Below are 144,179 nucleotides of genomic sequence, written 5' to 3'. Positions count from 1 at the left end.
TGTGAAGGCCCTTAATGTGATTTGATTGCTGGCCAGTTGCTGCACTCATTCTACTACACCCCTGCCCTAGCCAATGGGATTCAGAAGAAAAAGAAAGTGTTAATGAATTTATCTATATGTATCAGTAGGCAGCTGGGAGACTGGAGAAGGACTCTGCAGGGGAGACATTAATATTAGGAACCTTAAAACCAACTAAAAGTGCTGTGTTCTGTCTCCATACATATGTATGTATTTATACAAAAACAGTACAGAAATCTGGTACAGCAAGTGCTATTCACACATCTGGGAAGAGATAACATGTTCTCTGGAATTTCTCAATTCTTGTTATTTCTTGCCATCATAGAATTAAGCCTTTTGTGCTTAGTAACCAACTCTTAGCAGCAGTTACTATAAAGCAAATTAAAAAGTAGAATTCTCTTACTAATGCCTGTGAGTTATTGCAATAAATCCCATGCTCTGGCTCGCCCATTCCAATAAGACGGTGGGCATTCCTGTGGCACTTGGTAACCACTGCTTCATTCATAAGAACAAAACCGGCAGCTGGATCCTTAAGAATACTGAAATGTAGTAATAGCAAGAGCTCTATTAATATACATGAGTTAATTGTATTTTGCCATCTGTGTTCCTTCCGGACCCAATACTACAGCTGTTTAAAGGCTGATCATAAAAATGCATTATTTAAAGGGGACCTTGCCAAGTTATGTAAACACTTTTTCTGCATGTTTCTTCTGGCAAATCATCATTAGTATACTTTAAATGAAGTGCTTCAGATTCAAGCTGGTGTGCATTAAAGTACCATACATGGTTGGTAGTGCCTACATTGTCGATACCAATTTTTTTAATTGAAAGCCCGAGGTCATTGCATGAAGTCTCTAAATGCGTGAGAAGCACAAAAGCAAAATCACAAGGGGTGCAAACATAGCCCGTCCTGAAAAGGAAAAGGCCATATACCCGAAACCCACAGGCCAAAAGGTGAAGGGAAAAAATGAGCTTTCTTGTCTAAAGCTTTGGAAGGGACCCTTTATCCCCAACCCCAGGCCAAAAGGCTCTTTAGCCTCACAGATAGGGATGGTTCCTTTCCCCAGGTCGACCGAAGCTTCTACAAGGTTTTCTTAGAAACCCTAGGTCTGTGGGGAAGAGCTACAGGGTCAAACTGGGCTGGCAGGACACTGGGAAAAAATCTGGGGGGGCCCCGCCAGCCCCACTGCCCTCCCTCCCCTGATCATGTCAAAGTAAGTATTAGGTGCACACACCAAGTGGTAACATATAAAAAGTGAAGTGAAATACGAAGGTGTGTAATAAATTAATAAATGAATAAATAGTAAAAGTGATAAAAGAGTAGTGCATCAGCCAGAAGGCTGGAGCAAAAGAAGTAGGTGCAGCATAGAAAAACATAAAGTACAGTGTGCAAAGTGCTGTATTAGTGAGTGCAGTGTGAGCCACCACATCACTATGGATGAGCAGCTGATACTAATGCACTTTATACCAGTGATCCCCAACCAGTGGCTCGGGGGCAACATGTTGCTCACCAACCCCTTGGATGTTGCTCTCAGTGCCCCCAAACCAGGTAGTTATATTTGAATTCCTGACTTGGGGGCAAGTTTTGGTTGAATAAAAACAAGATTTACTCCCAAATAAAGCCCCTGTAAGCTGATAGTGTGCATAGAGGCTGCATTTGGCACCTCCATGAACTGTTATGATGCTTGTGTTGCTCCCCAAGTCTTTTTACATTTGACTGTTGCTCACGAGTAAGAAAGGTTGGGGACCCCTGGTTAATACAGTCTCTAATCAGGCATAAAGAACATGGCACACACTGATGATTGCTTCTCTGCAGGCAATTTTCTTGTGCAAAGACATTGCTATCTGATCCTATCTAATGCCTGCAACATGCCCATTTTTGTTACAGGTGCATGTGCATGCAGTTTACTAATGTGCATTAAATGTTTTACCTAGACTGTCCCATGCAAAGTTTTGTAGCAGTTTCATATATCAGAAATGATTACAGTGGTATACTGGGAAACAATATTGCATTGCTGCAATATGAAAACAAAATCACGGTGAGTTGTACCGTTTCTTTCACTTTGCCTCATGCAATTAATTGGCCTTGTGTCCCGCTACCACTCCTTGCTCTGTTTATGAGAGTACTGGCATCCCAAAAAGGGTATTATTATCCCAAAAATTCTTTGTTAACCACAATCCTTTACCAGACAGAATCCATCTAAGTTTGCAGCAAAAATGTTTCAGCCATGGTTGGTTTACACGTGGTGGAGAGCAAGGACTGGCGTTAAGAATTTAGCCACAGAACAAGCACCGAGGTTTCTTATTTTCGCCTACAAATGAAAATGCTTATTTTGAGGTTTGGGTGGAGAGGGCAGGACTGCAAAATCCACGTTTGATGTGCAGACGGATGGCGTAACAGCTGAAATCATTTGTAATCTCCCTGTTCTCACTACGCCCCTGCAAGCTAATTTATTGCCGAAGACAAAGGATTGTGTACTTTATATACTCACTAGGGCCCGGTGGAACCATTTTTACAGCTTAGCAAAACCTCAGCGCAAATAACCCCTTCACCTCAGCACTGATGTAGCAATGGCAGTTTTAGCAGCTGCATAGGTGGCAGAATGAGTAGGTTTACATGGGTTATGTCCCCACAAAGTGGGCTCAACGGTAGGCGCACTGAAGGCTGGCTAAGGTTGGCACCAAGGTATATGCCACCTGGCCAAAATTATTCCAGTCTGACAGGTAAAAATGATGCTAGAAGCTAATGTTATTAATAAGGCAGAAAGATAGAAATATAGACAGGGTGGCAACTATAGCTGATCCATTTACTTTGAGTTACGAATCATGTTGCCTATTTTTAGGGAATAATGAGATAAGAAGGCTGTTATTTCTTCCACAAAATATTGCAAAGGAAAGGTACAATCACTGGGGGGAGGGGTGCCAAATGTTAGGTACCCCCCAATGATTATAATCGCTTACCTGATACCCTGGGCTGATGCTCCTGTTAGCAGAAAACTGCACCGGAAGAGGATCACTTGCTCACCTGGACCCGGTGCAGTTCTCTGCCAGCAGCCCCCCCTTCCCCTTTGTGGTCAGACATTTATAGACATGTTACTCACATGAGTTGGCTTCACTCACCTGTTCACTGTAACAGCCTCCACCAGTCTGCACCCCTCCCCATAATTTGCACCCAAATGACTAATTTTGATAAACCCTCAATCCAACCCAAAAATTAATCTGATACAGGCAGTGATAGGCAGCGCTCAAAGCATGGCCAGGGGCATTAGGGCACGTGGCTAGAATGGGCCCCACAAAAGGGCCTTCAGAGGTTATATCCCTGCATTTGATCAGTGGTAAGGTGGTCGTACATGCCCAGAATTAGTTGGGCAGTTTGCCTATCCACTTGTGCATGTATAGTAGTTGATCACAGTTGATCTATACACACTGAAAAGGTCACAGGGTACATGGTACATTATACAAGAAATTTGGTGCAAAAAACAAGCAAATACAAAAAAATAGCCATACCAAAAGGGCAGAGTTATCTCCATAGTCCCTGAAATCCTACCAACTAACATGTTTTACATGAGAGGATGGGGAGCTCAGAGACCATGGGGAACTGAGGTACCTCTGTCCTTTTAGTTATAGTTAATCTTTGGATAAGGTAATACTCCTACGTACTTGCTATATTAGATTGTGGTGCAACATCAGATAAGAAGTATTATTAATGGTTTATAGCATATAGGAAATTAAACAAATCGGATCAGATCAGTTAAAAGATCCTCATGGCACTTTCCCATGATCCTTCATAAACGCCTCATTTTATTTTCCACTCTTTGTACTTCAACATGAAAGAGTCAATTTAAAGAGAGAGAGAGAGGGAGGAAAAAAAGGTAGAGTCTGCTGAGTGGTTTGTGTGACGCCCCAAATCAAAAAGGCTTTGGCCTATGCATAGTTGTATTTGGAAGGCAACACACATTCCTTTCAGTTTTTCCTATATTTTTGGGACTTACACTTCAATACAAGTACGCAGCTCTGTTTAACAGTAACTGATATGCGTGTAAAATGCACCTCAGCCTCAGGCTTCCTTTTTATTCTATTACCATTGTCACTTCATTTCCTTTTTTATGCAATCCAGTTTCATTCTTAACACTCTCTTAAATAGTGATGTGTCATGTGTGTTGCATCAGAAGTACATGTTTAATAAAATAACCGTATTATTACAATATTATTTGAGCCTCTCTTATATTTGCCTACTTTGACTTCTATAGAGGCCATTCTACTATTCTATTTCCCTGAACCTCATGTCTGTATACCTTAATTAAGGTTTTATTGTTTCTTATGCTCTGTCATTGCTGTGGTTGCAGGGGGATTTCCTACACAACCAAGGTTTCCATTTGGCAGGTTGACACAGGGTGGGCCACCAGAACATGATAAAGGGGGCTTCCTGTGCACATGAACCAATAACAAAATAAAAGAGTCTGAAAGAAACAGTAGGGAAATAAAAGGATTTATATGGAACAGTAGCAAAATAATTGCAGGAGGATAACTGACAGTTACTTTGGGGCATTTTGAAACCTATTGGAAGGCTGTGAAGCATAAAAAGACTAAGCAACATTATTTAATGGGCCAGTCCTGGCCTAAGGGTGAAGACACACAGAGCTACTTGTCACAGCTACAGAAATAGACAATGCTGATTATTTACTGATAATTGTCTCTACGTGTGTTTAAGCAGAGGCAATTCTCAGTTTTGTCTATGGCAGGGTATTTTCGGGAGTTTAGTAGCCGTGACAAGTAGCTGCTACTAAGTAGCTACATGTGTCTTCAGCCTAAAAGGTTCTATGACGTAGGCTCTCAGTGGGATGCTGGGAATTGTGGCTCCATACAATCTGGAAGGCTGCAGATTGGGTTTGCGTGTGTATATATCAACAATGTCTATTTGTTACATAATAAGTAGTGTACTTATCAAAGTGTGGCACAACTGGTACAGTTGTGCATTGTAATACAATTTATACACCCTGCACCAGAAACAGTAACAGGCAACTTGTGTGCGATATATAAATAGGGATTTTTAAAAATAAAAAGTGCTCTCTCCAGGAAATCAGTGGGGTGGACCATGGCATAGTTTAAAAAACATATCAGTATTCTTTTTGTGGTCAGTGACCCCCATTTGAAAGCTGGAAACAGGCAGAAGAAGAAGGCAAGTAAAAAATAATAAATCAAGACCTAATGAACAGAATAGGACATTATATACAGTAACTATAACATACTTAAAGGTGAACTACCCTTTTTAGTTTCTTGTAATGATCAGAGGTGCCATTTTTCTCTTCTTCTCAATCTACTTGTCTCCATCTGTTTTTTACATCCGTCCCCATAATGCTGCGACCGCACTGCTTTCCCCGAGCACAGCACTTGTAAAATCTAACACTTGAGGCATTTCTGTGGCTTGTCCTGGTTTCCAGATTTCACTTTAGGACTGGCAGGATTTCTAAAGCAGTCAAACGTCACTTTCCATGGATGCCCTGCCCCACGAACCAGTCTCATCCAAAAAGATTAAGGTCGACTTGTGCTACTTCCAAGCACAGCTTTCATGAAGCGAGGCTCTCCAGAAATCCATGTTTTCACTGCTTTAGCGAAAGCACTCGCTCTTCAGGCCTATCAGACTGTAACACTGGGTATTCTGTCTGAAAAAGAGGTGTTAAATTGCTGTTCTGAAGAATGAGTCCAAAAATAACTGGAATAAAATGGCATACAATAAAAACACAGAAGCCCTGCTTTTGGTTCCAGGCTTGGCCTTCTGACTGGACAGATGATAATTTATTAATGATGTTCAGACATACACCTAGTAAAAACAGTTTGTACGTACAACACATTAACACAACTACCTGAAAAAAGACACCCAACCATCAGGATCTCCACATCATTGCTATTATTTAGCTAAGAGTTGATTCAGACATACCAATGGCAATGATTATGGGCATCTTCAAATGTATTTCTACTGCATTTCAATCCAATTAGTGGTTGTTATGTCTTGAATTTCTTATTTCAGTTTGGGATTTCGATGTGTATCTGATATAAAGGTCCCATTGACTCTAGCAACCAACAATTATGCTTATAGACACTGAATTACTCTGCTATTTAGTTGCTTAACAGGCAATGCATTTTTAACATCACTTAAAAAACCCCCATAATAACATAGTAAGTTAGGTTGAAAAAAGACCCATTTCAACCCAGTTCAGCCTCTTATGTCTGCTAGTTGATCCAGAGGAAGGCAAATAACTCCTTCTAAAGCCTCTCCAAATTGCCTCAAGGGGGAAAACATTCCTTTCTGACTCAAAGATAGCCAATGCCTGGATCAGCTTTGTACTGAGAGCTATTTTTGTTACAGTTCCCATTGTAACAAACCCTTTCCAAATATTAAGATGGAACCTCCTTTCTTTGAATTGGAATGGATGACCTTGTGTCTGCTGGAAGGACCTACTGGTAAATAAAGCATTAGAGAGATTATTATATGAATTCCTTATATATTTATACATTATTATCATAGCCTCCCTTAAGTGTCTCTTCTCTGATGTAAACAACTCCAGCTTGGCCAGTCTTTCTTCATAACCAAGACTTTTCATACCCTTTACCATCTCAGTTGCTGCTCTATGGACACTTTCTCCAACCAGAGTGTTAGGGACCTTAGTAAGAATTGTAAGCTCCACTGGCACAGTTACTGATATAATAATGTATAATTTCTTTAAAGCATTGTGGAACATATTAGGAATATATAAATAAAGACTGATTATAATAATGTCAAATGTGCTTTGTATTTCTTCTGTATTTATAATTTGGGGGTTGTGGCAAAAGTTAATGCTTAAATGCCAACTATTGTCCTCAGGTACTTTGGTTTCTGTTCCTTACATTTTTAATGGTCCAATAAATAGATGTAAATACAGCCTCATGTTGTGTACACAGGTGCAGGGTGAAGTTTTTTAGGGATGCATTTAAACAGCCCATTCTCTTCCAATCCTCCCTCAGGTGCTGGGTCAGGTGTTTAGGGATTTCATGCTGCGCCATGCTCTAAACCAAACAACCCCAGTACCTCTGAGGGTGGACACTGCAATAAGTATTTGTTTGGGGGGGGGGTGTACAATGCATTATGTAGTGCATTTTAATGTACTGTCTTGCCTTCTTATGTGAAAGCATTAATATCTAGTCCAATGATGTCCAACTAGAGCCCCCAAGGGATTTTTATGGCCCTCAGTATACTCAAGACCATACTATAGACTTTGCATTGCTTTATCACTTTAATATAATAAGCAGTGGCGTAACTAAGCAGATTCTTTGGGGCGGGCAGTTCTTAAATTCAAACACACACTGTATTTTCCTCCTAACCCCCTCTTACCCCACTTGTTTGTTTGCAGTGGTAGGACCTGCAACTGTAGAGCCATGCAGCAAACCCCTGCGACCATTCAGGCCCCCCTGTTTCCTGGTCACCATGGGGTCTGCTGTAACAATAGAAGAAGCAGGGGGGGCCCAGGATACACTGGGCCTTCTTCCTCTATTGTTTTATATATCTACTCCACGCCAGCTCTTAGGTAGGAGTAGGCTTGCCATCTTTTTGGGCTGCCTGGGCAGGAGGTGGTCTTGTGAGGGGGTGGTTAGTGATGAAAATGGGCAGGAATGTGTCAGCAAGACAGGGGGGGGGGGGGTTTACGATTAGTTACCTACATGCAAATTTGCCCAGTTTTCATGGTGTTCTATTACTTAATCTGCACTCAATTGACTGGTACTCAAACTATGACAGGTGCCACTGTCCGCTTCTGTAGTACGCTGTTTATATGGGGCACTTTTCCCATTGACTGATACAGATAGAACTATATCATGCAGTATAAGTAGTATAGACATATGGAGAGTTTATATGGGCTGGGTTAGTTGATTGCAGTTAACAGTTCATACCATTGGTAAAACACACTCAAATGGAAATGTGGAGAGATGGAATGTTCTATTGCCATAATTAGTTAGGTACTCCAAAATAAATGAACGTTACATAAACAGGGTACAATTTCTTTATAATGCTTTGTCTCTGTCAGAGTTCCTTAATGTCTTCCTCCATGATTTCCTCATTTAGCGTAAGCTTTGATGAGCAGTAACACACAAAGGGAGGTATTTGCCCACAGACCACACACCTGGTTGCACCTGAGTCCCTGCTAACTATGGGATCAAGCGATGGGACTGGCTCATAAAATCTTCAGCACAAATACAAAAGAGATTAAAATCCCGGCTGTAGATAGTAATTAGTAAATTAGGGCTCTAGTTAGTAAGAACATTTGTGGGAATTAGCTGGCACAAAAGCAAAATAAACAGTGCTGGGCTTAGATTTAGAAAACAGCCGACCAGGGCGAAATGAATCAATCTTGTGAAAAGCCAGGGAAAAGAAACTGACTTAAAAGCTCCTTCTGCAGAGTTAGTTACTGCAACTCAAATTGTTTCTTCTACTCAAGACAATAAAAGTCTCAGCAAGACTAGGGACTAAACGTCACATTTTTTTTTAGAATAATAAACTGCCCCCCCCCCACATTGTCCCATTCATGCTTTTCCCAAAGAAGCCAATTGTGGCATTCTACCTGGAAAAGCCTAGTGTGCTAGGTGTGGCAACATTCCATGCACTGGGCACCAATTAAAGTCCTAATAGGTAGCACCTGCACATCTAAGGAGGCTTCCATGGAGTTAACAACTTGCACTGGAGTTGCAATTATCCCAAGTCACTCAGCCATTTAATAACAAACTCACTAACATTCCTGACAATTTCTCTACAATAGTAGCTATGTCAGAGTGTATATTATTGCTGAGCTTCCTGCACACTTTCATGTAAGGCCTTACCTAAGCAGAACAGCAGTGTACAAACTGTGGGAAAGTATCATTTAGGCAGGGCCACCACGGAGGGGGGGGGGGGGGGGGCCTGGAGTCAGGACTAGTGTAGGGGGAACTATATTTTGCTACTGGAGCGACTGCCTAATTGGAGTCTCTATATACTATATGGGGGTCGAAATATTGATTTCCATGCCAAGGTAAACTGAGACATAATAATGCATGGGAATATGCAGACAAGGCAATCATTAGATGACTCGGTACTACCCTGATTAAAAAGTAACTGCTGCTCTATACAACAGTACTAGGGATAAAACATTATTTACCATAGACATTCCAAAAAAAAAGCAGCAGTTGCCAATTAACAATATTATACTGAGACATTTTTAGCCCCTATGCATGATTTTCCTGTATAAAGTTAAAATCAACTTATGTGACAGTTGAGAGTAAAAGGTGCTCTAAAATGGACACGATGGAGAGAGCACACTGATGCAATTCATTAGGCCACAGTCACACATGGTGGACCATCCGCCTTCATCCACAGCTCTGTATAGGTGCACTGACAGGCACAGTGGCCTAAATGCAGCTACATGGAGATGGGGATGAAGTGGAATCAATTCTACAAAATGCAGGCAGAGAGAAGTAGATGGTACACCACGTGTGACTGTGGCCTTAAGGCAGTTGCATCCAAAGATGTTCCCTCACTTCTGTATGGGTGAAAAATGCACCCATCCTGCCTCGGCTAAAGAATGGCCCAAAACAACACCTACTGATGGTGGATTTACCTCCTCCTTGGATCTGGTTATAACTGCAGGTTCCCACACAGGGACAAGTGACATAGTTCCCACTGCAACTTGAACCTCATGTGTCAAAATACAAGAGCAATTGCTCTGGTCCTGATGGCATCGGGTGCATTGTGGATGATGGGAATGAAGATTTCAGCTGCAATTATGCAGGAATTATGGGAAAACACTGCATTATGTGTACAAAAGATGCCCATGTACATCCAAAATTGCAATTTGCACACTGCACTTGCCTTTGTAAATGACCCCTCTTACTATACAGAAGTACAATGTACAGAAATTCCTAATCATGGCATAATGCCTATTCTTCATATTGCACCGAGGCCATGGACTCTACCAACAGAATCATAAATCCATATAAATTCATAGTACTAGATGTCTATATATAATTATTCATTCAAAAAGATATCAAATAATAAGATATGACACCAGAGATGTAAGGATGTTAATGTGAGGTAGGTCTCCAAATTCCTCCAACTTCCTTCTGAAGTCTGACTGTATAAATGGGTCCATTAAACTAATTAGCCCTGAATCAATTGTCCAATTCCACAATGTATTATAAAAAGCATTAATACTGTCCAAGGCTAACCATAAAATTGAGCAGTAAATATATAGCATATAAGATGCAGTGTTTACATATACAGTATATAGTATATGCATTTTTTAAATACAAAGGGCTACTTAATAGTGAACCATGAAAGTCCATGATTATTATGATATTACAATGTGACAAACAGTCTACTTACCACTGTGCCACAAGAATAATGCATGAAATCACACTGTGTATAAATGTATGCATGTATATCTTAAAGGAGAAGGAAAGGTACAATCATTGGGGGGGTGCCAAATGTTAGGTACGCCCCAGTGATTATAATCGCTTATCTGGGTAGGTGCAGTTCTGTGCTAGTGCAGTTCTCTGCTAGCAGCCCCCCCCTTCCGCTGTAAATGTCGGTCAGACATTTACAGACATGTTACTCACATGAGTTTTGGCTTCACTCACCTGTTCACTCACAGTAACAGCCTGCACCCCCCATAATTTGTCCCCAAATTACTAACTTTGATAATCAAACCCAAAAATCCATCTGATACTTATTGTACAGCTCTGCGGAATATGTTGGCGCTTTATAAACAACTGTTAATAATAATAATAATAATAATAATACAGGCAGTGATAGTCAGAGCTTAAAGCATGGCCAGGGACATTAGGGCACGTGGCTAGATGGGCCTCACAAGAGGGCCTTCAGGGTTAACATCCCTGCATTTGGTCAGTGGTAGGTGGTTATACATGCCAAGAATTAGTTGGGCAGTTTGCCTAGCCACTTGGGCATGTATAGCAGGCCATCTCAGTTGATCCAAACCGGAAAGGTCACAGGGTACATGGTGCATTACACAAGAAATGTTTATTTAATGCACAAAACAACAAAACTTTTATCCAAAAATCATATTAATTCTTCTGAATCCAGTGTATGTGCAGTAGGATGAAAAGGCAACTTTCTTGTAAAAGTTCAGCATTTCACTCAACTGCACGTGTGCAAGCGGCACAAAGACAAGGAAAGAAGATCACTCACTCACAGCTGCCCTGGGGTAAAAGGTAAGTGATTTCAATCACTTGGGCTGCTTAAAATTTGGCACCCCCAGTGATCTTTACATGTCCTTCTCCTTTAATTTAGTTAAATTGCAAAATATACAACAATGATTAATTACAGGCACATATAGGAGGGTTATAAGTGTTGCTTTTGACAATGGGATGGGGCACTGATCCATAAGTGCCAGGATTTGACCAGATACCAAGCTAGTGCTCCAAGAGGTAGGATCTGAGTTTAGCTTTGAAAAGGCTGAGGGAGAGTTAGGTCTCTGCATCAACCAATAGAAACAAATTAGCAGCAGGTTGCAACAAATGACTAGACCTAGCGCAAACTTTACATCTTTCTTTAAACCAGCCTTGCCCCCAAAAGTTAATTTCAAGGGAAAACTTGAAAGCTGATAAAAAGCCCCAGGAATTTTCTAGCAATGTCTTGGTCAATTAAGGCATATTAGCTTTTATGAGTCGTTCTTTTTCCTTTTTTTCAAGAGAGCTAAATCTCTATTTTTGCAAAAAATAAAATATTTCCTTTCTTTTATGCTAAAAGACTAGCTGGAATATTCACACCAGCAAAGCCTTGGAAAGAGAGAAGAGAGCGCAGCCAAGAATGCTAGGGATCTGGGGAAGTTAGACAGGACATTGTCCGTGAGGTTTGCCTGGGAAAAGCCCATTCTAATTGTCTGAGTCAGCGAGATATGTAAATAAAGGCAATGGAAGAATCCTGAGCTCCACAAGCCAAGGGAGGGATGTTCCAACGCGCAGCTTTTCAAACCCACATTGTGCACCCGAAAATCTTGAATTTGATCCAACTCTCTGTCTGCTACTTGTCCCTCCTCACGTAATTGGATAACCTCAGAAGGTATGCGGGGAGTTTCATTCTGGGCTGCAATTAACTCTCTGCAGTAAAGGGAAGAATAGATGGACCATGCAAAGTGGCCTTCGAGCCAATCGAGGGCAATGAAATTCCTCTAAATCTCTCTGACCAGGTTCTAATATGCATTTCTGCTACTGCTGACAAAGGTGTCCCTGTTGGGGTGTAGAATGCAGACTGCACTGCAGAAATTACACATTTCCAGTAGGTGAAACTTCATTTCACAATAAGATTTTGTTTCACCATAGTCTGCGGCCTTTGCTCCGAGTCCAAACTGGCACAAATACAGAGGGATCGTTCCAATATTCTCTGCCTCAAGTTGTCTGGAAAATGTAATTGTCTTGGTTTAAATAAAGTTTCATGCTTTTGAAGTCTGAAGTTGAAATTGCTTAAATCAGTTTACTATATGAAAGCCCAAATCATGGCAAGCCTCTCAGACTGGAAAAGTGTCCGGTCGGTGTCGATTGAAAGGGGTTTTACATAGGCTGCCAGCGGCCGGCTCGTTGTTTGGCCTATGACCCAAGACAGAGAAACCAATAGGAAAGAGCTGTCATCGTGTAAAGAATTATTATGAAATCTAGAAAAAAAATCAAAAGCAAAGTTTACCTTGCAAAATGTAGTCAATAATATTTTTTAATAAAATGCATTTTTACTTCTGCTTACGCCATGATAGAAGGGGCTGCCCTTGGCTATTATTTTTATCAGCCCACCTTTTTACATTGCTTGCCTCCAGTGTAATTCATAGGGAAGAATGAAATATATAGATGAAATGTATAGAAAGAATGTCGAGGGAAAGATGTGTAGCTCGGGTACTGGGGTACAGCAGGAAGGCAGGAGGGCATCTCTGAAGCAAAATCCCCTTCCAAAAGTGGAGATACTGAGACGCTTCTTGGAAAACCGTTGGTGTGTCATTACCATACGTATGGGAGGAAGCATTGTCGTGTCTACAAGCTACAGTTCTGTGGTAAGACATGATTGTACTCTATAACGGGCATCATGGCAGTTATTTATTTAAGTCTGAAGTATATTTTGATATTAATTCAAGTGATCACTTATTTAATTATTTACTTACTATTGTCTTACTACTGTTTTTATTATTTTTTATTAAGTTACCCTCAGGGGTGTAACAATAGATCCAGTAGTCGCAGAGGCTGCTAGGGGGGTCCAGGAGAGCCCCCTGCTGGTCATACGAATGGATATTGTAATATGTATCTGCAAAACACATATCATTATCCTAAAAGTCTGGGAACTGATGGGGGCCCTAACATGATTGTTATAGAAGGGTCAGAAGGGCCTAAGGCTCACTTAGGGTTGCCACCTGGCTGGTATTTTACCAGCCGTGGCTGGTAAAAATGTTGCTTGATGCTAAAGTTATTAATAGTAAAAAAGAATAAAAACTATAGGAATGCTGGTATTTTTTCCAGAAAAGGTGGAAACACTAGGCTTCTATCAGTGGTGAAAATCAGTGGTGAAACAACAGCATGCTAGGTCCACTTATATCAGTGGGGAAACAACAGCGTGCTGGGCCCCCTTATATCAGTGGTGAAACAACAGCGTGCTGGGCCCCCTTATATCAGTGGGGAAACAACAGCGTGCTGGGCCCCCTTATATCAGTGGGGAAACAACAGCGTGCTGGGCCCCCTTATATCAGTGGGGAAACAACAGCATGCTGGGCCCCCTTATATCAGTGGTGAAACAACAGCGTGCTGGGCCCCCTTATATCAGCGGTGAAACAACAGCGTGCTGGGCCCCCTTATATCAGCGGTGAAACAACAGCGTGCTGGGCCCCCTTATATCAGCGGTGAAACAACAGCGTGCTGGGCCCCCTTATATCAGTGGTGAAACAACAGCGTGCTGGGCCCCCTTATATCAGCGGTGAAACAACAGCATGCTGGGCCCCCTTATATCAGCGGTGAAACAACAGCCTGCTGGGCCCCCTTATATCAGCGGTGAAACAACAGCCTGCTGGGCCCCCTTATATCAGCGGTGAAACAACAGCTTGCTGGGTCCCCTTATATCAGCGGTGAAACAACAGCGTGCTGGGCCCCCTTATATCAGCGGTGAAACAACAGCATGCTGGGTCCCCTTATATCAGCGGTGAAACAACAGCGTGCTGGGCCCCCTTATATCAGTGGTGAAACAACAGCATGCTGGGCCCCCTTATATCAGCGGTGAAACAACAGCGTGCTGGGCCCCCTTATATCAGTGGTGAAACAACAGCGTGCTGGGCCCCCTTATATCAGCGGTGAAACAACAGCATGCTGGGTCCCCTTATATCAGCGGTGAAACAACAGCGTGCTGGGCCCCCTTATATCAGTGGTGAAACAACAGCATGCTGGGCCCCCTTATATCAGCGGTGAAACAACAGCGTGCTGGGCCCCCTTATATCAGTGGTGAAACAACAGCGTGCTGGGCCCCCTTATATCAGTGGAGAAACAACAGCATGCTGGGCCCCCTTATATCAGCGGTGAAACAACAGCGTGCTGGGCCCCCTTATATCAGTGGTGAAACAACAGCGTGCTGGGCCCCCTTATATCAGTGGAGAAACAACAGCATGCTGGGCCCCCTTATATCAGCGGTGAAACAACAGCGTGCTGGGCCCCCTTATATCAGTGGTGAAACAACAGCGTGCTGGGCCCCCTTATATCAGTGGAGAAACAACAGCATGCTGGGCCCCCTTATATCAGCGGTGAAACAACAGCCTGCTGGGCCCCCTTATATCAGCGGTGAAACAACAGCCTGCTGGGCCCCCTTATATCAGCGGTGAAACAACAGCTTGCTGGGTCCCCTTATATCAGCGGTGAAACAACAGCGTGCTGGGTCCCCTTATATCAGCGGTGAAACAACAGCGTGCTGGGCCCCCTTATATCAGCGGTGAAACAACAGCGTGCTGGGCCCCCTTATATCAGCGGTGAAACAACAGCATGCTGGGTCCCCTTATATCAGCGGTGAAACAACAGCGTGCTGGGTCCCCTTATATCAGCGGTGAAACAACAGCGTGCTGGGTCCCCTTATATCAGCGGTGAAACAACAGCATGCTGGGTCCCCTTATATCAGCGGTGAAACAACAGCATGCTGGGCCCCCTTATATCAGCGGTGAAACAACAGCGTGCTGGGCCCCCTTATATCAGCGGTGAAACAACAGCTTGCTGGGTCCCCTTATATCAGCGGTGAAACAACAGCGTGCTGGGTCCCCTTATATCAGTGGTGAAACAACAGCGTGCTGGGCCCCCTTATATCAGCGGTGAAACAACAGCGTGCTGGGCCCCCTTATATCAGCGGTGAAACAACAGCGTGCTGGGCCCCCTTATATCAGTGGTGAAACAACAGCGTGCTGGGTCCCCTTATATCAGCGGTGAAACAACAGCGTGCTGGGCCCCCTTATATCAGCGGTGAAACAACAGCGTGCTGGGCCCCCTTATATCAGTGGAGAAACAACAGCGTGCTGGGCCACTGGCTCATTTGGCATTCTGACTGAATAATAATAAGATTGGGTAGTTCTGCACTGATCAAAATACCCTTCCGCACCTGTCACTTGCATTCAAATAAATGGCAAAACTCTACTTTGGCAGATGCTGGTAATGACGGTTAGTCCAGAGCAGTTCCCATCTGTCACAGCCAGTGTCTGCCATAGGGTGAGGAGCAGGGAAGGGCATTTTGGCCACTGTTTGTCCCACAGTAGTGAGAATACCCTTACTACCTGTAACATGACTGGTCACTCTCACTGTATTAACTGGGCTGGCTGGGAATCTGTATCATTTAATATCATCCAATTTCTTCTCTTCTATCCTATCCGCTTACTTTCTCCAAGCGGCATGTCAATAAGTGAACGTCAGACTGATCTTTATCATTCACCCTGAAATTACAGCCCATACTTTGTGCTTCTAGGTTTCCCAAGTCATGCTTCTGTTGATCCATAGAGAGCAACAGCTGTGGGACCATAAAACAGAATAGATCATATTTTCAACTATAAAGCACTTGGCTTTTTTATTCCCCTGATCATAAACTGCTCCTTTAAAGCAGCTTGAGGGCTCAGACTGCCCTGCGATTAAATTCTCTTGATGGAGAATTTAATGTTAGAGGCTTAAAAATAACCACAAAAAAATGAAGCCCGTCTGAAAATGAAATAGTATCTTTAACAGAAAACCCTTCAGTAATGTTTTTTATTTGTGCTGCAGTCCTGGAGGAGTCCACCCTGAAGCAGATGTTCTGAGTGCAATGGTTTAGTGTTTTTGGAATGGTGCCCACCATTTTCACCTATCTTTCGAGCTATTTACAAGGGGTTTTTATTTCTCCAGCTGAGTTTTACTTGAAATTTGACATTTTCAGACCAGCTTCTAAATTGGGGCTCACTGAAGTTGAAAGTTATTTTTTGCTCAGACGAAAAGTCTATACCGAAGCAACCAATGAAAGCAACTGGAGTCGAAGGCAGAGAGAGAGAGAGAAACCACCGAAATAAAGGGTGGGCTGAATTCTGAAATTAGAAATAATGTTGTTGGAATGTATTTTCTATGGGGGTGAAGAAAGATTCATTCTAATTCTGTTCAGCAACATAGAGCATTGCTGGTGGTCCCGAAGGTCAGAGTCACCTAAATCATTGGAGACCAACAGCAAGCCTGGAAATCTACTAGTTTTCATGTTCAGGGGTTTCCTACTAAAACTTTAGTACAGGGCAATACGTATTCTGGCATGGATTTCTCTGCTCTTGCTGTACAGCCTATAAACACATGTCCATAACTGGCTGCTTTTGTCTGATCATATTCAAAATGCCATAAGCCATTGTTAGGTATAACTCCTAGTACCCACCAAGAGCATTTGACTATTGGTTGTTCCTGGGTGTTACAACATTATATATAATGTATTATATTAGGGCCACACACTAGGTACCAATTATATGGGGAATGATTTACGCAGTTGATAATGTGGTTACCAACAGCAACCAATCAGCAATTTGTTTCCATTAAGTATACCTGTACCACAGGTATAGGGTCCGTTATCCAGAAACCCATTATCTAGAAAGCTCTGAATTACTGTAAGGCCATCTCCTGTAGAGCCCATTTCAATCAAGTAAATCACATTTTTATAAATAATTACCATTATCTCTGTAATAATAAAACAGTACCTTGTACTTGATCCAAAGATATAATTAAACCTTATTGCAGACAAAACAATCCTGTAGGGTTTAATTCATGTTTTAATGGTTTTTAAGTAGGCTTAATGTATGGTGATCAAATTACAGAAAGATCTCTTATCTGGAAACCCCAGGGCCCAAGTATTCTGGGGGAACAGTTAGCCAGGGAAGCGCTGGCAAGGGTCGGGGCCCACAGGGTTTTTTCCCGGTGTCCTGGCGGCCCAGTCCGACCCTGACTAAAGTTCTGAAAAATTGTCTATAACTCACTGCCCATTAATGCTGCAAACTAAATGAATGTCCCAAGTTACTGAAGTGCAATGCCCCAGATTTGCCTTGTGATGGCTGGGTTTGCTACCATGAAGTGACACTGACACTGTAAAAATACTCTTTAAAAGATGAAAAAGCATCAGGCATAAGGCATAGTTATAAATAGCATGCAAGCATACAATGTTTTGCTAGATGTGAAAAAAAGGTTTAATTTAACAGCTAACTTTAGCATTATTTATTGATAGTATTCCTCCCCAGAAAATGAGTTTACACTGCTTGTGTTTAAAAACTGCCATCACATCTCCCACTACTCAATTTCTGCCATAACCCTCTCCATGTGGCGATAGAAACTGCAGCTAATCTTGGTGTGTTTTTGCTGCTAGTTCTGGCGCTAGTCTTTAGCAAACCTTGATAAACAGCTTATAGATTGTTAATGTGATGAAAGGTGATAACGTATACGTGTGCCAAAAAAATCTGCAATGTCTGTAGGGATTAAGACATTTTTTCTAGTGCAAGTTATTATCACCATCTACCCATGGTAGGAAATCAGCCCTATAAAGTGTTAAACTGCAGCCACCTAGGGCTGATTCTTAGCCTGCGGATGAACACGGGCCAAGAATGAGCCCCTATGTTATATCAGCCTTGACATGTGCTTGCTCCCAGAGCTACTGGGTTGGCCCAGGTGCAGTCACACGGAGCAGATTTTGTATAGTTGCGCATTTCTGCACCAAAATCCGTTCCATGTGTCTGCCCTAGAGCTAGCACATGTGAAAGCTAATATGAGCATAGGGGCTGATTCTCGACCTTTGTTTATCCACAGGCCGAGAATCGGTCCATGGTGGCCATAGCCTTACTATTTCCATATATACCTGCATCGCTGTTCTGCTGTATCTTCCCTCTCCTGTCTTGGCTGCCAGGACAGCTTTGTGAATCAGATAGCTTATGCTATATGGTCTCATAATTTTTTTCATTAGGCAAAATTTTTTTTTGGGGTGTAAATTTTCTTTTATTCCCTGTTCTATTTTTCTATTAAAGAAGGGATTTACATTGCCTACTCTTGTTTCTAAGCAGTTGGTTGTACCCTCCCAACATCACAAGGAGTTTATAGGCAGTTCTGACAACATTTAGTTAAAAATTAAAGTGTTACAAGCAGTTCTCTTTGGCTTCCTGCGAGTTATACAGAAAGAGCTAAATTTCCTTCCAGTAGCTTCATACCACAATTAAATGTCTGACTTCTCATCCAACTCGTCTATCTTCTGTCTTTGAATTCTTTTGTTAATCGAAAGCCTGATTGCTTTGAACATGTTATTTATATATCTGTCAGGATTTGCAGAGCAAGGAGCCATTCTCCACTCAGATGTTTCTCATAAATTTTCCAGAATCCTATCTTTTCCCTGTATCTAGGTGATCCCATGCCCCTTCCAGATTTTCTCAATTAGGATCACACCCAGTACCTGACATCATAGATTTTCTTTGGGGCAAGAAGATATCAGTTGCAAGTTTGTTATAGAAAGTCTGAACCCCAACAGACCTAATGTATACTCCTGTCTGAAGCTTTGTCTGTGTGGGATCTCTGCCATCACTTTATCATATTAAGTTACACTTTGTACTGAGAGTTAGGCTAACTCTTAACAGGTACCAGGATGCGAGACCTTGGGTTTGTTTTCCCAGAGGTTGTTAGATATCTTCTTATCGGACTGTGTCATTAACCCTCCCCAACGGAGTGCTGGAATAGTAAGCATTGTGTTTCTTTATAATGTGATGTAGGTCTGCCATCAAAGAATTCTGTTTAATGTTAAATGACATGTTATGGTTTGCCTGGTTATTTATTATTAAAAGTTCTTACTTTTGGGCTGGAGGTTTACATGTGCCAGGTCTGGGATTGGCCTTCAAAGTCTTTAAAGAGTTTCCTTTGAAATGAGAATAATTGGAAATATTTCTTAGGCCTCAGTACTGAGGTATTTTGACTGCTCATGTGAAACCAAGCTCATGTGTTTCTGAGCAGAGGCCTGCCTGTCAGACCTTTATATTTCTAAACAAATAGTGCCATTTTCCTAAATAACAAGGGGTAGGCAGAAGAGGCACCTGTCTATGGTGCAACAATGGGGGGGGGGGGGGGGGGGCACCAGGCAGGTACCTGCCTACTCTCTGGTCGTTGCCCCCGCTGATGGCTGATGGAAATGCCATGTACGTGCGAGGTGGGGGGAAGGTACAGGGGCGAGGTGGCTAACCGGGTTGCCTAGGGTGGCTTGGCCCGCCTCTGGTCCCAAGTGCTTTGTGGTACAAAGGAGGGTATGTACAGAGCTCCCAATGTGCCCAGGGAATGGTGTGCTATTGCACCCTGTTTGTGTTGATATGTGTTGATTAGGTACCCAAATAAAGGTATAGGATCTATTATATAGCAATCAATTCTCCTCATCAAGAACTCCAAAATATGTCCTTTCCCTAGCATCCTATTTAAACAGGCAATTTCATAATGTCTTTTGTAATGTAACATCGCAATGTTTGGACTAAGTTGCCCCCAGGTAATGTCACTGTGTGTGGCTGTTAGAGTCTTATAGTGATTTATCTTTCTAAATGTGTCATTTGATGCTAGTTAGAGTAGGAGACACAGATCTGTACCATTTAACCCTAACCTTAAGACTATTCATTGGCTACTACAGTGTCTTTTTAACCCTGTATTATGCTGGAGAATTAGCAGCTTTGTGACACAAAAATTGGTTTATGTATATTGTTACATTGTCATTTGGTTCCTGACCTGAGTCTATTGGCTACTAACACCCGAACACGGCCAATAATTCCCTAAGGGACAGTGGCACAAGGCTTAGTAGAGCCAATAAATGCCACCCCCGTAAGGTAATTATTCCTCTTGCTCCTGTAAGCCACTTATGTTAAGGCTTTAGTACCATATTAATGAATGGAAATAAAGGAGCTTGTGTCCCAGCTAATTTCCACACCAGCAGATGGTGCTAAAAAGTCCATATTTTTTTTCTTTACCAACCATCTCAAATTTCCTTAAAATCATAAACTGTCAGGAAAAGATAAATTGAGATACTTTAGCTAATTGTAGAGGAAAGTTCAAGCCGGGGTGATGCAAGGCATCGTTTTATTTAGACTAGCTAGACAGGCTTGGCTCTTTTTTTTTCTTTTTGATTTTTAAGACAGATTGGTTTTCCCAAAGTAAGATGCTTACCTTCAGCAAGGTACTGAAAAGCATCTGAGGAATTCCACCCCATATTAACATTTTTAGATAAAGACGTCAGGTTGCTCACTGGAAGCCTGATCCTTTCTGTTTGTTTTTGCTGTTCAGTCACCCAATCTGCTGGAGGAAATGCCTCTAACATTACGCTTCACCTTGACATTCTTTCACAGGTTTCTATTTAATTCTCAGCATGTCGCTGAGTGCCAGATTTCCCTTTGCTGCACACCGCACACCATCCTTGAGCAGGAATAAGGAATGGGAGGGGACCTGAAATTATGTGAAATGGCCAAGGGCTTCCTTCATGGAAAATGACTGTTTATTTATAAGTAGATTTTATATTGCAACTATAACTGTGGCTTTTCTTACTTTCACTGATTATTTTTCTTCATAATCTAATTCATTATTTTGCATATTTTGACCCAACCCAAAAAAACTCTAAGCAAACTGCTAAAATCTCTATGCAAGTGTGCATGTAGTGGCAGTCCAGGTTTAAGTGATAATTGCCTGACAAGGAGCTGTACGATTGTCATTGCCAAGTGATTGCCATAGCATTGCAGTGTGTGCTGGAAGATATGGGCTGCTTTCTGCATGGGGCAAGCTCAATGTCATTCCCTGTGTAATTGCCCTTAATTAGGATTGTATACAATTTTGGATATGTTAAACAAGGGATAAAACACACAGCACCTTAAAGCAATATTACCTCTTAATACAGACAGAACAGCATGGCAGGAGAATGGAGTGTTCCCTCTCTGCAATTACTGCTACTCATATACTTCTACTAATCATATACTTCTGACTCTCTGGGTGGGGGGCGGTGCCATATTAGTAGGCACCTGTTACTTACCTGCTAACCTGGGTTGGCTTTCCTCTGTTTCAAAGTGCACTAGGCCAGGGTACTGTTTGCTAAATGTAATGCTGTCATCTTTTTCAATGCATTTAATTTCTTCCAGGCATCAAGAATGCACAGTACTCAACTTTATAGGGCTCATTTACCTCCACAAGTGCAGTTGAGGTCTCCATCAGCGCTGCTCAGCCCTTCCTGCCTTCTATTCTGAATGGAGCACTGCTGCGCCTATTGGGGAACCCTGGAGCTCCCACCTCCATCTCCTGACCAGGCAATAGCTCCAGAGTTCCCTTTGGTGCCCAACAACAACAGGAGCAGTACACTTGCACCTGAAGTATCAGGAGCAGACATCACTTGCACATCGAACACTGGAATTGATGACAGACAGACTTTTAGGCAATTGCAGTTGATTAGCAATAAATGTGCCTGCAATTGTGGTAATTTTGAGGAATCAGGCACAATTGCAGTAGAAGCAGCACAACTGTGCTAATCATATCACCCCTTTGGGACTGCAATAATGCTGGAATCATGGGGAAAAAATTCTGCATTGTGGGGGAAAAATGCACTTTGCTTACTGCACTTACAGCCGGACACGTGCCCACATGTTCTGCCCTTGCAGAAGTTTCTGTACTGAACGTGCTCCCTAATGCATTTTTTTGTTGGTGCATTTTCTGATGAAGAGGCTCTTCAGCCCAGTGTAGCAAGTGAGCAACTATAATCACTGTGGAATGCATAATAACTTGGCACCCCTGTCTATTTATCTTTCTTTCGCCTATAAACATAAAGGGACATGGTGTTAAGGGCGACTGCCAATCATTAACCATGTACTGACTGGACCAATTGAGATTATTTCATGACATGAGCAACTAGCAAGGCTATCAGTATGTTTCTAAAGGGATCTGTCATCTATATGACTTAATATAATAGCAAGTCTGCTTCTAATATTGTGCAATGCCATTAGTCTTTAAACAGGTGACCTGTAAATGCTAAATGCTGATAAAAAAGCTAACTAGTCAAAAAGCTAACTAGTGGCCAGTATGAATCTTGCTTAACTGTCAGTGCCACCTAAATTATAGTAAATAATGTACAAGTTGGGTGCATATGACTTTGTGGGTTCACCCATGCTTACACAGAATTTAGTGCACTTGTGTTACTAAATAGCCCTTATTTGTACACAAGTATACAACTTGCTTGCAACACATCTGCAATTCCACAATAACTCTCTAGTTCCTGTATAATACAGTATTAAATGCTGTAGGGAGAGCTGTGGGTAGTGCTACATTAAGGTTGAGCAATCACCTCTGTCTTGTGCCACCTCTGGCTGGTCACCATGGACCAATTCAGAGCTGTTTTCCTGTTTTTCCCAGCAGTTTCCTGAAATCAAACTGGAATTTATCATAGGTATCATGAGTACTTAGATGGGTTCCAATTGCCTACCTTGGAAAGTTTGTTGTTCAGATATAAGTAATGCTGACTGGGTTTTGTCTCACAAGTTCCCCTGATGAAGACCCCCTCCTTTTGAATGGGGGTCGAAACGCGTTGGGTTTTTTGATATGTAAAACAAAGCTGTAACTTTTTATCATTTGGATGTGCCCTGCTCCTCTCTTATGTTTTGTCTCACAAGGGGTCTGACAAGAGCTTGTTTCAGCTTTTGTAATTAAAGCTCTCCATGCCCTATTGGTGCAGTAATGTCTCTAGCCACCCACAGGTGCTCCCATTGCAAATGTGCAGTCAATGTCTGTGTCCCTTATATAAACTAAAACCCTCTGGCTAACTGCAGTGACCACAGTGACCAAAACAATGACAATCCAGAGAAAGGTAAAAACCCTGAAGTGCTTGGCCAATCTACTCTGTAGGAAAAATTCCTTCCTGAGTGATTGGGCTGAAATTCTTCCAATTTTGGGCCAGATAACAGTTGGCCAGGCCCGTTGAAGTAAGGGCTTGATGAGTAACAATGTTATTTTTTTATTACTTATCTTTCTATTCAGGCCATCTTCTATTCATATTTTAGTCTTTCATTCAAGCTATTGCCTGGTTGCTTAGGTAAATTGGACCCTAGCAACCATGAAATTCTGGACTGGTGAACTGCTGAAAAAAGGGAAATAAATAAAAAATCACAAAAAATAATTAAGGCAGCCCAATTGCAAATTGTCTCTGAATATTACTGTCTACATCAGGCGTCCTCAAACTTATTAAACAGGGGGACAGTTCACAGTCCCTCAGACTATTGGGGGGGTCAGACTATAGTTAGCTCTCAAACTATGGCCCTCGCTGCATCCTCACCCCTGGCTACTACCTGTCTGCCTCAGTATGGTCCTCAGCCCCAGCGTGTCACGTCACGTGTCATACCGGCTGACGCTGGACACCGGTGGGACGCATTGGATGCGTCACTAGCGTTGGCCCGTGGGCCTCAGTGACGTGACGCGCTGGGGCCGAGGGCCACGCTAAGGCAGACAGGTAGTAGCCAGGGGCGAGGAAGCAGTAGCGTCGGGGGCTGGGTACATGACCTTGGGGGGGCGTATTCGGCCCGCGGACCGTAGCCCTGTAGTTTGGTGGGATTAGAAGGCAGTGCTGGATTCATGGGAGGAAAGTAGCTTTGCTCTCCATTATAAAGTCCAGGGACAACACAAATGTGTCGAACTCTTTTCTTTGCACTTTGCACCTTGCACTGCACATAGTAAATGACCAGGGTTACCTGTTTGTCACATCTCAATTCTTATTCAATTTGGACCTTCACTGCACTCTGAGATCTAAGACACCGGGGGAAGAATAAGCTTATTTATAATTGGGATCTTTACTGATTTTCATTTTTGCTGTTTGTGAATTTATGGATCTCTTGAAGGAAAATGATTCTTCCCTGCATGGGCACTGTCTCTATTCTGCATAGCGAGCAATAAAAACTGGGGGTAAGCCTTTTGTAAGATGAAAAAAATTGAACTGCAATTTACTTTTAACCTCAAGTGAGCTTGGAAAATGTGATTTTTTAAAATGCTGTTGACCTTGCTTGGTCATTACAGGGTCTCTCCTCATGGAGCTGCTTTATTAAAGTCTGCTTTAAGACCGAATTCTACGCAATATGGAAATACTGGATTAATAGTACATAACCTACTAACTGCTTTCTGTCAACTCTGTATGATGTCATGAGTTCTTTTGTTCCTAGAAACGCTCACAATATTTTGGCAAGTTTCACAGCAATCAGTTACCTAAAAGCTACCCTATAATAATATTTGTGAATGCGTAACAGATATAACAATGACTACAACTACTGTAACTTATATTATTGTATTTTTTGCATGTGTTCATTATTTATGGTTTTGTCATATACTGAGAAATAATCGCTTTCTAGGAATAACATATAAACTGTCGTCATCGCTTCCTTAACAGTCATCAGTAATTATCATGGCAATAGTAGATAATGAGTTGTGACATTATCAATACATCAGCATGTTCCATAACAAACGTATATAGGGTGTATATCCTCAAGCATAAGTACCAGTCACCCCCCTACCTTTACCTCAAGCTTCTAATAGTCCCCAGGGCTGGGACTAGGGGTAAGTAAAAGAGGCACAATGGTGGGAGCACTACTATATACCTCGTTGTCATCTTCCCCTAGTCTAGACTCTTGTACCCCCATCGCCTGCTCATCATTGTCCCCTTGTCCCACTGCTACTTTGTTAGTGGGTGGCTGACCAGGTTGCCTGGCACTGAAGGAAACTTCATGTGACTTCTGAAAACAAAGCAACGCACTGTATTGCCTGTAGGGAGGCATTTCGGGAAGATTAGTCGCCCATGATGGCAAAGATTTAACCATGGGCGTAACCCTGTGTGCCACTGCCCTTAGAAATTAGAGAAGAGTCTAATTCTGCATTAAAAATTGGAGGACAAAATAAGTGCCCCTGACCTTGGCTGTACTCATTGAAAGGGGTTGTTAACCTTTGAGTTAACTTTTAGTTTGATGTAGAGAGTAATATTCTGAGACAATTGGCAGTTGGTTTTATTTTTATTATTTGTAGTTTATGCATTATTTCACTTTTTGTTCAGCAACTCTCTATAGTTTGGAATTTCAGCTTGTTGCTAGGGTTCACATTTCCTTAGCAACCAGGGAATGGTTTGAATGAGAGACATATTTATAGAAGAGGTCATGAATAGAAAAATAAGTAATACAAATGAAATCATAGCCTCACAATAGTAATAGTTTTTTTGGCTGCTGGGGTCTGTGACCCCCATTTGAAGGCTGGAAAGAATCAGAAGAAGAAGGCAAATTATTTGAAAACTGTAAAAAAATAAATAATGAAGACCAATTGAGAAGTTGCTTAGAATTGGCCATTCTATAACATACTAAAAGTTGACGTAAGGGGTTGAAGTTAAAGTTTCCATTTGTTATTGACCTTGACTACTTTAAAATCTGGGAGAAAGAATATGATTCCTACCTACTATGAACCCCATTCATACTTGCTTTAATCTGCGTTACATATGATAGGATAAACAAGATATGAGATTTCTTGTCCCAAGGGGTGGCCTTTAGTGTGCTGGGGATTTAAGGGCTGTGTTTAGACATGCCTGCTTTAACATCTGATTGGATCTTTAAGATGCTTAACTATCTTTAACTTAATTGTTCTCTTTGCAGCCTCATGTAAGATCTGATAAACAGAATCGGATTCTTACTACTCTTGTTTTGTAGTCTGTGAAGCCTGAATGGAGTTATTCTTACCTGCTATGCACCTGAGTTCTGATTTTTACCTTTATTGAATATTGTAGGTATTCCTACAAGGTTGCATTAGAAACTGGAGAGAAAATATCTTATTCTTACCTCTTTGTGACCACCTCGACCATGCATACAGTAGATGTGCTGATCTAGAATGCATTTTGCTGATCATGTTTAAAATTGGAGGGTGTAATTTTCTTCTAGACATGAGTGGCTCTTAGTGAACATATAATATATACGGTATATCTTAGTGTAAAGACCAAAAAGTTTACCAGTAGAAATGTGTGATTGAGGTGTGCATGCCCCACACTTACATCTTGAAGAGGTATTCCATACTCTAAATCAGTGATCCCCAACTTTTTTTTACCTGTGAGCCACATTCCAATATAAAAAAAAAGTTGGAGATCAACAAAATCAATATGGGCTGTGATTGGCTACTGGTAGCCCCTATGTGGACTGGCAGCCTGCAGGAGGCTCTGTTTGGAAGTACATATGGTTTGAAAACTTCAAGACAAAAATTTAAAAATAAGCACCTGCTTTGAGGGCACTGGGAGCAACATCAAGGGGTTGGTGAGCAACATGGTGGTCCTGAGCCACTGGTTGGGCATCACTGCTCTAAATTAAATATGGTGGCATTCACGAATCCCACAAAGAGGCATTAATAAAAGAAAAGAAACCTTTATTACAAATTCATATCAGGTAGATAACTAGCCTTCTGTGAAGTTTGCTTTAAGATATGATAAAAGAATATGAGTCTTACCAGCTTGGTTATAGACTGTAGTCTTCAAAGGTTACATTCAAAATTGAATTGGAAGTCTGCTTCTTACCTGGCTACCAAGTTCCTCTGTTCCTTCTTCAGCCTGCTTTAAGATATGAGTGGATAATAAAGATTCTTTAGAGTTTTAAACCTTGGTTATATTCTGCTTAATGTGCTTACCTTCTCATGATTATGTGATAGTTATCTGATTTTTCTTTTTATATCCTGCCAAGCCTGCAAAAAAAACCCATAGAGCTTAGTATCTGATTCTTTCTTGCTTCTGACCTTGGCTGTAGTTAGGTAGAGCTATTTTATAGTTTGATAGGAACATCTTGGGTTTGAACTGTATTGAATTCTGCTCAGACTACTTGAACCTGCCAGGGAAGAGAGGGCTCTTTACCTGCTATGGAATTTGCAGATAAGGACATATTATGGGCTTATTAAGATACTTAACTTAACTGTTTGCCACCTCGGTTGTATACTTCTCAGTCTGATGAAAATAAACTTTTCTGTAGTCTTTAAAGCCAGCATTAAAAACAGAGTGAAGGATTGTGTCTGTGTTTTGCTTTGGATCTAGGATTTTAGTCTATAGACTATAGGCCATAGAGCTTGCCTGTGCGTTGCTTAGTATGCTTTGGGATTGTTTGTGATAATCCACATTTTATTGGTCTGAAGCTTGTTTTTATTCTAAACAACCTGATTTAAGATCTAATTTGAAAATTTGGATTGTTGACCTAAGGTGTTTCTGGAGGGAATGCTCTGGACCTCAGATGCTCTTATATTTGCTTTAAGATGGAAAAATTAGAATTATTATTTGCTTTGCACCTTTGTTGCCAATTCTTGACTCTGATTAAGGACCTCATATTAAGATGTTGATGCTTGGCTGCCTTGAAGATTGTCTGTATTTTATCATTGCTGCTTTAGAAATTGGGGAGGAGAGCCAATTCACACCAGTCTGCCCTTGGCCATGCTTAGGTGTGTCTACTTGTTTAATATATCAATTGCTTTTTATTTCAACCTGAATTGCTTGCTTTAAACACTAGAGGGAAGACTTTTGTTCCTTCTGTAGGTCAGAATTGTTCTTAGTGAAGTCTTCTCTATTATCATATTGCTGAATAAGATTCATATTTGGTTGGGACCCAGGTTGCCTATTGTTGGCTATTGCCTTTGTACTGCAAAGCCTGAATTCAAATCTAGAGGAAAAATCTGTTCAACAAGCTCAAATAGCTCAACAAGGCTATGTTAATATGTGAAGCTAGCATGCTTCTGAGCTTTGGCTCTGTGCTTACCTGAGCCTGTATTAAGATAATGAGTGAGTAATTAAGATTCTTATTTACCACTGTTGTTTGTTGTATTTTGCAGTCTATATTCTGCCAAACCTGAAATATAACATAACGGGAAGAACCTGGTTCTTTCATGCTCCTGAAATAAGCCTGTCTTAGATCTATTTATAGTTGGTGCTGATGTCTGCTAAGGCTGCTTTTAAAATATAGAGTACATAAGGTGGTATTTGCTTACTATGGACTGCAGTTCTTAAATGTACTTGGTTTAATATCTATTTGGGTAACTGGGGTGCTGCAGTGCACCTTAGTTTTATTCAATAACTGATTTACAGCCTGTGGGAAGAATGTGATCATTACCTGCTGATACCTCTACTTCATTGCCTGTTTTAGGATATGATAAGATACCTAACTACTTTGGACTTGTGCTGAAGTCTAAGCTGGTAAATGGTATGGAAAGTCTCAGTTATGAAGAAAGACTGGCCAAGTTGGAATTGTTTATGTTGGAAAAAAGAGACTTAAGGGGAATATGATAATGATTATATGAATTCATATAATAATCTCTCTAATGCTTTATTTATGTAGGTCCTTCCAGCAGGCACAAGTGCACCCATTCCCATTACAAGAAAGGAGGTTCCATCTTAATATTTTGAAAGGTTTTTTATAGTGAGAGCTGTGAGGTTGTGGGATTCTCTCCCAAATCAGTTCAGTTGTTTTTGACTTGATCAAATAGCAGGTAGGCAAGTTTTGTTTACCTAGGATAATTTGACTTGTGGAAGAGAGTTACTCCTATGCCATAGGCTGTAAAGATTTCATTCTATATATGCTTGCCGCGGGTGCAGGCATGAGCATGGCACAAAGAAGGGGGTGCGGCTGGGGGATTCACTACAATGTGGGGGCCTCCATGACTGGGGTGGTGGGCCCTCGAGTTGGCAGCTCCAGCAGGCCCTGCACACTCCAATCCAACAAGTATACCTGCACATTTGTTGGCGGTTTGTACCCCAAATGTAGAGGGAGAAAATAAAAGATAAAGAAATGAAAAACGAAAGATAGTGCGAAAGCATAATGGACAATACAAAATATAGAATTAAGCACGTTCTAACCTAATGGCCAGACAGGTGCCAGAAATACAGACCTTCCGAACAGGAACAGTAAGTGGACTGTTGTTAACCAGACTTCCGAGCCTTGTAGAAAGAATGAGACAAAGAAACCAAAACCCATGTCCCGTGTTGTAGGGAAGTGTGTTGCATGTCCAAACCAGTGTCACAGATAGACCTCGGTTTTAAATTTAGAGTAAAGTCCTGCACGGAGGTATAGTGGCGAAAGGGTGGTACAGAAGCGGAGGGGTTCAAATGTATAATCAAAACCATGCGCGGACCATTTAGTGGCGGGTCCTCCATTACAAAGTATTCAAACACCTTGTGGGCAGTGGCTTTCTCATACACATCGGGCCGTCAATAAGCGTATCACCTCTATGGAGTCAAGGACCGACACAGTCACCATGGTCCTGCCCGTTCAGTTATTGGGTTCTTGGCCGTATCAGCCTAAAAACGGGATCGGGGACAGGTTCACATGAGTGGCTCTAGTACCCAACATACGTGGGACATCGACCAACCCAGTGTTCCAAGTATGTCACCACATGATCCATTGGTAGTTGTCAAATCCAATAATGTCATGTTAGCAGGGGGACTGGTTCACCTGGGAGAAACTCCTGACCAAGTTGACCTGGTGTTCCCACATCCCTGTTATACTCAAACCAAATGAGCAGATACATATGTGATGTGATATGCAGATACATATGTGATGTAATTCTCTTTAATATACTTTTTTGCAAATAATCCGTGTGCCGCATCTTTTTCAAATCTATTGTGGAGGGATGTGACGGCGTCCTGAAGTTGCAGAGCACCGGGATTCACATTATGGATGAGTGCAGTGACAGTGTTCTTTGAGGTATATATATATATATGGTGGATTTCCTATTGTTTTATAAAAAAAAAATTAAAAAAAACAACAATAAAACTATATAGTGGCTTTCCTATGAAATACTACAGTTTACCACAGGACATCATCGTAAAGATTTCCTGCATTTCCTGTTCATAAGGTGTTGGAGTTCATAAACTTTCCATTGTCCTGAAGAAGATGTCCTGTGCAACATCAAAACGTTAATAAATCCGTAGAGAGGGGATTTATAGTCCGTTACAAGTTAATGGGTTAAGCAGAAATTCCTAAACTAACAACCTATATAACACACCCAAGCAACCTTGCTTACAACTGAACTGCGTATCTGAAGCGCACACAGAAGCAGAGATTCACCCCAACTGGGCTGCTAAGTTTAAATGCTTTATGGCCATATGGTAGATCTAAAAATCTTACTGCTATTAATCTAGAGTTGGCATTTATGTAGCAATGAAAATATCTTAAAGGGATGTGCGCTAATACATTATAAGCAGAAACTCCTGTTGGCGGACGGTCAGTGAAATTTAATGGTGGATTTGTATTGTTTATATCATTTTCTTTTTCATTAACTGCCTCTCTCTTTTTTATAAGAGACCCATTAATGATCTTTCCAGTTTTTAACATCTGTTCAAACGATAAAATACTGTATTATTTTCTTGCATGTATTATATTTCTGTTTTTAGGTTATTTTTTTTAAGGCCAATACCTTAATTTTATTGGGGAAAATGATATATGAACACACTATATTGTACTTTTCTTTAATTGATGAGAGAGTGCAGTTCTAATTTTTGCTCTAGAGATGTTGAACTGTTGGGCCAGTGGCTCACCTTATATGGCCCATTATGATAGAGGGCTGTGGTCTTTACAAACTATCCCTGGAAAGATATGTCTATGAAGATTCTCACTCATCCAGGTCATGATATACAATAAATATAATAATAAAACAATACCTTGTACTTGATCTCAAGTAATATATAATTTATCTTTATTAGAGGCAAAACAATCCTTTTTAGTTTATTTAATGTTTAAAGTTCAAATGATTTTTTAGTAGACTTAAAGCAGTGATCCCCAACCAGTGGCTCGGGGGCAACATGTTGCTCCCCAACCCCTTGGATGTTGCTCTCAGTGCCCCCAAACCAGGTAGTTATTTTTGAATTCCTGACTTGGGGGCAAGTTTTGGTTGAATAAAAACAAGATTTACTCCCAAATAAAGCCTCCTGTAAGCTGATAGGGTGCATAGAGGCTGCCTAATAGCCAATCAGAGCCCTTATTTGGTACCTCCATGAACTTTTATGATGCTTGTGTTGCTCCCCAAGTCTTTTTACATTTGACTGTGGCTCACGAGTAAAAAAAGGTTGGGGATCACTGACTTAAAATATGGAGATCAAAATTACAGAAAGATCCCTTATCCAGACATTCTGAAAAGCAGATCCTATACCTGTAGAATGTTTAAATATATAAGGAGAACTTTCCCCTTCTTTGCTTAGAGCCTTTAGATGGGGTTTTTTGCTTTCCTCTGGATCCTCTTCAGGGTCGGACTGGGCCGCCGGGACAACGGGAAAAATCCCGGTGGGCCCCGGTGGCCCAGACCTGACCCTTGCCGGCGCTCCCCCTCCCTGACGCGTCAAATGTATGTGCTCGGGGGAGGACATTGTGTGGGGGGTTAGGGGGGCCCCTACGGGGAGGGTTAGAGGACGTGCCTGGCTGAGTACACCTGCAGGGCCCCTGGGATGGGAGCCCCGGTGGGCCCTTCACACCCCAGTCTGACCCTGATCCTCTTTACTGGGTTTCTATGTAACTTCTGAATGAAACATCTCACACAAACAGAAGATCTCATTTTGAAGATCTCATTTTAAAGATCTCATCTTAATGCCATTTTAAAAAAAACCAACATTTTATTCATTTTGAGAAAAAAAAGTATTACTTATGAAAGGGGGTAATTTTGACCCTGTTGCCTCAGTTGCCAAGTGTTTTCCAATAAGCAAAATAAAGCAGCCAGTTATACTTTTAATCCATTGACGTCAACAGGGATTCCGTTGATAGGCCACTTCCGCTGTACAGATGATAGACTAACCTCTGCAATCTAGAATCACATCAGTGGGATTTGGGAATACATTTGGAGGCTGCCTTTCTAATTAAAAGGGAGTACAAAGTACTAGTTGGCGAATTGTATCTAGGGAACGGCTCGTCATAGATGAAGAACAGAGCATTTAGCTTCTCTTGGAAATTAGGCCTTTGGGGATATTTGGGCTCTGTACTTCATCTAAGGAATACGTTGAGTTGAAGGACTAAAAGTTATCATCAAATACAAACATCTTTCTCTAATGGAGAGATGACCAACAGGACAAATGTTCTTGTATGGCATTATGGGGGTTTAAAACTGCAAACCCATTGTGGTTTATAGAATAGACTTCCTGCTTTCTCACCAACACCAACACCATGGCCTGGAATCAAATAATCCACTCAGCCCAGGTAAGTAATGAAAAAAAAAGATGGATTAGAACCTTTATCATATATTTGGGATTCAGGAGCATTTTTAGAATGGCTTTGAGAAATAAGAAAAATAAGATGAGAAGATAAGAAGATAAGAGTTGGATCAAACCTGGCTAGAGGCTAGAACAGCCTGAAAAGAATACTGCCCTAAACATGTTGTACAGGATACTATAGAAAATATACAGGTCCAAAATAGCAACCAGTGCAAATGAATATAAGTTATATTATACTTCATCTATACACTCATAGTGATTAACAGGATTACAGGGGCATTTACCAATTATGAATCTGAAAAACATGAGTAGTGTGGGATCTGTTTTCTGGAAACCATGTCCCATGTCTCCATTTTAAAGGAGAAGGAAAGGTAAAAACTAAGTAAGCTTTATCAGCTCTCTGCTCTCTCCTCTCTGCTGCTCCCCTCCCTCAAGAATGCCAAGAACTCCCTCCCCCCCCCTTAGGAATGTGGATCTGAGCCAATCAGCAGGAAGCTGACTCATAGTCTTACTAACTGAACATGTACACTTGGTCTGGGTCTTGATGCAGGAGTGAGGCATTATGGGAACTTTCTTTACACAGCTCAGTGTTTTTTTCTTCCTGTTTGGCTTCTGATCATCTGAACAGGTGAAATATGGGGAGACTTAAGGGCACGATTGAGACAACTGAAGGTATGCCTGCAGCTTGGGATTAACTCTTTATTAGCCTTTCCTTCTCCTTTAATCAAATAATTAAAATGTTTAAAAATGATTTCCTTTTTCTCTGTAATAATAAAACAGTAGCTTGTAATTGATCCCAACTAAGATATAATTAATCCTTATTGGAGGCAAAGCAATCCTGTTGGGTTTATATAATGTCACAATTATTTTTAGTAGAGTTAAGGTATGGAGATCCAAATTTCAGAAAGATCCCTTAGCCAGGTCCCCAGTTCAAAATCATAAAACACATTTCTTTTACCTCTGTAATTATAAAATAGTATATTGTCCCTGATCCCAACTAAGATATAATTAATCCTTATTGGTAGCAAAACAATCCTATTGGGTTTAATTAATGTTTCAATGATTTTTAGTAAACTAAAGTCCAAATTACACAAAAACCCCATATATAGAAAACCCCAGCTCCTGAGCATTCTGAATAACAGGTCCCTTACCTGTACAGGTATAACATCTCATATCCAGAAAGCTTACAGGAAGCTATCTCCCATGGAGTCCTTTTTTAAGGTACTTGATGGTAAATGAGTTGCATGAACTCATGTTAGTGGCAAAATAATTGGTTCTATTTCATGTTTAAATGAATTTTAGCAGTTATAGAAATTGAATTTACCAAAAGATCCCTTATCCAGAAAATCCTAGATATCAACATTATTACAATTTGAGCTTTAAAAAAATATTCTTGCTAATATGTGCCTTTGGAGTCCACAGAAATAATGTATTTTTGGGTTTCTATCCACCCAATTTTTTTATGAAAGACATTGGCTGAAAAATAAGTAGAAGTCACCCTATATTTTTTAGGGCCGCTCCAGAATCTCCCCAGTAGCTGCTGCAATTGTTGTTAAGCACCTGTTTGGACTGGTGCATTTTAAGGGGTTCTTTGCATGTTGTGTGTAGCCCTCTTTTCCCCACACTTTTCCACATGTTTATCTTTTATGGCCTATCTGCATATGTAATAAAAGTTTGCCCAGTAGCAGAAACCCATAGCAACCAATAAGATGTTTTCTTTCAAACAGTTATTGTACCTGCACATTGGTTGCTATGGGATACTGCTCCTGGGCACACTTTGTACCTTTTATTACATATCCCCAGATGAGTGGTTGCTGGGTTACAAGTCCCTGCATCTTCAGCCCTCCAGGTGAGCTATTCAGCAACAGATGATGAATAAAAGGAAAAGAAAAACAGAATACATATGTGCTTTAGTACCGCAGCTTGGATTTTTGTGGGATGATATCATACCAGGCGTCCATTTGCCTTGGTTCTAGTAGCCCTTAGCAGCCAATCAGATGTTTGCATTCCAATGGGAGACCACTAAGTACTACTTGCAGTTGTTATGGGTTACTATAACTATAGCAAACCTTGGACCTGTTATTACATTAGCACTTTTGAGTCATTTATCATGTTGTTTAAGATGTGGTTTTGAGCTGAAACAAAAAAAAATAATTAATAATGACTGTTCTCTTTTAAAACATCAAATCGGTTAATGATGCATAACAGAGCTAAAAAAGCCCCATTCAATTAAAAGGGCCCCCATTCTTTCCTCGCTGCCTTTTGCATTCTCTCTAGTATATTCAGCCTCTTCCCCTGGGCACTGGAGGGCGCTCTTACACACCTGCTAATATCAGCATGCCTATGATGTTAGACAGAGTGAAGGGATCAGAGACAAGCTAAATAGGCAAGACTAGGCTTTCATAACACAGAAATGTATTCCAAACTTTTTCAGTTCAAGCTACTTTGATGGTTTACCTTTTGGCCAGGGGCCACCTTCCAGGTTCAACTTCTGGAGAGAACCATCCTTAGCTTATGACATGGGTACAGATGTAGGAAAATACTGGTGTGCCGGTCATTCAGCCATTGTTCTGAGAATATCTAGGACAGCAAATACATATTCACCTCAAATCTCACCCTAATGGACCTTTAAGCTAAGCTGTCAGGGGTATCTAGGAGAGCGAATAGTAATTTTCTAGTTCTAACCCTAAATAACCATCAGGCTGTGCCCCCTGGGATCAGCTTCGCCGTTTGGGAATCTGAATGACATGAGGTTACTGTAAATGGCAAATTATATAGCAGGGTTATTCATACATCTTTAAAGCATACCTAACTGAATCGGCTTCAGAAATCACTGCAGACATTCTGTATGTGGCAGAGAAGGGGGTTTGAAGGGAAACAAAGCTGCCCTGGACATCTTTGGAATGTAAAATCCATTATATAAGTAGCTTCTCTTTCCATGGAAAAGAACTAAAACAAACTGTTTCTTTCATCTGCAGAACCATAACATCTACTTTCTGCAAAATGTCAGCAAGGCTACAGCTCCAATTTTTGTCTGACAATATTAATTAGGCCTGCACTGCTCCACTGCACATGGGTGGAAATGTGAGATTTCTGCCACAAACTGTTTATTTTTCCCAATGCACAGAGGTCTCACATGGTAACACAGTCATGATAACATACTGTACTGTACAGAAAAATACTTGGCTAGTCATTGTAGTTCTCATCTTGTAAAGGGAAGGCTATTCTTTATGTGTAAAGGCATTGGATGCTATAGAATATTAATATTTATGAATTTCCAGTAATATATTATGTAACTGTTATTAGATATTTTGTATAAATAGAAGCAGGGGCCAAACAGGCAGGCCCCCAGCTACTGGAGAATATAGCACATAGTATAGAGAGGGAGTACCTGGCAGGTTGGGGTAATTGACTAATGTAGGGAGGTGCTGTATAATTGATTTACTAATTGTTTATAATGTATAGCTTTTGGCTCACCTAATCAAATATTTACTCAGTCACACTTACTTTACATTTTCTAGAACAGGCAGCCATCTCTAAAAAGGTATTCTCCCTTCCTTTCCCTCCTTGCTTCATACTGCACACGTGTTTCATTCCCCCCCCCCTCCCCTCTGCCAGATCCGCTTCTGATTGGCTGGTGGGCATGGGTAGCTCAGAACAGCAGACAGGATCAAGTTACACACATGCTCAGAGAATAGGAAGGCTGCCGCTGGCACCTACAGGAAGGGGAGAGAGATTTCAGTGATGTCACTGTAGGCTTCACACTGCTGTAGGCTGCCAGCACCATATCTCAGAGAAGCAAGCAGGGATCTGGGAATTTAGATATGCAGTAAGTACTTAAAAAGAATGCCTTTAGACTTACTTTTAATTTATATTAACCTTTCATTGTCCTTTAAGAGAGCTGTTGGAATTGAACAAAAGGTGCAAGTACACTTTTTAATCTATGGGCACCGGCTTTTAAAATGCAGAGTTGTGCAATGGGTTTGCAGGCACAATGTACCGCTTTGGGTCCTCTTCTGTACAGAGTGGACTTTGGAATGGATTACCCTATTCTTTGCACAACATAGGTAATTATTTTTCCTTACTGGGTTTTGTAACGCCGTGGAAGAACCCACATTAGCTGCCAGAACAATTTTGTTTGAAACATATTTTTTTGCATTAGAAATATTAAAGCTGCCTATGTTAAAAAAACGATGTTCATTTTTACAAATATTTCATTAAAAATGTCCCCTGCAATATTGCAAACAAACAAAAACACCACAGAATAATGCAGTATACAGTTGATACAGTGCAACTGGCAATTACTATTCATAACATGCATTAATACAGGGATTGTCTCTAGTCATTTCTGGGACATATTTGGGATTTTCACTGTAGCATCCTCCAAGTAGGAAGCAGCTGTGGCCTGAGGTTTATAATAAGACTGTATTTCCAGGGTTTCTTCTTGAGGGTCTGTAGTTATGATGGCTGTGGTGGAAACTTATAAAGTTTCCCACAAGTATGAATGAATGGGAAGCTGTCAGAAGGCCAGTATTTCCAGTGTTAAGGGTGCAGCTGACTGCACACATGTGGCGCTGAGACCACCATACGGCAGGGAGCGCATCTTCCATAACCAGAGGCATTACAAGTCCCTGAACATGCAGGTGGTCTGTGATGCAACAAGGAATACTCCTGAGCATGAACGCCGGCTCTTTAGCCTGTAGTCACGATAACCACACTTCTACATTCTCTGGGCCTAGGAGACTGTTGTCAGGATTATTAATTAGTCAGTTTATCTACAATATTTCTTTGTTATTACATCACTAGGTATATAATAACAGGACTTTCTTAATGGCACAGATGTATCAAAATCACATTAACTGTGGGGTATTCATTGTATTGTATTTGCTTCAGTTGGTCATTCATGTATAAAATAAAATCTGTTTCTGAAATACAGTAGAACCCCGAAAACAGTGTCAAATCCAGGAAAATGTAAAAACGTGTTAAAGCAACTTATTCTTCAAGTACTTTAAAGAGTAATTTTTACTTTGAAATACAATATTTACTGTGATTTACTGTGATTTATTGTGATTTACAGTGTTAATAACAAGGATTAAGTTGTACAGCATTAATGTTACACTATGGGGGGAGTATTAATGTTACACTATGGGCGGGGTATTAATGTTACACTATGGGCGGGGTATTAATGTTACACTATGGGCGGGGTTTTAATGTAACACTATGGGTGGGGTATTGATGTAACACTATGGGTGGGGTATTAATGTTACACTATGGGCGGGGTTTTAATGTAACACTATGGGTGGGGTATTGATGTAACACTATGGGCGCAGTATTAATGTTACACTATGGGCGGGGTTTTAATGTAACACTATGGGTGGGGTATTGATGTAACACTATGGGTGGGGTATTGATGTTACACTATGGGGGCATTAATGTTACACTATGGGGGACATTTGCAAGACCTCTCTGTCAGATGCACAACCAAAAGCAATAAGAGATTTATGCATGGATATATAAGGTGCAGAATCATCAGAACTGACTATTTACAGACAGAACCATGGGAACGTATGCATATAGGTTGCCTTGACATCATGTGGCGGCTTGGCAAGTTTATGATTTAAATCTTATAACTAAAACTCCCTGTTTTTGAAAATACCTGAACCTACTGCAACTAGTTCTTTCTAATGGCTGTTGTCAGGGACTGGGATGCAGGGCAAGGTGCAGGAGAACTACACAGCCTTTTAAATACATATTTTTACAAGAAGCAGAATCTGAATCCAAATCCTAACATAAGCCTGTAGTTGGTTCATCCCTACATATCCCTAAATATCAACTGAAATATTAAAATGTATAAATGGGAAACAAAACTTAATTTGGTACCCCAGCCCCCATATATGCTATATAAGCCTAATGTAAAACCACGGTTCCCTTACACCTGCAGGCACTTGCCCAACTCTCCTTACTCTAAAGAACTTTAGCTAGACCTCAATGTGGTCTCCCTCCCATAAGATCCATGTACAGAAGCCCATTCCCTTGTCAGGCCGCAATCACAGTTTATACAGGTTATAGATCTCTGGGCACTGATGACATGCAGCTCCAAGATTCTGTAGAACCCAATAGTTGCTAGGTTGGACACATATTGCTCTATGTCATGTTATGCCATGGTCTTAATGTAACCCTCTAACACTGCTTTCTCCATGAAAGCCATAATACATTTCTGCACTGGAGCCCAAGTGATGAGTCCATTTTTTCGGCAGGGATGGATTAGCTGCAAAATTCTGCATTTCACCGTAGGCAAATATTTTTGCTCCACTGCTGCAACAATTTGCCACAAAAATTTTTGCTGTCAAAAAGTAGCCAGAAAAAAAAATGCCCATAGACTCCAATATCTTCTGCAGAGATAAGGTTGCTGTGGAAAAAGTTACGATGAAACTCCACAGGCTCCAATGTATTTTGCATGAAAAAAATAGCCAAGAATAAAAAAAATTGCTGTAGGAAAGTCTCCATAAAAAGACACACACAACACATTCAGACATTTTTGGCATTTATTCCAAATTTTTTGTGGATTTGCGAAATTTTCAACAGATTTGCTCATCACTAGAGCCTACTTGTCTTCTTCTGTACATGTACAGTAGATTGATCTTGGAGAGCCTCTGTTCAGTATATAAAGTGTGTGACAGAAGGAGCATTGCAGTTTTATAACACTGTGGAAATCGATATCAACACACTTCATTGTTTAAACTGAACTCATAAACTATATATGCAAGAGAAAAAAGTACAGAAGTGCCAAAATAGGACATGCCCATTGGTGCCTTTAATAGGAAAGAAAACAATGCCCAGCAGCCTAAGCTACCAGCATGCTCTACTAGAGAAATGCTAGGATGCTGGAAACTGTAGCTCAGGGATCTCCAACCTTTTATACCCATGAACCATATTCAAATGGAAAAAGTGTTGGGGAGCAACACAAGCATGAAAAGGGTTCCTGGGGGTGCCAATAAGAGCTATAATTGGCTCTATGTAGCCTGGCAGCCTAAAGGAGGCTCTGTTTGGCATTATACTTGGTTTTTATGCCTCCAAAACTTGCCTCCAAGCCAGAAATTCAAAAATAAGCACCTACTTTGAGAACACTGAGAGTAACATCCAAGGGGTTGGTGAGCAACATGTTGCTCTGGAGCCACTGGTTGGGGATCAGTGCTGTAGCTTATTTGAAAGTCTTGCAGACTGGGCTGTGTTTTACTAGATGCTTTTGCAATACATTATGCACCTTGCATTCGAAGAATTGAATTGTTCAGTGGGGAAGAACTGTGAAAAGAAGGGGTTTTATACTTTGCCGAGATGGACAGCAACAAGTCTGACGTCCTTAATTTACATCTGACATCATTTATTATTAAGAATCAAAACTTAGCAACTCTCCAACCACTCCTATGAAGAGCTTCATGTTGAAAACTGCAGTGTTGTGTGACACTTGACTTCAAATGAGAAAAAAGACAGGGCACAAATAAGAGATAGAAGGTCACAAACCTGACATTTCAGTTGTTGACTCAACTTGACATTCCCAACCCATTCACTGTCAGTCGTATCTGGATAGCATTGCCTGCCAGGACATAGGTTGAGATGTCATGGTATTAGCAGCTCCCTGGGACTGTACAGTGTATGAACGTCAGTTTCAGCTTCTTAGTAAGTTAGAGCAACAAAGTGAGCTCATACAGGTCTCTGACATAAGCAGTAAGTAGTGTTTTGGGCAACCAGAGTCATGGCCAAGGGTAGATCTGATTTTCTGGCATCTGGATCCAATTATAAGGTAGGCGTTTCCATAAGGAGAGAACTTGTAATGTATCTGGTCACTTCCACGGGGGACTATAGAGCACAGAACCTACCAAAACTCTGCATCACCATAGTGCCGCTCTGAACAACACACTACACACATCTAAGGAGACTTCCCTAGTGCCTCCAACTTATCTACATGGCATTTTAGTGTATTAAAGCCCAATAATATTTGATTTTGCAGGCAATTTTTTGGATTTAGCTGTTTTCTAGTTTTACTTTTTTAGGTAACAAAATTCAATGCCAAGTACTCTGAGGCTAGTATATAAATATATACACAGACAGGAAAAGATATATTGCAAAATATGAGAAGCTAGAGGTATGACTGGCAGAGTGATGCAGTTAGTGAGGAGCAATTAGTGAGCCTGGCTGTAGCTTTGAGGGTGGAGTCCACTGGGGTCCAGGGCTTGAAACTTGGTTAGCAGGGCAGGACATTCTCTACATAAGGGTCTTACTCGTGAGCCACAGTCAAATGTAAAAAGCAACACAAGCATCATAAATGTTCATGGAGGTGCCAAATAAGGGCTGTGATTGGCTATTAGGCAGCCTCTATGCACACTATCAGCTTACAGGAGGCTTTATTTGGGAGTAAATCTTGTTTTTATTCAACCAAAACTTGCCACAAAGTCAGGAATTCAAAAATAACTACCTGGTTTGGGGGCACTGAGAGCAACATCCAAGGGGTTGGGGAGCAACACGTTGCCCCAGAGCCACTGGTTGGGGATCACTGCTCTACATCATCTTGGGTGAGATGATATGACTTGGTTCTCTCCCTGTCCAAACAGTTTTTTGCTGGACAAACACATTGTTGATTTCTCATTCATGAAATAAAGTGCAAGCTCCTAAAGACCAGCAAATGATGCCTTTTTGCTTTTAACAAGAGATAAATGCAGTAGAACCTAGGGTTGGCTATACAAGCGATTTTTGAGCGCCAGTTTTATCGGGCTTGAGCATGTTACACAAACACTTTTCTCAGTCCATCAGTGAATTTTTTTAAACTTAACATTTCTAAACAACAAAAGTGTTTGTGTAAACTGGTGTTTTTGAACTTTTTCCATGCAGTGAGCCAACTAACCAAAACACAATAATGCAGACTGGATCATATTAAAATCATTACCTCATACAAAGAAGTCTAGAGAGCCAATAGGAGTCTGGCACCTTATCAATGCCTTGGTGGGCCACATTTGGTTTCCAGGACACCAGCTGATCAGCCCTTCTAAATAATTATATATAGCAATGTAGGTTTAAATGGAATTGGCACTATTTTTCTAAACTGGATGGAATTTGGGGAAAATTACTATAGTATCCATTTTTGTTTGGCATAATCAATTTAAGCTTACTGTTCAAAGCAGAGCACAAAGCATTCAGTTTCACTGTCCAGCAAAATTGGACAGGCAACATTAAAGCTCTTAGATCCAAAGGGTGACAAATCAAACAACCTTGTCAATGGATCAATGACCCCCAACCAGTGGCTTGTGAGCACATGTTGCTCAACTCTCCCTTTGCAGGTTGCCCCTGGTGCCCGCAGAATATTTCTGATTTGGAGGCAAGTTTTGGAAGTACAGAGACACAATTTTATTCCAAGCAGAGCCTCCTGCAGGCCAGCAGTCAACATGGGGCTACCTAATAGCCAATCACAGCCCTTATTTGGCATCCCTAAAGAACCTTTTTCATACTTGTGTGGCTCACCAAGACTTTAACATCTGAGTGTGGCTCACAAGTAAAAAAGGTTGGGGATCCCTGCCATAGATGTTGGCTCATAATAGGGAATCAAATAAAGTGCCGACATTATAGGGAACAAAAGGCAGAAGGCACCTAAGTGCTATATAACTTTAGCGTTGTTAATACTAATGGATATCCTTGGGTTTAGCCAACAGAAAACTGGGATAAACAATAGAATAAGCATGATTAGCCATGACTCTTTTTTTATATAAAATAAGAAAAAAATAAGAATAAAAATGATTGTTTTTTTTTATATAAAAAATTATTGTTTTTTTTTTTTATAGGTCATACAGCAATCAAACTAGCACCAATGTGTGTTTTTCAATCACAGGCAGAATCAAAAGTGCTAGATTGCAAGCTCTAGTGAGCCTTACCCTATTGTTTCCTTATAATCTCCCATTGTAAGGGTGATGGTACATTGAGAGATTTTTGCGAGGAAACTTCGGGCAACTTCAGAAAATGAAGAACATGCGTATGTTTTGTCACCGTCAATTCACTTAATTGTTGGTCGGAAAGCATTCAGGGGAAGCCCAGATTTAACCACAGCGACAAATCTCCCAATGTGCCATTACCCTAACTGGGCATCTCATTTGTTGAAATATTTGTCTGTACAGGTATGGGATCTGTTATCTGAAAACCTGTTATCCAGATAGTTCTTAATGGGGGGAAGGCCATTTCCCATAGACTCTATTAAAAGCAAATAATTTAAATTTGTAAAAATGGTTTGTCTTTTATTTGTATCCCCTTAGGCTGTTGTCGCACTTATTATTTTCCCCACTGGTGTAGATAAGCTAGCGGAGAAAAGGCCAACACCCTTCTGTCTGCCCTGTCTTCTGTATGCACTGATGGGCAGGGGATCAATCTGTAAGTGCACACATGGGGCAAATGTCACAGAGAAAACAGATAATTTTGCATTTCCGTGTCCCAGTCTGGCCCAGGCGCGCAGACCGGCATGACACTGGCCATACACGTAGCAATAACAATCTTTCCTGCAACCATTGGGCACAGGAAAGATCGTTTGTTTCCCCTTTTGACGTTCAGGGCTGAATTGTCAGATGTGGAGGTACAAAACAATATGGATTCTACCTCCACCTGTCGATTCAGCCCTAAATGTAGATTTTGCTTGGGCGCCTTCAACAGCGCATGATCAAAAGCTTTTAACCTGCCCGATCGACGAGACAACTGATATCCGCAGCCTTTGCAATATCAGACATCTTGTCGATCCGCCATACATGCACCGTATATCGCACGAAACAAGGTTTCATACAATAATATCGGTACATGTATGGCCCCTTTACTCTGTAAAGCACTGCAAGAGACGACAGCACTATATAAATAATAATGATAATAACCCTGGATGACTGCTTGACAACTGCAGCCCCACAGACACCAAAGAGCCCCAGTCAGTCCCTAACAAAAGAAATCAAAAATATACAGCTTCTTTAGAACCTCATTTACAGCCCTATGGAAAAATCTATTTAAATCTACATTTTAGCAAGATAGCTGTCCTTTGAGGATGAAAATGTAAATATTGGTTTCTAATACACTGTCACAGAATACAAACCCTGCCTGTACCCTTTGATTTAAAGTCCCACTGGTCGGGGAGGGATTACATTATTTCTGGTTCCTCTCACTTCCAAACCGGCAGAGGGGACAAACCCCCTAGCTGAGGCACAATCAGGATGGATGTAGAAATATGGTGATTAATCTGCTCCCTGAGTATTCATGTCAAACGCTTACTTCATCTCACACTTTCTTCACGTCTCCAAAGAAAAACATCTGGCAAGCAGATTGTCCCTCCTCTGACATATTGTTTAATTGTTTTTGTTACTCGAGAAGCATAAAGCATTGCCGGGACCATGAGATTCTGACTGTGGATTCTGCAGCACCTTCCCACTTGTATGATTAGAAGCTGTTTGGAGGAGTACACAGAAGCTACTAAAGGTCTCTCATACAGGAAAGGCCTGTATGTATGTGTTTGTTTTTGTGATTACATTCTCTTGTCATCTTTACAATGGATTAGTTGCACTTGTGCCAGTTAACTCTAATTGCTAAATCTCAGGTTTACAGATAAGTAGGAGGTTATTATATATGGGGTTGGTGGTGTAACAACAGAGGAAGAGGACCCTACGTCAGAGTGCCGTGGGCCTGGAAAGATCTTATTGATATTTATTAAATATTGGGTCTTATTACTCCCAATGCAAGCACTAAGGGATTTATAAGTGATCAGTAGGCTGTTCCCAAAATAAATAAAGTTTAATTAAAAAAAAAGTGGTTCCCAGAAATATATTTGCAGGGGATCCTGGGTGGTTAAAGTTACTCCTCTGCAGGTGCTTAACTGTGATATAAAAATATATAATTTTATTTTAATAGTTAAAACTATTACGTCAATTGCCATTTTTTTTACTTTCTCGACAACCTTTCTGTGCAGAATACACTGGTGTCTAAGAGCGTTTTTACTTTTTTACAATTTTTTGTGACAGTCCTGTAAAAAAAGCTTGCCTCAAAAAAATGCCAAAAATATTAGCTCATTACTTAAAACTATAGACAAATTTCATTTTTATTGCAAGCCTGAGTTGAATACTACCAGGATAGTCGTCTATTGCATGAGCTCTCCATACACTTTCATCATCAACTTCTATCCCTCCTCCAGGGAAGCACCTTTCCAGCAGGAACCTTCTATCCTTCCTATGTTCACTAGGGGACACTAAACAAGAAGCACACTTGTCCCACATCCCAATGACATGGGAAAGTAATAGGCAAAACCATTAAACAGGCAACAGCATTGGCCCCAAAGAACATGCACAGTTAGACTGAGGTGGATAGGATTAGAAAGCATAAAGGTATGCAGAGATATAAAAATGAATACAGTGGCTACTCTCATAAACAAAAGTGCTTTCAAGATTATGTTCCCTATCACCTTCCATGTATTTCGAATTGCATATTATTTTCCGTGCATCTGTCTAGGAGGGAGAACGTCATACATCATTTAACACTCAAATTCCCTTATTAGGCTGATGTTCTGGCAAAGGTATTTTCTCTTTTGTCCATGCACGGAAAATAGTTTCCATGACAAGATGCAATATTGTCTCTACAGAATCTTCCCCAGCAATGTTTGTCAAAAGATGAATTTTTGGAGAGAGGAATGCAGAGTTTAGAATCAAGTCTCATTCATACTTTCTCCTCAGCTTATAATTGATCAGCTCAGTTACATAGAATTACCATAACTGTACCGAGTGCATGTCAGCAGCCGAGGATTTACATTCCCCATGAATCTCATCTCTGTAAGCATGGCATATTGCCGGGGGAAGGAAGACAGGTGGGATATCCTGCAAGTGTATTTGTGCTATCTCTAAGGCATCAGTCATCTTCAGTTATTTTAGAGGCAGGGCTGGATATTTTTCCTGTAGGTGTTTAAAGCTAAATATTAAAGTCAAAACTGGCAATAGAGCTGTGCATCCCCATATAGTAACCTACCTTACTCATAAAGCTAAAGGCACCCACACTACTTATGGCAGACCATGGGCAGGTGGGGAACAGTCTGTACTGTTTTATTAAGTGGCACCTCCGTAAAGGTTGAAATGATTGTCCACGACTGTTCACCTCCTTTGCACAAAGTTCATGGCATATTCATATAACTTATGCCCCAAGTGAACCAGGATGTCATAGTGTGCACCAAGTGATTCCATAAAGATGGCCCTGAGCCCTGCACACTACAGCCTAGTGAGTGTCACCTGGGCAAGTAACCCACACTAAAATCTCCTTGTTGTAGCACAAAGCTGCTCTTATTAGCTTACATGGTCCTGGAAAAACACAGGCTGAGAGAAGCAGATAAAGCACTTTGTGTGCCCATGCCCTTACATAAGCTACTCAAATCTGATCCATTTTTTAAAATAGCCTTTTTTTATATTTAATTTTGAAATTTGACATGGGACTAGACATTGCCTTGCTTTGCCTCCAGCCATGTGATTTGTGCTCTGATAAAATTCAGTCTCTCTTTACTGCTACACTGCAAGTTGGAGTGATATCACCTCCTCCCTCCCCCAGCAGCTGATCAGCAGAACAATGGGCAGGTAACCAGATATCAGCTCCCTGACATCTCTGCTGAACTGAACCGTGGGCTTATACCACAGCTGGTAATGTCCTGAATTTTTGTGGGTAAACAGGCAAAACTGCCTTTACTGCCTCCAAATAACCTAGGGGGGCTTCAGGCATTTCTCTGCCAGCTAAAATAAACTTTGAAAAAACTGTCCAATGTCCCATTGGGGCAAAGGCAAATGAAGAGATTAGTCACCCTATCATTAATCTCCTCTATCGGTATGAGTAATCTCCAGCATTCCGGGAAGATTAGTCACCCGCGGTATCGAAGATTTATCATGGGTGACTAAACAGTGCCCATACACACAGTATGTAAATAACGGTACATTGACTTCTATGAACATTAAATCAAGATGCTAAAAACATTATACAGTGAGGGGCATAATTAGTGGCACCCCAAATACAGAGAGAGACAGAGGGTAGTGACACCCAAAATACATTAAATACAATGAGAAGCAGTGGGGACTTTAGCCCTTAATACATGAAACATAGTGAGAAGGAGTACGAACATTAGCCCCAAATGCATTAAATACAACGACTGACAAAGATTTCCAACACCTCAGTCCACATTACCCTTCCAAAAAGCAGGTTTCCTGAAAGCTGAAGATGATATTAGCACTGTAGAATTCACAACAAATTTTTTGAAATTGTTTGCCTTGTTAAATGTGCTCACTAGCCATGAGACATAAGAATAGCACCCAAGCAGGAGAAACCTTGTTTAGCTATTATTGGACTTGGGTCGTACTGAAAGTATATTGAACGGGAGAATACAATAGGTTATCTGAAAGCAGTTCAATTGTGTAGTGCTGGCTCTTTCTGAACGCTCAGACTCAGGCACAATGCACTGAGATGGCACCTACACACCAATATTACAGCTAAAGAAAATACATTTGTTGGTTCAAAAATAAAAGTTTAAATGGAGTGAATTATTTGCTATATAAACAGTGTAATTTAGAGATAAAAAGTTTACCATAAAAATCATGACAGAATCCCTTTAACATCATTCACCGACAGTGAGTCACTTTGCACTAGTGTGTTAACCCATGGCAACCACTTAGGTTTATGCTTTCATAAACTTCCTGCACTTGCACAAATTACAGATTGGTTGCTATTTAACTGCCCAGGTACAAAGTTGCCCAAGTATATCCTGTCATTTAATAGCAGTCAGAATGTTACTTTTATTATATGTTTTTGGAGTGACACATTGCATCCTTTATTGTGCTCAGCCCAGCTCAAGTCCCCCTTTTAGATCTATAACCCTCCAGTTTGTTTGTAAAATAAAATCTCCCTGAAGCAATTTTTGGCAAGTGTAAGTAGAAGTGGTGGAAGAATGAATCATGGGGGTCAGTGTCTGGGTCATTATCCACCCAACTGCAGTGTACTTCAGATAAATGGAAAGAAAGTAAAATCCTGTAAATGGCCAAAACATTCCTCAATGAAAAAAAAAATCTGAAGGTCTTAAACATCTCGCAAGGCTATTTTGGCAGCTTTGCCAGACAAACAAGGTTTAAATTTATGACCATCTGAGCAATATTGGAAATGTTGCCGGGGCAGGGAATTTGAGGCCAGAACATGTCTCCTGTGGGGATATAGCTCAGATATGCAGTTATCTTATTTTGCCATAGTACTGTGAGGTCCTGTGTTAAAGATAAGGTGGCCTAAATGAGCCTGCTTAATGGATGGGCTGTGCATAGCTGAATGATTTATGGACACAACATAGGAATGCTTTTCTGTCTTTTAAGGACTTGTAAAACTTATGTTGTGGTTTTCAACAGGCTGATCCATGCTATTTCCTGATTTTGGCCGCGTACGGGTAACATTAACCATCAGGAGTGTAGCTATTGAGGAATCAGAACATGTGACTATTGGTGGGCCCAGAAGCTAATAGACCCTGGCATTTCAGGTACACTGAGACCCATACAGCACCCCCCAAATACAGCACAGATTGCGGAAGCCCTTTGGCATAGGCCAGAGTATCTAGATTATCTACAATTTGTGTCAGACTTAATAAATGAAACAGATATACTGCCTACTGTATCATGTACTGTACTATGTTTTGTCTCAGTTGTAGTTTTGACACAACTGCTTTGGCTGGGGATGGGTGGCAAAATGCCATGCAGGGTATCACGTAGGACCAAACTTCAGGAACTTCTCTAGGCAACCTCTAGGGGCCGATTTACTAATCCACGAACGGATCGAAAGCGTCCAAATGCGTTTATTTCATAATGATCGGTATTTTGCGTTTTTTTCCGTCGCCGCGCAACTTTTCCGTAGATTGTCGCGACTTTTTCATAGCCGTTACGACTTGCGCGAATTGTCGCGACTTTTTTTGTAGCCGTCGCGAAAAAATCCAAAAGGTTTGCCCGCAGTTTACTAGCGCTCAATACGAAAAAGTTGCGACAATTCGCACAAGTCATAACGGCTACGAAAAATTTGTGTCAATTTGCGCAAGTCGTAACAGCTACGAAAAAGTCGCAACGGCGACAAAAAAAATCGCAAAAAATACGAAAAAGTCACAAAATGTTCGTTTCCAATCCGATTTTTTCCCATTCGGGATTCACATTCATGGATTAGTAAATCAGCTTCTTAGTATATATGTACACATGAGAATTGTATTGTTTACTTTGTCCAAAGGATAATGTGTATTATTATATTATATTATATATTATTATATGTTTTGTGTATTCCATTTTGAGGTTTTGACTAGGCATACCCTAGGCTAGAGGTATAAATTGTAGTGCCTTTCTCTTCCGCTGTTGGGGCTATATCTGAGACCTGATTTGAGACTCGCCATAGAGTCCAAACTGAATGGAATCTATTATAGATCACCTATATATATATTCTAGTGCACAGGAGAGCAGGTAGTCGTGTCTAATACTGGAGATAAAAATGCCGCAGTGCAGTATAACAGTATCATCATAGGCGGAGGGTGACTTTTTTGTTTGGGGAGGCTAAAGATGGCCCATACACAGACTGACCTAAAGCTAATGTGACACTTAGTGGATTCACTGCTGGTGTAAAAAATTAACCTCCCATCTACCTCTGGCAGTTCCCACTGACTCCCAGGGATACTGTGCAAAAGTGCGGGTGGGGGGGATTTTTTTAACCCTAAAACGCTTAGGATGTAAAAGAATTCATACGTGCACTTCTGTTAGGGGTTCTCTATACATTTGTGTTCAGTTAGATTAAAGGGGTAGTTCACCTTTAAATTAACTTTTAATATGATGTAGACACTGATATTCTGAGACAATTTGCAATTGGTCCTCTTTTTTATTTTTAATGGTTTTTCGGTTATTTAGCTTTTTGTTCAGCAGCTCTCCATTTGGTATTTCAGCAGCTATCTGGTTGCTAGGGTCTTATATACCAGGTAGTGGTTTAAACAAGAGATGGGAATATGAATAGTTAAGGGCCTGCATGGAAAAATAAAACTGTAGCTTCACAGAGCAATACTTTTTGGTCAGTGACCCTCATTTGAAAGCTGGAAAGAGGCAGAAGCAAAAGGCAAATTATTCAAAAACTATATAAAATTAACTAGGAAGACCAATTGCAAAGTTGCTAGGAATAGGCCATTCTATAATATACTACAAGTTAACTTAAAAGTGAACCTCCCCATTAGATGTGTTTAAGTTAGCTTTATAGAAAGTGAGGCAGCAGGTACTGACATCCCAGGCACGTTATATACAGCGAGACACAGTCTTTATATACAAAACCAGCACATTATATGCCATGAGAAGCAGTGGGTACAGAGGGCAGATATTCAGGCCCTGGCACTATAACACTGGCATGGAGTACATTGTGAATTATGCTTAGTGCAGAGGATTCCCTATGTTGCCATAATTTTATAGTTTTTTAGGCTGTTCCTGCTGAATTGTGCTTAATACAGGCATAACCCCCAACATTTAAAAAATGTAAACAGGGACAATTTTTTTTTTTTGCCATGCCCATGGAAAGAATGCAATTTGCCCTGCAGTGTACTCCCATTCCCAGACTCACCCAACACTAGCAGAACAGAGCAGCAATGAGCAGAGTTCATGTGGCTGTCATATGGTGTAAACTTAGGGGGCTGTTCCTGCTGAATTGTGCTTAGTACAGGGGAATTCCTATGCTGCTATAGTTTTATGGTATCTCTCTGTACAGGCTATGAGCAAACTTAGGGGGCTGTTCCTGCTGAATTGTGCTTAGTACAGGGGAATCCCTATGCTGCTATAGTTTTATGGTATCTCTCTGTACAGGCTATGAGCAAACTTAGGGGGCTGTTCCTGCTGAATTGTGCTTAGTACAGGGGAATCCCTATGCTGCTATAGTTTTATGGTATCTCTCTGTACAGGCTATGAGCAAACTTAGGGGGCTGTTCCTGCTGAATTGTGCTTAGTACAGGGGAATCTCTATGCTGCCATAGTTTCCACATACAATATTTGTTGTGGCCATAAAGTGTCCGGGTCCCATTGTTTCTCCCAGTTTATTGCAGTTATATAACTAGTGTGCGGCTGGGGGACATAATTAAATGGTAAAGGCCAGCAGCCTATGTATAGAAGATGCTCTCAGGCAAAGATGTCAGCCATCTTAGCAACAGCTTGAATCATTACCTGCAGCAGCTCCAGGCTCATTTATCCCCCCCGCTGAGTTATTTAAAAAAAAAAAAACATGTCCACGGACTTCTAGTTACAAATACCTCTTATCTCATCGACACGAAAGGAGAACTCCTTCACAGGGGGCTGTGCGTGCGTGTCTGCTTTAGCACGGTGAGAGCAGAGGGTCAAAGTTTATGCCTGTGTCCAATCGCATTGCAGCACAGCCCCCTGTGAAGAAGTTCTCCTATGGTGTTGATGCGATAAGAGGTAAATGTAACTGGAAGTCCGTGCGGGTGGAAGGGAGTGAGGGAGGGGGGAGTTAAAGCTATTCTTTTTCAGTGGAGCGCGGGGCCCCCATTGGCGCAGGGCCCGATTGGGCGCAATGTTGCCTGGTGTGCCGTAGGTGCAGGGCCGGCCCTGCACCTACGGCACACCAGGCAACATCTCGCGGCACACTAGAAAAACGCTGCTTTAGAACATATACAGTATAGTACCTGTGGGATGAAAACTGCAGCAAAGTTCAAAGCTGGTTCATGGGTAAACTTACAGTCTGCAGATTCTTCTTTTTTAAGTCTTCATTTCTGCAGTTTGCAAAATTTCCCGATCCCTGTCTGCATCTGTGTCTTGATTGGTCAATTTTACTGTCTGTCAAGAAAGCTGTGCTCTGATTGGAGAATATACTAGAAGAAAGATCCAATCAGAGCACAGCTGATTAGAGCAGAACCCGGAGCTTGCAGGGACAGGATAAGATTTGCAGCACAGCGCAGAAACGGAGCCAGGTTTTTTTATTTTATTTTTTTATTTTTAGGGTGCCAGAGCAGGTTTGGGGAGGCTTAGCCTCCCCAAGCCTTATTGAAAATCCGCCTATGAGTATCATGTAGTTCATAGTAGAAGATTCCGCATGCTCAGGACTTCAAACAAAGCAATACATTTATTTAATGTGGAAATGTTCCACATTTAATAAATTTATTACTTTGTTTGAAGTCCTGAGAGTGCGGAATCTTCTTCTATGGACTATATATATATATTTATTCAGCAATGGATGCCTCAAATTTTGTATTTGTGGATAGGACCAATACATATGTGTTCTACTGAGCCCACTAACTAACTAGTTACACCACTTCAAGCTGAATTTGATAGGCCTTTGAGGGTGGTTTATATAAAGGGCAATGAAGCATATATCTAAAAGTGGTTCAAGGTCAATTATTGCAAAAATAATTAAAGGGAAACTATACCCACGAAACAATGTAGGTCTCTATAAAAATATATTGTATAAACCAGCTCATATATAAATCCCTACTTCATCTAAATAAACCATTTTCATAAAAATATCCTTTTTTAGTAGTATGTGCTATTGGGTACTCCTAAATAGAAAACCATATTAAGAATTAAGGGCCATCTCCTGGGATCATAGGATTCACAGTGCACACAAACAAGCCAAGGCACACATACATGCTAGGATAACTCAGCCAATGAATGGACAGAATTCTGCCTTTTGCTTCCAAAGTGCTTCCTGTTACAGTTAGAGCTGCATCACTTCCTGTCAGCTGATCTCTGAGGAAGTACACAGCCCATCACAAAATGGTGGCTCAAGGGAAAGAATGTAAAAGGGCAATATTTACTGATATCTATATTCCAGTTTGGTGAGATTGTTTAATAGGTCACTTAACATAATATAAACTGTCTGTTGGTTAAGTATTCATTCTGGGGGTATAGTTTTCCTTTAAAGGGATAGTATACACCTAAAACAGTTTTTCTAAACATGAGCACAATAAATAGGACTTGAAACTGGGCTTCACTAAACCTTAGGGCAGTTTGTTCAGAGCTCCCTATCTTCCTTTGAACAAACAAAGCCTGAGCTAAGCCTTTAGCCACTCATAATCAGGGGCTTCTCAGTAGACTAGTAATTCATATTATCAGATTTTCATCTAATCTTTGGGACCAGCAAATGACAGGTGCAAACTGGTTTAATTTTCTGGTTGTGTAAGAACTAAGAAAAACCATACATATGTCTTAATTAAAACAATAGGCAAAAACGATGTTTACTACAAGCTCCATTCATTGTCCTAATGTTACAAAAGGGGTGTATACTGTCCATTTAACCCACAATTCCTTGAGCTTGTGATCAACAGCAATCTATCCCAGACACAACAAAAACCTTGCAGATTTAGAGCAGAGAGAGATCATTATAGGGGTATTTATGCACTGTATCTAACATCTTCCATTGTTACTGCGTTGCTTTGTGTTCTTTACCAATTTAATACCCCATGCAGCTGCCCCCTTGGGCATCATCACCATTTCATTTGCCAAGTGACTGTAAATACATTATTTACCCATAGTTATATACAAGTAAAGGGGCTGGAAGATTTAAACTATGAGGTGAGACTGTCGAGGTTGGGGTTGTTTTCTCTGGAAAAGAGGCGCTTGCGAGGGGACATGATTACTCTGTACAAGTACATTAGAGGGGATTATAGACAGATGGGGGATGTTCTTTTTTCCCATAAAAACAATCAACGCACCAGAGGTCACCCCTTTAGATTAGAGGAAAGGAGCTTCCATTTGAAGCAGCGTAGGTGGTTTTTCACGGTGAGGGCAGTGAGGTTATGGAATGCCCTTCCTAGTGATGTGGTAATGGCAGATTCTGTTAATCCTTTAAGAGGGGCCTGGATGAGTTCTTGAACAATCAGAATATCCAAGGCTATTGTGATACTAATATCTACAGTTAGTACTAGTGGTTGTATTTATAGTTTATGTATGTGAGTGTATAGATTGGTAGGTGTGGGTTAGGTGTGCTGGGTTTAGTTGGATGGGTTGAACTTGATGGACACTGGTCTTTTTTCAACCCTATGTAACTATGTAACTATGTAACTATGTAAGTAAAGAGAAGGTGTTCCTTAATTTACAAATTGTAAAATGATTGCTAGAGGATTCAGAAACCTGGTGCATATTTCATTCTGTTCCTGCCATGGCCCTAGGAAGCTTAGCAGTTTCTGTACTACTCATAAAGACTGGTGTGACTTGAGGTTTCTTTACACAAATTACATTTTCATGTTATCTGAAAGTTGTATCTAGAATCCAGGAATGGTTTGTAATTTGAGACAGATCTCCTCAAGCCAATTTAGATATGTTATGTGTAACTTCACATCCTAAAAATCTTCCTTGTAGAGATTAGGTAGGATAAATAGAAATTCTAACCCTACCTTGCAAGGTGTTTGCCATTAATACCTTACTGAGTCTACTATTGCGCCATCTGTCTTGAACAGCGCTGATTCCCTATATACAGTATATATATATATACAGATGCAAACAAATATGCATATCATATTCCTTTGAGGCTATACAGTTCCCTTTGGTCCAGATAAGAGTTTATACCCGCATAATACAGAATTCTAATACAGATATCGGAACCCATTATCCAGAAAGCTCCGAATTATGGAATGGCCATCTCCCATAGGCTCCATTTTAATCAAATAATTCATATTTTTGAAAATGGTTTCCTTTTTCTCTGTAATAATATATCAGTACCTTTCACTTGATCCCAACAAAGATATAAATAATCCTTATTGGAGCCAAAACAATCCTTTTGGGTTTAATTACTGTTTAAATATTTTTTTAAGTAGACTTAAGGTAAGAGATCCGAATTACGGAAAGATCGCTTATCCGGAAAACCCCAGGTCCCGAGTCCCGATTCTGGATAATGGGTCCCACACCTGTACCTATAGAGTACATCTCCCTAGCTTTGCTCAAAGACCCAAGGATGTAGTTTATTAACCCTTCTATGGGTTAGCAATACAAAAATGACCTAGTGTCCTTTACTCTTTCATTACAGGAATATATACACAACACTCTGTTATCACCATGCCCAAAAACTCCAGATTAGCTACATTGCATACCCTTAGTTGAAACACTTACTGCAGATTCCATAAATGTCAATGGAAGCAATGTTTGCACAAGAACTATTCTGCATGGAAGAACTTGAGTGGCCTGCCTACAGCCCTCAACCCAACTGAACATGTGTGGAAGGAACTAAAACACCATCCGTGAACCCAACATCACTGCCCAGCCTCATTAATGCTGTTGTGGATAAATGGAACCAAAAAAGGCGTCCAAGAACAGTAGAAGTTGTTATACCAGGGAAGATAGAACCAACTTCATTAAATATTTTCAATGTCTAAAAAGGTGGTTGCCAATGTCCACTTTATTCAATATCATAGTTTTGGTCATCCCATAGGGAAACACTGTTCAGTATATATACCCAGAATGATTCCTGATTCTTTGAATGTTGGACATGTAAAGGCACCTGAGAGGGGGTGAGTCTGTGTAGACTATGTTGTTACAATATAAGTTGAACTTCAGCAATATGCCGCAGAATCCAGATACAGCAGCATCATTATTAGATAATTATTAGACAAATCATTATTCCCTTTTTCTTCATTGTTTGAATTTAGAGCAAAGAATTTTGATGTTCTACATTTTGAGATGCCCTAGATTTCAAGAGTAATTGTTACATCATGATTGTTCTGCTCATCAAAGTTACTTAAGTTTATTCTTAGTCCAGGGGCTTGCTCCCCATCTAATCCCCCTACTCATCCCTGATTTAGTAGGGCACCATGTTGTTCATAATGGGTACTGTATGGTTTATTTAATAAAGGAACTTGCATTTTTTGACCGTTCCCCACCCACTGATGTCACTTGTATGTAAATATCCTGCCTAACTTGCAGCCTAATTCAGGGTGAAAGGTCAGGGGAGTGCACAGTTTGCTTGACTGACAGCTGCAGTCTCATGAGCATTTCTAATAAGATTTAGCACACAGCTCATTATGGCAGCAATATGTTTGTTTTTTGGGGAGGCATGTGGTTGCCAAGAGAGTTGATCATAAATATTACCCTTATGGACAACCAAATTTCTATGCAAACCTGCACTGATTGTACTTTGCTACAAACCATATAGGTGGCATCAGCAAGGCCCTTGTGAAGCTGTACAGGCTGTACAACAGATATGTCCATGTTTACAGGGCGAGGAAATATTATAAAGAGAAGAAACGCAAGGATGAACCTTGCAGCATAATACTGTGTCTCCTGATAGGATCTCCCAATTTGTGGATGTGCATATGTCTGGGTTTAGGGCTGATATGTTTAAAAACAATATTAATACAATATATTAATAATAATATATACTGTATTATTAATATTATTAATAATAATATTCATAATAATAATTTTATGTAATAAAAGGCCATATGTTTGCCCAGGTGCAGTAACCAATAGCTACCAATCAGCAGGTAGAATTTACTGGTAATCTTTTTAGAAGAAAACATCTTTGTTGCTATGGCTTACTGCTACTGGGGAATTTTTGAGGCATATTTATTATAATTATTATTATTATTATATGTGAAGATAGCACAATCCTTCTTGTACATGATCTCACATGCTATACAAAAGATATGGCCAGCTGTTTCGATAGGTCTAAGGGTAGTTGAGGTTTATGGTGCTCTTGTTTGTATGATCCTGGCCCTCAACTTGTTACAGTAGATACTGTCTCTTGTTGTCTTTTCTAAGGTCCCACCTATTCCCCGTGGTCTGTTTCTGCTTATTTGACGTAATATGATTATTATTATTCCTATAGAACCAACACATTTAGTGGGGCTTACTATCTAATTTCATACACACCACATGAATTTATATACCATATCCGGTCCCCATTATTTTCTGTGTTGCCCAATCTATTTGATCTACAACTGGCACTTCTTTAAATAATGTACGATTTGGTGATTAGATTTCTACATGTAGGTTGAATAAATGAATAAATAGAGATGTTAAAGCCATAGTAAGTGCCATTGCATCCTTCAAAGTAAATACAAAGAAATGGAGGGCAAGTTCTACATTTCCTTCTTTTAGTTACCAGAAAAAACTGCATATAATGCTACACAGAATTCAAATAAAAAGTAATAGCTGATATCCCATAATAGTGACATTGTTATGTTAAACAGACCTGAAGCTATAAACAGAATGTGTCCTTTCTGTAGCCTATTCAGTTGCTTTTAGCACCATACATCAGAACAGAGAGCAGTTGCTATTAGACATATCTCAGGTGACCAAGAGCATATAATTTGCTGGCAGGTCCCGTAGAGAATTCGCTGCGCAAGATTAACGTGACTAGGCCTGTCTCAGACAGGCGTTCCCCCTCTTTTTCCCAGAACACTGCAACATGGGTATTTATATAACGCATCCCATATTTACTTCCTGATATTCAGACATCGCAGACTAAACCATTGAGTAATTTAATAACTGCATCTGTGCAGCCTTGTGGTCGAATGAGGCCACAGGGATCAATAATTGCCGATGATGTTAACTCCTTATATTGCCCTTCTGAACTGACTTTCTCACACTCTCTCTCTGTGACTGATTTAATGTTACTCTTTCTTCACACAGTTCTTTTCCTGCAAATATTGCACCGAAACTTAGCAGTCTACACTGTTCCTTATACTACATAATATGAATACAGGTGTGGGGGCTGTATCCATATTATATAGTAATAAGAAGAGTATTAGAAAAATTTGAATGATTCTTATAATGGGCTCTATAGAAAATGGCCTTCCTGTATTTTGCATCATTCTGGATAGAAGTTTTCCAGAGATTCCATACCTGTATTAATATAATTTATTTATATAGCATCATAGTTACACAGCACTTTACATTAATTTATAGCAAATGGGAGGTCTTACAATGATTTAAAAAACAAAGATTATAGAATAAAAATGAATTTGAAGGGGCCTGCTCACAAGAGCTTACAATCTAACAGGTTAAGAAGAATGTGCTGAATCCAGAATTTACTTTGGGATTTACTGTAACTGAATCCAAGCAATTCTTTAGTTTTTTTTTTCTTCTGGTGTTGACCCAAACAGGATAAGTAACTTTGAAGTGATAGGACTTTAAGTGCGTTAACACGAGGAGATTAGTTGCCCTGTGATTAATCTCTAGCAGTGGCGACTAATCTCCTCTGACTGCTTTCCTATCTGCGACATTGTAAATCGCCAGTAGGAAAACATACGCGTTGTTTTAGCACAAAATTTTCATTGTGTGGCCAGTTCAATTACCAGCTACATTTTAAAATAATGAATCTTGAAATAATACTCCTGTTTATCCTATAAAAGAAAGTAATGCAGACTGAAGCAGTGGCTTGGATCAAGATATATAAGATTTATTTTTTTTCTTATTTTGTTGCATGTGACAAAATGAAATGTACCACTGTACAGTCATAAACAAAGATTCAATCTCTTGTCTCTCCTTCACCAAGGATGACTCTGCTAGCCTTTTGGCAATTGGCATTCCCTTTCTCCCCACACCACCTCATTTTCCCACATCCGTCTCCCATTCTTCATGTCATGTCTGACAAATAACACTGTTGACGCAGTTGACATGGATTGCTCATTCCATGATTATTTCCCAGAATGCATCGTCCTGCACTCAGCACTCAAATATCCAGCATTGCACAATCTAAGCTACATTTTCCCCAACATAATACACTGTTCCTGGAATTCATGCAAATCAATTGTCTGCTCATTGAATGTTTTATGCTGTTTTCATAGTTTCTATAAAGGAAAAGGGGTGGTATAATCACTAATAGTGATGAGCGATTTTTTTCACCAGGCATGGTTTTCCAGCGAATTTCTGCATTTTGCCATTGGCGAATTGTTTCGTGAAACATCCATGAAAATTCTCAGTGGAAAAATTCGTTGTGCGTCAAAAAAAGTTGCAGTCACGGCAAATTAGATGCGGTTGCATCAAAAAATTATGCGGGTGACAAAAAATAAAGACACGTCTAACATGCATGCACATCCAGACCAGAGACAAGATTTAGAGAGCAGAAAATGGCAGATGGGCACTCCTGCAGTAGAACGCCAGATGGGCCCTTCCTTTCTGCTGAAAACTGCACCAGACTGGCTATTATATTTACTGGTGGGGGGTAGGGGTGCCAAGTGATTGTTTTTTTCAACATATGATTATATATATTATATCAGGCCAGAATTTGGATTCAAAATAGGCCCTGGCATTTCAAGTACACAGAGTCCCAAACAGCCCCCCCACAGGCCCAATAAATGACTATGGCATCTTACAGCAGCCTCTCTGGCATTTGCCAGAATCTACAGATAACTGTATTAATATTATATTTAAATGCACATTTATGGGTGTAAGGATTTCCAGTCCATATTGTACACTGTATGAATTGTCTGGAAAGAATATTTATGTAAAACTGCAAAGACTGGTTAAGAAGGTTTATATCAATCATATGGTTAGCACAAACCTTTAAAGTACTGGAACTGAATGCGTTTTTAAAGAAACTAGTTTAATAAGGAAATCAAAACACAATTGAGTTGACAAAGTAGGTAATAAAAGACGACGTTTGGAGGCCCCATTAGGAAGGCACACTTTCTAATCAGCTTCATTCTTGAAGGGGTATAATTTTATCTACTTATAGAAAAATCCCAGCAAAGAGGGAACCAAATCATTAAGCAAATCATTACAGTGTGGCCCAAATTAAAATTTCCTTTAGCTGAAGTTGTCTGTTGACATGATAACTTAAGTCTGTTGTCACTGGTCCCATTAATAGACACTGAGGAGAAACTGCTCCTTGATGGCCCTTCCCCAAGCCAGATTGACTAAACCTGAACAGCCAGTTAGATAGACTTGTTAGCACTTATATGGCTTAGCTTGGCCTTTGAAGTATGGGTAAAGTGTTTTTAAAATAAATGGCAATTAAAATTAGTCCTTTTTTTAAACATGGCTAAGTAAAGAATGGAATTAAAGAGTAGGGTAATTCATTATAAAAGTATCCTTAGCAATTTCCCATTTACAAACATTAATAAATCTCTAATTGCCACTTAAGAACCTCAGTAAGTGATATGAATGAAAGATTTCTCTGATCCCGTTTCTCCCATTACTTTGGTATATCAGGCATAATTAAGCAGTGTTATTGTAATTTGGGCCACACACAGGCTGATATATATATATTGCTCAATCAGCTATTTCAGTTCTTAAAATCCATTACTTTTCCCTGTATGGACGGCAGCCATAACTGTCAGCGATGAAGTCAGTTACACAATATTCCATAAAAATTCTAGCTTTATCTAAAAGCAGATAATCAGGCAAATTTCGTTTGTTTCGACCCCATGGCAACACGATTTTGGTTTAGTTAGTGGTTCTTCTCAGAACTGACATCTGCTTTACACAAATAACAATTCCGTATGAAGAGAGCGGCAGAAACCGTTTTTTAGCCCCCGATTTAGCCCAATGAGAACAATTTCATTGTATTCCTTATCTCCTGTTTATAAGATCAGTTGCCAAAGTTCTCCTCATCCCAAATGTATCAGCTCCTACTGACACCTGGAATTTTGAAAGGATGCTAAAAGCACTTCAGAAATGCAATTTTTCACTTTCTGGTATTTTATACAGATACAATCCCGAGTGATGAAATGGTCTGCTCTGGGGAATGTGGATAGATGTTTATGCATTCTTTCCTACAAAATTGCAATACAATGGTGATAAAATTAATATCGAGCTGTCAGTATTTGTGGGCTGACTGAATATTTCTTTCCTTTTTTAAAAGATATTATAAGTTTAGAAATAAAAAGTTGAGCATTGTAATATAGATACAAGCGTCAGTTTTAATAGATTAGATAAAATGGCTTCCGCACGCAGAGCTGCAGTTACTAAAGGGGAGGGCATTGCTTGGTAGCTTAAGCTTAATGTCCTATATATTGATAATAGATGAGTGTAGAGGCCCCCTTGGAAATATTTAATGCTCATGATTGCTCCATTTTGTTAGCACCATTTAGTTATTTTGGCCTGCTGGTGGCTGGATGTTTCCTGGGTCAAAGAAGAAAGAAATAGAAGCAAGAATAGGTGCTTGGCACCATTTTGCCTTGGAATTAAATAGGTAGGGACAGAAGTTTAATTTCTGAAAAGGATAAGGAATAGCACTGGAAGTTTTGATGCTGCGCAGAAATAGAGAGGTGCCCTCTGTGTGTTGCCATTACGACTACTGACCATTACTGACTACTGTCCAAACTTATTGCATCGGAATGATATTGTGACATAAGGGATTTGGGCCAGGACACTTGTTTGAAGAGAATTTGGCTCCAGCAGTGAGTGACCATGTACTGTAAGCTGTAGTAGTTTCTGAAGCAAATACTATTTTTGCAGGGGCAGGGTAACAGTATATTATATTGAAATGCATATATGTTCTTCTCTGGGTGTTACTGTTCCTTTAACATAAGGTGGCCATACTTGGGCTGATAAATGCTGCCAACTGGGTCCATCCAGACAGAATAGGGAGCTTACTGACCCGCGTACTGAGGGATCTGCTTGAAATCGGCCAGATATCAATTGAGCAAGTCTAAAATTCCCATCAGACAAAGACCATATTGGTGCATTGATGTGGTCTTCCTCAGCTGGTCCTCTGTAGGCCACAGTGTATGATCTGATTGTTGCCAAATCGCCACAGATCTGTTCATTTGGTGACCTCAGTCAATGAGTGGATCTGGCAGTGTATGATCAGCTTCAGACAGAGCAGTCAGAAATGCCCAGACAAAATTCCTGCTACTGTTAAGGTTCCATATCTGTTATGTCACTTTTAAACCAGGTTTCTCCGCAACACTTTCCTGTTAGCAGGGACCTGTAACCTGTTTATTTATAAAACCTTGTTTTATTCTGTAACTCCATCACACAAAGTTATTGAACTTGCTGGCACCACCATAAATAAATGATGACCATGCTGATTAATAAATAATACTGAAGTGTTTTCTAAGCATTCAGTGCATGGGAGAATGCCAGCCTCTCTTGCTAAACCAATACCAGTAAACAGATACTGTTATGTTATTGATATGATATTTTTCTTGCATTTGATTCCATATTCTTGCTGCTCTGCTGTCCCTTTAAATAGCCTAACTTAAATCTTTAACATTCTCATTAAAATTCCATACTGAATGTGTAACAAGCAGCGAGCTGTGAGAAAACTCTCTAGTGAGTAAAAGTCTCCAGTTCATATGTCATGCTAGGCAGCTTGTTATCGAAGGGCCTGAAATAATGGTTTTAATGTATTAAGGGCACGGTGAAACTAACATAGCGGTTGCTCATAAATGTAATGAAAATGTGCATATTTAGAAACAGGTATGGGATCCGCTACCCGGAAACATGCTATCCAGAAAGCTCCGAATTATGGGAAGGCTATCTCCCATTGTCTACATTTTAATCAAATAATTCAGTTATTTAAATGATTTTCTCTTTCCCTGTAATAATAAAACAGTACCTTGTACTTGATCCTATTTAAAATATAATTAATCCTTATTGGAGGTAAAACAATCCAACTGGGTGTATTTAATGTTTAAACAAAGTATGGTGATCCAAATTACAGAAAGAGCCCTTATCGGGAAAACTCATGCTCAAAAGCATTCTGGACGACAGGCTTTTATACCTGTATACAGCATGCAACTATGTATACAACAGACGCCATGGCCGTGGGGGGCCTGGACCGTGGGGTTTGCTGTACCATAGTCCCCCCTCCCGGCCCTTCTCCTACCTTTAGGATGGGGCGGTGGAGGAGGAACTGGCCATGCAGGGCCCCCTTAGAGGATTTTTTGTGCAGGGGGGCCCAGCGACCAAGTTATGCTGCTGCCTGTATAAGACGTATATTGGTTGATAAATCCCATAACCTCATACTTCTCAGCAATCAATAATTCCCAGAATGCTCTAGAAATGGCTTATTTCTACCAATCAATGTGTTAATATGTTCAGCGCATGGTTGGCTGCTCCTAAAGAGAAGCAAAAAGCTACCAACCACTTAAAAAACAGAGAAAAATCAAAACATTCCACTGTATCGGTCCATAAGCTGAAGGCCACTTATTCTTCCCTAAGTAATGGTCTGTATATCCAGCGACAACACTGTGAATTTTTCTTGATTTGTAATGTTTGCCTGCTTGCTACCCTTTGCCCTATCTGCCTCAACAGAGAACAAGGTCTTGGAATTCACTAATTATCATTTTAAATGTCAAGACAACGATTCAATGACTCAATGGTTATACGTGACATGTGATCTGATACAAGTGATGCTGTTCAATTGCTAAACTGTCCTACCCGAAATGGGGATCTAAACCCAAAATATGAATTGATGTGAATTTACTTTTCTGGCCACTTGCAATTTACATACATTTTCTATTTGAAGTGGTTTCTGAGATATTAGCAGTTTTGTGTCAACTTAAAAGTGTAAGCAACTCTATGCACTTCAGTTAACCCTAGGGTTGCTGATTCTCAGTTGAGCTTGGTATTAAAAATTAAGATAAAATGCAAAAGTGCTCAGAGCGACACTTTAAATTTTTTGGGGTTTAGATGTTTAAAGATATTCCGTGTCCTTAAGTTGTCTGGTCAGCGCTGGGTTTTGTTGCTGGTGGGGGGGGGGGGGTCGGGGGTGCAGGCAGGAAGCCGCCACCTGTATCACATTGCAGCCAAGTGCACTCTGTTGGAAGTCCTTGGACATTATGTGGCATATTTATCATACAGTGAACTGACAGCTTGCACAGCTCAAGAGAAGAGAATGTACAACCATACTCACTTGCATAGTCTTAGATTTCTCCTCTTGTGAACTGTTAACCATTTGCTAATTACACCTCTTGGGATGAGCATCCCCTGAGAAAATGTATTGCTTAGGAACACTGACTGCAGAAGAGTGGCACATCTAGTCACCTATATGGCACTTTACTGCAGAAAATAGTGTGTTTGTACATAAAGAGTCATTCACAAGACTCTTGGCATAAGGTGAACTTTCATGGCTCTAAGACTGTATGTGGCTGTGATGCAAATAAAATATGAACAAATAAAGTATTAACATAAATATATATATATATATATTCACTAAGCTCTACGGGGCAGGGATATCCATCACTTTGTCTCTTTAACGCTTTGCAGTTAATCTTGAATGTAATTGTACTGACCCAGTGGTGTTCCTAGACCTTCGGAAGGGGGGTGGGTTGGCTAAAGCTATAGAGCGAGCGGACCCTCTGTGACTGTGGGATCTGCTTCTTCTATAGATACGCCACTGTACTGGCCTCTGTGTCACGGTCGGCACCCAATACCAGAGCTAGTGCCAAGCACCCTGGTCTCAGCTCGTGCTTCACCAGTAGCGTGACCGCCTTTGGCTTCGGGAGGAGCCCTCAGCTACTCGGATGCCACCTGGACTTATACGAGAGGTGCAAAGCAGGAGTTCTGGCTAGCAATGGGGCACGACTGTAGAAAGTCAGTTAGGCCAAAGATCACGGTACGAATAGGGTTAAACAAGGTCGTCGTCAGGCAGGCTAGGTCGGGGCGGGCAGCAATCAAGGGTAGTCAGACAGGCAAGGGTCAAAACCGGGTAATCAATACAGCAGGATGAGACGAAATCGTAGTCAAAGTACAAGCCGGGGTCAGATATGGATAATCAGAATAGTCAGGAGCAAGCCGGGTCAAAACACAGGAAGGCAACAAGGCAGGATACAGAAACGAAGTGTACAAGGCTCAGAAAAGCACCAGGATCAAATCCTATCACGGGCAACAAAATGTAAACAACCGTCCCTTTAAATACCTTTGAATTTCGCGCCATTGCGCGCTGACGTCATCACGCCAGCGCGCATGCGCCTTTAAATGCGGAAGCGCGCGTGCGCGCGCCCACTATAAGGAAGCCGGCGCATGAAGAGGACGGCGCGGCGGGCGTCCCCGCTGATGGCGGCGCGGCGGGCGTCCCCGCCGTGCCGGTAAGGCACATTTTGTTACACTCTGTCTGTTCTATTAATGCATGGTTCTATTATACAGCACTGTGTGTCCAAGAGAAGCTATATAAATAAAAATATACATGCACACATACACTGAAAGTCTTTCAATTACTGACTGAAACATATGTCAGCAACATTGTTTGCATTTAGACCATCCATTGCTATGCGATCTTGGGTGCTGCAGCAGGACAATGACCCAAAACAAACCAGCAAATCCACCTCTGAATGGCTGAAGAAAAACAAAATGAAGACTTTGGAGTGGCCTAGTCAAAGTCCTGACCTGAATCCTATTGAGATGTTGTGGCATGACCTTAAAAAGGCGGTTCATGCTAGAAAACCCTCAAATAAAGCTGAATTACAACAATTCTGCAAAGATGAGTGGGCCAAAATTCCTCCAGAGCGCTGTAAAAGACTCGTTGCAAGTTATCTCAAATGCTTGATTGCAGTTATTGCTGCTAAGGGTGGCTCAACCAGTTATTAGGTTCAGGGGGCAATTACTTTTTCACACAGGGCCATGTAGGTTTGGATTTTTTTTCTCCCTAAATAATAAAAACCCTCATTTAAAAACTGCATTTTGTGTTTACTTGTGTTATCTTTGACTAATAGTTAAATGTGTTTGATGATCAGAAACATTTTGTGTGACAAACATGCAAAAGAATAAGAAATCAGGAAGGGGGCAAATAGTTTTTCACACCACTGTATATATATATGTGTGTGTGTGGGTAGTGCATCTAGTCTTATAATGTTGCTGTATACCCATTGGCCAAATAGGTTTGCTTGGTGTGATCTTTCAAAGCAGGTATGTCTGTTCTTATGATCTCAAGTTATATTTCATCTACAGAATATTTGCCCTACTGACCTGCAAAAAATTGTTCTTGCCTGTTTTATAATCAGCCTGTCTTTGTAATCCCTCTGCCCATTCAGGCTTTGAGATTTAGGTCAGGGATACTTTTAAAAAAGTACTGCAATTCACTTTTAGTATGATGCAGACACTGATAATCTGATAACATTTTAGCAACTATTTGGTTGCTAGAAGACACTTTTACCTAGCAACTAGGCAGTGGTTTCAATGAGAGACTGGACGATGAACTGGAGAGGCACTAAAAAGAAAGTAATAAAGTAAAAATAACAACAACATTATGTCCTCACAGAGCAATATATATTTGGCTGCTGGAAAAAGTCAAACAGAAAGGCAAATATTTAGAAAAAAAACCCCAAAACAACTATAACAATGAACACCAGTTTAAGCCTTGATAAGGGACTTTATAAAATATATTTAAATTTAACTAAAGGTAAATAGTACAGGTATGGGACCTGTTATCCAGAATGCTCCGGACCTGGAGTTTTCCAGATAAGGGATCTTTCTATAATTTGGATCTCCATAACTTAAGTCTGCTAAAAATCATTTCAATATTGAATAAACCCAATAGGATTGTTTTGCCTCCAATAAGGATTAATTATATCTTAGTTGGGATCAAGTACAAGGTACTGTTTTATTATTACAGAGAAAGACGGAATCATTGTTAAAAATTAGAATTATTTGATTATAATAGAGTCTATGGGAGATGGGCTTTCTGTAATTCGGAACATTCTGGATAATGAGTTTACGGATAAGGGATCCCATACCTGTATAGTATAGCTTTAGAAAGAAGTATTTTAGTTATCTGCATTCAAGGGGACGTCCATCTGAAAACTAATGAAAATAAAAATTATTTTGAAAGAATAAGTAGTTCTAAGCAACTTTCCATTACACCCAATTAAAGATTTTAACATTTGTTTGTGAATGTAATTAATACTAAAAGCTGCCTCTTGCTATTCTCTCCAGTGCTTGTTCTGACTACTTGTAATATTGGAAAATGTATTGTATCGGCAGCCACCTCTCCTCCAGCCAAGGCTCCAATTCCCACAAAGCCTTGCATATTCTTGATTAGCTGACCAGGATAGGCAGCTTTGTCCTTCTTGCTTTACATGTGTGTATACAAACAGGTGATATCACTTTATATACAGTATATTATGTTGTGCTTTATCATCATGGTTACAGTATATGATGTTTAGGCTAATGGGGGGCTTTACACTGTCAGTTCTAGTCCCTGTATTACCCCATCTAACATCTGCCCTTTTAACTTATCTCACTGCTTGACTGATTGATGTTTCCTGTTCCTTACCCAGTTCCAGGTATCCCATATAAGGGCTCTGGCACACGGTGAGATTAGTCACCCGCGACAAATCTCCCTGTTAGCAGGCGACTAATGTCCCCGAAATGCCATCCCACCGGGATGTAAATCGCCGGTGGGATGGCATACGTGGCGGCCCGATTTCAGTGAAAACTTCAGAGGAAACTTCCGCGATTTCACTGAAATTAGTCGCCCGTGAACAGGGAGATTTGTCATGGGCGACTAATCTCCCCGTGTGCCAGAGCCCTAAGGCTGAAGACACATGGAGCTACTTAGTAGCAGCTACTTTTCACGGCTACTAAACTCTAGACCAGGGGTCCCCAACCTTTCTTACTCGTGAGCCACAGTCAAATGTAAAAAGACTTGGGGAGCAACACAAGCACCATAACAGTTCATGGAGGAGCCAAATAAGGGCTGTGATTGGCTATTAGGGGCCTATATGCACCCTATCAGCTTACAGGAGGCTTTATTTGGTAGGAAATCTTGTTTTTATTCAACCAAAACTTGCCCCCAAGTCAGGAATTCAAAAATAACTACCTGGTTTGGGGGCACTGAGAGCAACATCCAAGGGGTTGGGGAGCAACATGTTGCCCCGAGCCACTGGTTGGGGATCACTGCTCTAGACAATACCTTGCCATAGACCAGTGATCCCGAACCAGTGGTCCGTGAGCAACCCCAACCCCTTGCATATTGCTCCCAGTGGCCTCAAAGCAGATGCTTAATTTTGAATTCCTGGATTGGAGGCAAGTGTTGGTTGCATAAAAACCAGTTGTACTGCCAAACAGAGCCTCATTTAGGCTGCCAGTCCACATAGGGGCTACCAAATAGCCAATCATAGCCCTTATTTGGCACCCTCATGAACATTTTTCCTGCTTGTGTTGCTCCCCAACTCTTTTTACAATTGAGTGTGGCTCCCGGGTATAAAAGGTTGGGGATCCCTGCCATAGACAATACTGAGAATTGCCTCTGCTAAAACACACATAGAGACAAGGCCCCACAAACTTAGAACCCTACTGCTTCTTCACCTATAACTGGTGGCATAGCAGATACGTTCTGCGCAATAAGGCCTGATCTACATGAAGAGCATGCTTGGTAAACTCCCAGCACAACAGAGTGAAAGAGTAGAGGGTTGAATTCACAGCCAGGGCGCTTAGCTCTCTATTAGTAAATGAGCCTCTTTTCTTATTAAAGTGTGGCTGGGATGGAAACCAAGGTGAGTAATAGCTATGTTTGTGTAGACGAAGGTAAAACACCTAAAGATGCTTTTATACACAGTAGGTGCTCAGATTACCCAGAACTAGCCCCCCCCCCCCTGATTTCGCAGGATGACTCTCAGTCCTTTTCAGGTAGTTCACCACCTTTATATTCAGCTTTGCATTTCACCTGCCAGGAAATTCTAGAATTACAGTCTCGTAACCGTCTCACAAAGCCAACGAGCAGAGGAGTCCAGGGATAAAAAAAAAAGAAAAGCTCAATGAGAAAGGAGCAGATTTCACTCTTCTGAACCTTATCAGCCTTTTTATCAGAATGAATAGGCTTGGGGAGAGATTGGATTACCTTAATGGCAATTAAAATAGGATCACAGGATTTAATCAGTGTTTGAAGTGCGGATTTACCTTAACTTTTACACTGCCAAAAGGTAACGTAAGCTCTGGTTTGAGAGGAACTATATTCAAAACTATCTTGGCCGTAACAGCATATAATGTAAGGGTATTTGTTTTTATTCAGTACCAATTGACATTGAAGGGCCAGTTACACTTTAAAAATTAAAACACTGCACCTAAAACAATGCCGTTTTTATTTAGTGCTTATGGGAAAAAGTATTATTATTTTATTTATTGCTTTGTATTTGCTTATTTAGTGCTTATGGGAAAAAGTATTATTATTTTATTTATTGCTTTGTATTTGCTTATTTGCTCTGGCATCTGTAGACATACACCCTTCCCATTCAGTCTCAGGTGCGTTGTTTTCAAATTTTGTGTTGTTTTGGAATTGTATACATTATTCATGACATTAGGAACATTTAGGAAATAACACTATTTATTTCCACGCATTATGCAAGGGGATGCACGCAGGCCCGGATTTGTGGAGAGGCCACAAAGGCCCGGGCCTAGGGCGGCAGAAGTTTAGGGGCGGCATGCCGCCCCGCCGCAAGAACATTTTTTAATTTTGCTCCCATACGGAGCAGTCGGGACCTCTCCCCACTGCTCCGTATGGGAGTTAAAAAGAGGGTTCGCACATGCGCAATGGGGAGCTGGCGCATGCGCAATGGGGAGCTGGCGCTTTGCGCATGCGCAGTGGGGGCGCGTTCGCGCATGCGCACCGGGGTGCGCGTTCGCGCATGCGCATGGGGGACTCCCACAGGGGCGGCCTCGGGGCGCACCGGAGAGAAATCCGGCCCTGGATGCACGCACGTTAGGGCAAGGGCACACTATGCTTCTATACAGATGGCTTCAGAATTTAATTGAAATCTCTCCCGTATACTTGTACTGCGTAAACAGTATACGTTCATCTATTGAGTCACCAAAATGTTCAGCTTTGCCTTCGTTGGTGTAAGAATTGAGTGAGCAGATTCCACAGAGGAACAGGGAAGGCAAGGGATATATATATATAAAATATAATATATATTATATATATAATAGTTCATAGGGTGCACACCATTTGCAGCAACAAAACCTGGGTGCTAGTACAAAAAAAAATGCACTGGAACAAGGACAGCACTTTTGTTTTTCACTCCGGATTAAGGTTTCTGTGTGAGACTGAAACGTTGAGTAATAAACCTCTCTCTTTTTGAATTTACATTTTGCTCACAATTCTTTAAATCCTAGGAGTGCTGTCCTTGTTTCAGTATATATATATATATATATATATATATATATATATATATATATATATATATACTAAATGGTATATATATATATAAAATCTTTATTTTCACATTGCCATCTGATCAACGTTTCGGCTCTGGCCTAGAGCCATTCTCAAGGGGGCTTAATGAGCAATGCCAGTTTAATTGTTTTTTGAGTAAACGATGATAGAAATGCACATTAATGTTTATTGTTGAATATATGCTCTTGTGATTGTTTAGATTGACTTCCCCTTTAATTAAAGGGGAGGTGGTGGGGTGAATTGTTGGGACACGCCCATAGATATGGGTGTATTTATACTGATGTTTTATTGGGGCCATTTGTATCTTGAGAAAGGCTCTAGGCCAGAGCCAAAACGTTTATCAGATGGCAATGTGAAAATAAAGATTGAACTTTTATGAAAAAGACCCTGGAGTGCGCTTACGATGTGTTTCAAATGGTGTAATTTTTCCCTGGCTCCACCCGGGCAAGAATTATGGAGAAACCTATGGTGAGTTCGGAGTGCGGATCATAATGTGGCTGTATATATCTATATATATATATATTTTTTCCCTGAGGAAGAGCACAGTTAGTGCTCGAAACGTTGGATCTCTTTTCTTAAATAAACTTATTATATTTTTGCCAAGTCCTGGTGTGTGCAGCTCATTCTCTTGCTTTATCTATATATATATAACATTTTTTTGTAATTTGTAATTGTTATTTGTGTCTCAAGCCTAATTTAGGAAGTATTTTAACTAGAGTTGGGACGTTATATTCATTTTAAATATTTTCACATTGATGAAGGGGAGTTAAGGATAAGATACACATACTGACCAAGTATCCTCTCTGTCCAGTCGGCCCATGGAGCAGAACAAAGAGCCTACAATGTGCCACACACATCTTTCTGTAGTTCAGAACGTTTGTGCAGAGCACATAAAAGATTGGAACAGCAGTAAGTAAAAAAACAAGTTGCAGCTTCTTCATCTTCCAGTGCACTACATACTGGCTGATGGTGCATTGGCAAATGAAATTTACTAACCTGCCTGGTTCTGGACATCCATAGTGCAAACTGTGCCTGTTTTTTGCATTTTGCACAATTGCAGGAGTCTTAAATGACCCCTAATAACTGGGTTCTTAGAAGCCTCCTTTGTCTGTAATTGCTGGCCATTATCAAAGGAAACATATTTGTTGTTCTAAAACATTCCTTTATGAAAACCTAATGGCAAAAATTAAATATTTAAGGGGAGGAAAGGATCATACAATGGTTGCATGTACTACACACATGGATTTTTGATTATTATTTCAAAAAGTTGGCCAGGTATTCAGTATCTGCTAACCATATGAAAAATTGTCTCATTTAATGGTATGTAAACAGAAAAGAGATCTCCAAAGGCACCTTTGTTTCTTGGGGTCTTAGTGCCACTGAGTGCCATGAAATGTGCTGTGAAGTGTAAAGGCAAGCAACAAGAGAAATATACAATGACAAATTTGACTAAATACTTTAAAATGCCAAATTACATAATATATATATGTATTTCACTTGGACTGCTCCTGAGACTCTGTTATGTGTCTTGTTAACTTTTTTTCTGTGCAGACTTGGAGAGGTATGTTCCAATGTTCTTTCCTGCTAAATGTTAAAAAAAAAAAAGGAAAGTTCATCTTAGAGCTTTTACAGACCAGTAATAGCTACCGACACTAACCCTCCAGACCTCTATTGTCATTGGCCTGCCTGACTGATATCTGCCCATTTTGGCCTTTGGGCCAGATAAATATCAGGCAGGCTACCAGAGCCCATCAGACAAGGACTGCATTGATGCGCTGATGTGGCTCTCTCCAGAAAGGTCTGTCTAGGCTTCCATAATGATCAGGTCTCCTTCCCAGGGGCTAAACAATTGGCTCTTCCTGTTTAGGCCCAGCATGTTTGTGGCCAAATTGGCTAGACATCTTTTAGTGTATGCCCAGTTTAGACAGTGATATTTTCGAATAATCTGTTATTGGTCTGTCTTAAATGGGAATTTCACCTTTACATGAACTTTAAAATGGCCTTTTTTATTAAGTTGCTACATTGTTTTTATTCTTGTAGCTTTTATTGCTTATATGTATGTGTATGTCATTTTCTATAAATCCAGTTTGACTTGCAAACCAATGCTTTTACTTTTTTATGTAGGCCGTCTCCATACCTTTCTTTGTTGGCCCACTCCTATGCTTCTTTCATAGCTTTTTATGTAGGACCTGTCCTATCCTTTTTTCATAGTTTACTGTGTAGGTCCTCTCCTATTCTTCTTCAATAATTGCCTATGTAGCCCCTCTCATAGGATTCTTGCATAACTTTTTATGTAGTCCCTGTCCTTCTTCCATTTGTTACTATGCAGATCCTCTCCTCCCTTCTTTCATTTTTGTCTATGTGTCCCTCTCCTATCCTTCTTCCATATCTGGCAGGACTTACTGGGTTTCGAACTCTGGGCTCTGTGCAGAATTACTTAGGCAGTTACTTGTTGTGCCACTGAAGGTTCTTAGTGTTGCATTGCCTTGAATTCTTGTTGTACCTGTTATTCTCCTGCTTGTATTCTCTCTGCCTGCTCCCTTTACTCCACCCACCTCTTTATCCTCATGTGTTGTCTATTAACAATTAAACCCCTTTTTAAGCATGCCCCTGACCATTGCACCTTGCTTGGTCATTAAGTTATCTAAGCTGTTTCTGTGATCTTGCCACTAATTCCTGTGTTCCTTGATCTTGAATTATTGATCTTGTGACTCCCTTCTTGTTCCAAGCTCCTGATTCTGTGTCCTGTTCTAGCTCCCTGCATTGTTCCAGTTCTCCTGTGCCCTTCCTAGTCCTGTCCTTTGATTCCCCAGTTCTGACCCTTGGCCAGCCCCGACAGGCCTGATTTTGGATTGTGTCTGTGACTGATGATTTTAACTATTCAAGTATTTTTATTCATAGTGTGCAACGTTACTTGTTATCGCTTCACTTCATTTATTAAAGTTTCATTGTTTATCATAGCTTCCACAGGGAAGGTGTGACAATATCTTTCTGTGTAGTCCCTCTTTTATCCTTTTTCAAAATTTCTGTCTGTGTAGGCCCTCTCCTATTCTTGTTCCATATCTGTCTATGTAGGCCTTCTATTCTTCTTCCGTATCTTTCTGTGTAAGTCATATCCTATCCTTCTTCTATATCTTGTGATGTACTCCATATACTATATCTCTTCCATTTCTTGCTAAGTAGACCCTTCTTTTATATTTTTTTTATGTAGGCCCTCTTCTATACTTCTTCTATATCTTTCTTTGTAGTCACTCTCCTATATTTCTTCCATATCTTTCTATGTAGGCCTTCTCCAATCCTTCTTCCAAATCTTTCTATTTAGGTCATATCCATCTTTAGATCCTATCTTTCTTCTATACCTTTCCCTATCCTATTTTTCTTCCATTTCTTTCTGTGTAGTCCCTCTCCTATCCTTCTTCCATATCCTTCTATATAGGCCATATCCTATCTTTTATATCTTTCTTCTGTATCTTTCTATGTGGTCCCTGTCCTGTTATTCTCCCATATATTTCTATGTAGTTCCTCTTCTATCCATCTTCCATACATTTAATTTTTTTCCCTCCCATATCCCTCCATATCTTTCTGTGTAGCCCCTCCTATCCTTATTTACTTTTGCTTTCCAGTCAATTACTTGGTTGATCATGTAAGAGGGGAATCAACAGAATTTATAATCTACAAGTGGACTGTCTCTAGATTCACTTAGAATACCATTTTGTACAACAAACTAAAAATTAATTTTAAAACTACCCATATTATATGTTTTTTGTGTAGGGAGGATCATGTTTTTATTTAATTTTAACAAAATTAAATGACCAATAGGAATGAGCCAAACATAGACCATCCTGTATACATATACATAGTTTATTCTGTGGTATTTAAACGGTTTCACTTGTTACATAGTTACATAGGGTTGAAAAAAGACCAGAGTTCATCAAGTTCAACCCTTCCAAGTGAACCCAGCACCCACAAACCTATACTTTCCTATCTATACACTCACATACATAAACTATATATACCAATATCAATACTAACTGTAGATATTAGTATCACAATAGCCTTGGATACTATGCTTGTTCAAGATCTCATCCAGGCCCCTCTTAAAGGCATTAACAGAATCTGCCATTATCACATCACTAGGAAGGGCATTCCACAGCCTCACTGCCCTCACCGTGAAAAACCACCTACGCTGCTTCAAATCTAAAGGGGGGGCCTCTGGTGTGATTATTGTTTTTACGGGAAAAAACAACTCCCCCTATCTGCCTATAATCCCCTCTAATGTACTTGTACAGAGTAATCATGTCCCCTCGCAAGCGTCTTTTTTTCCAGAGAAAACAACCCCAACCTCGACAGTCTAACCTTATAGCTTAAATCTTCCAGCCCCTTTACCAGTTTAGTTGCACGTCTCTGCACTCTCTCCAGCTCATTAATATCCTTCTAAAGGACTGGAGCCCAAAACTGCACTGCATACTCAAGGTGAGGCCTTACCAGGGACCTATAAAGGGGCAAAATTATGTTTTTATCCCTTGAGTCAATGCCTTAGTAGCCACAGAATGACACTGCCTGGAATAAGACAACTTGTTATCCACAAAAACCTCCAGATCCTTCTCAATTAAAGATCCCCCCCAAAACACTACCATTTAACAGATAACTCAAGTTTATACTATTTATACCAAAGTGCATAACTTTGCACTTATCAACACTAAACCTCATTTTCCAGTTTGCTGGTCAGTTTTCCAATTTTGTCAAATCGCTCTGTAAAGCGGCAGCATCCTGCATGGAACTTCTTTTGCACAATTTAGTGTTGTCAGCAAAAATAGAAACAGTACTGTCTATGCCCCCCTCCAGGTCATTAACCCTTTGGGCGCCAAGCACGTAGCTCCTAGGTGCTGCTATAAAAAGGCGTTGAATGCCCAGCACGTAGGAGCTACGTTTTATTTACCTTTCGCTTGTTCTCTGCGCTCGCTGCTTAGTCCGAGCGCAGAGAACAAGCGGAAGGTAAGGAACCCCCTAGACAACGCGCAGAGGGGGGTTACTAGTGGCCCCTGGGGCGCGATCGCCCAGGGGCCCCATAGAAAAAGTCGGGCACGTATATTCTACGTGCCCGACTTTTTCTCCTCTCTCCCTTCCTTCCTGCGCGCCCCCCTCCACCCCCCTGCTTCCTGTTACTCACCATTTCTGCTGCTGTGGCTGCATCTTCTGCCTGCGTCTGATCTTCAGCGATTCCAGCGATCTGCAGCTCCATGGATCCCAGGTATGTGCTACTTACACACACAAACACACATACACACACATATTACACTAATACACACTTATACTCACACACACACACACATACATTTTCACACATTCATAGCACTTATTACACTCAGTTACTTGCACACACACACACACACATGCACACATGCACACAAAACACATTTTGCCATGTGTACACACTCACTTACTCACTCACTCACTTTTGTAATTTTTTTTTTTTTTTTATCGCATCGTTTTTATTCCTGCCTAAAAAAAATGTTTTATTGCCATTGCGTATAGCGTATTCGCTAACCGCACTGCGCAATACATTTTGTGTATTATTTTGGTGTTTTTTATTACATTTTCTGTGATTTTGGTGCCATTTTATTGCCTTTTTTAGTTATGCATAGTTGTTGTTTGCTTTACTTTGTCTGTAAACCTAATTTGCCCAAGCCAGAATACTCAAACTGTGATTCTATTGCAGATATCACTAGGAAAAAAAAAAAACATTGATTTTAGTTTTTTGGGGGGGGATTTTAGCGATTTTACTGCATTTCATATTGTTCTTTGTTACTTGTCTAGCACATGGACATTTTGTCTGCTGTATTTCAATTTGGCTTCCTCTGTGCCCCACATAGTTTAGTAAATCTATGCATATTGGGCATCAAACTGTTCAGTAGACCCCTGGCATTCATATTTAGGGTGTTTTAGGTTGGTACGTTATGAAATGTGGGGTACATAATGGGGCAAAATGCAAGCTTTGTGACGATTTTCAGAAATGTTATAAAAACCGTTCTGTTTAGCATAGCTTTGTAGTTTGGTAGTTTGCAGTAGAAAGATGTATTTACCCATTTTTGTTTTGTCAGAATGTGTACTTTCAGAAAATGTATGGTTTTCTAGGGTTTCTGTACTGTTAGGGGTTCTTATGGCACATAATACACATACCGGGTGCAAAAACTGCACGAGCCGGAGCGTCATTCGTGAAAACTCATATGCACTATTTTCATTTGGGTGCCCCTGTACTCCGCATAGTTTAGTAAATCTATGCATATAGGGCATCAAACTGTTCAGTAGACCCCTGGCATTCATATTTAGAGTGTTTTATGTTTATACGTTACAAATTGTGGGGGTACATAATGAGGTAAAATGCAAGCTTTGTGACGATTTTCAGAAATGTCATAAAAACCGTTCTGTTTAGTGTAGCTTTGTAGTTTGGTAGTTTGCAGTAGAAAGATGTATTTACCCATTTTTGTTTTGTCAGAATGTCTACTTTCAGAAAATGTATGGTTTTCTAGGGTTTCTGTACTGTTAGGGGTTCTTATGGCACATAATACACATACCGGGTGCAAAAACTGCACGAGCCGGAGCGTCATTCGTGAAAACTCATATGCACTATTTTCATTTGGGTGCCCCTGTACTCCGCATAGTTTAGTAAATCTATGCATATTGGGCATCAAACTGTTCAGTAGACCCCTGGCATTCATATTTAGAGTGTTTTATGTTTATACGTTACAAATTGTGGGGGTACATAATGAGGTAAAATGCAAGCTTTGTGACGATTTTCAGAAATGTCATAAAAACTGTTCTGTTTAGCATAGCTTTGTAGTTTGGTAGTTTGCAGTAGAAAGATGTATTTACCCATTTTTGTTTTGTCAGAATGTGTACTTTCAGAAAATGTATGGTTTTCTAGGGTTTCTGTACTGTTAGGGGTTCTTATGGCACATAATACACATACCGGGTGCAAAAACTGCACGAGCCGGAGCGTCATTCGTGAAAACTCATATGCACTATTTTCATTTGGGGGCCCCTGTACTCCGCATAGTTTAGTAAATCTATGCATATAGGGCATCAAACTGTTCAGTAGACCCCTGGCATTCATAGTTAGAGTGTTTTATGTTTATACGTTACAAATTGTGGGGGTACATAATGAGGTAAAATGCAAGCTTTGTGACGATTTTCAGAAATGTCATAAAAACCGTTCTGTTTAGCATAGCTTTGTAGTTTGGTGGTTTGCAGTAGAAAGATGTATTTACCCATTTTTGTTTTGTCAGAATGTGTACTCTCAGAAAATGTATGGTTTTCTAGGGTTTCTGTACTGTTAGGGGTTCTTATGGCACATAATACACATACCGGGTGCAAAAACTGCACGAGCCGGAGCGTCATTCGTGAAAATGAATATGCACTATTTTTATTTGGGGGCCCCTGTACTCCGCATAGTTTAGTAAATCTATGCATATAGGGCATCAAACTGTTCAGTAGACCTTAGGTGTTCCTAGTTGGGGTGATTTTCCTTTTGTAGGCAAGAAATTGTGTGAGATAAATGCGGCAAATTGCAACATTTTTAGACGATTTTCTGAAATGTCATAGAAACCACTAGCTTTAGGAAAGCTTTGCAGATTGATACTTTTGTGTAGAAAGGACTCTTTACCCATGTTGGATTTGTCTGAACGTGTACTTTCCAAAAATATATGGTTTTCAGGGGTTACCCTACATTTCTGCAGTTTCTATCCCACATAAAAACTGCCATGTGTTTATGAATTAGGTAAAGGTAAGCCATGAAATTAGTGTGCACTAGGTATATTTTGGGGTCTCTAAGTGCCATGTGCTTTGATAGACCTATGTACAATGGGCATCAAACTGTTCAGTAGACCTCTGGGGTTCATATTTAGGGTGATTTATCTTGGTACCTGATCACCTATAGAAAATAAGATGCTGCATATTGGAAGTTTTGAGGTGATTTTTGGAAATGTCATAAAATTGGCAAACTTAGGAAACCTTTGCGGCTCTGTACTTTGGAGTAGAAATACATGGGTACCCATTTTAGAGTTCGGGGAATGTGTACTTTCCAAAAATATATGACTTTCTGGGGTGAGCGTACTTTTTTGTAGCATTATCCCACATATAATGATGTAAATGTGTTGATTTTGCAGAAGCTGAAATGACAGAAATGACGGATCATATGGGGGTAGGTTCATATTGGGGCCCCTACATGCCACATACTTAGGTAAACCTAAACATATTGGGCATCATACTGTTCAGTGGACCCCTGTCGTTCAAGTTCAGGGTGTTTTATCTTGGTACCTAATGATACATGGGAGATTAGATGCTGCAAACTGGAAGCTTTGAGAGGATTTTTGGAAATATTATCAAAATTGGCAACTTTAGGAAAGCTTTGCAACTTGGTACTTTGGAGTAGAAAGACATGGGTAACCATTTTAGATTCGGGGGAATGTGTACTTTCCAAAAATATATGGCTTTCTGGGGTGAGCGTACTTTTTTTGTAGCGTTGTCCCACACAAAATGATGTAAATGTATTGATTTTGCAGGAGCGGAAATGACAGAAATGGCAGATCATATGGGGTATGTTCACATTGGAGCCCCTACATGCCACATACTTAGGTAAACCTATACATATTGGGCATCAAACTGTTCAGTGGATCCCTGGCGTTCAAATTTAGGTTGTTTTACCTTGGTACCTAATACTATGTGGGAGATAAGATGCTGCAAAATGGAAGCTTTGAGGGGATTTTTGGAATTGTCATCAAAATTGCTAACTTTAGAAATGCTTTGCGGCTTGGTACTTTGGAGTAGAAAGACACAGGTACCCATTATAGATTCGGGGGGATGTGTACTTTCCAAAAATATATGGCTTTCTGGGGTGAGCGTACTTTTTTGTAGCGTTATCCCACACAAAATGATGTAAATGTGTTGATTTTGCAGAAGCTGAAATGACAGAAATGATGGATCATATGGGGTATGTTCACATTGGAGCCCCTACATGCCACATACTTAGGTAAACCTATACATATTGGGCATCAAACTGTTCAGTGGACCCCTGGCGTTCAAATTTAGGTTGTTTTACCTTGGTACCTAACACTATGTGGGAGATAAGATGCTGCAAAATGGAAGCTTTGAGGGGATTTTTGGAATTGTCATCAAAATTGCTAACTTTAGAAATGCTTTGCGGCTTGGTACTTTGGAGTAGAAAGACACAGGTAACCATTACAGATTCGAGGGGATGTGTACTTTCCAAAAATATATGGCTTTCTGGGGTGAGCGTACTTTTTTGTAGCGTTATCCCACACAAAATGATGTAAATGTGTTGATTTTGCAGAAGCTGAAATGACAGAAATGACGGATCATATGGGGGTATGTTCATATTGGGGCCTCTACATGCCACATACTTAGGTAAACCTAAACATATTGGGCATCAAACTATTCAGTGGATCCCTGGCGTTCAAATTTAGGGTGTTTTACCTTGGTACCTAACACTATGTGGGAGATAAGATGCTGCAAAATGGAAGCTTTGAGGGGATTTTTGGAATTGTCATCAAAATTGCTAACTTTAGAAATGCTTTGCGGCTTGGTACTTTGGAGTAGAAAGACACGGGTACCCATTATAGATTCGGGGGGATGTGTCCTTTCCAAAAATATATGGCTTTCTGGGGTGAGCGTACTTTTTTGTAGCGTTATCCCACACAAAATGATGTAAATGTGTTGATTTTGCAGAAGCTGAAATGACAGAAATGATGGATCATATGGGGTATGTTCATATTGGGGCCCCTACATGCCACATACTTAGGTAAACCTAAACATATTGGGCATCATACTGTTCAGTGGACCCCTGGCGTTCAAGTTCAGGGTGTTTTATCTTGGTACCTAATGATACATGGGAGATTAGATGCTGCAAACTGGAAGCTTTGAGAGGATTTTTGGAAATATTATCAAAATTGCCAACTTTAGGAAAGCTTTGCGACTTGGTACTTTGGAGTAGAAAGACATGGGTACCCATTTTAGATTCGGGGGAATGTGTACTTTCCAAAAATATATGGCTTTCTGGGGTGAGCATACTTTTTTGTAGCATTATCCCACATATAATGATGTAAATGTGTTGATTTTGCAGAAGCTGAAATGACAGAAATGATAGATCATATGGGGGTATGTTCACATTGGGGCCCCTACATGCCACATACTTAAGTAAACCTATACATATTGGGCATCAAACTGTTCAGTGGACCCCTGGAGTTCATATTTAGGGTGTTTTATTTGGTTACTTTATGACCTGTAGGGGATAAGATACTATAGACTGGAAGCTTTGAAGCGATTTTTAAAAAAAATCACAAGTTTTGATAAAAACCAATAACTTTAGGAAAGCATTGCGACTTGATAGTTTGGAGTAGACAGACAGTTGTGCCTATTCTGGATTCCCCAGAATCTGTTCTTTCCAAAAATGTACAATTTTATGGGATAAACCTTCTGTTAGTGGAATTTTTGTCCTTGAAATCTAAAGTATGCAGCTTTCTGGAGCAGTGCTTTGGAAATTTGGTAGTGTACTGCTGGGAGTTTTTGACCTACACAAGTGAGAAATCTCCATAAAACTATATATATTTGGTATTGGCACGTTCAGGAGACATGGGACTTTCCAAATCAGGTGTATTTTAGTGCATAAAATAATTTTTGTTTCTGGTGTATGTGTTTATATTATGGAAAATATTTTTTTTACACATTTTTTAGACATTTAGAAGCCTATATCTTGTTACAAAATTGGAATTACACAAAAATTCCACCATATTTTGAAAGCTTAGGATGTCCCGAAAAAAACGATATATAGTGTTCCTGGGTAAACTAAAAGTCCCCCCGAGGAAAAGCCCCTAAAGTCAAACAGTGCAAAATGTTCAAAAACTGTCTGGCAGTAGAAGTTCCACTTTGTTCAAAACGGCTGGCAGTGAAAGGGTTAATAAACAAGTTAAAAAGCAAAGGACCAAGGACTGACCCCTGCGGTACTCCACTAACAACACTGGTCCAATTAGAAAATGTTCCATTTACAACCACTCTTTGTACTCTATCCTTCAGCCAGTTCTCTATCCAATTACAAATATTATGTTCCAGGCCAATATTCCACAATGAATCCTGAAAAATTAAGGAAAGAGGTTTGGTAATCACAGCGCTCAGCTCGTTTAATACCCTGGGATGAATCCCATCCGGCCCTGGACCTTTGTTTACCTTTACATGTTCAAGTCTCTTTTGAATTTCCTCCCGAGTGACCCATTCATCAGTAGCTAAATTACTAGAACTGGGCATATTAAAAGGGAAACCTTCATTAGCAGGTTCCTCAGTTGTGTAGACAGATGAAATATAAGAGTTCAGAATTTCTGCTTTTTCCCCGTTCTCATCAACCAACTTACCCCCCTGTGATAATAAGGATCCCACCCCTTCTTGCTTCATTTTCTTTTTTACTATTTTCATATATTAAATTTTGGATTCCTTTTACTCCTAGCTGCAATATCCCTTTCCATCTCTATTTTAGCTTGCCTGATAGCTTTTTTGCATGCTTTATTTGCTTCCTTGTACCTGATGAAAGTTTCCACTGTCCCAGCTAACTTGAATGCTTTAAAAGCACGTTTTTTCTTACCAACCTCGACACTAACACTTTTATTCAACCATAAAGGTTGTTGGTCTGCATCTCTCCAACTCTCAGCTAAAAATGTTATTTCCTTATAAGGCCCAGTTAGTGCATCTAAACCCATGGTTGCAAGCTTATAGTTATGTAACAAAAACATTTTCACAACAGGTAGGGATACTGCAGTTAGCACATAAGGCAGGTTCCCACAGCACAGAGACAAATGCTTATACCACACAATGCATTTACATTGATGGAAGTCTTTGAAGTGATTTCAAAGACTGAAAATACACATTTCTACTTTTTCTTTTAACTTGATACTACCCATGTGCTTCTTTCTCTCTTCTTTCAAAAGGCCTTTTAGAATGATGATGGAGCAAAAGACTGGGCCAATTTTTTGCAGTCTTTTGATTTTTAAAATATAAGCATTTAAATCAGCAGCTTAGATAGTGCTGTCCAACTGGCGGCCTCTGCCTCCCCCATGTGTGGCCCCCCATCTGTCTGGCTTCTGTGACTGCTTACCTTTGTGTAAGCTTTAAATGGTATCGGTATTGAGATTAACTGGCCACCAGAATTGTTCAAACCTCAGATTAAGGCTGTAAACCCCTGTATTATTCACACCTCATAATCAGGCTCCCACATTGTTCACCTCATACCTCTGTGGGACCAGTGCTGGCATTGTGTCACTGTATCTACTGCAGTACAAACTGTTTATCTTGCAATGGTCATATAATGAGTTACTTACATAGACATGATAGGTTTCTCTGTCTCCTCTCCTGCTTTGCCTGCCCTGCTCTGCCTTTCCTGTGTGTGCTCCATACTCTGCCTGCCCTATGCTGCCTGTGTGTGCCATACTCTGCCTGCCCTATGCTACCTGTGTGTGCCATACTTTGCTTGCTCTGCTCTGCCTGTGCATACCATACCCTGTCTGTGTATGCCATGCTCTGCCTGCCCTATTCTGCCTGTATGTGCCATACTCTGCCTGCCTTGCACTGCCCTTGTATTCCATACTCTGTCTGCCGTATGCTGCCTGTGTGTGCCATACTCTGCCTGCCCTGCACTGCCTGTGTGTTCCATGCTCTGCCTGTCCTATGCTGCCTGTGTGTGCCATACTCTGCCTGCCCTGCACAACCTGTATGTGTCATACTCTGCCTGCCCTGCACTACCTGTGTGTGCCATACTCTGCCTGCCCTATGCTGCCTGTGTGTGCCATACTCTGCCTGTTCTATGCTGCCTATTTGTGCCATACTCTGCCTACCCTATGCTGTCAGTGTGTGCCATACTCTGCCTGCCCTATGCTGCCTGTGTGTGCCATACTCTGCCTACCTCATGCTGTCGGTGTGTGCCATACTCTGCCTGTGTGTGCCATACTCTGCCTGTCCTATGCTGCTGTTACAGAGGTGGAATGTGAGAGATTCCTTTGCTGGTTTGCAGTTGTTTTTTTTTTTTTACTCAGAACAGAGGCTTATCTTAGTCTTTCTAGTTCCAGAGCTTTGTAGGTGCTGGTGTTCACTGGGGCTGCTGTAAGAGGCCTAGACAGTCACTATTTATTGGGCTGCTGGGGGGCTGTTTGGGCCTCTGTGTACTTGAAATGCCAGGGCCTGTTTTGAAGCCCAGTCTGGACCTGGGCCTCCTGCTGTAAAACATTTGAAGATTAGGCTTCATTTAGTTATCTATAAGTAAAAGACCAAGTGGCAGGGTAACAATGCGTAGTAAACAAGATGAGAGCCAGAGAAATTGGGAAAAGCAAAGTCCATAGCCAGGCCAAAGAGCTCAAGGCAAACAATATTTATCAGAATCCATTTCCAGGTCACTGGTCAAAACTACGTAGCACAGAATAGTTGTCAAAGGCAGTAAACAGTTTTAGCAGGTACTGCAAAGCACAGGCTTGGGTGCAGACTTGCTTTAGGAAGGGGCAGCAGTACTCGATTTAGAACAGAAGTCAGGAGGCGCTGAACAGCGCAACTATGTGGAAGTGCAAGGAGCACTTCCACATATGCTGGCCAAAGTGGTTTAATGCACAACTGCGGAAAAATTTTCAGCAACTATATTTGCATTTCAGGTTTGTAAGTGTATTATAAAATGTACGCAAGAAAAGATATACTGTTCTTGACAGTGTCATTGCCAGTGTTACATAAATGTACAATGGAGCCTTAGGGTAATAGCACTTAGGCCAAAGCCCCTCAAAATTGCGTCCATTGACTTGCTATTACCATGCATTTCACTGGGAAAATCGTGTTTTAGTTTGGCAAGGCTGCCACCATTGTGCTGATATGATCATCTTACCTTGGTACCAACAATAGCGGCCTATGCAGACCTATCAGGAGAGCATCAACACATCACTAACAAGTTAACTTCACTGAAATCACACAGAACCTGCCTTATACTTCAATAAGAACCAAACTTTTATACAGAAAGAAAGATTTAATGAACCAAGAAGATGTAATACATCTATATAGTTTCTGGTACCATAAGCTATAATACCCAGTATGCCCAATTATAAAACGAGTCTCCAAATACTCCAGAAGGCTCTGTATTATGCTGGCATTTATTCAGCTGTATAAATCTTGCTACTCCCTGAAAGACGGGGTCAAGGAAAAAAAGGTAATTATAACTAAAAATGTAAACTAACATCCCATTCCATATTGATACCATGTGGGTTTAAAGTAGAAAAGCTAAAAAAAAACAACAGACGTTTTATGCGTACATAAAAACATACTGTCCCCTTTGCAACTGAAACTATAACTTTGGTGGTTTATTAGAAGCCTGGAAATATTTTGTAAAGGGGGAAAAAAAAAAGAACCTTCCATTTTTTTTTTGTTTCTGGTACCTAAACTTGATTGCGTCCTTCAGTGGATTGATAGACCTCCTACCGCATAACCTTATAATACCAGCAAGGTTTGAAGTAAACCACATACGGTGTATCACAGTCGATTAAGTCATGTAATTCAAATTCTGTTTCGTTTTGTGTTGATTTAAATGACTTCTAAATTTTGACATAACATCAACATTTATAGCAAGGCGCACCACATCAAACCTCTGCGCTGAAGGCTTAACTCAGCCCTGCACTGTATAAATGCACATTGTGCTGAGTACGCTACATTTGAGACTGAAAGGCATTCGACTGTTCATGAAGGCTGGTGCTTTATGTTAAAGGGACTTTGTTTGTGGCATAGGACTACCTATAGCACTGGCTTGGTGAGTGGCTGTTTATTGTGATAGTATGGGCTTCAGTTATGAAGGCATAAGCGTAACAGATGGGCTGAAGATTGCATATACCACTGCCAACATTATATGAGCTCTAGCCCAATATTTGCCCCTGGAGCTGATAGACAGATTATTCTATCCGTCTCATTATATTTTATCCCATGTGCCTACATACGACATGTACAATGCGAACTGTCCGACACCATCCTATAAAAATCTCCCGAGGAGTTTAGCCCTTACAGCAACAGCACATGGGGTGAAGTCTGCATTATTGGTTCCAATGACTTACAAATACTGTGCAAGTAATGAGGGGCAATCTGGGGTTAGTTTAGGGCCATATCAGGCTCATATGATCATCAGGCCTTTGGCCAACAATTGGATCAGCATAGTATGAACCAAATCACCAAGAGCCTGCACACATGATGTATACCACACCTTTCCTTTAGGCTGTGCTATAGCCTGATAATCCATATACTTTATATTAAAGGGAACATAGACATCCCCCTTCAATAACTCTTACTGTATATAGCAGCACAGAACCTTTGCACCTATTTGTACCTCATTTGTACCTATCTGTACCTATCTGTATAAGTAAACCCTTACGGGCATTCCCAATTGCTTAATACTAATACTTAGTGCACGTATTACCCTGCAGAGCCTGCACTCCAGTTGGGGGAACAACAGTATTAACAAGCCCGTGCTGTCCTTTTGTGGTGGGATTTTTATACCTGGCCAATCCTCAGCCATATATTTGATGGGCAGGCCATCAGTTTGGCCACATTCATAGTTTATTAAGTGATCATATGGGACCTGTTATCTATAATACTACCTATGGTTTCCTGGATAAGGGACCTTTCTGTAATTTGATCTCCATACCTCAAGGGGCCCATTTATCAATGTACGATTGGTAATGAATAGAAAAAAAACTTATTTCTTCTAACTGTGTGTTTCTGCAACGTTTTCATTAATTTCTGCAACTTTTTCGTACTTTGCATCAATTTGCGTGACAAAATCATATTTGTCGCAACGAGTACGAAAGTTTTAGAATTCATTCAAGCTTCAGTATCATGACTTTCTTTTGGCCAGGTTGGAGCTGCAGAGTGCCATTGAGCCCTATGGGAGACTTTCCTTGGGCCGGGTTGGAGCTGCAGAGTGCCATTGAGCCCTATGGGAGGCTTTCCTTGGGCTGGGTTGGAGCTGCAGAGTGCCATTGAGCCCTATGGGAGACTTTCCTTGGGCCAGGTTGGAGCTGCAGAGTGCCATTGAGCCCTATGGGAGACTTTCCTTGGGCCGGGTTGGAGCTGCAGAGTGCCATTGAGCCCTATGGGAGGCTTTCCTTGGGCCAGGTTGGAGCTGCAGAGTGCCATTGAGTCCTATGGGAGACTTTCCTTGGGCCAGGTTGGAGCTGCAGAGTGCCATTGAGCCCTATGGGAGACTTTCCTTGGGCCAGGTTGGAGCTGCAGAGTGCCATTGAGCCCTATGGGAGACTTTCCTTGGGCCGGGTTGGAGCTGCAGAGTGCCATTGAGCCCTATGGGAGACTTTCCTTGGGACAGGTTGGAGCTGCAGAGTGCCATTGAGTCCTATGGGAGACTTTCCTTGGGCCGGGTTGGAGCTGCAGAGTGCCATTGAGTCCTATGGGAGACTTTCCTTGGGCCGGGTTGGAGCTGCAGAGTGCCATTGAGTCCTTTGGAAAGCTTCCCACATCATGCATTTAAGTGTCAAAGTCAGAAAAGGTTTTGCCAACGTTTACGATAGTTTCAATGCGAAAATTTTGTAACTTTCAGATCGTAAGTACAGAATTTTCGTATTCAAACGAAAATAATTTTCGTGATATTTTCAATCATTAGAGATGATCGGATTTCGTGATTTGTATCCGAACATGTGTGAACATAGTGAATCGGCCCCTTAGTCTGCTAAAAAAAAAATGAAATATTAAATAAACCCAATAGGATTGTTTCACCCCGATATAGATTATTGCAGCTTGTTAATATCAAGTACAAGGTACTGTTTTATTATTACAGAAAAATAAGAAAAAATTTAAAATGTAAGAATTATTTGCTTAAAATAGAATCTATGGGAGATTCCCGTAATACAGAGCTTTCTTAATAACAGGTTTCCACTACATTAAAAAATCCCATACCTGTACTTTCCAGGTACAGAAGCAGCCATTTCAAAATAAAATATGATACATTTTTTAGAGAAATGCACCTCTTTTGAAAGCAATGACTATGTGAACATTATATGGCAGATTTTAAAATAAGGAATAAATAGTTCAACAATAGTTACAATTATTTTTCCGCAATGAAGAAAAATCTGCTTCTGTTTGTCCCTTTTTCTCACCAAGGTAAAAACTATTTCCCATGTACTGTATATCAGGGGCTGGCCAAGCCGACCGGGCACCCTAGGCAACCCGGTCGGCCACCTCGCCCCTGCACCTTTCCCCCACCTCGCGTTTCAGCGGCTACGTGATACTTCATTGCCCCCACCGCGTAATGACAAGTGGCGGGGCCAATGAAAAAGGAGCTAGGGGTAGGCAGGAGAGGCTCCTGTCTGGCGCCCCCCAGTCGCTGCGCCCTAGGCAGCTGCCTCTTCTGCCTACCCCTAGTTCTGGCCCTGCTGTATATTATTGGCATCCTTGGCATGTTTTCCATTTGTGCTTGACAACACGCAATATTTTGGGATAACTTAATGAATCAATAAACTGATTTGTCATATTTTCAAAAATAGGTTATAATGTGTTGACATGAACAGTAAATGAACTCTTATTATTTATATTTGTAACCCAGTCTGCCCCAGTTTAATAACCAGCATTGGGTATTTAGTGCTCCAGTGCTACATGAATCAAGCACCAATAATGCCACTTCGATTGTACAAGCCGTTTTGCCTTCCCTTATCAAATACTGGGGGCACTATTTATACCATACCATAGGCCAGTATTACCTGCTTAGTGCTTTGAGTTAGACTAACAATGTAATCAATAAATTAGGCCTTTTTACATGTACCTTCCTGAGCTGTAGCTCTGATTTATGAGAAATGTTGTTTTATGTTGTTATTATATTCTCTGGAGACCCCTCCCGGGCTATTTTAGCTCTACTGAATGCTGAGAGGGTGTAGGCTATACAACAAAACAAGGGATGTAGCTCATCTTTTGAATTTTATTTTACTAGAACGCTAAATTTTAAATTTCAGGCTGAGAAGAGGCAGAATAAGAAAAGCTGAACTTTATTAGACTCCTTTTGATGGAGGCCTGACAAAATACTGGAGAGCAGTGGACTTACTTTGTGTTTGTGTATAACATATATACATATATTTTTATTACTTCCTCCAATTTATAAAGAGAATGCTGATTTATTTAGGATATGTATAGCTGGGCAGCATCTGGAATGCCGCAGGTTGTCCATGCCCTCTGTAAATTGTTTGGTTAAATCTCTCAAGAATTCCATAGTTATTTAAAGAACAATGAACTGCGTCACGGTTACGGGGGCTGACTTATCAAATATCAATTTGGCGATTCCTGCAAGAGTCCTAGCAGTCTGATATTTTCCCCATTTATCAAAACCTCTTTGAGGACAGTTTAAACAAATGAAGTTTTCTGCTTTCTTGGGTGATAGTGCTTAGCGTAGGTTAGTAGCAATGCTGAGCATTATCACCTGCCCAAATTCTTGCCTCCAAGGGTATCTATCATTACTGGGTATTGCAATTTACAGAACTATGATAAATACCCACCCAAGTGTCAATGTGATTATTTGTAGTGGTGGTAAGTCTTCCTTATTTATAGGTGCTAATATAAAGTTAGTTTATCCTTTTATACATTTTCAGGTTGTGACTAAAGAAACAGCAGCGTCATCTACTACCAGGAGCTATTAAGTGGTAGGCTCATTTATATAACCTCTGTGGCACGAATCATGATCCATACTTACATATATATGTAATATATGTATATATATATGTAAGTATGTGTGCATGTATGGGTTACAAATAATCAGGGCCAGAACTATTGGTAGGTAGTAAAGGCATATGCTTAGGGTGCAGGATACTCTACGCTCCTATTGCACTCAGCCTACACACACCCATCCTTATTGGTTGGCTTACTTGATGTTGAAACAGAAATGGGTAGGCTCATGTCCTTGCTTTGGGCACCAGTACTACTTAGCCTGACAAATTAGTGCTGAAGCACAATAATTGCTATTTCATAGTGATGGTAATATGCATATTCATTCTTCCCTTATTCTCTCTCTGCACAGAACCTAGCAGTAGGGTTTTGTTATGCCGCCACTTGTTTGTCAGTCTGAGCTAAATGTCTGATATCTTGCCGCAGATGTCGGAAAAGATCCGGAGCATTAAAAAAAAAAAAAGAACCAGAGTTCTCACACCTGTGAAAAGCAGCAGAGGAAATTCTGGGCGGCACGAACATGGCCAGGGAGCCGAATGTATAAATATGCTGCTAGCCAAGGTCATGCAGCAGTGAGCTGGGAAGTATCAGGCAGGGCTTCCCTCCCAGTAACCACAAGATATTTTAGAAACGTGTGAGCCTTTTCTTGTATGTTGTTCAAAGCTTTTCTAACATACGCCTGGCCCATTGCAAATACCAGCGGATTTATTTCACAGTTGCCATCCCAGCCTGAGGCTCCGGCGGTCTGGTAATATTTCCTTATATATATATATATATATATATATATATATATATATATATACACACATACATATATATAAATACACAGACACACTTACAGGTATAGGATACCTGCAACTGAAGTGCTTGGGACCAGGAATGTTTCCTTTATTTTCCTTAAAAATATACATGCATACAATTAGGTGCATTGTGCCTTTAAGTAAAATATATCTTAGTTTTCTTCAACTACAATGCACTTTCGAATTACAGATATGGGATCCCTTATCCGGAAACCCGTTATCCAGAAAGTTCCGAATTACAGAAAGGCCATCTCCCATAGACTCCATTATAAGCAAATAATTCTAATTTTTAAAAATGATTCCCTTTTTCTCTGTAATAATAAAACAGTACCTTGTACTTGATCCCAACTAAGATATAATTAATTCTTATTGGAGGCAAAACAAGCCTATTGGGTTTATTCAATATTTAAATTATTTATTCATAGACTTAAGTTATGGAGATACAAATTACGGGAAGATACCTTATCCGGTAAACCCCAGGTCCCGAGCATTCTGGATAACAGGTCCCATACCTGTACTACAAAGAAAAAGAAATCTTTAAAAAAACAAGAAATTGCTTGTAAAAATAGTAGCATATGGGAAATGGCAATGCAGTATTGCCCATTTTTGCTGTTGGGTTTGCAGATAATAGATACCACGTCTGTATATTCATTTTTTTTTCTTTAAAAGCAGAGCTCAGTCTGTTGCGTAGAGAGGTTATTATTTATAACCGGGGCTTAGTGATGTCATTGTGCCACATGGCTTATCTTTTCCTGCCGTAGCTCTTCAATGGGAAGACAAAGCTTCATAAATATGAATACCAGAGGTCTACTGAATCATTTGACACAACATATGCCTATACAGGTAGTTACTGAACTGTGTGGCACAAGTCCCCATATGTTTTTAGAAGTGTTTTTTTAGCATTTCTAATGGATATATGTCACACAAAATGACAAACTGCAATCTTGCTTGTTTTCTAAAAATTGATCCAAAATGTTGCAGCATGTTATCTCCAATATGTTTATGGGTACAAAGAAAAATATCAGAAATATGTATGCTACAAGTCTTCCAAATAGCCTCATACCAAGCAGGTCTGGACTGTGCTTCAAAATAGGTCCTGGCATTCCAGGGACACAGAGGCCCAAACAGCCCCCACCAGCGCAATAAATAGTGAGTGTCTATGGCATCTTACAGCAGCCCCTCTGGCATTTGCCAGAATCCACAGATTGCCAGTCCGGCCTGCATACCAGATATGATTAGGTAAACTATGAGGGGTTGTACACAAGGGTAGAGCTGACCCACCAGAGGACATGAGCCACAACTATAGCACACATAGATACAATGGGAGATTCAGGAGTAGGCACATAAGAGGGAATATATTTGGGGGGGGTGCCAAAATGTTGATGCACCCCCTCCATTGAATAGAATCAATAAATTTGGTCCTTGGGATGTTTATATTGTTAGCCATCTTACCTTGCCATCCCAGTTGCCCTTATGGTAGCTTTACATTTCTCCATCAGCAGTTGCTTAAAGTTTGACTACTAGTGTATTTGTATGAATATAAGTCTAACCCCCATATTTAATAAAGGGCACTACGTTTGCCCAGGAGCAGTAACCCATAGCAACCAATCAGCAGGTAGCATTTTCTGGTCACCTGTTTGAAAGCAAACATCTTATTGGTTGCTATGGGTTACTGTTCCTGGACAAACAGTGCATTTTATTACATGTCTCCATAAGTCTAAAAGGTAAGCCGGGTATGCAAGTTAAGATAGTGTTGTGGCATAATTATTCAAATTTCTGCAGTTTATTTCCTAACAGGATCTTACGATTGTAACAATTGTATTCCCTGGGGGGAGGGGTACTTAAAGGAACAGTAACATCAAAAATTAAAGTGTTTTAAAGTAATTAAAATATAATGTGCTGTTGCTCTGCAAAAAACTGGTGTTTTTGCTACAGAAAAGCTACTATATAAATAAGCTGCTGTGTAGCCATGGGGGCAGCCATTCAAGATGGAAAAAAGGAGAAAAGGCACAGGTTACATAGCAGATAACTAGTAGATAAGCCCCATATAATGGGGGTTTATCTGTTATCTGCTATGTGCCTGTTCCATTTCTCCTTTGAATGGCTGCCCCCATGGCTACACAGCAGCTTACTTATATAAACTATAGTAGTAGTAGTAGGTTTTTCTTGTCCTTTAAGCTTCCTGTTTTACATTAATCTCCCGACTGAGCCAGTTCCATGGCATTGCATAGGCTTTGCAGGATGAAGACATGCGTTTAGGAAGATAGTGGTCTCAGGGAGGTACAGTGCACTTAATGGACAGGAGGCCCCTACTAAAGTAAGGGAGCCATTTATCTCAACTGATTTCAATTTTTTCCTATAAAAACACAAGGCTAGTTAAAAATGAAAAAAACAATAAAAGTACAAGAGGCATTTCTGACCATGCATCTTCAAAATAAGAGTTGTTATGTCATATTAGCATCAGCCCCCTTTAACTTTCCCAGCCAGCATCCACTTCACCCTCAACAGTAACCCAGTGTGATGTAATGGGAGCCAGGTGGTCCCTACCAGCGAAATGTTTAGAAGGTCGTGCTTACAAGTGTGAATAAAGCTCTAGCTTCATGGTGCTGATTTCTGCTGAATTCGCAGCCAACTAACTGACGATCGCTCATTCTAAATATCAGCCCATATGTTCTTTAAATGGCCTCTGCCAGCTTATACATCAGTGCTTGAATGTGCCACCTGGCATGGCTGATAGAAGCAAGGCAAACACACCACATCAGCAGCCCTACGTACAGACACTGGCCACCCCGCCTAAAGAACTGGTCAGATGAAGTTTAATTAATCAACAACAAGGTGGAGCAGTAACCACACTGACTACACAAATAGACACATAGCTTTTTAGGGTCATTTGCAGGACCAGAAAGGTAAATGCAGGGGTTGATTTTTCCCCTGAATGTTTTTATGACTTTTTAGAAGGAGATGCCATAAAGGTTTTTCTCCGGTGACTGTTGAACAGCTTGGGACAATGGCAGGCCCAGATTTGTGGCGAGACCACAAAGGCCCGGGCCTAGGGTGGCAAAAATTTAGGGGCGGCATGCCACCCAGCCGTATTGTAATTTTGCTCATATGGAGCAATGGGGACCGGACGTGCAGAAACTTTAGCGCATCCTCTCCCCACTGCTCCTTATGCGACCAAAGCGGCATGCATTTGTGCGGGGGGCTGGGCCAGGGTGAGGTGGGGGTGTGGCCTCGGGGCGCCCTATTTTCAAATTCGGCCCTGGACAATGGTATCTCCTTTAAATGGATTTTGGGTTCATAGCCAGTGGCAAGCTAATTAATGTTGCAGCATGAGCAGTAGTTGTTGAAATGGAATGAACATAATAAAGTAATAATAAGGGTAATTTATGAAGGCACCCATGGGTGTAGGTAACAGTAAGGATAATAAGGCAACTTGAGAAACATGCTTCAGGCAGTAGCACTTCACAGGTTACAAGCAAAAAGCCCCTCCTGGTAACTTTAAGAGCCAAAAGTCAGTTTTTTTAATTGTAATTTTGGCTCTTCTAGTGCAGAGAGGGCAAACAAGTTTTTTGTGATAGCCATGTCCCCCCCACCGCCCCATTTCAGTGTTGTAAAGTTAAGCATGGAGGAGTGAGGTGGAGCAGCATCACTCAGGCACCTCAGTGCAGCAGCAGGGGCAGAAGCTTCCCTGCACATATTGATTCAAACATGCTCCAGCACCACATGGTTGCCAATGGGTCCATTCTGATGACATGCAACTGCACTTATTAATGCTGGGGAACCCTGGAGCTGCTGCCACCCAGACCTAAAAGTGACAGAACCTTTACTTTAAATATGCTAGATACAACTTACACCTTATTTGCGCTCAAACACAAGTGCAATTGCAGTAACTGGGATGCGTCAGGTGCAATCACATGCAAAATCATTTATATTATTAAATCAATAGCAATACATTCTAGATTTTTAAAGGAAGGAGAACTAAAGTTTCCGGGCGCAATTTGCCATGTTTTCTCTCATAAGGCAGTGTTTTTACTAATGTCTAAAACAAACACTTACCCCCATTTGTAATAAATAAATAAATGGAAGGGGCAATGCTGAGGTCAGGGCAGATGACACTAGCGGGCGAGTGGGAGGGGCAATGCTGAGGTCATGGCAGATGACACTAGGAGCGTGTGGGAGGGGCAATGCTGAGGTCAGGGCGGATGACACTAGAAGCGAGTGGGAGGGGCAATGCTGAGGTCAGGGCAGATGACACTAGGAGCGAGTGGGAGAGGCAATGCTAAGGTCAGGGTGGATGACACTAGGAGTGAGTGGGAGAAGCAATGCTGAGGTCAGGGTGGATGACACTTTGAGCGAGTGGGAGGGGCAATGCTGAGGTCAGGGTGGATGACACTAGGAGCGAGTGGGAGAGGCAATGCTGAGGTCAGGGTGGATGACACTAGGAGCGAGTGGGAGAGGCAATGCTGAGGTCAGGGCAGATGACACTAGGAGCGAGTGGGAGAGGCAATGCTGAGGTCAGGGTGGAAGACACTAGGAGCGAATGGGAGGGGCAATGCTGAGGTCAGGGTGGATGACACTAGGAGCGAGTGGGAGGGGCAATGCTGAGGTCAGGGCAGATGACACTAGGAGCGAGTGGGAGGGGCAATGCTGAGGTCAGGGTGGATGACACTAGGAGCAAGTGGGAGGGGCAATGCTGAGGTCAGGGCAGATGACACTAGTAGTGAGTGGGAGGGGCAATGCTGAGGTCAGGGTAGATGACACTAGGAGTGAGTGGGAGGGGCAATGCTGAGGTCAGGGCAGATGACACTAGGAGTGAGTGGGAGGGGCAATGCTGGGGTTAGGGCAGATGCAAAAAGGGGGCGAGTGCAAAAGCAGTAGATGGACCAGCAGGATCACACTAGCATACTATTTACATCTGCCCGTCAGTTTCAGGTCTGTGCCTTGCCCCCAAGTCTGATGTCACTCCTTAGTAAGTGCCAAGAGAAGCTGTCAGGGGGCCAGGTAGGCTTTTAAGACCTACTGATACGGTCCTGTTAAAATCTGGAATGTGTCAGAAGTTTCAGCATCAGGAAGGAGTATACTTTTCCAAAAGTAATTATTGAAGTCAGTTGCCCATGACACTAAGTAACCTGTTATGGCTCCCTTCTCGGGGTATAAGGCTTGATATGTTGCACTGTACTGCCTCACACAGTGTCTAGCCTGTTAGTCATACTCTGTAGGGCTGATTTATTAACTTTAGGTGCTAAACTGCTCCAGTGCGAATACCCATAGGAACCAATCAGATTTTGCTTTAATTCTCTACGTTTTATTAAACACATCAGCATGAATGGTTTGAGGGGGGTGCTATGCAGTTTAGCCCTTGTCAGTGTGGTCGCCTATTTCAGTCCATGCATGGCTGCTTAGTTGCAGCAGTCTTAGTACACTGTTTAAATCTTGCATTTGTCGTGTTACAGTAGGCCAATATACTGCCACAATACAAATATGTGCACTACACCAAACCCTAGGGCTCATTACCTAGCTAAATGTAAAGTGCAAGAAATTGGCACAATTTGTCATCTTTTTATTTTACATTTACACATTTCCAGGGGGTGGCAGCACACCATTGTTACGCTGCTGCACTTGAGTCTGAATTAAAAACCCATTTCAGTCAGTGCTGCCCTTACCTGTAAGTACTTCACCTTGTGACAGTAGGGTAGGGTGCAGGATAGGGGCGCCTATGTGCTCTCCCCTGCCCAAACCATATGAATACAGTGCTGAGTATGCAAGCATCTATGTATTCACAGGGGAAGGTTACTTGCGCTGCTAACATAATTAAGCCCGTAATGAATATAAAAGTGACCCTAACCAAATAAACATGGTCAGAACAATAAGGGATTTGAAAACATAAACTAGGACAATCCCTTTCTGCAGCTAGGAGAACAAGTTGGATGTAGATCTTTTGGCGCACAACATAATGTATAATAAATATAATTATTTTTTTTCTTATGAGAGCATAAAAGGTAAATATCTTGTGGAGATAATTTCTGTTCACATTCAAGCAAAATCCATGTGAAAAAGGCTCATTATGGGCTCTGCGGGTCTCCCTCTTTCTACAGACAGTGGCCATGTGGGTGGCACTGTTGATTTTGCTTGTATTGAGTCTGATACATATATAACAGTCTGGCATTCCTTCCTAGTGCTGGGCTCATGTTGTTTTCATTAAGTGCACATGTGAACCTGTTCTCAGAGTTAGCTATCTGCAACAAGACACTTGCAAATGTTTATGAAAACCTTGCCTATTCCTCTCCCCTCCTTCCCTATTTCAATATCATCAGGTCTTCTGCTAACAATCTAAATTTCCATATTCTCCTGTAGGCAGCAGGAGTGCAGCGAGCGAGCGTTAACAGGAATTCCACAGCGCCTAAATTAGCCAGGAGGACTTGATTAGAAAGGGCGGCTCTAAAAAAAACAAGAGGAATGCCCAATTGTGGGAAAGGAATCAGAAAAAAAGGGGAAAAAAATCACAGGCACAAAATTAGGAATCTTATTTAAATTCCAGTGAACCCTGAAGAGGACATAGAGACAGGGCCAGTTTTAGGCAGAGAGGGAACTTGCCTTGGGGCCCCAGCATCGGAGCAGTCCCTTGGGAGCGGGGGGATGTTGATAAAAAGAACATACTATATTAACAGCTGTATTTTTAGTATATAAATGTCATAAATAAAAATGTCCTTTTGCAGCCCCCCCGCCCTTGTAACTCAGGCCCTGCATACAATAGAGCAGGCTGTGTATGACTATAAACAATGCTTAATAAAAAGATAAAACAAATATTTATTATTATAAAAAGGCGCTAACATTCAAAGAGACACAGCCTGGAGGAAGCAATAACCAAGTTTTCATTTACTGTAGCATGAACTAGATGATAATGTTGTGCTCCAGATGGTGGCCCTTTCTGGGATGTGCTTATCTCTGCCGAGCTATAATAACATTACTACCCAGCTTTCTGTCATAGGACAGCTTTCATGGGAACTGCAGCTGCTATGACCCATGTAGCTTGGCCAGCTTCCCTCCTGCTATGGTAGGTGCTAAAATTCATCTAGAATGTTGATACCTCACGCACAAACCCCGGTTGGGTACCTGCTTCATGCCCAAATAGAGACACCCCAGGGTGTGTGAGCTAAGTAGAGATAAACCACAAACAGGGTTTCTGGCTGGTGTGCAATGAATTTTGCTGCAGTTGAGTGACTAGAATAAATCTAAAATCACCATGTAGATACCTAAACCAGAGAAGTGTATGCAGGGAGATGCAAAGTTCCTGTCGCAGATGCTTTTTGAATTAAAACTAAGGGGAGTGCTTCTGGGGCCCTTATTATGGCCATACACATTACAATTATGTACTTTCCTGCGACTTTTCCTGAAAAAATATGCAGGTATAATCAAAAAGCATTCCACACCTATCTGATGATTCAGCACTAAACGTGTGCCTTTTCTATCCCGTCCTATCGACGAGATGACCAGTATCCAAGGCCTTTGCCAATATCAGTCTCCTCGTCCCCTGTCATGCTGTCACTGAATATTGTACAAAACTTTGTGTGTAGGTTCATCTTTACTGCTCTTGAAATTGCATTTGAAGTGTCTGTATTTAACCCCCAGGGTTTCTTCTACAGCAGTGATACCAAACTTGCATGTTTTCAGATGATATAAACCTGCTGAAGAGCTTGGGAACTGTAGTTTACAATAGTTGAGGCGACATGCATAAAGCAAAACAGGCAAAGTATCCCAGTTCCAAGTAGCAGTTGGAACCTATCGGAAGTCTGCTTTCAGTATTCTGTCTGCACTAGACTGGTGAAAGTTAAATCCTGGTTGGATGCTCTCAGCATGTTGATGGCTGTACTATTACATAATCACTGCAGGGTGCAGATACTTTATAAAATTAAGGAATAACTGGGATAACTGAGAAAACTCCTGCATACACCATTGTACTTAACATACTTATGATCAGCTTCAGTTCTGTGTTATCCATGGGGACTCCTCAGTCACTGGCATATCATTGGCAATGGCAGCAGCACCCGAATTCCTGTGGTCAGACTTACTAATAGGCATAATATGTATAAACCGCTTGCCAATTCAGTGGTTTTGAAATGACCTGGATGTTACACCTAGTAAATCACTGAGAAGCCTTGTTGGCAATGGGCATGCAAATACCTATGTATGTTGGAGATATATGAGCAGAGAGCTCCACCCTTGTTCCACATGTCTGCATCACAATAAGGCCAGGACATATTATTTCAGCTGCTGTGCATTTCGGGGAAGAACACATTTGAGCAGGTGTCAGAAATACTTGTTATGAGGAAAAGCTTGAAGAAAAATGTCAAATTCTAAATGTTTAATGCCTTACCAGTACCAGCTGAGTTGCGGACCGGTGTCAACACTATCCAGAGCATTGGCCATGTACTGTGAAGAATTTAAATCTGGAGCTGACTATACATATATATATATCCTTGAGTGAAAATGCCATGTCCCAAGGGGTTTCACTTTGCCAGAAAGTCTATTTATTTATGTTTCTATAGTGCATAGTTTGTGGTCTCAGCAAAGAAAGTGTTAAATGCCAGAGTTCTAGGGCCTAGCACCCTCTAGTGCTTTCATTTGCAGTTACAAAATAGTGTGCATTTATATGTCATTGCATTTAGCGACACCATGGAGTTACACAAGGCCCTGAGGAAACAAGTTGGATTTCATTTTCATTCTAGCTCATTCTAACTATTAAAATGCAAAATTCCAGCAAAGAAGCACAAAATAAGACACAACATAGTACAGACGGAAGCATTAGGGGTGCCACTTGGCTGGTATTTTTTATAGCCTGCTTGGTAAAAATGATGCGTGATACCAATGTTATCTATAGGACAGAAAGATAATAATATATGAAGGAAGTATATACTTTCCAGAAAAAGGGGCAAACCTATTAGCAGACCCCCAGACACCCTAGGAAAAAAAAGGCTCACACTGCCCTTGTGGTGAAGGTGGCTCCACACTAGAAATAAATGATGGAGCAAGCACCAAAAACCATATCTCCAAGGTAGAGTTACCAGATCACTTGTTAATTCAGGGACACATTTAGAAAATCTAGTCACAAGGGCTACACTGTTTATAATTTCATTTCAGATAAATCTTCGCTACCGTGGGCAACAAATCGCCCCTTGTTTCCATCCCACAGGCTAACACGCAAATCGCTGGTGGATAAACAAAAGCGGTGCAAAGTTGCCTTTAATAGACTTGTGAGGAAACTTTGGGCTACTTCCTGGCTCTGTTTCACAGCAGTTGCCCGCAGCAGCGAAGATTTATTGCCATCAACAAAACATTTCATGTGCCATTATATTAAACTGTGGATATCTATGCTATAGAAAAAAAATCCCCTCTGGAACTAGGCTGCCCACAGTGAGAGGGAGCCTGTGCAGGTGCCATGTTCCTTAGCCCCCATGTGAATATTGGGCGAGACTCCCTGCTTGCTCATTATATGCGTGACGTAGGATCGATGGATGTGACTCTACTGCCTACATCACACACATGTGCATAATGAGCGAGTTGTGACACTCACTCGTTATGCACTGCAAGTACCACAACATGGCTGCTCGCACCTTGCTACCTCCTGGTGTGGACAGCCTAGCACTGTAGGGACTATTTTTTTTAAGAAGAATATTGCCCAACTGGAGTGCAGGCTCATTTAGCCCACATCTCTGGTGGAGGAAGCATATTTTGGGTGATAGGTGCCCTTTAAGTAGAAAAGTAAGAAATGTTATGTGAGTATACAAATTACTCTTTTTATCAAGTTTTATGTTTAATGCCAACATTTAAAGGAGTTTTAGTACTTTTGTATGTGAAAAAGTTGTAGACAGAGCTGGGCCAACACAGTAGGGAAACCCAGGAAAACCCTCGACCTCACGCCGAGCCCCACTGCTTGGCAGCTACTCTCTCAACTTGCCACTCTGCAACTCTCTTCCACACTTCCTCCCCCAGACCCTCTATCCTACATGGTCCCCACTCACTCTTTCTCCTACCTGGCCAACATCTCCTCTCTCCTATCCTCCTGACACCGTAGTGATTCAAGCTGCAGAGCAGGAGTTAGAGAAAGCAGAAGAGGTATGTGCCTTTGGTCCTGGTGGCCCCCTATCCTTGTGCCTCTTTGGCCTACCCCTAGTTCTGCCCCTGACTGTAGATCTCCAAATAAAGCTAGGGATTTCTAATTATAGTTTCTTCATTCAACATATTTTATGGGCAAAATAGTGACTCAATGGTTACACCTGGGGTCTTGAGCAGGTCTGGATTTAGATTTAAAATAGTTCCTAGTTAGGGGCGCTATTGCCATGAGGCGAGTTGAGAAACCAGGGTTAGCAAAAGTCACTCCTAGTAATTTAAAGAGCTGAAATTCAGATTTTTCAATCAAAAAAGCGATGTGGCCACCCACATCTGCATCAACTTGGCCTCATCAGGGCAGCAAGGATCTCTGAGGTGGCGCTGGTCCTAGTATATCATGGACACAGAGGTCCACACAGCACCACACAGACCCAATAAATAGTGACTGTCTATGGCAGGGATCCACAACCTTTTTATTCATGAGTCACGCTCAAATGTAAAAAGTGTTGATGGACAACACAAGCATGAAAAAAGTTTCTTGGGGATGCAAAATAAGGGCAGTGATTGGCTCATTTGGTGTCTCCATGGAGACTGCTGGGCTGCAGGAGGCTCTGGCTTGAAGTAAAACTTCCAAAACCTGCCACCAAACCAGAAATTTAAATATAAGCACCAACTTTGAGGACACTGGGAGCAACATCAAAGGGGATGGTGAGCAACATGTTGCTTTCAAGTCATTTGTTGGAGATCATTGGTCTATGGCATCTTACAGCAGCCCCTCTGGGATTTGCCAGAATCTTCAAATAGTCAGTCCAGGCTTGATACTTAGTTTTATTAAACCTCGGCACTATCTGTACGTTCTTCCTGTGGCTTTGTGGCTTTTCTTCCCAAACAAATAGACATGTACTGATGCAACTGACGCTATTGTGTTATGTGAGACCTTGGAGAACGTACTGATGTGTATTTTAATTTATCTTTCGAAAAGAAACTGTGCTGTATATGTAGAGTAGATACTTATATTGGCTTTTGTTTATTGCCAAATGTATGCGTGTTTTCCCTCTTTTGGTGCAAAGAACTCTTGTACTTTATAAGGCTCTATTTTTATGCAACACTGAAAAAAAGTCTCTTAGGAACTGACTTTAATTTAAAGTAACAAGGCAAAGAAAAAAACAATCTGTATTTATGAACAAAGCCTCTCACAAAGTTACTTTATATGCAGTACTTATTATTATTCAGCCAGCTCACATCACTATTTGCCATAAACTGGAACCGTTCTTTGTAAAGTGTATGCTCTTGCAGACCTATGGGCAGACCTACAGCTAACTAATTGCAGGGTCATGGATGAAGCTACAACTGAAATAATGAGGGCTATCATCTCAACAGAAAGTGATGGACTGAGACATTGACATTACCATTATATACATGTCTATAGGAGAAAAATAATTTTATAGATAAAAAAAAATGTATTTCTCAATTACTGTATAGCAGGGCTGTCCAACTGGAGGACCTCCAAAGAATTTTTATGCCTCCGAGCCTGTCCAAGGGCGCTATAGAAATCTTTCTATGATATCATCATTATAATATAATCCAGGCTGGAAACATGTAGTATATTGGATAATTGGCCTACTAAACAGAAAATATTGGTCAGCACAGCCATATAGAAATACTTAAAGATAGGATAGTCCTTTAACACAGTTTGACTTTATTGTTATTTTTGGAAGGTCCATATGGGTCTGCTAAAGGAGAAGGAAAGTTAAAATCACTGCAGTCCCGGGACCCACACATTCGTGGATAATTAAAGTTTCTTTTTTGGTTCAGTAAGGGTTGCTATATCATCAATAGACCCTTCCTGCTTTCCTATACAGTCCCCCTCTAGGTGTTGGCTGCATCCAAAAATGATGGATTTGGTGCATCCCTAGTAATTTATTTAATTTACTGTTTGACATCTAATAGTCAAATAGTAAAATCAAATAGTAAAATGCATGATATGCTAGGGATGTACCAAATCCATCATTTTTGGATGCAGCTGAACACTGAATCCCCCACAAAAAATACTTGAAGGAGATCATTTACTTAATTAACTTGCAATAAGAATGTTCCTTACATGGGAGTGTTACATCTTAGAGAAAAGAAACAAAATGAAATCCATAATGTCTCACTTTTCCTTTACAATTTGAAAGGAAATAGCTCCTTTCCTTTACGTGCAAGCGCTGTCAAGTGGTGCAGACGTTTATCTAAGGGCTTTTTTATCATTATTATGTGACTTTCTACACATAATTACATAATTATTTCAACCAGAAATTTTGCCGTAGAAAGCCCAATCTCTAAATCATTGGCCCCATCCCATCTTGCCCAGGTTCAAGCATTAGAAGAAACATGGAGGGGTATGGGCATGCTGCCTCCAGTAGGGCAGAAGGCCTAGTAGCATCACATGCCTGTATCCATTTGATAAATTTGTCTCTAAAAATTCCATACAAGTGAAAAGAGAGAGGTGGATTTTCCTTCTGTTAACCTGAAGTGAGCTTTATTTCATCTTTTGATAAATGTGCCTTTTTGGCACCGTTTTCGCGCTGAGAACAACTTTCTATCTTACTGGGTGTATTAGAGATACCATGCCAATTCTCAGGCCCAATAAAAACACATAGTCCTTACCCAAACATGGTCAATGTCTAGGAATATTGGGGTTGGATTGGGGTCTGACCTAAAATGGCCAACTTTCCAGTCACAGGTGTCAAGAGGTAGGCTTTCAGAGGAGGGACATTTTTTCTTTGTTAAGCCATACAGGGCATTTCAGCATGAGGACTTGGAACCCGCTACATGCAAACTTAGCTGGGCCAGACCAAACAAAGCCACTGAACTCTTAAAATATATAATTATTTGAAAGCTGACCCTTCAGTTTGACAGAACATAACATAGCACTATAAAAATGTGTGTGAATAATAAAATTGGATTATAAACAGAGGGTAATTATGTGATGAAAGTATCCATTAACCGTAGGGTGCACTTAAAACGCCCTTAAATAAACGTCTGCACGCTATCACAGCACTTGTGTAAAAAAAAAGTAGCTGTTTCATTTTAAAGAAAAGTGAGACAAGGATGTAACACTTCCTTGCATTGACTGTCATAGTGATTGAAATTGTGTCTGATTGGTCTAAAATATCTCTTTGAAATATGAATGTGAAAGCTACGTGCTACTTACTAATGTATGGAACCACCAAAACGATTTCACCTTTAGTAAGCAGCATTTCTGAACAATGTGTCCCTTCTTCCAGACATAAAACCACTTACAAATATGCAGATAATAATGACCTTCCCAAATCCACACACTTGTTCAACTCCAGAATCAGACTAGGCCAACAGGACACCAGGAGAAAACCTAGCTCTCAAGGGCCCAGCCAACCCAGGCCCACTCCCCTGCTTGGGAAGCTTCATCAAAGAAGGAGTTAAAAGGTTTGTGGTACATGGTGCACAGACAGGCAGATGTCAGGAGCAGGGCTGTGGAGGTTGCAAGAGGGTCCCTTGAAGTCACAGCCTTGGTAGACCCCCATTGCCACAGCTCAAGGCTGCTCAATGCCATAATCTTAACCCTCTATTCACTTCTATCAATAAAACAAGACAAAGAAAAATAGTAGTTTAAACCCACTGGAGTCATTGTGTGCAAAGTGCTGATCCAGAAGCATTCCCTTTGTAGCACTAAGGATCTCTGCCACGTGTAAGTGGAGAAATATGATTAATTACCATAGTTCTCAAGTGACAAGTATTATATTTCACTGCAGCGACCTGAAAAGCAAGAGGATTCCTGTTCCCATCTTTTGAACAGTCGATCGAATATGCGACATGTTCTTGGTTAAAACATGCTATTGCTTTTACCCACATATGCCAAAGAAAATGAACAGACTTTATGTTCACGTTCTGTCATATTCCAACCAAATTTACATAAACCTCAGACTCCTTAAGGATTTATTTGTGGGGCTGAGCGTGCGGTGGGTTTGGGAAGGTCCTTATTATATGTGTATTTGGAAGTGGTTTTATGCTTGGAAGAAGGGACACATGTTCCAAAATGATGCTTAAGAGTGGGGAAATTAATTTTAAGTCTTAATTTCTGCAGAACTGCTGAAGACATTTTTGGCTTTCCTAGACGTTCCTGTCTATTTCATCCTTTCTGGTTAGGGTTGCTACATATCAGACTTCTTCTTACTGGCCAGGGCAGGGGGCAGGTCAATGGGGGCTGGGCCATAAAGTCATGGGCAGGGCATTAACAACGTTAGTGGGGGAGGGGCCTCAAGTCAGTGGGCCACATTCAAAGGGAAATAGTTTGAGGGCGGGATAGAAAAGGAGCAAGGATAGAAGGCAGGCTGGGGCTGTTTGGAGGTGGGCCCGGGTGGAGAACAAGATATTACAAATTTACTGGCAACTACATTGCGAGTAAATTTATAATACCAGCTCCATCTTGTATTTTAATGGTTTGAGCTAGGCCGTATTGCTGGTTCATGCATTTTTCCCTGATTTGGCTCTAACAACTGCTGCCTGCCCTGACCTTTGGCTTGAATATAGACTAAGCTTCTACTGTTTGCCTACCCCATCCTTTTGTTAGAGAGAAATAGCTCAATACCAGCATAAAGTCCAGGCTGAAAGTAATCAAAGGTTCCCACAAAGCTCTTGATGGAGTCAGACTGTTGGTGCAGATCAGCCTCTATCCTGGGTCCTGCCATACAGTACACAGCTATGTTCATGCCTGTTCCTCTTATACTAAAAAAAATGGATAAAAGATTTCCTTGATGCTTTTAAAATGCCAAGCTACCTGGCTTTATTTGTTATACAGGAATGGGATCCCTTAACTGGAAACCTGTTATCCAGGAAGCCTTGATTTACTACCAAGACCATCTCATATAGACTCCATTATCAGCAAAAAATTATAATTTATAACAGTGATTTCCTGGATCTGCATGAATCCATATTAGTGGAAAAACAATCCCATTGGTTTTTTTTTTTAGCAGACTATAGGAACATATAGGAATCTTTTACTGAAAGATTCCTTATTCAGAAAACCCTCTTCAGTATAACCCCCATTTTAGGTGTTTCAAGGGACCAGGACAAATTGTGTCAAATCTGGGAAAATGTCAAATCGGATAAATGTGTTCAAGCAACTAATTCTTAAAGTGCTCAAAAGATTTTGAAATACAATATTTGAAATACAATATTTACTATTAATATTACACTATGGGGGGTATTAATGTTACACTATGGGGGGCATTAATGTTACACTATGGGGGGCATTAATTATACACTATGGGGGGCATTAATGTTACACTATGGGGGGTATTAATTATACACTATGGGGGGCATTAATGTTACACAATTGGGGGCATTAATGTTACACTATGGGGGGCATTAATTATACACTATGGGGGGCATTAATGTTACACTATGGGTGGGGTATTAATGTTACACTATGGGTGGGGTATTAATGTTACACTATGGGTGGGGTATTAATGTTACACTATGGGCGGGGTATTAATGTTACACTATGGGGGGCATTAATGTTACACTGTGGGGGGCATTAATTATACACTATGGGCGGGGTATTAATGTTACACTATGGGCGGGGTATTAATGTTACACTATGGGGGGTATTAATGTTACACTATGGGCGGGGTATTAATGTTACACTATGGGGGTATTGATGTTACACTATGGGGGTATTAATATTACACTATGGGCGGGGCATTAATGTTACAGTATCGGGGGGTATTAATGTTACATTATGGGCGGGGTATTAATGTTACACTATGGGCAGGGTATTAATGTTACATTATGGGCGGGGCATTAATGTTACAGTATCAGGGGGTATTAATGTTACACTATGGGCAAGGTATTAATGTTACAGTATGGGGGGTATGAATGTTACACTATGGGCGGGGTATGAATGTTACACTATGGGGGGCATTAATGTTACACTATGGGCAAGGTATTAATGTTACACTATGGGGGGCATTAATGTTACACTATGGGCAGGGTCGGACTGGGCCGCCGGGACACCGGGAAAAATCCCGGCGGGCCCCGGCCCTAGTGGGCCCCAGCGGCCCAGTCCGACCTTTGCCGGCGCTCCCCGCTACTGACTGTTCCTCCCCGACGCGTTCAATTTATACGCGCTCGGGGAGGACGTCAGGCGGGGGCCCTTCGGGGGGGTTAGGGGGGCCCTTGGGGGGGTTAGGGGACGCGGCTGGGGCACCTGCTATGAGGCAAGGTATTAATGTTACAGTATGGGGGGTATGAATGTTACACTATGGGCGGGGTATTAATGTTACACTATGGGGGGCATTAATGTTACACTATGGGCGGGGTATGAATCTTACACTAAGGGCGGGATATTAATGTTACACTATGGGGGGCATTAATGTTACACTATGGGCAAGGTATTAATGTTACACTATGGGCGGGGTATGAATGTTACACTATGGGCGGGGTATGAATGTTACACTATGTGCGGGGTATGAATGTTACACTATGGGCGGGGTATGAATGTTACACTATGGGCGGGGTATGAATGTTACACTATGGGCGGGGTATGAATGTTACACTATGTGCGGGGTATGAATGTTACACTATGGGCGGGGTATGAATGTTACACTTTGGGCGGGGTATGAATGTTACACTATGGGCAGGGTATTAATGTTACACTGTGGGCAGGGTATGAATGTTACACTATGGGCAGGGTATTAATGTTACACTATGGGGGGCATTAATGTTACACTGATAACTGACATTAAGAAAATTGGAATAAACTTTCATCCATCTGTAAGAAAAATTAAAATTTTAGCTGCTATAGGATACACCTCCTCTGTTGAAGTGCTCAATGGGGCAAAATGTGTTAGCAGGAGTAGTTAAGGGTCCATTGAGCACTGAAAACACCTCTGCTATTTGGCATGGTATGATGTTGAAGCTGGAAATATATACATGCACCAAATACATGTCTGTGGAACTTCTATATACTGTAAGTTTATAACTTGATTATGGTCAGGGCATAGCAGAGGTTCAAACATATAATGAATAGCTTTCACTCAAAAGTTGTTTGCTGTTTCACAGCTGAACCTATGTTAACAAGGGTCACTATTAGTAAGCAGGTTATTTCAGAGAAACCAGCAAGTTGGGCATGTTATAAGGGGGCATATAAGTACATACGGTTGCCACTTTTCGGTGGCTATAAATCTGGGTGGGGACATGATGTCAGGGGGTGGGGCTATGATGTGGCCAGTGTCCGATCGCCTTGACAATTTTGGAGAGTCCTGGAGAGGCAGTTTTGAACAGGGCAGCCCCTCGAAAACCAGACTGTCAGGATCAAAACTGGAGAGGTGGCAACCCTATATGCACAAATATGGCTGGCAGGCAGTTTGCCTTATATACACCCCATCATCAGCGCAATCGTGGTTGTAGGTCAAATGAGTTGATCATTACTACATGGCCATCTATAAGAATGGGGAACTCAGAATATATCTAGCCATCTGACATTAGTGTTGATCATTTGGTTAATCCAAATTAATTATAAATGGCAACGTTTGGAGGTTTGTTCTTCCAGATTATGTTTCCCATTAAGTACAACTTCTACTCCTGCAGTCCTGGGCAGAACAGTGTGTAGGGAACTGGTAAGTTTTGCCCTTTCTCACTGGTAGTCCACTAGTTATTTGGACACCTATAAAGGGTCCTTAATGTAATGGGAAGTAAGTCCCTTTCCTGGGTCATAGCATGACCTTTTGCAGTTCCACAGTTTGGCCATAAGGTGGCACTGTGCTGTAGTATAAAAGGCTGAGCAGCCATGAGGCTAGAAGCCATTTTGGTAAGAGAGTTTGTCTAAGCAGACTGATAAGAGACAGAGTGGAACTTGGGTGTAGGTAGGCCCAGACAGGTTAGGCAGCTCCTGTAATAGATCACACTAGGTGTGATAGACAGGCAGGGCTAGCTAGTGAGCAGATTCTGGCTCCGACAAAGATTTGCAGAGGGATTATTATCCCGGGTATAATACTGCCCAGAGTAGGGTTACCAGTGTACAGACCTAGGGCTAGATAGTTGATCGCCCAGGTTCCACTGGAAGCATACAACCTGAAAGCGGGGGTTAACCCATTGTGCCCTAATGGGAGAGAGTCATTGTAACCATTTGTTGTGAGTACTGCCTGTTCTGTGAGATGCTACTACCTACCTACCTATACTGTGCTGTAACTACTCCTAAGTGGCTGTGTAAATAAACAGTTCATTATTTCAACGTTAAGAACTACTGATGCCCATTTCTTGAGAGATACAACACATAACAACCTGGCCTCCATATCAAGCGAGGGCTCACACCTGAGGGATTTAATCTCATCTCGGGTGAAATAAGGTGTGGTTTGTGGTAAACAGAGAAGCTAATTTACCATAAGCTTACAAGTGTTTATTGTTACATTTCCCAGAAGGCACGCGCTTCCTCAGCTGTAAATTCTACAGACAACCTGCTCTCCGCTCTTCCTTAGCTGCAGCTGCTCACTTACTGCTCACTTATTTTTAAAATGTTGTTTTGTCACATAAAAATTCTTGGAAAATGCTAATTGAGGAATAATATTTCCTGGAAATGAATATCTTTGAGCACATAAAGTTGCCTAAGATATAAAGGTGCAAAATGACTACTGTTCTAGGGAGCCTGGGGTTACCCCTAAAGGGAGCAAAACCTCAACAATAATTCAGACGTAGTACCACTTAACCAGAACAGAGTCCGTACATAGTACTGAATAATGGCAAGTTTGCTGGGAAATTAGGCTATCAGAGAAATCTAAGCAAACTCCACTTTTTCATGTTACATAGCAGTGTTTAAGTTGGCAAAAGGGATGCCCAGGGCATGGGGTCAAAAGAACATATGACACATCCCTTCTTCCCTATGATGTTAAGGTTTCAGGAGCCGCCATTACAAAACTCGATAGTGTCTCATACCTCAGAATGGCATTTTTTAAGTATTAGTGTAATTTGTTTTGGCTGCAGAACATGATCTCCAGCCAATGGCCTATTTTTGTCCTAAATCAATATATCTTTTCACTTTTGTCCAGAATCAACAGGACTTAATAGAGGCGCCTGCCATGTGTTTTAAGCAGTATTGCCAGACGTTCTCTGTGTCATTCTGAGGTGTCAATCCAGTCCTTGTTTTAAATGGTCTATTTTGTAGCAATGTTGCAAAAGCGTTATAGGGGACCAAGCAGGGGCAACCTCCTTGTCTCTTATACAGCAGGGCCGCAGTTTTGGGGGGAAAGAGTGGGAAAGCCTCTTGTCTGTGAAGGCAACAATTCAATGTCTCTAGAAACTAGTGTAACACTTGTTTGGCTTAGATATGGCAAACCCAGGCTAGTAATGTGCTGTAGAGCATGTGTTACATGCGACCTTAATACTTAGGAGTGGGCCTCCGCTAAGTGGGAGATAGATAATGAAGCTGAGGGTGTTGTTGAACTACAACTGTATAAGCTGTGTAGTGCAGTATAATAATGGACGCCAGAAAGGTTCTTGCTGATGAACTAGTAACTGGTTTATTGTTCCAGACACTTATGGAATAGTGCAGACAGGGTATTATACTCACAGACACAGTAGATTGATATGGAATGTCACAAGGATGATTTCAGTAGTGACCTTTAGGAACAGTATAGCCCAACTTGAAGATGTGCAGAGTATTAGCTGAAAACCTGAGATGAATACCCTTACTGTAGAGAATGCTTCCAGCCGACTATGGTTCAGGGGCACAGTACCTTCCTGAATCCTGCGTCTTAACCGGTCCCTTCAGAAAGCCCAAACAGAGCCGGGGTAGGCTAAACCCTTTATCAACTTCTTTGTTGGGGCTAATGACTGCCCTTGCTAAATAAGCTGACTGTACTCACCACTCCTAGAGGGTGCTATTAAATAGAACTGACTGTGCTGGCTTGTTCTCATTCACGGGGCCCTGTCCCCGACTTTAGATGGTAGATTACTGGGGCTGTATGCCTCCAGGCTCAGTGGACTGAGGCCTGAGACAACGGCAGCCAAAGAGGAAGACACTCCTCCTTGCAAGACACTATATAGTCTGCAAGGGGAGTGGTTAACCTGGCTAAACCTATTAGGGATAGCTTAAGAACTGTAACCTGAGTGTAGAGGGCTCTGCCCTATAACAGTACAGATAAGGAAAGATAGGGATATGAAGCCATAGGGCACTTAACCCTATGGGTCCCTACACTAGATAAAATCTTCTGGAAGAACCTGTGACTGACTGGGGGATAACAGTTATACTAAGAAGTTATGATTGTTTTTGCAGTGGACATAGTAGCCTATGGGAATAGACTGTTGCGTAGCAGGTACAGTATAGTATAGAGATGGTGCCTCTAATAGCAGTGGCATAATAGCCTCTGGGAAGGGACTGTGGCTGTGGGATAGCAGGTATAGTAGGGAGAGATGGTGCCTATAGTAGCAGTGGGATAATAGCCTCTGGGAAGGGACTGTGGCTGTGGGATAGCAGGTATAGTAGGGAGAGATGGTGCCTATAGTAGCAGTGGGATAATAGCCTCTGGGAAGGGACTGTGGCTGTGGGATAGCAGGTATAGTAGGGAGAGATGGTGCCTATAGTAGCAGTGGGGGATAATAGCCTCTGGGAAGGGACTGTGGCTGTGAGATAGCAGGTATAGTAGGGAGAGATGGTGCCTATAGTAGCAGTGGGGATAATAGGCTCTGGGAAGGGACTGTGGCTGTGGGATAGCAGGTATAGTAGGGAGAGATGGTGCCTATAGTAGCAGTGGGATAATAGTCTCTGGGAAGGGACTGGGGCTATAGGATAGCAGGTATAGTAGGGAGAGATGGTGCCTATAGTAGCAGTGGGATAATAGCCTCTGGGAAGGGACTGTGGCTATAGGATAGCAGGTATAGTAGGGAGAGATGGTGCCTATAGTAGCAGTGGGATAATAGCCTCTGGGAAGGGACTGGGGCTGTGGGACAGCAGGTATAGTAGTGGGTAGCCTATAATAGCAGTGGGATAAAATGTACTATTTCATGTTCAATTCCCCTTTCTTTAAATGCAAATAAATTAGTTTTTGGCATTAGTCCACCTAAATTGGGGAAATCGCAAAGAACCTAACAAATTCAAGTTGGTCAAGCAATGAAAACCAGACTCCAAAAATTCCTTTCAAACAAGGAAAACCACATGAAGGAGCAAAAAGCTTAACATCAAGTAGTTCTCTGAAGGTTTAAAAAAACAAAAAAAAAAAACATAACACAGTTCCATTAACTGTGATTTCTGTAATTAAAACAATACTAACCTAGACTGAATGCTGCACCCAAATCCTGCATAAGTATCTCTATTGTCCAATTTTAACATTCTGCCTCTACCTTTTTGATTTTGGGCCTTGAGGGACAACTGACAATGTCTAAACCAAAGTGTTGTACTGTGCAAGCCTTTTGCTAACAAATTCGCCAAATCCAGCTGGGGCATGCTGGGAAGCCAAAGGCTCAGCAACGTAACTACTCTGGCCTGGGCCCCCCCCTGCAAAAAAATCATCAGAGGGCCCAGCACAAACTCTATACAGTTTCCTTCCCCTTGCCCACATGCGTTCCCAGCCTGATTGTGTATAAATCTCCACTTCTACCTGAATACTGGCGAGGAGCAGGGATTTATATGCAACAATAAAGGAAGCAGACTTGCTATGACACAAGCCATAACTGACTGCAACAAGTCTAGTGTCTATTACAAAAACAAAACTCATTTGTTGAATTTTACCTATCTTTACCTCACTTGTGAAATTGAGAAACCATGTAAACACATGAACACCACTGCACATGAACACAGTCCTCTTCCAACATTTCCATTTTGACTAAGAATGCCTTTAAGATTAGTATTATGCAGTGGCCAGCTTTCTAGCTTTTATGATGGCAAATTGGCTTTTCTGGAGTTGAGCCTTTTTTTGGTTCTCTATCAATCCAATCTTCCCCATCTCCTTTTTTCTATAACACTATATAATATACTGTATAAAAAAGCGAACAGCACCTTAAGTTATTTTTTTTTTTTTTACAATTAGGCAAAATTTGGGAATCCTGGAAGCCCAATTGCTCCTTTAGATACTCCTGGAAGCCTGATTGCTCCTTTAGATACTCCTGGAAGTCTAATTGCTCCTTTAGATACTCCTGGAAGCCTGATTGCTCCTTTAGATACTCCTGGAAGTCTGATTGCTCCTTTAGATACTCCTGGAAGCCTGATTGCTCCTTTAGATACTCCTGGAAGTCTGATTGCTCCTTTAGATACTCCTGGAAGTCTGATTGCTCCTTTAGATACTCCTGGAAGTCTGATTGCTCCTTTAGATACTCCCAGAAGATAGTTGTTCCTTTAGATATTCCTGGAAACTAGCGATGAGCGAATCTGTTCTGTTTTGCTGTGCCGAAAAATTTGCAAAACAATAGGAAAATTCTCGAAACGGCCAAAAATCTGCAAAACGCTTTATCACACAATTTTTTTATCGCATGCAGCTTTTTTGGTTTCACGCTGCTTTTTTTTTTGCCATGATTGCGCCTATTTTTTTTTCGTTTTGCCGTGGCCATGCCTATTTAGACGCAACCACAACTTTTTTTGACGTGCTACTAATTTTTTCGTGAAACAATTTGCTAATGGCAAAATACGGAAATATGCTGCAAATCCATGCCTGGCGGAAAAATTCGATCATAACTACTGGAAACCCAATTGCTCCTTTAGATACTCCCAGTTGCTTCTTTAGATACTCGGAAAAGCCCAGTTGCTCCTTCAGATACCCCTGGAAGCCCTATTATTCCTTTAGATACTTCTGGAAGCTGAATTACTCCTTTAGTTACTCCTGGAAGCCCAGTTGCTCCTTTAGATACTCGCAGAATACAGTTGTTCCTTTAGATACTCCTGGAAGCCCAGTTGCTTCTTTAGATGCTCTGAAAAGCCCAGTTTGAAGATCAGTAAGTGGGAGTAATGTTAAGATATGTAAGGGCAATAGTCTAATGTTTTGGACTACTGGTCATCCTCTAAAAATCTACTGGTAGATCATGTTCTACCTTTTGGCCGCCACTGATGTAGCTCATTCAACTGTTTTAAATTAACTCTACTACAGTATCAAAATCAACAGGTTAGCCACTTTGTCTCTGAACTTAGTTCCAAGAGTTTCTTTTTTTTTTTTTTTTTTTTAAACCAGTTGCATAAAACATTGTTTTTCACCTTTTTATGAAAACGACAGAGCCATTTTTCTTTTGTTCACGGGGGGAGCTTTTTCTTCTTTTTTGCGAGCCTTTGGATAGTGATATTGGCAGGCATTTTTTACTTGTTATTACTAGTATTTGACTTGGCTTGGTATCCTCTTACTGGAATTGCTTTGTAATAGAAGCATTCCCCCAAGAGATAAAAACATGTGATTTATTAATGCTTAGTATTTTTTTAACAGATAAGTTGCTGGCCTCCACGTTATATTCTGGTTCAGCATGTGGCCTGTGTTTTCTTATTGTCTCTGCCGAGATTAAAATTAATGTGATTAAATATTAAATCAACCCTATAGTTGGATGAATTTAAAATTGTGACTGCTCCAGATGGAAACGCTAAAGATTTTCAGGCATTAGAAAGAATCCTGAATTGAAGTTTGTTAAGGAGAAACTTTACTAAAAAAAAATGAAAAGATTTCAAAAACTTTCTGGTACAAAATGGCAGAAGGTGATCATGTGACTACAGCTACTAAAGTAGATGATTGACCAAAGGTTAATTGAGGGCATACTGAATAAATGATTTCAGACATATACTGTATACTGGCGTATTGCAGCTGAGCTTTGGCATGGGCTGAATAACAAAACTACACTGAAATTTTGTATTTTAATTTTATAACACTGAAATGCAAAAAAACAAAACAAAATTGGGCCCAAAACACAGCCGACCAATGTGCAAAACCGGAACATAGCACAGGAGAATTAAAGCTAGAAAAGATGGCTCTACTGTATATAGACTTTGAATACTCATGCAAGCCATTGTATATAATACACTCATAAGGTATGGGATCCATTATCTGGAAACCGTTACACAGAGAGCTCTGAATTACAGAAATGCCACCGTCTATAGACTCCAGTTTAATCAAATAATTCTACATTTTAAAAATGATTTTCTTTTTTGCTGTAATAATAAAACAGTACCTTGTACTTGATCCCAATTAAGATATAAATAATCCTATTGGAGGCAAAACAATCCTATTGGGTTTATTTAATGACTAAATTATTTATAGTAGACTAAAGGTATAGTGGTTCAAATTACAGAAATATTGCTTATTTGTAAAACCTCAGGTTCCCAGCGTTCTGAATAATAGGTCACATATGTGTCTACTAGTTGAGACTTCTACAGTATTGGTGAGAAGTGGGGCATTTTTGAAATGTGTTCTTGGTCTCTGCTACTCTACACCTTTGCCTTAATCCCTTGTCATTTCTCTACTTTTGGACACCATTAAGGAGATGGATTTACAACTGTAAACCCTGGGTCACAAAAAGACATTGGTGAAGCCCAGCTCAGGAACAGCTCCGACTCCCTCATATAGGGCTTCAATGTTTGCTGAGCTGCAGTTATCCACTCTTAAATGACATGTAAAGCCTACATTTGCCTATAATGTATATCAGTTGGGCATGTCTCCCCCACCCAAATGGCATTATTTGTACTGCATATATCCCCTCTGTTTTCTAGCACCATCACATTTTCCTAAAGCAAATAGCAGCTTTCACCCGGTGGCCATTTTTCCTCTGATACATACTGTATATACTCGAGTATAAGCCTAGTTTCTCAGCACCCAAAATGTGCTGAAAAAGTCACCCTCGGCTTATACTCGAATCGGGTGCCATGGGTCCCTCCAGACTAGCACCCTCTGTCCTTTGTGTGCAAATCACACCCCAACCAGACCCTCCAGTGCCCTGGCCCACTCCCGAATTCATCTTCATCTACCATCCTCACCTGTCCCATTCTGCACTAGACATTGCACTTTATATTCTATATAAACCATAGTTTTGAAGGATTTCAACTCTTTGTGTTTTAGCTTGGTTGTTGATTGAGCTAAGGGGGTAGTACTCTTAAGATATCATTGTTGATACCATATTGTTTCCCACCCTAGGCTTATACTCGAGTCAATACGTTTTTCCAGCTTTCTTACGTAAAATTAGGCACCTCGGCTTATATTCGGATCGGCTTATACTCGAGTATATACGGTAATCAGTTACATTTAAATCTGCAAACAGCATACACAGACACAGACCTTTATTCAGCATACATTTCATCAAGAATACATTTCATTAAGAACCAGTAATACCATCTCTTCACTGGCTGCTAGACTGGAGGGCGTGTTTAGTAATCTGAGCTTAGAACAACTGAGCATGCCCACAAGCCAACAGCCAAAGCAAATTCCTGAGGGGGGGGGCTGAGTGGGTTACAGGAGGAGAAGGAAATCTAAGTGATTAAGGTGACGCTGCAGCCTTACTATTAACCTCTGGACAACCAGTGTGGCAGATATTAAAGGATTTCAAAGAGGCTGTTCACTGGTTACATTTTTGTGTGTGGGGTTTACATGTCCTTTAAAGTGGCCATACACAAGCTGATTTTTTACTTTCAAATGACTGACTCCAGAACGATCCAATAATATTGTTAACTTATCGTATAGTTGATGGTGTACAAACAATCTTCGGGCCACTAATCGGCCCAACATTATCAGCCAAAAAATTGATTGGATGGGTTTAAAAATGTTGGTCATTCAACAATAAATTCTGCCAGTTGGTGTGAGTGCCAGACATTTGTCATTGAATGATTGTTCTCTGTGCATATCATAATTGCCAGCGGAAGCCAACAAACATATACAGGTATAGGACCCATTATCCAGAATGCTCGGGACCAAGGGTATTCCGGATAAGGGGTCTTTCCGTAATTTGGATCTCAATACCTTAAGTCTACTAAAAAATCAATAAAACATTAATTAAACCAAATAGGATTGTTTTGCATCCAATAAGGATTAATTATATCTTAGTTGGAATCAATTACAAGGTTCTGTTTTATTTCTACATAGAAAAAGGAAATCAGTTTTAAAATTCTGAATTATTTGATTAAAATGGAGTCTATGGGAGACGGGCATTCCGTAATTCGGAGCTTTCTGGATAACGGGTTTCCAGATAAGGGGTCGGATCCCTGTACTAAAGTACACAAACGTTCTTTGTGGAACCTTAATTTGCTTATTGCAGGGTTCGCTCGTATGTGAACACTACATATTACATAACCTGTAATAAAATATGCTTTTTGGATAGGTCAGCAAGTAGCAACCATTTCCAAAATGCTGGCAAAACTCCCCAGAACTACTGGTAGAGTAGGGTATGGCACACACAGGGGCATGGGGCAGGCAGGAGCAGTGTCGGACTGAGATGGCAGGGGCCCACCAGAAAACCTTGGACCATGGGCCCACTCTCAGAACTTCCTCCTCAGCACCCTCAAACTCTTTATTATCCGAGTCTCTATTCTCTACATACTATACTCTATTCTTCCATCTATCAAGCTTTCTTGTTCCCATAGAGAAATAGGAATGACCATGAAATAGGCTAAATAGATAGAAGCAAGAGGGCCACTGACACCTGGGCCCACTTGGAGTTTTCCTGGTATTCTGGTTGGCCAGTCCGACACTGGGCAGGAGTATGGCACACACAGAGCATAGGGCAGATACAGAGCATGTATGAACTTTCTGTATTTTACGTCAACGATGATGACATTGTTTCATATAATCGTCCATAGATGGCATATCGTAAACCAATGGTCAAATGATTGTGTACTGATTAGATTGTTCGTTGCAGAACGAGTGAAATTGTCTCATGTATGGCCACCTATAGTACCTTGGTCTTACAGAAACCCAGCCATCTAAATATTTAATGGATAAAAATATTATCTTTGCTGTTTTGTTTGCAAATGTATAGTCGAATAAAAGTTTGTTTCACAAACAAAGCCAATGCCAAACTTACTGGCAGATCAGAGTGATAATTCCCTCAGAACAGGGCTGTCGAACTGGAGGCCTGCAGGCTGAATGTGGCCCTTCAAAGAATTTTTAGGGCCCTTAAGGTCCCCATACATGGGCCGATTCTAGCTGCCGATATTGGTCCCTTAGACCGATTCGGCAGCTAATCGGCCCATGTATGGGCACTACTGACGGGCCTGCCCGACTGATATCTGGCCTGAAATTGGCCAGATCTCGATTGTGCAGGTTAGAAAATCTAGTCGGATCAGGGACCGCATCAGCTCGTTGATGTGGTCCCCGGACCAAATTTGCCTATACCCGCCGTAATAATTCGATCGTTTGGCCCCAGGGCCAAATGATCAAATTAGCCTGGATTCTCCAATATCGCCCACCCGTAGGTGTGAGTGGATCTTAAGATCTATGGGCACCTTTAGCCTGCTCAAAGGCTCCATAGACTTTACTGTATGGCATCATCATTTTAATATAGTCTGGCCCTCCAGTATGAGAAAGGATTGGCCCACTACATGTAATAAATTGAACAGCCCTGCCTTAGAACATTCATAAATGTAAATGCATATCCAATTGCCTACCAGTATAAAATGAGCAAATTTGCTCAGAATTATTCTCATGACCTCACATTAAAATCACACATTAAAAACCAATTCATATTTCCTTGACCTGATTTTAAAAAATGTCAGTACATCATATCATCAAGATTCATTCGCCAGCCATTTCATAATTTGTTAGTGAGGCCCAGTTAATAGAACTGTGCACTTAATTGTGGGATTGCCGCATTTTGACACCTTTCGGGGAATGATTTTTTTTTTAACACGAACGTCTGCAATTATTTTTTTACTGAGTCTAGGTCTGTTCTGCCATTGAGTACACAAATAAAACAATTCTTGCTAGATGAAATTTAAGAAATTGTGTAGGTTAAAATAACAGTTATCATTTTGAGGGTTGGCGGGATTCTTTATTTCCACATCTGCTTCCAGTTTCTTTGTCACAGTGTGGAGTCCCTGCGATGAATGGTATCATTTAGTGAGTTTATTGTGCGCAAGCATCAGCAACATTCTGGCGGTGTGCAGAGGTAGGGTCCATTGGTACTGTGGGGTCTGTGCATATCTGCACTGATCAACCTGACATAGCCATTGATCTCACTCAAAGAGCATCCAGATGCGTGTGAAGCTGAGAACAGGGACGTCACCTTTTCTTGACTCTTCCACCGTAGGCTTTACTGCACGAGATGCCCCATGATGAAGCAGATAGTTCTTCCCTTTCCCATGCTGATTCTCTTCACTGTCAAATATCATCAGACGTTTTATATTTCATACAAATGTGCGTGCAATATCATTTTTATGAGCTCTCTTAAATAAGCCTGTTATGAATTTAAATAAAAAGCTTACATGTATGTTAAATATGGATTTAGTTATATATGCAGAGAACCAGAATTTTGTCATCTCCTAGATTGTCTCCTGCTACATCAAAACAGGTGTTTTGGGTTGTTCAGTCCAAAGCAATTTGAAATTCTTCATAAAGTCTTAGCTCTGGAGATTCCTGGTAGGAGAAGTACAAGGAACAATCTCCACCACCCCTTCCAAGTGATAGTGCTAGGAACAGTGAGGGTTGGCTTGTCTTTGCAGCCAGAAGACCTCTGTCAGTGAGAGTAGTCTTTTGACTGATCCAGGTAGACAGTTGGGCAATGACCATATGGTTTCTGAATGCCAAATGATATCATGATGATAAGGAGGGGACCAGAAGGTGTAAATCATCAGATGGAAAAAGCCCTGAAAAATATGTTCTACAATAAAGATATGTTGTCTGAAGCCCATGAAATATATACTGTATAAATAAATGTAACTGGGCACCAGCAAGAAAGCATATGATATATCATTCCTATTTTTACAAATATTTTGGTGGGTATCCTTGCCAATGGTTATTTCAGTGCAGTTTAATAGCTACATGATTACTGCAGCCCTAGTTCTCAGTTCAATAGATAATAACTTTATAATCCGCAAAAGCCATGACTATTAGCTTTATAAAAGCTACGAATAATTACATCACACTTTATTGTGCATTTTAATTGTACTGACATTACTCACTTAGGATGATTCCATGGAACCCCTGTTGTGAGCCATACCATTATCAAATAGCCAGCTGATAGAGCGTGTCAGGCAATCTCACTTCCAATGGATGAAGTTAGTATTTTATAGGCAACTGGATGCCCTAAGAGTTCAACGCATGATGCAGCCTTCTGGCACTTCATCTGGGTCTGTCCTCATATTAAATCATTCTGGAAGGCTGTAGTTCACTATGATATCATTCGATATATCTTTTAAAAGGGATCTAGACAAATAATGAACTTTAGAGAGGTTCCATATAGTTCAACTAAGGAAAAATTTAAAGATGATCGATTGGGGCAATGATGACTGAAACAATACAAAATAAGTTGCAAAACTAGCTTTTAAATATGCCTATTAAGTGCCAGAATCTGGATAAAGGCAATAAAGATGGATAGAATATAGAGGGACCATATTATAGCGACAAGTCATGCTGAATAAGTGGCAGTGCAGAAAGTGATTGATCACATGACCTAGGCGGGAACTGCTTACGTCAGCAAAATTATTTTGATTTGTGTAATGTTTGCAGAGAGACACCAGATGGCAATATTAACTGCCTGGTGAATATGCTGAATCTCCCACTAAACTGTTTCTTTGGATTATTGGAATGTACACGTAGGGAAAGTAAAGTTGGCCATACACTGGCTGATGCACAAGCTGCCAACTCAGTTCTTCCAGAGCTAACCAGCAGCTTACTGGTCATGTTTGGGGCCCTGAAAGTGACCTGCCTGATATATATCTGGCTGAAAATCAGACAGATTGGAAAATCCCATTGGACAAGGACTGCAATGGCATGTTGATGCAGTCCTCATATGATGCTTCTCTGCAGACCCCAGTTTATGGGCCAATCATTGGCCCTAGGGCCAACTCTGAGATTAGCCTGAATAGGTTAACATAGGAGAAATGTTTGTCAAGCTGATCAGTTCAATTTCATTCAAGGAAAAATGAGTCAGGAACTTCTAGTTGTTGATGTCACTGCAACTACAAATTGAATATCCTAAAAATCCATCCAACTTAACAGAGGTTCATTTAGATTGATGGTAAATAACAGAAAATGGAGTGTGTTTTATCTATGGGAAGTAAAAGGTTACCATCTCCCTTGAAGGGTAAGTGATGCAGAGCCCTTTTTACTTATATGCCAATGGAGCAAAGGTTCAGATCATACATCCATCTGAAAGGATCCTGCACCAACCACTGCCCTTGCAGTAGTGGTAATAAAATTAAATTGGTGCCCTTGAAAACTTGTGACCCCATGCTTTTATTGTAGGAGTAATATGATTCTATACTTAGCATCTGTTTTGGGAACACACAAAATTGTGACTCTAAAATTTTAGGTGACCTATTCTCCATCACTTACTAGCAAGAAGAGGGAAGCAAGGTCAAAGATATGGATGGCAAAAACTAATATTTATTTTGGGGCATCACATCTAATAAAAGACTGGGGCATGTGGCCTTGGGAAGGGCTAGTCCCATATTTTGTTATTAGGGCTAAAATATATTCCTTATAAAGTATCTGGAGGGCATGAACCTATACAAAAACCAAGGGAGTTTAATCTCTAATGATTTTGTTGATAGTTATCACTTGGCATGTTCATCAGCATAAAGATTTACAGTTTTCCATGGGGATCAATTAAAATGCCATTCACCATTTTGTTGACTAATGTTCACCAATGCAATATAATGTAATTTATAACACTTTGAAATGACTATTTACAAAAGACACAGAAATCCTAAGCTAGTTGCAATAACCTTTGGCTACTAGACAACAATATGGACAGTCACATAATTGTCACCATATTGATGATACGATTATTGATTTGTTACTGGGAAATTATTCAATGTTTCGTTAAACCAAAAGTCCATCTAGTATGTAGCAAATAAGACACTGATTGAAGTGTTTTAAAAACATACCAAACCACAAACAATAGGAGGGTGGGTCAGAAAAAAGAGCCCATGGCACAAGGTTAACATCTTTGCTCAATGGGGGGGCGGGGGGGTGCCTAACACATTTATTGCTCATGTTCCAGTTGGGTTGTCAAACAACAGTCCTATGGAAAAATTACCATCATTGTAGAAGAGGCAGGGTTGGCTCTACAGTTTAATAAGTAATCTTTGTCCAACTAAACTATGAAAATTGTGATATATTCATTTGTTAATAATAATTGTGATCTCAACACTTCTGCAGCCTTCTGTAAGAAGAAGCAATGGCCACATGAAAAGCAGAGAAGAGTGGGAAAGAAATATATATCTGATTGGACCATATCTGATTGGATCACACATTTACATGTTCTTGCTTTCTTTTTGAGTTGTTCTAGTTCTGGTTGCAGACCTCAGCATTGGTTGTTGATACCACAAGCAATTATACAGAATAGTTACAGTGTAACATGTACTCAGTTTAGCATGGGAAAGCAAGTCTAGATCTGTAACATGTTGTCGGCATTCCCTGCTGAACAGTAAAAATGTAACCGGTAAAATAAGCTGCATTTCTTCTTGCGGACAATAGTTTTCCAGAGCTGCAGTTGATGTGCTGCAGAGATCTCATTTCATCACGAAGCTGGGACTAGCAATAGCATCATGTTGGATTATGAGGAGGAGATGAAAGATGTGTCAGGCACATACACTTTCACGCTCAAACTAAGCATGGCTAGGAGAGCAGATCATGGAAAAAAACAAGGCGTCAGTTAAAGGCAGGACTGGAAGGGGAATCTAAGCAAAATGAATATCTTACAGCTAGAAGATTCTGAGCAGAAAAATGCCTGAAATATTCATGTTTATTTTCAGTTACAATGCATATTTGCACTCTGGGGAGAGTCATTCATCTGCTCTCAGCCATATTAGTTTCCCTACAACACAGAGACGGGTTGAGAATAAAATATTATTCTTATTATTAACTTTAAACATGGTAACAGAAAAATGTTCCAAATGACAATTTAAGTTTTCACTTTCAGTCATGTTGGCAATGCCAATGAGTTGGAGGTGTGTATTATAAAGCTGATGTCTGCAAGGCTCAGTGTGGGAGATTTGTTGGGTACAACTGCATTATATGGGCTGGACTATAGGTCCTTATTGAATCTAGTGAAGGGTCTCTACTAACTGTGCGCTAACCATAGCAACAGTGTGAATTGCCCATTGTGAAGCATTTCTATGTTTTTTAGGTCTTGAAGATTTTTGTTTCCCATAGAGGAACAAAAAACAATGTTATTCAGATAAAGCATTGGATTTATACTTCTTGGCTATAGCAATATTAATGTGCATGACCCCTTTCCACATGTGTTCTAGAATTCATCACACACAATGTGGTACTAACCTATACAGATATGGGGTCTGTTATCCAAGATGCTCAGGACCTGGAGTTTTTCAGATAAGGGGTCTTTCCGTAATTTGAATCTTAAGTCTACTAAAAAAATCATTTAGACATTAGTTAAACCCAACAGGATTGTGTTGCCTCTAATAAGGATTAATTCTATCTTAGTTTGGATTAAGTACAAGACACAGCAGCAGAGCACTCCCTTCAAGTAGCTCAGTCTTTATAAATGACTTGATGATGTGTGGTGTGTCAAATAAATTTGAATGCTTTTGAATTATATTTGACAAGGCACAATAGTAACAGCCTGACAACACCTTGGGCCTTGAGGGGATAGCATTAATAAAAGTAAACCCCAAGTTCGTAACGTCTGGGCATTTCAGATTTTTAAATGGCATTGCTGCAGGGTGTGCTTTACCCTTCAGTGCTAGGAAATATGTCAAGCTTTGAAGTAATGACTTTCATGACATAAGGGGGAGTGAAATGTGCTACCTTTTCATGTGGGAGGAGGAGCGTGGCCCTTCATTAATTGCATTTTGGGTTGCTCTCCTCCCCGTACTAAAGGTTTGGGATAAAGCGTCTTTTCCCCCACATAACTGTGCTATTGCAACAATGGTCAGTTTTTGTTTTCCAGTGTATCCAGTTATGAAATTAATTCTTGCTCAAACATGTATTGCCTTAGTTTATCTGCTCACCAGTCTATGCCCAAAACTGTGATACTGTATTCAAGGTGGGCATTTATAAAGATTTATACACAAGTCATATAGATGATGACAGCCCAGTACTGTCAGTGAGGCACATACTGTTTCCATTTAATTCCCATGTTGTAAAGATCCCTCATTTCCCAGAATATGTGATGGCCACTAATTGCAGATGATTCACCCTCCACCACCCAAGAAGTTGCCTTAGTTCCCCTTGAGCAGTATGGCATTTGGACCTGCAACAGTACAGCAAGTCTTGCAATATATTATTTCTGAAGCCAATAATCAGTTCTTAACTATGTAAAATGCTCCTAGAGGCAAAAGTCATTCAAGCCTAGAATTCCTATAACAGTCTTTTTCAATAAAGGGGTTGATTAAAACTTTTTCCACATATTTGCCAAATTCTTTTTGATTTTTATCCATGAAAAATATCTGTCAGCACTAATCACATCAAGATGTGTAAGGCTACATGTATTCAATCTCTGGCCCTAGAGCTGTGTTACAATATGGTCAGATTACAAAAAGAAAAATAACAAAATATTGTCTGGTTTGGAGTTTTGCAATAGATTCTGTAGATTCTGTATTGAAAATGAAGTATTTTTATTGTTTATTTGCTTAACCTGATACAAAACCTAATATGTTAGTAGTGAGATCAGGATGTAGGTAGGTAGGTAGGTATGTAGGCAGGTATTTAAACGAAGGCTCCTAATGGAGGCACATTTAGTTGTATATTACAAGTCAGACGTTCTTTATTACCCACACCATGCTCAGTTCAGCAACAAGAAAGTGCAACAGCCTGCAGGAAGAAGAGGAGAATGTTTTTAAGTAGACTTAAGGCATGGGGATCCAAATTATTAAAATACACCTTATCCAGAAACCCCAGGTCCCCAGCATTCCAGATAATAGATTCCATACCTGTAATTCCAAAAGAGAGAGTTTGCTTTGGAGCACAATAGCAGTGATCCCATTCCTTACAATGTGTTGGCTGACAGCACCAGGAGCTCCCTCCCATAGCGCTCACTAAGGGCATGTTCTGCCCAAAATAGTATTGTTTCCCCAAACCAGAGTGCGGGAAACCATCTTGTTATGGGTGTTATTTAACTAAACCAGCTGAATGTGAGATTCCTAAAGGGAACCATTCAATTGGAACTCAAGGTAGGGGAAACCTAGCAGTTTGTCAAAAAAAATGCAATTCGCTGCTGGAGGATTTGTTTATAATAGACTGCAACATCATCTGGAAGTACAAGATTCACAGTTTTGGGACACTGAAACGCACAACTAGACAGATTATACTAAATGTTATACTGTGTCACCATCTTGCTTTCTACCAGAAATAAGCTCCTATATAAATGTAATCAGCAACAAGTAAATAAGAATACATGTAGGTTTTTGGTTACCTAATGGAAAAAAGGGCCACTGTTTCTGGCAGTAAATATGTCTGGCAAGCTTCTTTTGGCAACACCAGAGCCATCATCAGGGGCTAGACCTGTTAGGTTCTAGTGGGGCAGACAAAATAAGGGGTTTTAGTCGGACAGACACAATTAAGTGGTTTACGGGGAAATGGCATGGTTTAAATAGATACAGTGTTTAGGCATAGCTGGGGTCAGGATCAGCAATTTGTAAAATTGGGGCTCCATTTTACTTTGTTGGAAGGGTCCATTGGACAGATGGTCCAAAAAGTCTAATAACCAGGGCCAACTATGTCAAAGTCACCCCCAGTCCGTTAGCTATCAGGGTTAAAATTCCCAAATGGAATGAGTTTGATGTAGTTGGCCAGCTTGAATATATTTCAATAAATGAAAAACAATCCCTGTTTAAAGGGGAGGGCATTTCTTGGTGGCTTAATGCACAGAATGTATAAATGTCCTAAAAAAAGCTTCTTAGCTTTGTCTCTATACATTTTGTGGTCACAGCCTTGTTGAACCCCCACCAAAAGGTTCAATATGTAGTAGTGAGCACAACTTTCCCTTTTTTGTTATAATCAAAACAGCAAATAAGTATTTACAGACTTGGCTCTATTACACTGTTTGGGGAAATTTGGGGAGGCTCAGACACCTATTGTTCCAGAGGGTAAAATACTCGTATGTGTCCTTTATAAGCAACTTGATTGCTTTGTCCATTTCATTGTTATCATTGAGGTTTCAGCGATCCTGTAAAGTTATAACAGGGTTAACAGAGACATAACAATTGGCCTAATTCATTGTCTTATCTAAAATAAAAAATCCAAGAATGCCTGGTCAAGAAACTAGTCTTTAATGAGCTTCAAAATAATTGAATCTTATAATAAGACTGCAGTCTACAGTCATCACTTTCTCATCCACTCCTAATAAACCTACATCCTCAATCTTATTTTATTTTATGTCCATGGCCCCTTCTAGTTGGTGCAAGGCATTGTAATGAGGGCCCAGTCTTTAGACCAGTTAGGGTGACATTTGAAGTAAGTGCCTGTTTGCTCATATGGATAGCCTTGGACCTTTTTGAGAGTTACTATTTTGACCATAACAGTCATAACATTGTTACATTTTCCAATACTGTTGGCTAATTGGAAATGTCTGTGTGGATTTAGCATAAAGCAGATGTATATACTTAAAATGAGGCCCTGGGATGGGATAGACGGTAAGCATATATCCCAGAAAGGTCTTATAACCTGAGTTAGTGTTAAGATCGACCACCTTGTCTTTTTCATCCATAATTTTCTGTACCTGTTATTAGGATGGTCAAAAACCAGCAAGAGAAACTGAACTATCCACTGGTTTAGAAATGTTCTACAATCTGATTGCTTAATAACTTGTTATTCAGTCTCTATGACAAGAGATCCAGGGACACTTGCCTAAACCTTTGGATAACAGCACTGGAAATAATAGAGCATACTGTTTCATGAGCTAGAACTATATAACAATACAGAGAGTTCATTTTGGTTCTGGTATAATTCTTATTTTCTTCACTTTTTTCCATCTCTTTAGTCCCTTTACAATAATTGTTTTGTAAAAACCTTGCAATGGAAAAGGATTGGGGAAAGCTTATTAATGGACAATCTGTCTTCCTTATAAACTCAATTATGGTAGCACATAAGCACTTTTATTTCTATCTGTATTGTTACCTACAATAGAGTAGAATAGTCCTTAACCTGTCGAGTTCAGCCATTAACAGATCTCCATTTGCAGCAATAAAAAAAGAAACACTAGGGGGCACATTTACTTATCCACGAACGCTTTGAGCATTCGTTTGATCGGTCCAATCGTATTTTCCGCATCTTTTTCGTACCTTGTGCAACTTTTCCAGCGCTTTCGCGACTTTTTCAGCGCTGGTGTGACTTTTTTGTATTTTTAGCGCAAAAAATTGCTTCAGTTTTGCCGCTGTTTACAATTGTTCGGTGCAAAAATTTCGTGACTTTCGGAGCGCCAATATGATATTATCGTGACTGATAACATTTTGTAGTACTATATATGGATGGGAATTTAGGTTAGAATTTCTATGTCTATTACTTAGTTGTATTGCCTAAAATCCCTGTGCTTGATAAACAATGATGTGATTGCTTTACCACTTTAATATTGTGGATCTGGAACTAATATGGATTTCTATATACATGTACAATCAGATATGGGCTCACTAAGGTTTTGCAGTATATAATGAATTGCATGCAGTATATTTTATACTTATCTTAATTTCTATATAGATTTGCAGGTTTTGCTGTATGATATGTTTAATTTTAGTATACATAGTAGATTTTGGACAGTTTTTTCTGGTTCTATCTATTCTATCAAACAAAACCAACCTGGGGTGCTAAGTAGACAGCAAGTAAATTCCTGCAGGTCCAAATACTAGACATAAAATAGCAAAGACCAACTGAGAAGGCCTTAGGTAGGAACGACATCCCCACACCTCCTGAAAATACAGGTATAGGATTAGTTATCTGGAAACACGTTATACAGAAATTTAGCATAAATCTCTGAGTAAAGGGAAGACCACCTCCTTTAATTCCATTATAAGCAAATAATTCTAATTTTTGAAAATGATTTCCTTTTTCTCTGTAATAATAAAACAGCACCTTGTACTTGATCCCAACTAAAAATGTTTATTAAGCAGACTTAAGGTATGGTGATCCAAATTACGGAATGACCCCTTATCTGAAAAACCCCAGGTCCTAACCATTCTGGATAATAGATCCCATACCTGTTGAATTTCAGAAACTTAGAGAAAATTACATTAATAATGGAACTTTTATTTAAAAATCTTAAAATGTAACGTTTTCAAGTCATGGTTAGACACGATGCCCTTAAAAAAAAAGCAAGAGCCTATAGTGGGCTATTAGGCTTGTGACACTTACATATTAATTAATATTAGTCCTTCTCATTAAATCTACCATTCAGTGGGTCAATGTAAACTGTTGTGATTAGTGATGAGCGAATCATGGGTGAAAATGTTGTGCGGCAAAAAAAATTGTCGCCTGCGGCTATTATTTTGTCGCCCGCGGCTTTAATTTTGTCGCACGGCTATTCTTTTGTTGCCAGTGGCTATTATTTAGTCGCCCGGCTATTATTTTGACGCCTGCGCCTATTATTTTGTCACCCGGCTATTATTTTGTCGCCCGTGGCTATTATTTAGTTGCCCACGGCTATTATTTCGTCGCCCGCAACTATTCTTTTTTGACGCCGGCGTCAATTTTTGGACATGTGGCAAATTTTTTTATCCGTTTCGCAAAACAATCCGCCAATGGCGAAATGCGGAAATTCGCCACGAATCCATGCCTGGCGAAATATTTCGCCCATCTCTAGTTGTGATCTTTCCTATTGATTTAACCTCCCCATCAAAAAACATCCCAATAATATCCTGCCTGCCTACATTGGGATTTGTAGCAGTTACTCTGCAAGCTACAGTTTATATAAGTACTATCATTTATTTACATTCATTCTTAGGTATTATTATACTTTATTTATGTAGTACCAAAAGATTCCTTGCAGATAGTGCCCTGGTTGGAATCGAACCAAGGCCCCCAGAGCAGTAAGGCAGTAATGGTACCCACTGCTTCAGTGCAGCAATGGATATTCTCTTATACACCTATTCATTAAGCTGTACAGTCTGAATATTTTAGCACATACAGTATGCTGCCCTTGTACCCATATTAACCACCCTTTTAGCCCAATTCCTTCCAGCAACAATATTACACATAATAAACACAGGGGGTAATATAATAAATGGCTATTTGTCTTATAACTCATAGCAACCAATCAGCAGGTAGATTGATTACACTTAAGTTGCCAGTAACTGAATCGCTTTGGATGAGCACCAGACTTATACAATGTGCAGATATTTTTGCATAGAGCACAAAGCTTTTCCTGTTTGCAGGGAAAAAACATTAATCAGATCTTCTTTACTGTTCTGTTGAAGAATGGAGGTACTGCAAATCTGGCACTCCCTCCGCTGGCAGAAGGAGCTCCATATATATCAATATTTTAACATAAATACATAGTAACATAGTAACATAGTAAGTTGGGTTGAAAAAAGACATACGTCCATCAAGTTCAACCATAATGCCTATATATAACCTGCCTAACTACTAGTTGATCCAGAGGAAGGCAAAAAACCCCATCTGAAGCCTCTCTAATTTGCCACAGAGGGGAAAAAATTCCTTCCTGACTCCAAGATGGCAATCGGACCAGTCCCTGGATCAACTAGTACTAAGAGCTATCTCCCATAACCCTGTATTCCCTCACTTGCTAAGAATCCATCCAGCCCCTTCTTAAAGTTATATAATGTATCAGCCAGCACGACTGATTCGGGGAGGGAATTCCAGAACCTCACAGCTCTCACTGTAAAAAATCCTTTCCGAATGTTTAAATGGAACCTCCCTTCTTCTAAACGGAGTGGGTGCCCTCGTGTCCGTTGGAAGGACCTACTGGTAAATAAAACATTAGAAAGGTTATTATATGATCCCTTTATATATTTATACATAGTTATCATGTCACCTCTTAAGCGCCTCTTCTCCAGTGTAAACAGACCCAACTTGGCCAGTCTTTCTTCATAACTGAGACTTTCCATACCCTTTACCAGCTTAGTTGCCCTTCTCTGGACCCTCTCTAACTCAGTAATGTCCCGTTTGAGCACTGGAGACCAAAACTGAACAGCATATTCTAGATGGGGCCTTACCAGCGCTCTGTAAAGGGGAAGAATAACCCCCTCCTCCCGTGAATCTATACCCCTTTTAATACAGCTCAAAACCTTGTTTGCCCTTGCAGCTGCTGCCTGGCATTGCTTGCTACAGCCAAGTTTATTATCTACAAGGACTCCAAGGTCCTTCTCCATTATGGATTTGCCTAGTGCAGTCCCATTAAGGTTATACGGGGCTTGCATGTTTTTACATCCCAGGTGCATGACCTTACATTTATCCACATTAAATCTCATCTGCCACTTAGCTGCCCAGATTGCCAGTTGATCAAGATCCTGCTGCAGGGATGTCACATCCTGCATAGAATTGACTGGTCTGCAGAGTTTTGTGTCATCTGCAAACACTGATACATTACTCATAATACCCTCCCCTAAGTCATTTATGAACAAATTAAACAAAAGTGGACCCAGTACAGAACCCTGAGGGACCCCACTGAGGACCTTATTCCAAGTAGAGAATGTACCATTAACAACCACCCTCTGTACCCGATCCTGTAGCCAGTTTTCTATCCATGTGCAAACTGCTTCACTAAGACCAATAGACCTTAGCTTAGAAAGCAGTCGTTTGTGGGGAACGGTATCAAATGCTTTGGCAAAATCCAAATAGATTATATCTACTGCATCCCCACTGTCCAGCTTCTTACTTACCTCATCATAAAAAGCAATTAAATTGGTCTGACATGACCTGTTCTTCATAAAGCCATGCTGATTACTGCTCATAATGCCATTCTCCACTACATAATTTTGAATGTGATCCCTTAACAAGCCTTCAAATAACTTGCCCACCACGGATGTCAAACTTACAGACCTATAATTGCCAGGCTGAGATCTTACTCCCTTTTTAAATATGGGAATGACATTCGCCTTCTTCCAATCCCTAGGTACCATACCTGATGAAAGCGAGTCTGAGAATATCAGAAACAAGGGCCACTGCAATTCTGCCCCCAGCTCTCTCAGTACCCGAGGGTGTATTCCATCTGGCCCAGGTGCCTTGTTTACATTTATCGTGTGTAACCCTTTAAGCACCATATCCTGTGCCAACCACTGTGTAGTTGGAGCTGAGGCAACAGTGAAGCTATTGGGTGGGACTTGGCCCACTGGCTCCTCTACTGTATACACAGAAGAAAAGAACTGGTTAAGCACATCTGCCTTTTCTGTATCCGCTGTAACCATATTGTTATTATAACTCAATGGGGCCACACCCTCAACCTGCATCTTTTTACTATTAATATACTTAAAAAACTTTTTGGGGTTAGTCTTGGCCTCGGCCGCGATGCGCTCCTCATTTTCTATCTTTGCCTTCCGGATTGCTGTTTTACAACACTTGTTATAGTGTTTATAATCATTAAACGCAGCTACTGTCCCCTCTGACTTATATTTCTTAAAAGCTTTCCTTTTTCTCCCTATTAACTTCTTTACCTCAGAGTTAAGCCACATAGGGTGATTCTTAACACTTCTACTTTTTCTTATTAATGGAAATGTTGAGTAGTGCATTCACCAAGATGCCCTGAGACACACTGGAAAATAGAATGCATCTGTGATTCAAGGCAAGAAGTCACCTCAGAGTTTGGTGAATTCAATAAGGGTGCTTTGGTTTGGGATTTAAGAACAACTGCGCTGACCCTATCTTTATCACAGTGTCTAAACGTAAATCAAGAAGCAAAGCAAATAAACAAAGCAGAGTTCAAAGCACAAGGTTATATCATAGGCAGATACAGAGAACACGTTGATATAGACAAACAGATTCAGTAAGGGCTCTGGTACACGGGGAGATTAGTCGCCCGCGGCAAAACTCCCTGCTCGCGGGCGACTAATCTCCCCGAGTTGCCTTCCCCCTGCCATCCCACCGGCGAACATGTAAGTCGCCGGCGGGATGGCAGACGCGGCGGGGCGATGGCAGGGGGAAGGCAACTCGGGGATATTAGTCGCCCGCGAGCAGGGAGTTTTGCCGCGGGCGACTAATCTCCCCGTGTACCAGAGCCCTAATGGTGAGGCAACAGATACAATTTAAATTTATGGCTACAGATACAGCACCCAAGCTAGTCCGGAAAAACCTTACATGAGTGAGAGCTTGTAAGAACAAATTCTATAGTAATCTGCTGTTTCTACTGCCAGAATGTTGAGCAATATCTTATGTGTCCCAGCATCTGCACATCTAGGCATACAGATGGTTCCAGGTTTATCCAGGCTTTTGTAAGAGAACATCCCTACGTAATTATTATTTATATAGCACCAATATATTCTGGTTTGCTTTACAGAGCTTATACATCATTCACTTGAGTTTCTGCCCCGGTGGAGCTTATCCCTATCCCATTCACACACAATAATCGATTTTGTGGAGGTAATTAATCTGCCTGTATGTATTTGTAATGTGGGAGGAAAATGGAGAACCCAGAGGAAACCCACATGAGCATACCAACATTTTGCATAGTACCCTGGATAGAATAGAACCTAGAATAGGACATATGCTATGCTAACCACAGTGCCACCATTAACTACCACTATGCATGGCCATTTTTACCATATAAGCACCTGAGGGTCCATGCCTAGGATGGCAGCCCTTGGATGCATACACATTAAATACTTTAAAAAAATCCAACTACAGAGTTAAGTGGGTACCCCATCTGAGATAATAGAGAGGGGGAGGAGGGAATGGAGGTTTGGTGCCTAGAGAGGCACTGAACCAAAACACAGCACTGCCACTATGCAGATAATAACATTATCATTATTTGCTGGCCAGCATTACATTAGCCAGTTTAGCTGTTTAGAAAATTGTATTACCTAGACAGAATATTTTGATAAGTAGAGGAATTATAGTGTCTCGTTCAGCCACAAATGTGTGACTGGCAGGTAGGAACCTACATACTGGATACCTCCATATATACATGTATAGGTGCTATGAATAACCAGGAGTGGGTATTTGTGCTAAAGGAACAATGAGATGCAGATGAACAAATGTGAAAGCAGGGCAAGTCCATATAACAGAACCAAGGTTGGGGCTGGCAGCAATCAGTGAAACATTATCAGGTTGAAGGTCAGGGCAAACAACACAAGTCTATATAAACAGGCCAAGGGTTCAAAGTAGGAGATCAAGTATGCTGGGAAGGATAAGCAGGAAGGGACTAAAGGCCCCCATACACGGGCCGACTATAGCTGCCGATATCGGTCGCTTGGACCGTGTATGGGCAGAACAGAGCAGCCTGGCCAACCGAGATCTGGCCTGAAATTGGCCAGATCTCGATTGGCCAGGTTAGAAAATCCAGTCGGATCGGGGACCGCATCGGCTCGTTGATGCGGTCCCCGAACCGACTGCCCCATAACCTCAAATGTAATCCGATCGTTTGGCCTCAGGGCCTTTAAGTGCCTTGCTACCCGATATTGCCCACCCGTAGGTGGGGATATCGAGTGAAGATCTGCTCGCTTGGCGATGTTGCGATGTCTCAGCAATCAAGGAACTTAGAAATCAAAAAGCTCAGGACTCAAAACGCTCAGGAATCAAGGAACTAGGAAGTCAAGGAACTCAGCTGCAAGGGGCCAGAGCAATGAGATGACAAAATGATCCAGCAATGGGGGAGGGGGTAGGAAGAAGCTGGCCTAAAAAGACTATTAATTAATGTGGCCACACACATGGCGATTTGCGATCTTTCGTGCGACCGATGGTAAGAACGTACAATCAGCCACAAACCATTCAGGGCTGAAACGGCAGATAAGGAGGTAGAAACAATAGGATTTCTACCTCCTTCTGCCGATTCAGTGCTGAAGGCAGATTTTGCTCAGGAGCCTTCTATGGCGCCCGATCAAAATCTTTTAACCTGGCTGATCGGCGAGTCGACCGATATCAGCAGCCTCCTGCGATATCAGTCGCCTCGCCGACTTGCCATACACGCACCGAATATCGTACGAGGTTTCGTACGATATTATTGGTGCGTGTATGGCCAGCTTAAGTCAATTACCAACAGCTGGAGTAAACAAGGACACATAAAAGGATATAAACAACATAGTAAAGCTTCTCTGGGCTGTCAGTAAAGGTGTGTGCTAAAAGCCTTTCAGGGGCTCAGTAGGGTAGTGCAACAACTAATGACCACACAGATAAGGGTGTGACGGGTAGCCTGACAGGTAGCCTTGCAGAGTTTAGTTGTATATTGTTTGCACAATAAACCTTGGGGCAATGCTACACATAGCAAAACTGTAGATCAATTTCCACTGGTGTAAATGAAAGTAACAATCTCTCCAAACGGAAGATTATCACCTAAAAATGTGCACCGCTGTGCATTTGGACAATATCAGAAGGTCTCAGGCAACCACAGTACTTCCCTTTTAGCTAGATCTGCTCTGCACCACACAGTCTTGCATAGGTCCACAGTAAATCTGGGTGAAACTGCCTCTTCAGGGAACCAACATTCCTTGGCAAACAAATTCCCAAATATGCATCTATGCAATAACTCAATAATTTACTGCACAGCATGCAGTTGTCCCATAGCATATTGCCCTTATTGCTGATTAGAACTAAAGGTGGCCATACATGGGAAGATTCTCTCATTTGGCGAGGTTGTTAAACAAGTGGATCTTCTCCCAATATGGTGGGAGATATCAGGCTGATTTGATCGTTTGGCCATAAGGTCAAGCAATCGAATTTTAATGGAGGGCATAGGCACCGTCAGATTGGAGACCGCATCAAACCTGCCCGGCCAGATATTAGTCGGGTAGGCCCGTTGGGGGGTGCCCATACATGGGCAGATTAGCTGCCAAATCGATCGGAAGGACCAGAATCAGCAGCTGAATCTGCCCGTGTATGGCCACCTTTGGAGAGCTAGCTAAAAGGTTATCCTGATTGTCATGCCCTCTGAGATCTGGGACCCCTGCCTAGACTGTTACTGCCAAAGTGAACTTCACTAGAACTGGCAAGAAAAGAAACATATGGAAAGAAATTCCTCTGTGTTGTAACATTGTCACACATCACTTGCTCTATTACCTCTGACTCACTGCTAACTGGCAGCGCAATGGGATAGGATATATTATTAGAATTCATAAAAGAATTTTAGTCTGCATGTATTAATACCCAGAAATAAAGTTCAGCTAGTGGCTTTGCATTTTTTAACATTGTGTGATCCAGATATTAATTATGATTATTATCATTTGGTCTCAGAGTGATGAGTAGTCCCATAAAATGTCAAAATGAATGGTGGATAAGGCTAGGGGCACAGGGCACCTTTTCTCTGAAGGCGTAGATCTGTTGCCCTCTGCCCTGCACACACACACACACACAGGGAGAATTTACAGGGTGATAAATGCATACTGCCTGCCTGCATTTGCAACATTGTTGCATTTATTTTGTGTTGGATCTGACTGCCTGGGGTACACCAGGGCTGCAACCATAAGGACCCCCCCTTCTGTCATCCGCCCCCTCTCCCCTGCTCCTGCTGTGCCACGGGGGACGGGGGAGCATTTGTAGCATCCACATGGAGCAGGTCTGGGTTGGTGGGGCCCATAAAGGCTCATTTTTTTCCAGGTGTCCAGACAGCCCAGTCTGCCAAGGAGAATAAGCTGCCCTATCTGCCCTTAATAATTTACCTTAAATCTATAAATAATTATACATAACTAATAGGTCTTAGAAGAACAACTATTAATGACTTAAACTCAATTACTTCCCAGATGTTGGCAAATATGGACTATTTTCCCATAGACCATGGTTCTCTGTGTTGTTGATCACATTTTGTAGTGTGTGTATGGTTTTGTAGTTGGAGGCTACAATGGACAATCATGTCCTCTGATCCAAATGTTGCAAGAATGTAACATATAAACAAACATATGAACATGGTTGTAATGTCCATCACTAAGCTCCAAAGGGTTAACACTAGCAATGAGATATGTACAGCATTTACAAATAAACAGGTTAATAGTAATCCCTTCAGTGACAGAGTCCTGCAACACCTTACAGGCTGGGTTAGCAGAGGCTCGCAGGTGCTCCGCAAGGAGGGCTGGAATGCTGGAAGGCTTCCAAGGACAAATCACATCTCTCTATTATAAAAGACTGCAAAAGCTGGCCTGTTAATAAAAGAAAATGGTTTTCTCTGCTGTTGCACAAAATGAGAACCACATGCTGATGTTCTTTAGGCTGGCAAGCCAGTAATTTTTAAGTATTGCATAGTCTACCCTCTCCCCTCCTTTCCACTCTCCCAATAAATATCTGCTGAGCTCTGTCTCTTAACTCCATTAGAAGCCCCCAGTCCTGTTAACAATTTGCTCTTTGCGACATCCCTACACCTGTTTTGCCCATGGCTGTGTGAGCTGACGTATGAGTTGCTTCTGATGGCTTTAACACTAACGCTTACTCCTATATACATAGCAGCTATTTGAATCCAGCTTGTATCATGCCTCTGTTCCAAGGTGAAGATGGATTACTTGTATTACGGGCATAATGATGTGGCAGAAAGTGGCTTTTTGTATCAGTGCTTTTGTACTACCCTAGGTGTATTAATGATGTGTGCCTTATGCACAATGGCACCTGATGAACTTGATATTTTCTATGATCTCAGTAATATTCCCTAAGTTTGGCCCCAGGCTGAGAAACTCCTTTCTGGTAACTGTCTCCCACTTTACCCTTAAGCAGAAGGCTGATAGCTATTGCTTTAGATTCAGTAAAATCTACTGGAGTTTCATATACAACAAATAAAATGTTTTTTTCATATGTTTTGTCCCCCACAAGCAAATATTTTATGTTTTCCATTTAGCAAATTGCTATGAAATATCAAAATGCAATCTAGCAATATATTAACATGTTTTGGGTCCCTCCAAAATCAGTACATGTAGTATCAGTACATATATTATTATTAGCATATTCCGCAGTGCTGTACCATAATTGGATTTATACAATGAACATACAAAATTATGTACAAAGCAACCATTAACCAATACAGTGGGTAAAAAAGGGCCCTGTCCAAAAGGGCTTATATAGTACGGTACTATATAAGCCAAAGTCACGGTCGCGTCAAAAACAGTTGTGGTTGTGTGAAATACATCACGGTTGCATAAAAAAAGTCACAGTGATGTCAAATACATTGCGAATGCATACAAAAAGTCTGTGTGGCATCATATAGAAATATGATATATAAGATATATAAAAATAGAATGCAGCTGGAATATAGGAAGATATCCATGCGTACCCTGCAATATATAGCCTAAATGGTTTCCAATTCAGAAACAGAGAACATAGGGAAGCCTTTCTGAGCAAATGGACACTATGGGGCACATTTACAAAAGCACGAACGCTCCGAGTGTATTTTCGCCAAATTTTTCGGGCGTCCGCACAACTTTTTCGTACACCGCACTACTTTTTCGTATGCTTGCGTGAAAAAATCGGAAAGGTTTTACTGCTGTTTACAATGGTTCGGTACGAAATTTTCGTGACTTTCGGATCGCCAATACGATATTATCGTGACTAATATGATTTTTTTGTAAGCATTTTCGGGATATTTGCGATCTTCAGAAATTTTCGTTTCCAATCCGAATTTTTCCCATTCGGGATTCGAATTCGTGGATTAGTAAATCTGCCCCTATGTGTATATATATACTGTATATGTCTTGTAAAGAATCAGCACTCACCAGTATTGGGGCATCGGCTGGGTGCTGACAAAAATAATGCATCAAACTCAACAGTAGAAAGCACTCACAGCTATAGCATCAATCAAGTCAGTGATTTATTTCAGCATACGATCTACACGTTTCGATCACCACAGGATCGTCATCAGGATGATCATAAATCACTCATTGTGTGTTTATATATATATATATATATATATATATAAAAACACACAAGTACACCTGCAGCCTGCCCATAAAAACTTTCCCTGATGATGTACAGCAGGGGTCCCCAACCTTTGTTACTCGTGAGCCACAGTCAAATATAAAAAGACTTGGGGAGCAACACAAGCATCATAACAGTTCATGGAGGTGCCAAATAAGGGCTAAGATTGGCTATTAGGCAGCCTCTATGCACATTATCAGCTTACAGGAGGCTTTATTTGGTAGGAAATCTTGTTTTTATTCAACCAAAACTTGCCACCTGGTTTGGGGGCACTGAGAGCAACATACATGGGGTTGGTGAGCAACATGTTACCCCTGAGCCGCTGGTTGGGGATCACTGATGTACAGTATTGTACAGTGGTGTGCTGTACAAATACATAATTTCACAAGTACAGCAGAGATACAAGAGTGGCCTTGAAAATATCAGTACAGGCCAGGTCATATCAAAGTTCATATCTGGCCAGAGCTGCTGTCAGCTATGCCAATAACTCCTAATACTACACATACATGGAAAGAAGGACTCAAATGGGAATGTGATGCTTTAGGTGATCTGGTGAAGATCTGCTGTTGACTTATCTTAGCAGCAAAACCATAAAACATAATTTCGACAGTCTCCAATTTGTCGAATTTTGTCTCCGCTTTCTATATTAAGGCATCACATTGCTTAGCTAGCTTCCCTGTGCTGCTCTGCTTTAGTGATTCAAAGAGACCCAGTGGGATTATGGGTTCTTAGTTAGCTCTTCCTGACAATATGCTGATTTTAATCCCTAGCCAGCTCCCGTTGTGCAGATATTTCAGTAATAACGTCTCTTGGCTATTTTTTCCATTGGAATTCTTCAGACAACATTAAAATAAGCTAAAGCAATTGGCTCTAGCCTTGGCTGCTGGTATTTTTCCCATAGCACTGATTGGAAACAACAGAGCACAGAAGGTGTCCTCTGTACACGATATTGTGATGGCAACATTTAAATATTGCTATTTCAGTCTTGCTTAAAATATGGAACATAAGAACTCTTGAAATACGGTAAACATGTGGTGATTTTGAGTAGCTGGTGTGACCTTTCCAGAAATGAGGTGCTTGTGAGTAAAAAAAGAAGTTTTGAACTGGAGACTGGAGAAATAGTCCCAAATTAGACTTACCAAACATTCATCAGGCCAAAAATCTGATTTTCAGCAGAGCAGTTTGTGGAATAAATCTGATGTGGAATTTCTGGAACTGATTTCTCTTTGTATAAATTCTGGGTCACCAGATAACTCCAAGATCCACAATCTAAATGTTTTCTAAGTGCTAATTACAAATAGAAGGTAAAATAATGCACCTTTGCATTCTGTCTCTGCCCTTGATGTACCCTGGAAACCTACCTGCTCACATAACAAATAAAACTCTATTCTATAAACAATATTTAAGGCACTTCCCTCTTGGTATCAACTGTATTTTTTTACTTTCTGTGTGGCTGACCTGTTATCCAGAATGCTCGGGACCAAGGGTATACCGGATAAGGGGTCTTTCCATCATTTGGATCTTCATACCTTAACTCTAAGAAATCAATAAAACATTAATTAAACCTAATAGGATTATTTTGCATCCAGTAAGGATTAATTATATCTTAGTTGGGATCAAATACAAAGCACTGTTTTATTTTTATAGAGTAAAAGGAAATCAATTGTAAAAATTTGAATTATATGATTAAAATGGGGTCTATGGGAGATAGGCTTTCCGTAATTCAGAGCTTTCTGGATTTCGGGTTGCCGGATAAGGGATCCCCATACCTGTATATATATCTTGTATTGTCTTTTTGCATCCGATCAGGTTAATCATCTCTGTTACCTTGGTGCTCACTGCCTTTGGTGAAAGGCCACACCTGGGACTCAGCAGTCAGTATTTTGGGACATCTTGCCTTCTTATGTATATACCCATGAAAGGGAAGGTCAGAAGCCTAAAATTCTTCTGGGTACAATTAAAAATGCATAATTAGATTTTGTTCTATAGATCTTTTTCTACCTTTTTTCTTGTATCTAGTAGAAATAAGTCTTAAGCAAGTGGACTTTGCACTTATTTCTACTGGATACTGTATATCATTACCTGGATGAATACAAATATTCATCCACTTCTTGTTTGTGTTAGTGGGGGCAGAGATCATACCCAAATGAGTATAAATAAGGTGTAAATCAGCCCAGGAATTCATATAGCACACCCCTGCCACTCAGTATGGCAGCAAAATAATGGCAATTAAGCCAGAAATACAAGAAATGTGAGAGAATCCTGTAAAAAAACCAACTTCTGCTCTAGATTCATCTGAGGGTCTGAATTAGAATAGACATCGGTCCAGAAAATGAGTTTGGCAAGAATCAAATATAATCTTTGCCAATAGGGCTGATCTTTAGTCCTTCCTATCTTCCTTTGAGAAATTGTTTTTTTACAATAAAAGAAAAATATGTTTTATACATTACATATAATGTATATTATTCATATATCTATAATACACTTGTATTTAAGGGCTTTCCATTAAGCAAAGTTGTGTTAGACACAATAATAATTATTTCATTATATTAATAATAATAATGATGTAATTATTATTTAATAATAATTTGTGCTGGAAACCGCAATTTCTCAAATAAATAAGCACAGAGAATTTACTGGCATAACGGAAACATGTGAGTTTATCATGCAGAATTACAAAATGTGTTCATCATTTTTTCATCTTTTCTTCCAAAGCACTTTGAGCCTCACCGGTAAATCATAAATCACTCATTGCCTCCTCTCATTAGTTTGTTCCAGAATGTGAGTTCCCTTACAGTAGAGAAACCCTTCCTATACTGACTGCAACACCTCCTTTCCCCTATTTCAGTTGGATGTCCTCCTGTCGTCTGCACCATCCCAGAGAAGAAAAGTTCATTACATAAATCTTTTTCTTTTGAACTTTTATATTTGTATGTATAATGATAATAGTGTCACAACTAAGGTGCCTCTTTTCTAGGAAAAAATCCAATTTGACAAAAATTTAATTTCTAAATAAATTGATCTGTTTGGCTGCTCCGGAATGTATTGCAATTTCTCTGGGATTTTATTATACATTGTTACTCCACACTGATGGTCTGCACCGGGTAGGATAAAACATCCAAACTAACTGGGGAGTCATCCCCAGAAACTCCCATCAGAATTCCAGCATCAGTATAGTAGGTGCTTCCATATTCCTTAGCATGTCTGTCATCATTTTCCAAAAAATGGAATGTGAAAGACCTTTTCTTTTGTTTTTGGCAGGTACAACATCTTGAATCTGCTCCTCAGGAAGGGAATGGAAACTACACACAGGGCAGCGGGTTTATATTCAACCCACACTTTCCTCAGTGCCCTGTATGCACATCTGATTGAAGCACGCCCATTGTACCCGCCATCAATATCACTGAGCAGAGCTGCATCTGTCGCCCATCCTCTTGCCTGTCCATGCACCTTAATACCTATTCTGCAACACCCAAACTACTGTCTGTTTCACTGTAGTGGCATCAGTCACCAATCAAAGTGGCCATCAGTCACCAATCTGTTCAAACCAGTATGCCCATCCCATTCATACCTTGCAGCATCTCCTGCTTACTTGGGATGAGCCCTACAAAACCCAACCAGTATCTGCACATGTGAGAACCCGAGAATGCTCAGAGGAAGATCAAATAAAGAACATGCGGCCTGATTCACTAAAGTGCGATAAAATTTATCGCACGCTTTTTTGCGTTAAAATAGACGCGATAATTAGCGTGCAATTCACCATAGTATTATCGCGTGCGTTAAGTTGCCATATCGCATGTGTTATTTTTTGCGCGACCGCATGCGCTAGTTTTACCGCATGCGTTAATTTCCGCGCTGAAAAAAATACGATCGCATGATTCACAAACACTTAGGCGCGCTAAATATCGCATTGGTCTATGCGAAAATTAACACCTACTACAGGCAGACGAAAAATTATAGAAAAGTACAGTAAATGAGTTTTTTGCAATAAAATATGGACTTACAGTGTTATTTATTCAAGTATGTGTCTTTTTACTAAATTTTACTAAAGTCTTGGCATGTATAGAATTTCGCTACTAATATACAGTACTATAGCGGTAAATATTTAGTCGCCAAAATATACAGTACTATAGCGGTAAATATTTAGTCGCCAAAATATACAGTACTATAGCGGTAAATATTTAGTCGCCATAATATACAGTACTATAGCGGTAAATATTTAGTCGCCAAAATATACAGTACTATAGCGGTAAATCTTTAGTCGCCAAAATATACAGTACTGTAGCGGTAAATATTTAGTCGCACAAAATACATTACTAGGTATAATAATAGCTATAATAATTATAGAAAAGTACAGTAAATGAGCTTTTGGCAATAAAATATGGACTTTGCAGTGTTATTTATTCAAGTAAGTGTTTCCCCTAGAGTGACGCAGCCACCAGTTTGCAGGGAAATGGTCATTTTTAATACAGTAATTTTCCGCAAGTATTGGCGTGTATGGCTAACATGGTGTGCGTTCATTCGCACGACTATTTATATGCGGCTACAAGTGATGAAATGTTTCGGCAGGCATGGATTCGCAGCAAATTTTTGGACGTGCAGCGAATTTTTCCGCGGCGAATTTTTTCATGCGTTTCGCAAAACAATCTGCCAATGGCAAAACGCATGAAAAAATTCGCCACGCAAAAGTTCACCGCACGCCCAAAAATTAAGATGTGATAAAATTTTTACCGCACGCTATAAATAGCGCACGTTTTATCGCACTTTAGTGAATCGGCCTCCATGGTCTTTGAAAAAATTTGTTGTAGTACAAGAAAATAAGGATATTTATTAAATCATGGAGTCTTGTGTGCCATTTAAACAATCTTTAATTTAAAAATAAATCAAATAAATAAATAAATCAAATGTCTTTGGTCCTGTAATCTTCTGCTATAGTAAATTTAGGCAGGTGACTTTATACAATTGCCCAGTTATACAATAGCCTTCCATAATAACATTGACATTGAGGGTAACTGTTAGCGACCAGGCAGCCTAAAAAAACCTAATTTAAAAGTTAAGGGACCAGTCTCTGCTTCAATTTTCCCAGCCACCATCATATGCATTTGTCATTTTTATTTCTGGTATCAGAGGTGAGTGCCAGTGGTAGAGGTAACTGAGCCCACAGCAAATTCAGTTTGGGGCCACTAAAGTTGATCTATTCTACCAAGATATATTAAAATTGTTCTATAATGAAGGCATTACTGTGCCCCCTGCAGGGTCTGCTGCCTTTATATTTACACCCTGGTGAGTGCAGCATATACCAACTGTCATGGTGACACTGCCATAAGTCTGATGTGTGACGGTTGGTAGCTATCTGGGAGAGACCACAGGCTGAAGATCAGGTAGACAGTAATATTCCAATAATCTTTGTCTTTGGACTTGACTTTTTCAACTGTCATCTGGTTGCTAGGGCAGTGTTTACATGTGTGGCAACCTTGCAACCAATCACAGTTGGAATAAGAAATCTTGTGATTAGCTGCAAATTTAACGGTCACTTTCATTTCTGGGATCAGAGGTAAGTGGAGCGCGCCACACGCTGGGAGCATATTTTAAGGAAAATAATGACAGAAATGGCTAAAAACACTATTTAAGTGTGTCACTAGGTAGTGCATGGGATATTAGCTTTGGTATTGCATTGGTATTGAGAGAGTTGGGGCAGTGGGAGAGCAGGAGGACTATAGACCTCTCAGGATAAATGCAAGAAATGAATGAAATAACATTTGGGATTCAGATTCCTATTGAATTCAGTTTCCTATTGGATTTATAATATAAATACTCACATTTGTATATATTTTGCTGTGTATTAAAAAAAAAAAGTCTGAAATCTCTCATTTTCCCATTCACCAACGGTCACTCTGAAAACATTTGGGTGACAGTTGGCCACTTGGTGTTCAGGTTCCTCTTCCAATGCTTTTAATATCCATATTTCTCTCACTGTATCTCACTTTGTAAATAAAACTGCCTTCCTTTAGGCAAAAGGTTGCCAGTTTCCAGCCATTAATGGGGCCCTGGCACTGCCTGAGGCTGTTGACGATTAATGACAGGCAGCCATTGCTTGCCCCGACTCCTAGCATCCCTTGCCAGCCATTAGGGGCATGCTTACTAAGCTTGAAGATAAATATCACTGGTGATATAGCCCAGAACAATCAATCAGCAATCAGATTTGAACAGTTAGACGTTAGAAATCAAAAGCTAAGATCAGGTTGGTTGCTAATGGCAACACATTGGTGATATTTTTCTCCCCTCCCAATTACCTATGGCTTATCAGTTTATCATTTAATTGTTACTGACCTACAAATCCCACAATCCCCTGTCAGACCTGCATCCTGCAATCGTGTAGCTGTTACTGACCAACAAATCCCACAATCCCCTGTCAGACCTGCATCCTGCAATCGTGTAGCTGTTATTGACCAACAAATCCCACAATCCCCTGTCAGACCTGCATCTTGCAATCGTGTAGCTGTTACTGACCTACAAATCCCACAATCCCCTGTCAGACCTGCATCCTGCAATCGTGTAGCTGTTACTGACCAACAAATCCCACAATCCCCTGTCAGACCTGCATCCTGCAATCGTGTAGCTGTTACTGACCAACAAATCCCACAATCCCCTGTCAGACCTGCATCCTGCAATCGTGTAGCTGTTACTGACCAACAAATCCCACAATCCCCTGTCAGACCTGCATCCTGCAATCGTGTAGCTGTTACTGACCAACAAATCCCACAATCCCCTGTCAGACCTGCATCCTGCAATCGTGTAGCTGTTACTGACCAACAAATCCCACAATCCCCTGTCAGACCTGCATTCTGCAATCGTGTAGCTGTTACTGACCAACAAATCCCACAATCCCCTGTCAGACCTGCATCCTGCAATCGTGTAGCTGTTATTGACCAACAAATCCCACAATCCCGTCAGACCTGCATCCTGCAATCTTGTAGCTGTTACTAACCAACAAATCCCACAATCCCCTGTCAGACCTGCATCCTGCAATCTTGTAGCTGTTACTAACCAACAAATCCCACAATCCCCTGTCAGACCTGCATCCTGCAATCTTGTAGCTGTTATTGACCTACAAATCCCACAATCCCCTGTCAGACCTGCATCCTGCAATCGTGTAGCTGTTACTGACCTACAAATCCCACAATCCCCTGTCAGACCTGCATCCTGCAATCGTGTAGCTGTTACTGACCTACAAATCCCACAATCCCCTGTCAGACCTGCATCCTGCAATCGTGTAGCTGTTACTGACCTACAAATCCCACAATCCCCTGTCAGACCTGCATCCTGCAATCTTGTAGCTGTTATTGACCAACAAATCCCACAATCCCGTCAGACCTGCATCCTGCAATCGTGTAGCTGTTATTGACCAACAAATCCCACAATCCCCTGTCAGACCTGTAGCCTGCAATCGTGTAGCTGTTACTGACCAACAAATCCCACAATCCCCTGTCAGACCTGTAGCCTGCAATCGTGTAGCTGTTACTGACCTACAAATCCCACAATCCCCTGTCAGACCTGTAGCCTGGCCCTTGTCATCTGATTGCTAGAGTCACACTCACCTTAGCACCATTTCTATGTGGGCTGATCTTGCAGCCAATCACAGTTGGA

The sequence above is a fragment of the Xenopus tropicalis genome, chromosome 8 (genome assembly GCF_000004195.4).
Source record: "Xenopus tropicalis strain Nigerian chromosome 8, UCB_Xtro_10.0, whole genome shotgun sequence".
In the NCBI taxonomy this organism is placed as follows: Eukaryota; Metazoa; Chordata; class Amphibia; order Anura; family Pipidae; genus Xenopus; species Xenopus tropicalis.
This window is presented reverse-complemented; position numbering follows the sequence as displayed.